The 108,198-nt window shown below is 38.3% G+C and overlaps 3 protein-coding genes across 4 annotated transcripts; 1 reads left to right on the top strand and 2 right to left on the bottom strand.

The window, feature by feature from the left end:
* The first annotated feature begins 4,503 nt into the window (after positions 1 to 4,503).
* LOC120541426 (calcium and integrin-binding protein 1-like) lies at positions 4,504 to 15,664 on the top strand. Its single transcript, XM_039773038.1, has 7 exons — positions 4,504 to 4,723; positions 5,445 to 5,479; positions 8,363 to 8,462; positions 9,058 to 9,211; positions 10,105 to 10,223; positions 10,436 to 10,524; positions 15,438 to 15,664. Exons 1-7 carry the CDS (start codon positions 4,673 to 4,675, stop codon positions 15,457 to 15,459), a joined length of 570 nt encoding a protein of 189 aa, XP_039628972.1. The 5' UTR covers positions 4,504 to 4,672; the 3' UTR covers positions 15,460 to 15,664.
* A 952-nt stretch (positions 15,665 to 16,616) lies between these two features.
* On the bottom strand, positions 16,617 to 34,509 carry LOC120541427 (RCC1 domain-containing protein 1-like). Of its 2 annotated transcripts, none has more exons than XM_039773039.1 (8): positions 32,584 to 34,509; positions 30,037 to 30,252; positions 29,195 to 29,348; positions 22,894 to 23,015; positions 22,490 to 22,585; positions 18,849 to 19,019; positions 17,721 to 17,750; positions 16,617 to 17,590 (listed from the first exon to the last, which is right to left on the bottom strand). In XM_039773039.1, the coding sequence occupies exons 1-8, from the start codon at positions 32,981 to 32,983 to the stop codon at positions 17,403 to 17,405; spliced, it is 1,377 nt and encodes a 458-aa protein (XP_039628973.1). In that variant the 5' UTR covers positions 32,984 to 34,509; the 3' UTR covers positions 16,617 to 17,402. The 2 variants fall into 2 exon arrangements, with proteins under 2 accessions (XP_039628973.1, XP_039628974.1); XM_039773040.1 differs by having other exon boundaries at positions 32,602 to 34,508.
* Positions 34,510 to 40,690: 6,181 nt separating this feature from the next.
* Positions 40,691 to 73,734, bottom strand: unc45a (unc-45 myosin chaperone A). Its single transcript, XM_039773041.1, has 20 exons — positions 73,555 to 73,734; positions 71,216 to 71,371; positions 69,861 to 69,897; positions 69,592 to 69,767; positions 69,409 to 69,498; positions 65,176 to 65,343; positions 64,618 to 64,786; positions 62,304 to 62,474; positions 60,613 to 60,784; positions 57,974 to 58,274; positions 55,925 to 56,019; positions 55,451 to 55,592; positions 55,081 to 55,221; positions 52,173 to 52,300; positions 51,905 to 51,971; positions 51,499 to 51,612; positions 50,833 to 50,948; positions 46,493 to 46,610; positions 42,193 to 42,348; positions 40,691 to 41,559 (listed from the first exon to the last, which is right to left on the bottom strand). Exons 1-20 carry the CDS (start codon positions 73,576 to 73,578, stop codon positions 41,296 to 41,298), a joined length of 2,805 nt encoding a protein of 934 aa, XP_039628975.1. The 5' UTR covers positions 73,579 to 73,734; the 3' UTR covers positions 40,691 to 41,295.
* Positions 73,735 to 108,198: the final 34,464 nt, after the last annotated feature.

Consider the following 108,198-nt stretch of genomic DNA (forward strand, 5'->3'; position numbering starts at 1 on the left):
TTCGGCTTGCGAGCTACTTTTAAAATGACCAGGTCGAAATGATCTACCTACATTAAAAATGCTATATTATAAATATATATATATATATATATATATACATATATATATATATATATATATATATATATATATATATATATATATATATATATATATATATATATATAATCACGGCTTCACTCTATCGCGGATTTTAAATGTAAGCATATCTAAATATATATCACGGATTTTTCGCTGGTTCGCCGCTTTCTGCGGACAATGGGTCTTTTAATTTATGGTACATGCTTCCTCAGTTTGTTTGCCCAGTTGATTTCATACAAGGGATGCTATTGGCGGATGGCTTAGAAGCTACCCAATCAGAGCACGTATTACATATTAACAAACTCCTCAATGATATACGATATGCATCCCACGCGGTGCTTGATTGTTTGCTTCTCTCTATCTCTGTGCCTGACGGAGGGGGTGTTAGCAGAGGGGCTGTTTGCTTGGAAGATACGGACGCTCCTCTACAAAATGCCGTTTTATCGTGGTGCTTCTGTATACTTAAAAGCACGTATTGATTTTTTTGATTGTTTGCTTTTCTTAGCGAGCGCTCTCTCTGACATTCTCTGCTCCTGACGGCACTCCTTTGAAGATAAGTTATGTTTGCATTCTTTTAATTGTGAGAAAGAACTGTTATCTCTGTCTTGTAATGGAGCACAGTTTAAACTTTTGACTAAAGGGTGTTATTTCATGTCTAGAGGGCTCTAATAATGTTAACAGGGTGGGAGAGTTTATAAGGGCTTAAAATATATAAAAATAAACATACAAACATATGGGCTCTACTTCGCGGATTTTCATCTATCGCGGGGGGGTCTGGAACGCAACCCCCGCGATCAAGGAGGGATTACTGTATATATATATATATATATATATATATATATATATATATATATATATATATATATATATATATACAACTGAACAACCTTTATGGCACAATAACAATTCAATACATTTATGCCACTGCAGTACAGTGACCAGACGTCCCGGTTTCAGTAGATGCCCCATCTCTTACTCGCCTTGGTCTCTTTTAGGTATTAACACTCTAAGGGATATTTTTGAGGACTAGGGACTCTCGACATTCCAGATACCTTGGTCCAGGTATTCCATCCCTCCCTCTTCTTTTTTCCTTTTATCGTCAGCCGAGATTGGTTTTTAGGACTTGGGGTGTAAAACTTTCCACCTCTCTTCCTCCTCATCAGCTTTTTGTTTTTGTTCATTCTTCCTCAGTTTACTGCACTGCACTGCACTGCACAAAGGCCCCTACAAGTCCTTGCCCTGGTACTCATTGTGACAGCGTAAACTCCCATCCTTCATTGCCTCATCATGGAATGCCATCTTTAATAACACCACTCTGCCCCACAGAAGGACCAGAATGATGCCCGGCTTATGAAAGGGTGGTTGGTGCAGGGGCACTGTGTTGTGTGCGGGACTTCATAAAATAAACACATATGTTTTCAGGACATCCTGTGTCTGCCTGTTTGTGTCCGGGCTAACTTCCACAGTGTTCACAACCAGTGACGTGCGGTGAGGTTCATGGCTGGTGAGGCACTGACTCCTTCAAATATATGAACCCAAAAGGGTAGCCTATTGACTATTCAATTGGCAGCATGCACATTGACTACTGGCTTTGTTTCATATCTCATCAGCATTTCTTTACACACACATAGCTAAGGTGCATATTTGGTTATGAAAGAACATTACATTTCTAGCGGCGAGAGACAGCAGAGAGAGCAGAGCGCCTTTTCTTCTCACCCTCCATGTGTTCTAAATTTGAAGTTGCAATTCCACAATTCACACTCATTCAATACAAAGGAAAGGATTGAGTGATGTAAAAAAAAAACGGATTTCAATTTTGATCTTTATTGAAATATTTAGTTGTTTTTAAAAGCTTTTAATTCTGATGCTTTAATCAATTTTAACTGTTCAACGGAAGGATAACAAGAAAAAAAAAAAGAATTATTTATTTAAGGTCAAAATTTAGTTTTTAAATATTGCATTGTTTTTTTCTTAGTCTGATCCTATATTTTAATAAAATTGAAAACTGTTTCTGATCGTACCTTTATTTGTAAATGAAGTCCATGCGCCTATCCTTCTCTGTCACTTTCTTGTAAAAGTCCCCCTTATTTTCTTCTAGTTTTAAAAATCTTAAATCTTCCATTTAGGCAGTCAGAACAAAAAATTAAAATAAACGGACCACTGCAGTGCAGTTGACTTTCTGATATCGCTAACTTATTGGCGCCTCTAGAAGAACAGCAGCAATGAGCACCTGTTTGGCTCACATACGCCCCCTTCAGTGCGCCACGGTACTGTCTGCCTCACCTTGAGCCTTTTCACTGAGGTTATATGTCCGAACAAGCAAGACTAAATATCCATCTATCCATTATCCAACCCACTACATCCTAACTACAGGGTCATGGGGGTCTGCTGGAGCCAATCCCAGCCAAAACAGGCCACAAGGCAGGAAACAAACCCAGGCAGGGCGCCAGCCCACTGCAGGGCACGTAAACACACAAATACCAAGCACACACTGGGGACAATTTAGAATCATCAATGCACCTAACCTGCATGTCTTTGGACTGTGGGAGGAAACCGGAGCACCCGGAGGAAACCCACGCAGACACGGGGAGAACATGCAAACTCCATGCAAGGAGGAGCCGGGAAGCAAACCGGGGTCTCCTAAGTGCGAGGCAGCAGCATTAATACTGCGCTACCGTGCCACCCAAGACTAAATGTATCACACACTTTCATTAAATATATTAGCCAGACTGTGGAAACTCAGGGTGTATAATACATGTGCATGTAAACATTAAAGAGAGACAGCAACAGGCATGTGCCAATTGCAGGCATCAACCCAGTGTGTGAGGGCTCATCGCTGTCACACCTCGCGTTTCTCCCCTGTATTTGAACAGGAAATGTGCAAAGTCTATAAAAATGATCAAAATTATCGGAATCATACAGAAAACAAATTTATAGCACAGACAAGTGGACACATTTATTTTATGTTATCATTATTAGTTTTGTTTTTTTACATTTCATGATGACTCACCTGCCTCCCCTGACTGCAAGTCCCTGTTCACAACATAAAATGTTTTAATACAGTACAATTCAGTCTTTTTGTGCGATCTTTAGACCTGATTTGGCCACGTGGCACTGTGGTTGCTGGTTTTCATAGCAGTAAGCAAGAACACATGCTAGTCAGGACTGCATAAACCTGTAAGATTTTACTGACTACTAACTATGTGGAAATACGGACTGCTAATTTAAAATTTGAATTCAGTTAATGTCAGGAACTGACCTTGATTAAGAGAATGGCCGAGGCTTATGACCCCAGTGACAAATACAGTTGAGGTCCAAGAATCAGAACTGGTAAGAATGATAAATTGAAATGTAATGCGGGGTTAATTGTATATATAAAATAAAGTTTAGGTTGGCGCAGTGCAGATCCAGCATGTCAGGTTTGGCTTTGTCCATGTGTACTCTGAACGTTTTCAGATCTGTGCGGGGTTTCCCTAATGGGTTTTCCGTTTTTCCTCGCACGTCCCAAAACACGTACAGGTTAGCCTGATTGACGATTCTAAATTAGCCACTGTGAGTTGTAGGTGTATGTATGTGATGGACCGGTCACTGTCAAAGCTCTTTTCTGACTTGTGGCCAGTGGCTGTCCTTGTGACATGAATTGCTGTTAATAAACATTAATAAAGGCGAGTAAGAACAGAATTATGTTTTCTTCTGCGTTATGGTGGATCCTATACGACGAGAAGGAGATAACCATTGTTCCCTTTCCGCTGATTCTTCGAGTATAATACAGTGTATGAAGAACAGACTTCGTTAGCCTTTCCGCTGATTCTTCGAGTATAATACAGTATATGAAGAACAGACTTCGTTAGCAGCTTCAGTTAAGCGTTTGTTACAATGACATGATTAGGCTAAGCTTTTTGGTAAATGCAGACTTTCTGCAAACTCCGTGGAGGAATGCTGCATTCCAGATGCGACATTCTGTCGACTTTACACGTAGCTGGTGATGGGGTGGAGAGGTTCTTGAGTACCTGCTTTATTCTCCACCTAGAAACTCTGTCGAGATGACGTGGATAAGGATTTGGAGACGTTGGGAATTCCACGTATAAAATTAGAATGTGGATTACGGCAGAGGTCCCCTGTTCGCGTCGCCTCCAACGGTGGAATGGACTGCAGCCCCCCTCCCATCCCTCAGGTCGAATGGCCTGTTGCTGCTGTTAGTGGCGCATGTGTTTGCTGCAGAGCTTCAGAACTCAACATCGAAATGCAGGAATCAGTCGGCTTCCTTTTCTAAGCCTATGCCTCAAGTCGTTTAGTTCACTGGATAAATTACAGGGCAAAAAACTCAACTTGTTGGCAACCTCATTAGGAACTTTGCTATTAGCATACGTGCATCAGGAGCTGAAACTTCGGTCGGCGCGCCCTCTATGCAAATTTATTCCCCTGGAGACCGTGACGTCCATGCAGGAAGGGGAAACTGAGAAAGTTGTCAAGACGCGTAAAGTTCGGCTGGTGACTTTTTATTATATTTTCTTCCTCTTAGGTGTTTAGTATGGTCGCTTCGTTGTGGATTGCTATCCGTTCACTTTGATCCTTCGTTAATTTTTCGAGGATGGGATCTTCAGCCAGCCAGTTGTCGAAGGAGCTGCTTTCGGAGTACCAGGTATAAACAACGACACGATTCACTTGGCGAGCAGGAAATGATTGTGTTTATTAGAGCGTGGAGTTAAAAGAATTCAGGTAGACATCCGTCCAAGGTAATAAATGGGTAGCCCAGATGGTGTCTTTTTCTTCACGGAGGAGCAGGCGCCAAAGCCGCATTCTATGATGAAAGTTACGGGTGAACGAGTCCAGGCAGAAACTGACATCGGCTCTGCTTGCCATCGATTTCCCTGAATTAACAGACAACTCATGGAAGCACCGAACGTGCGATTACAATGTTATTGAAACCAGGGCTTCGACGTAAATCATACATTGTTGGTAACAGCAGCTTGTATGTTTAGATTCAACCCTAAAGATGCAGTGCGTGAAGGAAGCGCGATTTCGAGTTATTTACACTCCCTGGGTTGACATAACACGTTCTCTTGCCAATTTTTTTTTCCAATCTTGAATCCAGTGACGATCTCATTCGAAATTTCTGCATTAATTTATGGCCTTTAAAAATGTGGTATTTTTATGTAGGCAAGTATATTTTTGATTTTTATGTTTTTCTTCTAATTACTCACCCATCGGTTCATTTTCGAACTATTTAGTCTTCTCTCCTTGGACGCAGAAGGTCGCTCAATAACGTGCAGTTTTATTCAAATTAATGTGAAGATGCTTTTGTAAAATGTGTAAATGGTCTGAATGCTATGCTAATAATCGTACGTTTTGATATTTCACAGGAGCTGACATTTTTAACGAAGCAGGAGATTCTACTGTAAGTTAAGTTTTTTCAGTTTCCTTTTCAGTAGAAACTAGTTTATATAATTAAGCAATGAAAATGGATTTATATCCGAAGTAAATCTTGTCCATTTGTTTTTTTGTCAAGTCAACATGCATCTCACAGTTTATTTAAAAGATTTGAGTTTTTCCCCCCTAGTTACCGTGCCTTTTTATATTCATTATCACATCCAGTTTGTAAGTAAGCTTGGTTTCAGAGAACCTGACAGTTTCAAAAAATGAATAAACTGTGGACAAGATGCCATTCCATCATAGGTCATTCACACTTGGACAGTTCAATGTAGGGGTGGCATGGTGGCGCAGAGGCCAGCCTAGCAGTAAGGAGTTTGCATGTTCTCCCCGCATCTGCGTGTGTTTCCTCCCACAGTCCAAAGACATGCAGGTTAGGTGCACTGGCGATCCTAAATTGTCCCTAGTGTGTGCCCTGCCGTGGGCTACTGCCCTGCTCGGGGTTTGTTCCAGCCCTGCGCCCTGTGTTGGCCGGGATTGGCTCCAGCAGACCCCGTGACCCTGTGTTAGGATATAGCGGGTTGGACGATGACAGACTGACAGTTCAATGTCATCCAACAGCATGTCATTCTAGTGGTTTGGGTGGGTGTAGTGGGGGCCATGATACACACAGCCCAGGACAAATCCGCTCCCAAACACCTGTTGAAGGAGTTGGACTGTTGAGTTTGTGTGTAATGCTGTGACAATATTCAGAAAACATGTTCTTCTGTGGAGAGGATGCATTCCAGATTTGCCCCCAGTTTTCTTACACAGAAGGCCAACCTGCTTTTTGTAAGTACACATATGTAGTGTTATAGTTTATGTGTTAAATATAGTATCAGTGTTATAATAAAAGAAATGGCCAAAATGATTCAAAGCAGCATCTCTTAACCCAAGGTTTTGGCAGGTCTTTAAGACAAACCTGTACTGGTTAGGCGTCAAAGTCATTGCCACCTGCGGTGTGAAACGCTCCCACTTTGGACTGTGAAAGAGCAGGAATCTTGAGAATTTAAAGAAAAGAAAAAACCAAGCCAAAGGAAAACCTCTGGTATGCAAGGGCTTGCCTTAGATCAGGCCCATGTTGTACGTCACCTAGTAGATGGGTTTCCTGCATGCTAAACATTATGGACGTCGGTCACTGAAAACTAAAAGGTATTCAACCGATAGGGCTGACCCTAAACAGATGGACTCCTATATTGTCAATAGAGAATTCACTTCAAACAAGTCCATGTCAGCAAAATGCAGCAGCACAACTTTCTGGCTACAGCCAAAAGAAAATTACAGTCTAATGATGGCCGCAAATGGAAGAACAGATGCTTTCCAGACAGCTGTGGGTTTTATATCATTTCACAAATGCTGGATTGATTGTTGGCTTCCACTTTGATTAAGTATTACTGTATTGCTTCTAGCTGTATCAAGACTGTAATTGTCCAAAATAATTTCTTACTGAAATTACCGTTTTACTTTAATTCTAGTATAGCTTGTGAACACAAGTGTGACATGGCGCACAATTTCAAGTTTGTTTGTGGTCCGGTTTAATTGAGAATAGTCAACTTCAGCTTTGTAGTTACTGTGCATTCATTCATGTCAGTGTGCTGGCCTTTTTGTAAGATTTCAGAAGGCAGAAACATTCACAAATACAAGATGTATTATATATGTGATTACTGTAAGTGTGTACAGACAAAAAGAGAAAGGTACTTGTGTACTAAACGGAGAGTAGGGGGTATAACCTCATGCAACCTCCCCTCTTCAATTTGGTGCCACGACCTTTGTATCATAAATATGTTACGAATTCGTCAAAACAATTGTACGTATGTATTTCTATAATATTCCAATTTCTGTACATTTCTCTCTCTTCTTTTTTTAATCCCAATAAATATGTTCGTCAAAACACTTCTGTTTTCCTTTGTCATGCCGTCCGTCCGTTCAGTACACAAGGACCAAGGGAAATGTATACTTCACCCTACGTAGGTTTTCCCATGGCAGCTGAGGAGTGCGGCCATTCAGTAATTAGAAACGGCCTCTTTTCTCTTTCTCTGTCCCGTCAACTTGAGATCTCAACACACTGTCTTTATTGTCCGCCTAAAACTGAAGAAGCATTGACTCCAAACACTCCCCAGAGCATCAAGCACTTTGAGCCTGTCCAAGTGGATCTCTTCCACCTCTGTGTCTTTGCCACAACAGAGCTTTTTTAACCCCTACATTTACTGCAGCAACAGAAGTGGGCTCATCTCCGTTCTTGAATGCGTAATTAAAATTCAGCTAATTTGTAAATAGAATTAAGAAATCTCTGGCACAGGCATTTTGTCATAGACATTTGTTCCCAAGCGGAAATTTAAATTTTACAGAAGCTCAAAAAATATATAAAATAAAAGCAAATAACCACAACACCCCAACAAAAACACATATTAAAGGCTGGCTTAGATAACAGGAAGCTGCCGCTGTCAATAATAGTCTTGTAAATGGGAGTAAGATGTCATCATATACATTTCTTGTACTATTTTTCTAGCGTAAATTCTAAATATTTCATGACACTGGCTTGTCCTTAATCAGACTTACCTTACACCCCTTTAGTTATTTCCTTACTGCATTTTGGATTTTCTCACGTGAGTGCCTTGCATTATATGCTCCTTCACCGTCACAGCTGTGCGATTGTTTTTTTTTTATATATTAAGATTCCCTCCTTTTTCACATTTCATGATGAGATACTTGAAGAGGTGACCACAGACTGTGATATGAGGATCACTGGCCTAAATTTGCCCATTCTTTCTAGTTCTAGTATTCATGTAAAGCTGATTTCCAAAATGGGTGGTGTAGTCCAGTAAGTCCTCTGCAGAAGTCAAGATTTCAAATTGCTGTCTTACTCTTTCAGTGCCCACTGTCGCTTCAAAGAGTTACTCCCTAAAGAAAGCAGAAATACAATGGACTACCGGGTCCCAATGGAGAAGATTTTGACAATGCCAGAGCTAAAGGTAAATCGGGCTTGTGTTAAGACGTTCTGTGACAATAGAAGGGCCAGTCTGTGCCACATCTGCTAGGGTTGGGTTGGAAGCTGCTGCCTGACTAGCTTCCTGAACCATAGTTGGTCCCTGCCTCTTCACCAACTTTTCCCAGATAAAGTGGGTTTACATACAGAATGTTGTATTTTTTCTATAAAAATACAAACGTTGTTTCCCAAAAATAATTACAAAAATGTAACATAGCTAACTTGGTTTTCATTCCATGTTATGTGTGCCATTTAGTCTTTCAGAATGCAAAAAAAATCAAAGAAATGTGGCTTGCTCTCTCTCCCTCTCAGGGGTGGGGATCGATCTGTCCTTAACTCAATTTTTCTTTTTGTAAAAACTTGATTGATTTGTATGGATTGCAATAAAATTAATAGAGAAAAGAAAAAAAAAAGAGGGTGAATTTTGTGAGCACTGGTCTCAGTTTCTTTGCAGCGTATGGCTTTTTTATCTAAAATAATATGCGATAACCCGCCTTCTCAAGTTGCTCCGACTCAAACAGTAGTCGTTGGCATGTAATATTTCATCACTGACCATTATTTTTTCCCATCTCTCTGTCTAGTCCAATCCATTCCGCCAAAGGATCTGCTATGTATTCTCCACTTCAGAAGCTAAAGATGGCAGCTTGTCTTTTGAAGACTTTCTCGACTTTTTGAGTGTATTCAGTGACTCTGCCACCCCAGAAATTAAATCACATTATGCTTTCCGCATCTTTGGTATGGAATCTTTTACAGTCATTCAAAATTAATTTCCAACTCTTAATTAGAACGAAAATAACAATTTTACTTTTTCTTAAGCAATAATATAAGGCAGCATGGAGCCACCTTGATTCAAATTCTGACCCATTCAGTGTTTGGTTAAACTGTATATATTGCTTCCATCCCATATCTTAAAGGGTTAAATCTTGGGTTGACGGACAGCTGTAAGTGAGCCGGCCAGGAGGGTCTTGTGACTCCCCCTTTCTTGCCTTGTGCCTGTAGCTGTCAGAATGAGTTCCAGCTCTCTGCCAGCCTGAACTGCAGTATGCAGTTTCAAAATTTAGATAGATGGACGAATAAAGAGAAAGAATACTGACTCTTACCAAAAATTCAACTGAAGTGCTTTCACTGTGCCATGGCAACTGGACTTCTTTCTTGTTAGGTAGATACGTTTCACTGCTCATCCAAGCAGCTTTGTCAGTCTGCTGCTTGGATGAGCAGTGAAACGTATCCACCTAACAAGAAAGAGGTCCAGTTGCCATGGCTCAATTACCAGATAATTTCACCTGGATGACTGAGAATCTTCACAGATATATTTCACTGTGCCATTATTCATTTTTTCATCATATTTGGCATTATTGATGGTTTGATAATTATTGATAGTTTGTTAATTAGCTATTCACTCCCAAGTTGCTTTACAGGTGGAGTACAACAAAACTTAACTTTGAGAGATCTGCACTACCAGTTTGTGAATCTAGATCTGAAAATATGCACTTGATCCAATCACCCCAATAGCTAGAACACAAAACTACCCACCAAATATTTATTTATGTAATAAGTCTACTTCCAAAAGAAAACTGCTAAGAACACTAATTTAAAAATAATTTCTTGTCTGTTGCCTCCCCCTTAAGATTTTGATGACGATGGAACATTGGATCGTAATGATCTAGTGAAATTGGTGAACTGTCTTACTGGAGATGCCCCAGAAACAAGACTCTCCCAAGAAGAAATGAACCAACTAATTGGAAATGTAAGAATGAAGGAAAAAGTTAACCTTAGATGTAAAACTTACATGATTAGCATACATATTTATATAGTTTTGCTTTCAGACTTTTTTTAAAAAAAAGGCAGATAATGATTCCTAGAAAAGGTAACATTTCTGATTTCACTAAATGTATATTACTGTTTTGAGCATGTGTGACCGTAACATTGTTTGTCTCCTTTAATTGCAATGAATCCCAGATCCTCGAAGAGTCTGATATTGACAAAGATGGGACGGTGAATCTTTCAGAGTTCCAGCATGTAATTTCAAGATCACCAGACTTTGTCAGGTACTTTAAATAATGCAATAAAAGTTGTTTTGTAAATACAGGTTGAGCATCCCTGATCCAAAATGCCTGGGAACAGAAGTATTTTGGAATATTTGCACATACATAATAAGATATTTTGGGGATGGGACCCAAGTCTAAACATATACACATAGCACTAAAGGTAATGTTCTACAAAATTTTTAATAATATTGCACATGAAACAAAATTTGTACACAGTAGCCTTAGCAGAATATCAGTATTGCATGTCAAACAACAGCAAAAACAATCAAGTCAGGTTTTCTATTTCTGTGTTTTTTGAAAGGTTCCTGTACACAGAGAATAAACAGAAAACACAGTGAGTAATGCGTGTAGGTCGGATGGTAACAGTGGTTGATAACAAACGGGCACTAACAGAGCGCTGGAGCATTTGTTTTCTCTAAACTGCACCGCACAGCACTTTTGAATTTTTCTGTTCATTCCCTGTCATGCACCAGAGTTTAGAAGTGCTGTGTAGCTGTTACTACACCTTTCACCCAAAGCTCCCGGTGGTCCTCTACCACAGCTTCTCATTTATGTGTTTGTGTGTCGCTTAAAATTCAAAGGGGGACTGAAGAAATTGGTCATAAATAATAAATACTAGCTCAATTTAATTCAGTCTGCTTATCAGTCTCTCTATTATAAAAAAAATCTTGGAAGGAAACTAGACGAGACGTGATTTTCAAGGAGAGACACATACGTCCCGCGAGACGAGTCCACGCCCAGGGCCGGAAATAAAGGACAGAGAGTAGATGACAAAGTAGAATGTCATAAAGAATTCAAAAATGTTGGCACCGTACACATGCAGAGCAGGTTAGAGATAATGGAAGTATGAAAATTCGAATGTCTCAAGAAAATGATATAAAGATCGCATTAGCGCAAACAAACAAACTCAGTTCATACAGCTTAAAACTTTCACATCCCAACCCACCGCTGTTACTTCTGGTGTGCCCCAAGGCTCTGTCCTGGGGCCTCTTCTTTTTATTATTCACCTTCTTCCCCTTGGCAATATTTTTCGCAAATATAACATTAATTTTCACTGTTATGCTGATGACACCCAGCTCTACCTTGCTGGTAAACCCTCCTCCTCTTTTCCAACACCCTCACTTATTGACTGCATTTCTGAAATTAAATCCTGGTTCTCTTCAAATTTTCTTAAATTAAACAGTGACAAAACTGAGGTTCTCCTCATTGGTTCAAAATCATCATTATCCAAAACCAATAATCTTTCTTTTCTTATTGATAACTCTGTTGTTTCCCCATCATCTCAGGTCAAGAGTCTGGGTGTCATCCTCGACAGTACTCTATCTTTTCAATGTCACATTAATAACATCACCCGGTCTGCTTACTTTCACTTACGTAATATTAATCGCATTCGTCCCTCCCTCACTCCTCACACTACTGCCATTCTTGTTCATTGTCTTGTCACTTCTCGGCTGGACTACTGCAATTCACTCCTCTTTGGTCTCCCTAATAAATCTCTTCACAAGCTTCAGTTAGTCCAGAATTCTGCAGCACGTATCATCACTGGAATCCCATCTTCTCACCATATTACTCCGGTCTTGCAGCAGCTTCATTGGCTCCCCATCAAGTTTCGTATTGATTTTAAGATTCTGCTACTAACTTTTAAGGCCATCCATAACCTCGCACCTCCATATCTGTCTGACCTTCTACATGTTGCCATTCCATCCTGTAACCTTAGATCCTCTTCCTCCACCCATCTGACCGTTCCTCCCGCCCGTCTAACCACCATGGGGAGCAGAGCTTTCAGCCGTTCTGCTCCCAAGCACTGGAACTCATTACCTGTGGATCTCCGAAATATCAAATCATATTCATCTTTCAAATGTAAACTTAAAACACATTTGTTTAAAATGGCTTTTTCTTCTTCCTCCTAATTATAGTGGTTTTGTTTGGTTTTAATTTTTAGATTTTCTGATGTTTTAAGTTGTTTATAATTGTGTTTTGTATTTATTTATTTATTTGTTTGTTTGTTCGGTGTCCTTGAGTTCTCTGAAAGGCGCCTTGTATAAATAAAATGTTTTATTATTATTATTAATGAAATAACAGAACAGCGAATAGAGATCGAATATATTGTTCGGATTTAAACTTTAAGTCGGAGACTTGTAGATCATCTAATTTGTGTTGCCAGCGAGAATTAAAAGATTCCTAAAATGTTGGCACATTATGAAGTCCCGTGAGATTGAGACTTTTAACATGAGATTCTTTCAAGTTACAGCCTACTTACAACTATTTTCAAACAAGACCGCAATCATCTAACCTCAGTCATGTGAATGCTTTTGTCAGACACAATTCCTGCACTCTCAGCTCTTATAAATTTTATCAGGACAATCATTTTATACGTTCTAGATGACACATCAACAACAAAGCGAAGAAGAAAGACCATAGACCAACATTTGAAAAAGTCATTTTATTTATTAGACAGAAAAAAACGATATTCACTCACAGACAGTTATACGCTGCGTTGTCACGATGTAAGTCCAAACACGGAATCAAAATTCAATGCGATTTTGAAGAAAAGGTAATTCCAAACATTGTTTTTACTAAAGTTTTAAAGTAAAAGTGAAAATAATGCATGTGTAACAATTCCCATGAAAACTGTATATTCGGTTAACCAAACCCAGGGGTGGGCGAGCTCCCCTAGTTTAAAAAAAAAATTTGATCAAAGCCCTCATGTCGTGTGAGGTCAGGTATGGAATTTTCATTTTTTGGCATAATTTTGGTGCTCAAAAAGTTTTGAAATTTCGGATTAGGGATACTCAACCTGTAGTACTAATGCAGTAAAACAATGCCAGCATGGTGAACAATCTGATTGATGTAATCTATAACTGTTTCAACTGTCTTTGTGTGTTTGGGACTCCTCAGATCATGTATAGGCCAATGTGAGAATATAATCTGGAAAGGACTTTCCATGATCAATACATCAAAATGCCAGATATTTTGTCTGTACGGGGCTTAGCAAATGTTAGCTGTAATTACAAACTACTAAGATAAATAAATAAGCAAACTTAGTAAAACCTATAATTGGCAAATGAGAGCCCCAGTGTTGAGTGCTGCTACCTCATAATTCCAGAATATGTGACTTCAGATTCCTTGTCTGTGTAGGATTTTTCCATTCTTCTAACTACTTTAAATTGGCTGCATGTGAGTGAATGTGGGTATACAATTCAAATCTATGTGAAAAAGTTATTTTTTGAAGGCATTTGATTGTAAAAAAAAATCTTTCTTTGTATTTACAAAACAACTTACATATTGCAATCCTTTTTTTTTTTTTTTTTAAACCTCACACTAATTTTGGCATCATGTTGCTCCAAACACTTCCTGTATTTTGCATGTGTTTTGAACACTCGCATGGCCATCATTTTTATAACATTTTTAACTGTTAGTTTGTATCATCATTTAGTTTGTATGATCATGTATAAAACATTTTTCAATTGCACTGCTCTGCTTTTTGGTTAATGGTTATATGAACAATGGATTTTAAACATTTCTCCAGCACCCTAAAAGTATTGTTCTGCTCCTGATCCTGTCCCATTTCACTCTTTAATCTGAGATTGCACATTTACTGTTGTTTTATATTAAAACTGTTAAGCCTTTATCATAGCAAACAAAAACTGTTTTTCTTTCTAAGTAAATATAATGGGAAATTACTGCTGTATTTCTGATATTTCTTTCATTAATATAATGGCTTTAAAATAGACACTTTAAAGAGCATTTTAATATCAAGAAAGCATACCTAGATACTTCAACCAACACACATCTTTTGGAGATTGTTTTTTTGAACATTATTTCAAGTCAGCAAAGGCAAAATGAAAAATAAGTATTAAGGTGACATGTCATATTTTTGCTGTATCTGTAAAGGGGGGAAAGAATCCTAGTTAGTTTATTCCTGCATGTTACTGACCACTGGAGCACTGCCCTACACATTTATCAAATCGGGCCACTCCATACACTTAATCTACTTTCCACAAGCTTTTTTTATTATAAATTGTTATCTACACTTCTTGTGATTTCTTTTCAAATTTTGAAGTGTACTTTTTTATTACTTAGTATCAGAATTTTTAAGTTGCTGTAATTAAAGAACTTTGGCAAATGCAAAATATAATGAATAGAGAATTTAATGATCTTTACAATGCACAGCTTAGTCTACTCAGTAACGTTTTTGGTGAAACATGAATAGACTTGCCATGCCACGAGGTAGTCACTGATTTCACATGTTCTTCACCCAAAAACCAGAAAGGCACATAGCAGTGCGGAGAGCTGGTGGAGGGGGCAAAGTGGAGAGACTAAAGTAACATACACTTTTAATGTGTTTAGGTAATCGTGAGGGATTTTGTATGGTTTTTGTATGTGCATTGCAGGCACGTGAAGTGTCCTGGTGCCACTATCCTCTTTGATCATGTCTCTTTCCATGCGCAGGAAATCACGTTTTTGTGAATGAGCATTTGTGCACAAGTCATAAGCACTGCATTTTTAGCAGATGGATTGTGAGCAAAATATATTAACAATAACAAAGCACTTGGCACTTTTAACCCATGTTAATATTACAGAGTTTACTTCTTATTTTTAATATGAGTATTTGAACCCTAATTTTTGCATAATTTGACAGCCCTAATATGTTTAATATAGTGTGTGGTCTATTGCTGTCACCATGGCTGGCTCTTATTTGTGCCCACTGCACCAAGTTCCTATGACCCTAAACTGGATGTTTGGGTTAAAGAATGAATGGATATTTTGCAAATGTTGTAATAGTAGTGGTGGTGGTGTGCCAAGAAGTAAATAACAGATCAAAATTAAAAAAATATTTTCATGTTTCATTGTTAATTTATACTATCCACTGAAAATGTGGGTTATTAAAGCATGGGCTCCTTTTTCTTCAGCTCTTTCAAGATTGTTTTGTGAGAGACGTCCATCAATATCTGCTCTAGTCTGAGTCTGTTTGATCTGAAGCACAGGTTTGAGACCATTGTGTTCCTCCAGCATCGGACGTCGAACATTACAGCAACTAATTCTAAAGCTGTCTTTTTAAAGTCATTTTACCTTTGAAAATTATTATTCATAAATTTTAGAAAAATGAAATGTATACATTTTATAATGAAAAATAAGACTGTCACTGTGCAATAAACAATATTTAAAGTAATCTGTTTTATTTTATAAAAGTCAAACACAGGAAAAGAAAATGTATATAATCCTATGTGAAGCTGACAAAATTTCAAAATAATTTTACAGAATAATATTGTGTAGATAATTGCTTTTTTTTACAGAGAAATTGTATCTTGAATTTATATTCAGTGAGACTTGCAATACAACAAAAACGTCTGAATACGTGGTGTGAAAAGCACAGTTTACTAATGGTGTTCCTTTTCTGTGCTGCTGCTGTCAACTCCCATTTTCATTTTTAGTGTGTGATTCATTTGCTGGCTATACATTAACGACCTTTTCTTTGGTCCTTGGTAAACATTTTGATTTCCATTTCTTTTTGTCTTTGCTTTACTGTACTGAATTTTAAAAACTTTTGGACATTATATGTACCTTTGCACTGTGTAATTTCTTTCTAATGTTTTAATTGCAGTTTGTGATAAAATTTTATTCAATAAAAGCTGATCATTTGAATGAGAACTAATACTACAAAAGTCATGTTTTTCTATTTACGGATTAAAAATAAGAAATGTTTTCCTCTATATTTATTAAAGAACTCCAGTACTAGGTTGTTGTACCGTGTTAGCCATTATGAATGTAGAGTTAAGCCAAGCAAAATGACACCTTTTATTGGCTAACTAAAAAGATTACAATATGCAAGCTTTCGAGGCAACTCAGGCCCCTTCTTCAGGCAAGATGTAATAATTACATCTTGCCTGAAGAAGGGGCCTGAGTTGCCTCGAAAGCTTGCATATTGTAATCTTTTTAGTTAGCCAATAAAAGGTGTCATTTTGCTTGGCTTTTCTCTACATTAAAGAACTCCAGTAATTGTTTTTTCTCAACAGTTCAGTCTATTTGTACATAATGGTCATCTCTAAAGACAGGCTTAGAGCACAAAAAAAGAACATGTCCACACATACTTATGTAAATATAAGTAATTTATTTTCCAAGTCAGGAATGGGGGCTCGAGTCTGTTCCTGCAGGTCTGTTCCTGCAGCTTTGGGCTAACAAGGCAAGAATTAACTGTGATTGGGGCATTGACACTCGCATACTCAAAAAGGGTAAATATGGAGTCCTCAATCAATCAAACCTGCACATGAAATGTTAGAGGAAAGGAGGGTACATTGAGAGAAGCTATCAAGAGACTGTGAAGCACCATGCAGGCAGTAATTAAGCCGGGATTTGAACTCGGGACTCTGAAGTTGCTAAACAGCAGTACAAACCCACAACCTGCTTGAAGTGTAAGCAAAAGATACAAAACTTTCCTAATTCAAAGTATGTAAATTAAGGGCACTTTAAATCAAGTTAGGCCATTTGACAATAGAAGAAATCATGATAAATTCTAGTGTGCACAGATAGCAAACCTCAAAGGACAAGAGGGCCTTTTAGAATATGTGGAGTTCATGTCTGGCCGATTGCTGACCTAGTATCTTTATAGCAGTATGTTGTACTTAATGTCCATACATGATTTTTTTGGAGTTCATTTCCTTGCCTAACTCATACATGATCAATCGGACTTCATGTTTAGCATCAACCAAATCTATTGTAGGCAACACTTTGGTAATAACAAACGTCAGCTGTGTTTTGTGTGTTAAATAAAGTTGCATGGTGTTTGCTATCAACGGGGCTGAAACTGTTTTTATAGTTTGTGACAAGGTGTAATAGAGATTGAACTCTAGTCAGCAGATAATCACATCTTGCTGATGTCAATAGTTTGCTGGGAAAAAGGTTTCCAGGCGCTGCTTTTCATTACTGGTCTTTGAGACCTGAGCAAATGTATTCCAAGCACCACATACAACGTGTTGAACGTAAAACTGTTGTTTAGCAAAATACTCCACACGCTTTGGTTGGTCGGCACTTTGAATGCTGTCATGTCCCAGCTGGCCATATTTACCTAAAAGCAAAATATTCATGAAAAACTCAGTCAAATAGGATAGTAATTAAAAAGAAAGCCATGCATCACACACTAGCCACTTTGTCTTCTTGTGCTGCAATGAAGTAAGTAATGAAGCAACATAGCTTACCCCAGCCCCATGTGTACAGGTCACCATCACCTGCAAGTTCAGAAAGAAAAATTAGTAATGCATTATTATTATTATTTTTTTAAATAATGGAAAAAATATAGGAATAAGTTTGGAAAAAATAAGTTTATTTTTAAATGCTAAATGAGTTGCAATGGTAAGTGTTTTTTTTTTGTAGACTATACACTTTCAGATGAGATGGTGGGAAAGTTACATCAAGACACTACAAATATTATTAAAAGTTTTCAGTATTTTAAACTTCTGCAAATGCAAAGTTATGTAAGTCTATAATGGATATATTTTTACTTTACCATTGTAGTGTTCAGCTCCAGTACTCAAGTGTCAAATTGTTTTCATCCCAATGTAAGCACTTGATTAACTATTCATTGAAACGCTTTCTCAATTTGAAATTTTAGTACATTTTACTATTTTTATTTCAAGACTTTCATAACGTTCCAAAGAAGATCTAACAAACTTTGTCTGAAATTCAAGACCACCTGAAATGAGAATTTAGTGAGTTGCAAACTTGCTAACATGACCAGAGTCTTCTTGAGGTGTCACTTTATATACTGTATGCATAGTGTTTGTATAATTATTTTCTTTCACTAAGCTGTCGACTTAACTGTAATTCATAATACAGAAAAAAGGTAGACTTTTCTTCTTGGATCTCCTTGCATTTCCTTATTCAATGAACATGGCACAAGATATTCTATTTTCCACTTTTAAATGAAGCAGCAAGTCTTTCACTCATCTCCTTAGCAAATAACATTCAGTGGCTTAAATGCCTAATTCACCAAGTAATTTAATTTAATGAGACTACAGAATTTGTGTTTTCTGTCCTCCTGGACAGACCTTACTTTATTCTTTGTTACTTAGTATTGCCTAATCTTATTTTTTATATTTTTCTTTCTTCATCTTGTAATGCACTTTGAGCTGCATCATTTGTATGAAAACGTGCTATAAAAATAAATGTTGTTATCTGTGAAACGCACAACACACATAGACTTTGAAATTTTAGGACTGTAGAGGGTCTGGTTACTTTAGGTTGCAAGGGCATTTACAATAGTCATACTTTGAAACCACTTTAAAAGAAAAAGTTCAGAGCATTTCAGTAGAATAAAAAAGTCTTACATGTGACAGCAGCTGTGTGCCTGGATCCGCAGCTCATCTTAATAAATTCAATGTCCCCAGGCACATCCAAGAGCGCAGGAAAAGCCTGAATGGAAATTAATATTGCTAAACTATCGTCTTCATGCATACTTCCCTCTGTCCTCTCAATATCTGTCATGTCAGCCTCTCCTTCTGATAGGAAATGTAAAAGAAAATAATGAGAAGAAACACGTACAAACACAAACATTTTAACACAGACACGGTCTCAACAAATGCACTGGACAGATTCTGTGCTCTCTGGATATGTGCTAAAAGCAAAAGTTGAAGAAGTTGATTTTTTCTTAGTTTTAGCAAATGATAATTACGTGGTTGCATAATGCAGTATATGTTTAAAACTATGATGATAATTAGTAGGATGAATTCCAGCTGTTGCTTCAAAATGTGTTTTTCCAGCTAAAACATGGAGGATAGATGAAAGTTGGTCAAGGGCAAATTTCATACAGATATAAGATTTTCTTTCCTTCAATCCCACTATAAAGGACCAAGTATAGTATATTGTGCAAAGAATATGTTACCAAGTAGTATGGTAGACAGTAGTACAGGGTGGTTCGGATCTAATTATGCAGATCCAGATCATCAGGATGACTTTGATTTATACGGGAACGATTCCAGTTTGGAGCGAAGACGATTCTTCATGTCGTCAGTTTGCACACTTCTCGATGGTCCGGGATTTTTTGGGAGATTTTCTATGTAATAAACTTAATAAGTTTAAGCGTAATGAAAATTGCATAATTAGATCTGGACCACCCTAACATTGGGAACCTTCAAATTTTAAGTTGATGACATTCTGTAAAGGTCAGGTGAATAGGAATTTGACAAACTATGTTGTGCTGAATGGCCTGCACTTGTCAAAATTATTGTAAAATTCTTTAGGGTTAAAGGCATTTAATTTTGCTAGTGATTCGTCTTTTAGCAGAGATTTGTTACGAGTCTGTTACTACAATATATGTTGGTGTAAATCAGGTAGAGTGGGCGGCATGGTGGCGCAGTGGTAGCGCTGCTGCCTCGCAGTTAGGAGACCCGGGTTCGCTTCCCGGGTCCTCCCTGCGTGGACTTTGCATGTTCTCTCTGTGTCTGCGTGGGTTTCCTCCAGGTGCTCCAGTTTCCTCCCACAGTCCAAAGACATGCAGGTTAGGTGGATTGGCGATTCTAAATTGACCCTAGTGTGTGCTTGGTTGGCACCCTGCCTGGGATTGGTTCCTGCCTTGTGCCCTGTGTTGGCTGGGATTGGCTCCAGCAGACCCCTGTGACCCTGTGTTCGGATTCAGCGGGTTGGAAAATGGATGGATGGATAAATTAGGTAGAGACCACTAATGTTAAAGCAGACCTGCCATTTATGTTCCTGCTGTATCGAGGTGATCTTGTCCTGAAAAGTGAAGCATGATTGAACAAGGAAATTCTGAGATGGAAAGCTGGTATGGAATCAAAAGGAATTAATTTTAGTGCAGGAAAGATAAAGCTGATAACAGTAGATGTGGAAGAGAGGGTACATGTTTGTGCAGTGAGTTCAGTAAAGGTTTTGAGAGGAACTCTTTTCAATCCATGGGCTGCTGGAAGTGTATTCCATTGCAACAATCATTGAAAGAGTGCAGGAGGGGTGTTGGGTACTGAGGTATGAGGTACTGAGTGTGAATTTATATTTTGGGAGTGGTGCGGTTTTTGAAAAAGGCAAAGTTACATGATGAATGCAGATGGATGTGAATTATGGACGGATAAATTTATGTTAATCAAAAAGCCACAACTTATGTCCTGTAATGAGAACCTGCCACCACAAATAAGAATTAAATGCATTGAATAAAACTTCAACTTAATTTTATAATTATGCAGTGGACTTTTGTGCTATATATCCAGGTAAGTATCAGCATAGTATATAGGACTGTTGCTTCACATTTCAGGGACAGGAGTTCAGGATCCAGGCTCAAAACGCTGCCTGTTTGGAATATGCATGTGCTCCCTGCATTTGAGTTTGTTTTCATCACAGAATTTCACCTACACTCCAAAACCTGGTATAAATGAGCGTGACTATGTTGATGAGTAAATGTTCCTCACAATACACTGAGATCTCATTTTAAGTTTAATCCTGCCTGCCCCCCTCTATAGTAAGCATCATCTAAATACAGTTTAAAAGTACAGAGCTCTATTACAGTTGTCACCATTTTTTTAAATTGGAACATGGGCAGGATAAGTGAATTGCTCAGGGTCACATAATAAGTCAGACTTGGAGAATGAGTTGGTATCTGTTGTGGCAAGGTCGCCTTATAGGCGTCGACCCAACACAGATTGACAGCAGAAGCACTTATAAAAATAAAAAAGTTTTTAAATTTTTCTTCAGCCATGGGGCACGTCTTCTCCATGACCCACAGGCCCAACACAGTTCCAAAACACCACCAAATAAAATTACTCCTCTTCATTCACTCCTCCCTAGCAGCTTTGTCCTCCTCTTCCTCCCGACTCTGGCACCCGGAGTGGTGACTGTCGGCTCCGTTTATAGCCCACCCGGAAGTGCTGCAGGTACTCGTTGACCTACTTCCGGTGCGTCCCCACCCAGACGGGCTTGTTAGGCCGTGAAGCTCCCCCTGGTGGTGGCCACGGAGCCCAACAGGAATGATCTCCGGTGTTTCAAAATATTGGGGGGCTGCTAACAAGTGTTCCGGGGGATGTAGTGTACATCCCATGACTGCTCCCCTAGATTCAGTGTCAAAGGGGTGTCCCGACCGGGCATGGGTCCCAGCCATCTGCCACTTGTATTGTTTAAAATCCAAACCCATTTGCACCATGTAATGAAAAAGGTACGGTTAGGTACATAAGTATTTAGACATTGATGCAATTTTTATCATTTTCTCTCTGTATACCACCACACTGGATTTGAAATTAAGCAATCAAGATGGGACAGAAGTATAGACTTTCAGGTTTCATTTATGGAGTGTAACAAAGGTATTGCATTAAGCTTTCAGAAATTTGAGCCATTTTTCACAGAGTCCCTCCATTTTCAGAGGCTCAAAAGCAATTGGACATGTGACTGACAAACAGTTTCATGGCCAGGTGTGGCCCGTTCCTGCATTATTCCATGACAAACTAAGTAGATAAAAGGTCTGAAATTGATATTTTATGTATGGAGTTAAAATGTTATATTATATTACTTGGTCCAAGTACATTTGAGCCTTTGAAAATAGAAAGTCTATACTTCTACTTCTCTCACATCTTGAATGCTTAATTTCAAATCCCCTGTGGTAGTAAACAGAAAGAAGATTACAAAAATAGCATCAATGTCCAAATACTTATGGACCCAAGTGTAGTTTCAAAAAATACTTGGATGGATGGTTGGATGGATACTCACAGTACACAATGAGGTAGTCCTGAAATGTTTCTCACAGTTTTAAAGCTTCACATAAATAGGATGAGTATTTAGCACTCTAGTCATTATATTCATCCATCTATAAATCGACACTAGATGGGGCTCCAGGCCTTCCTAGATCACATTCACACAGGTACTTCAATATTTGTTAACTGAAGGAGATGGAAAATATAACTTAAGTTTTCTTTATAGGAATTCTTTAATTCCAAATTTCATAATTAAAAATGTAGAAAATAGCAGACTTTACCTGAGTCACTCTGATTATCACATATCTGTAGGCATCTGGAAGGAAGTCCTAACTGACCAGACTCATTCCATCCCCAGGTGTACATATCTCCTCCATCTAGTGACGACAAAAAGACTGAAAATGTCCATAACTTCAACCAAAACAGCATATTAAGAAAATCTGTGAAAAGGTGATTAAAATTGGCCCCCTATGACTTCTGGTGCATGTGTGCAGGCCCTGCAGTGGATTTAGCATGTTACGTAAAGAATGAATATTCCTAATCTATTTAAATGCTGAAGCTATTATACTTACCAAAACTTTAATGACTTGAATTTTTGTTTGAAACACGGATATGGAAGATTTGTGAAACACTAAGCATAGACAAGAAAGAAACAGGCAATAAAAACAGAAGATTCTGTCCTAACCACTTATACATGCAGAATGCCAACTTCCTGCAGATACATCTGCCATTTTCAGGCCATGCAGAGCCTCAACAGCTAAAGGATCCAATTGGCTCTCCAGAGTGCCATGCCCTAGTTGTCCATGACTGAAAAATAATAAGAAAGAAATGCAGCAGTTGAAAATATAAAAGCAGATCAATACAGCATTTCTATATGACTGAAAAAAATGTCAAATTTCAACAATAAACACATCATGATATCACAAGTACATTTCTTTAAATTCTTCCCTACTATATATCTATATACTGTATATAAAGCTACATAACCCTGCTTGACTCATCGACTAACAAGAAATTCTTGGTTATTTGAAGGTAACTTTAAGTAAAGGTTAGGTGAAAACTGCTTTCACTAATTGATCGATCTCGTGGTCCTTAGTCTGACAAAAATCCAGACTCTGAAGAAAAATGAATCATGAAACAAACAGACAAACTATGACAATGTTGCACGTTTAATAGTCCGATTGGGTAAACTTAGTGTTAGTCTAAGGCAGCCGCAGAACAGCGCAGACGGCAGCATGTTCAACTACAGCATCATCATTAGTCATATCCTGCTCGCACAGTTTTCTTTTTTAGGTTATTAAATTCATTTTTATGTTCTTATTTATGTTTTGTAAATAAAATAATGTATATATGCAGGAAAAAATAATTATCAGCATTAACTGATGTAAGGATTTCAAAAATAAAAACAAATACTCTTTTGATAGAAACATATTGTTTCACTGTTCTGAAAATCTAAGATATTCAAACAATTTAGTGTTATGTATGTTTATTATGCCTTGATAATTGCATTATTTTAAATTTAGTTATCTGAAAGTATAACAAAATTTTTATATATATTTTTTTTACTTTTCACTTGCTGTCTTCTATATTTTAAACTGGTGACATTAAAAGTATCTGACACTGTAATCATCTCGGTCTCTTCTGCAATGTTCTTACTTAGTTCACAATGTCGGAACAAGAAAGCATGTCTGACTTGCACAACTATTTAGCTGGAGTGTAAAACTCAATCCTGCTCGTTGGCATGTCATTAGTATTCTAAACATTTCTGTGTTCCTATACAGCATATGTAACTGTGTTATCTATTTCACAAAAAGGGTGGAAGAATACAACCCTAATTACTATTATTCAATTCAGCTTATTTTTTATATAATGCTCTTCACTGAGTACAAGTTCAGAGTGCTGTATCAAGTTCAGAGGTAAATATCCATTATCCCTTTACAAATGACTAATTATGTAATGCATACATATAAAGATATGGATTTGTTTAAACAGAAGCAAAACAAAGCAGTTTCAAGCTGATTAACGTAAATGGAACCCAACAATCTGTCTATTAACACTGTCACTAAACAATGGATACACTATTGCGAAATAATACATATTGTTACACTCAAGACATATACTTGCAAAGGATCTGGTTCCTGAACACTTAAAACATTTTGGCCTTAATCCTTTTTGCTATCATTTGAAGACATCTGAGTATATGAATATTTTCCTTAATACTGCACTTTCATATTGTTTACAGTATTTTACCAATCTACACCTACTTATAGTTAGTCACTTTGCTATTTAAATCCTTTTCATTTTTTAGAATGAAAGTGATTTAATTGTCATTTGTTTCCCTTAACAATTTTCAAAACAAGCACTGACATATGATAGACACTCTGGGTATAATAAATCACAGGATTATCACAAAGTTCAAAGGTCACTTGCCTTGAATACAAACTACTATCTATAATGCAAATTTACTGTAAATGTGCCAGCACAACATGCATGTCTGTTAGTGTAGATATGCAAGAAATTCCACTGTCAAGTTATTTCAAGTGAAACTTCTGCCTTTTTTCAAACGTACCAAGGCTTCTATATGAATAAAACAGCACTAAATAAAAAGAAAACTTCTCTTGTTACCAAATTCTAATTTCCTAGATTAACTTTGCTTTAAATAAACTTTCTAGAGTCTGTCAAGTATACCTAACTGCACTGGCGTACCAGCTATGGACACTATAAAATGGAAATGTTAGTATACCTGTGCTTTCTGTGGTCAATTCTTTCTAGTTATTGCATTTATTGTCCTCTTAGTTCTTTATCTTTTTTTCCTGAGCACATTTACAGTAGCTGTTGATGACAACCATCTTCCTGTTTTCTTTTCCTAGCCTGACTCATGGGGTTCCCAATACCAACATGGCAATAGTGTACACATTCTGACTACCTGATATACTGTAAATGTGGTGCCAATGCATGTTTAATTGCATGCGTAAATCTATACTCACACTGGGCAACTTACTTTAGCAAAGCAACTGAACATCTTAGTTTGAGTGTAGCATGTTTGCTGGTTGCCGCTGCTGCCTCATGGATCAGTACCTGGCTTTGAAACCCACTCCAGGATGTTGTCTGTGGAACCTGCATGTTCTTTACTTGTTTGGATGAGCTTTCCAGTATGGACTCCAGTTTTTCTCACTTAAGAGAAGTAGATCAGGTCAACTAGCAGACACTGGCCTGAGTGTACACTGTGATGGACTGGTTCTTAGGCCAAGGTTATTTTCTGCCTCTACTTCCATGACCTTGAATTAAATGAAATGGATTTAAGAATAATGTGGTGGGCTAGCGCCCTGCCCGGGGTTTGTTTCCTGCCTTGCACTCTGTGTTGGCTGGGATTGGCTCCAGCAGACCACCGTGACCCTGAAGTTAGGATATAGCGGGTTGGATAATGGATGGATGGATTGATGGTTTTAAGAATACTGTATATTGATCACATTTTGAATTATGGCAGAAAATCAGAAATCCTGAAAGAACTGATAAATGATCCATCTAGCTACTGAAGCAATAATTTATAAGAGCTTTATTTCCCTGTTTTAATTTTCAGTAATAATTTTTCTAAGGACAAAAGCCATACTACATATACAGATACATTTGAAAATGGAGCCTTTGTTAAGATGTTTTGGCAATACACGCACACTAAAACACCATTTACGACCACTAAAAATAAATTGCTTTGAAAACACTCTCCAAAGTGTATAGATTTAAAAACATAGCAGTGTGGATGGGGAAAATTATTATTTCACTATTGTAACTTGCCAAGAGTAGCAGAAAATCCACCAAGTGATCCTCCCAGTTTAACAAGCTCATCACAGAAGAACTTCATTTTGTCCACTTATACTCATGTTTTCATTTTTTTTGTTACTACTAAAAACTTTGACTATTCACTAGGAAACAGACATAGACTGACTGACTTCAAATCAATAAATGTCCAAGGAGTTACTTTCCACTTCACCACTACTGTCCATAAAAACAACCACAATTCAGCAACCTCTTAACTAATAACGTGCGTCAGTCAAACTCATAACCATATTAACTTTCACCCCCTGAACAAGACACAGAGGTATTCCAATGGTTTCCTACTCAGCTATAGAGAGAAAGGCACTCTTTCCATTAAAGAACCAAGACCTCATATTTGAAAATACTAATTGTCCTCTTTACCGTGTGTACACAGATCACAATGAGATTAAGACAAATGTTAATGCTTGACAAACGATTCCCATAAGCAGACCCAATTTATCTCTGAAAACATGAACACAAGGTTTACTGTGGACAATTTGGATGGAATAACATGCACCAGCACTCAGAAACCTGATAGTTTTGCAACATGTTACACAAAATACCCCGAGGTATGTGCTCACAAGCCTTCCCTAGGTGAACAAAACAAGTACTGGCATGCATTTTAAACTCCCATTTTACTTAGAAATTTGTGCAAGAACAAATGCTTAGTCAACAATTCCACACAAGGATGAAATCAGCACTTCTTCATCTTAAACTGACATTCACCTATCAGCTGGAAATTACTTACCAACATTCCAGTAGAGCTTTTTTGAGGCAGCTGAAGAGTGTGATACCTTGGTAGCTGAAACAGTTCTTGTTTGCAAATTGTAGAGAACCGTCCCTCCATTACAAGTAAAATGCCGTCATCATTCCCTGTCTGATCTCAGTCACCCTTCTAGCCTAACCAAGACACAGTTTTCCAACCAAAACAGTAAATCAGCCACAGAATGAATGAATGCCAGTTGCCTTTGGTACTGCGTTGTGTCCACCAACTGTAAATCCTGCAAAGTGCATTGTCACGTTTAGGAGCATTAATTAAAGGTGCTTACTTACACAAATTACTGAGGCACATCAACAATTGATCTCAATCATCCCATAGGATGTTTCTGGTACCTCTTTTCTGACAAGCTACGTATCCAGCTCCTCGGAGCATTTCCCAACTGTACACAACATACCCAGGAGCCTCCTTAGCATTCATTACACTAACCCCTTTTGAGTCACCGAAGAGAAAAAATAGATAACCAAGGATGCCTAAACGGTTGTTCTTCATGGCATCATTAAAATCTTCCCTCTCCTTCATTTAGACCACAGCTATCCTTAGCTTATCAGTACTACTCAGTCAAATACAGTTAATAATTTCATTTTTACAGAATATGTTAAAATGAAATTAAAGGCAGCGAAACAACTGTTCATTTGAATTTTATGTGTAAAACAGTAAATTTAATTCTTTGATTGTTGGGTAATGGTAAATCTGTACTTATAGTTTTACAATATCACTATGTACATTGTTCAAAGGAAGTCAAAAAGTGGGTCAGGATCTGGTAAAGCAAGAGACATAGAGGGCAGATACAAACAGGCAGTGTAGGATTTACAGATGGACAGTTCAAAACACAGAAAAGGGTCTAAAGGTGGACCCTTTGGGCAGGAAACCAGACATGAGACAGCTAAAGAAGAAGGACGCCTCACACCTGGACAAACTTGTGAGGAAGGCAGGCTCTATTGTAGGAATGAAGCTGGACAGTTTAACATCCGTGGCAGAGCGACGGGCGCTGAGCAGGCTCCTATCAATCATGGAGAATCCACTGCATCCACTGAACAGGAACATCTCCAGACAGAAGAGCAGCTTCAGCGACAGACTGCTGTCACCGTCCTGCTCCACTGACAGACTGAGGAGATCGTTCCTCCCCACACACTATGTGACTCTTCAATTCCACCCTGGGGGGTAAACAGTAACATTATACAAAGTAATTGTCTATTTTTACCTGCATTGTTATCACTCTTTAATTTAATATTGTTTTTTTGTATCAGTATGCTGCTGCTGGAGTATGTGAATTTCCCCTTGGGATTAAGAGAAAAGCCAAGCAAAATGACACCTTTTATTGGCTAACTAAAAAGATTTGCATATTGTAATCTTTTTAGTTAGCCAATAAAAGGTGTCATTTTGCTTGGCTTTTCTCTACATTCATAATGGCTAACACGGTACAACAACCTAGTACCCTTGGGATTAATAAAGTATCTATCTACAGTATCTATCTAATCGAATGACTGACAAAACTTTGAATAATGGCTGGAAGGATGAATCATTACCTCTTGGGATGTAGATACAAAATTAGACTGCTTTTCTTGTCAATTTGCTTGACAAATTCTCAAACTAAGCGATAACCAAAAGAACATGGATAACACCTTCCATACACCATTTTTTATTTCTGTTTTGTCAATTCAGAGTAGTTATGGCTGGCATCAGGAACCAACATGCTAATCCATTGGAGAGCTCACATACGCAAGCTGACACACACTCAAACCAAGCCAATTTAAATTCAGCAATTATTCTAAAAGGCATGTCTTTCAGATGTGAGAGGAAACTTGGAATACTGGGGAAAAAAAAAAACAAAGAACATGAAGACAGAGAGAACGCATGCCACTTCAGAGACAGAGAAGAATGGGATTTGAAACCAGTCTCCTTTCGAGGTGCTTTTTCTAACCCGCTAATCCAGGGAGGGTCATGGGGCAGCTGGAGCATTTCCCAGAAATCACCGGATACAAGGCAGGAACAACAGCAATTACAGGGTGAACATACCCCCAGACACACACTTGGGCCAATTTAGGAATGCAAATTCAGCAAACCTGTACATTTTAGGACTGTGGGAGGAAACCCATGTGGACAGTGGAAGAACATGCAAACTCCATGCAGAGAGCATCCAAGATGTGAACTGCAGTGTCCTTATTACTAGGAAGCACAGCTATATCACTGTGTCACCGTGCCCTTGCTATAACTAACATTTTTGTCAATGTTTTTAAACTTTTGTCATCCCAAAGTCTTGTGTGTTTAAAAACAATGTTTCTTGTCATTACATCTTTTACACATCAGCAGAAGATGTCCATATTATGTGTTTTAGGAGTTTAACACCATGACATAATAGTTTAGAATGTCAAAAGGCACCACTCGTACTTACCTTCCCATTCCCCAGGTGTAAACTGTTCCATCAGTGCTCAGTAAGACTACATGCTCTTCCCCAAGTGAGAGTTTTTTAGCACTGATCGGCATATGTATGCTTTTATAGAAAGGGGGCTTTGCAACCACATATCCTCCTGGAGCTAGAGGAAGGTCTACAAGAAAGTAACATAAGAATGCACTGTACAATATGATGTCCTGTCAAACATACCTGTGAAAAAACTGACTTAACTTGCAAAAAAAATTACCCTCACCATCAATCCCATATTTAGTTTTTACTATCAGTATCCTGTTTATATACATCATTTTATCTTCCACAAAATAAGGACTAATTTGATTCCTACATCCTTTCACTTATTCTTATCTATTAATAGTCATTCATGCCATCTGAAAACCATATAAGATGTGTAGTCCATGATGTTATCTAAAGGTTAAATATATGTGCAAAGCCAGGCTTTCCAAATTCATCCATCCATCCATTATCCAACCCGCTATACCCTAACACAGGGTCACGCTGGAGCCAATCCAGGCCAGCACAGGGCACAAGGCAGGAAAAAACCCCGGGCAGGGTGCCAGCTCACCGCATGACACACATCAAGCACACACTACGGACAATTTAGGATCGCCAATGCATCTAACCTGCATGTCTTTGGACTGTGGGAGAAAACCCACGCAGACATGGGGAGAACATGCAAAGTCCATGCAGGTCTCCTTACTGCGAGGTAGCAGCGCTACCACTGCGCCACCGTGAAATTCATGTGTCTTCTATCTCACAACATATGTAGTCAGTACCCAGGCATACATTGTCACAAGAGCACTTTAAGCAGCATTAAAATTCTATACCTCCCATAAAAGATGGGGTTATGTCCATACTCCATACAGGATTGTTCTCTTCTGCTTCAATATTCCACGATTCTATTTTGTCTTTAAACTTCACAACCAAATAATTTTCACTAATCATGGCATCAAGACAGTCATGTAGTTTTGGAGTACATAAACAAATATACTGGCCACATGAACTGGAACAAAAACCATATAAACAGATGCGTCCTTTGTCACCTGTGAATAGAGAATAGAAACATGTTTCTAAAAAGCAACAAGCAACTCATCTTTTATCAAAAGAACAAAATCTCATGTCTTCAGTTAATGCTGAGACGTTGTCTAGATTCATGCCTCAGGTGCAATAGAGATAAGGGAGAGCAGTACTAGTGAATCTGGACGCTACCCTACGCTGACAATTCGACACAGAGGGGAAAAGCTGTGGGATCAGATGGAGTCAGACCTCGAGTTCTTAAGGCCCGTGCTGATCAACTCTGTCCTCTGTCACATCGTCAGTCTGTGCCTAAGGCTTCAGAAAGTCTGTGGAAAACATCCTGCATTGTTCCTGTTCCAAAGAAGGAAGGTCCTCTTCACCTAATGACTACAGACCAGTGCCACTTAACGTCCCACATCATGAAGACCTTTATGAGACTGGGCCTAGACTATAGGAGTTCTCTTGTGGTAGACCACCTGGACACACTGCTTGTTTGCCTATCGGACAAAGACAGGAGTGCAGGATGCAATTATCTATCTGCCCCACAAGGTTTATTCTCACCTGGACAAAGCCTTAATGATTTCTCCAATGCATTCAATGACATACAGCCATCCCGGTTAAAGGGTAAACTCAAAAATATGCAGGTGGATGAGCCTATGGTTTTGTGGATAATGGACTATCTATCAGGCAGACTGCAGCTTGTGACACTCAAGGACTGTGTCTCCTATATGAATGTGAGCAACACTGGACTACCACAAGGAACAGGCCTGTCTCTTTTTCTCGTCACTCTGTACACCTCCAACTACAAATATAACACCTCAGATGATTCTGCACTTATGGGGTGTATTGATAGTGAGGATGAGACAGAGTAGAGGAGTCATGTGGAGAAGTTTGTTTTTTGGTGCAAAGAGAACTGCCTGCCTTTTTACATCCACAAAACCAAGGAACTGGTTATAGACATTCACCACACCAAACAGCCTGTATACCCAGTCACTAATCAAGGAGTGGATGTAGAGGTGGTCCACTCCTACAAGTACTTGGGGGTCCACATTAATGACAGGTTGGACTGGTCTTGGAACACAGGAGAACAATATAAGAAAGGACAGAGAAAGCTATTTTTCCTTAAGAGGCTGTGCTCCTTTAATGTGGGAAGTGGCATCCTTCACATCTTTTGTGGTGGCCACTGTGCAGTTTTCTATGCTGTGGTGTGCTGGGCTGGAAAAATCAATTCAAGAGAGGCCCATCAAATCAACAAGCTAATTAAAAGGGCACGCTCAGTTATAGGACAGGCTCTGGAACACTCTAGAGGTAGTAAAGAAGGAAACAGTAGCAAAGTTAAAACAAAACTGAGTGCCATTGTGAACAATGCTACACATCTATCTCTCATTGACACAGTAACACTGAGGACTTTCAACCAGCGAATTACTCAGCAAAGATGCATCTAGGGCTGCTTTATACCAACAGCAATATGTAATGCCTTACTGTTTTACTTTCTTTTTAATTGTCATGCCTTATAGTCATTCCGGTGTGTGTTCAGACCAAAGTCTGTATGTGTATATTTATTTATTTACTTACTTACGTATTCTACTTACTTCTTTATTTATAGAACTTCTTTAAAAAGCCTAATTTCCCCTGGGGACAAATAAAGTTCTATTTATCTACCTACGATGTGTCTTAGCAATTAAGGATACATCTACGTCCAGCCTTCACTTTCCCAAAGCTCTGGCAAAATCAAACACTAAGGAATAAGATGCATTTCTGTCATCACAAGGCACAAGGCCTATCAGTTATTATTCCCTAGTTAACATGGTTTATGAAATAGTGCCACTCTAACATCCATTCCACAGGAGGACAGAACAGGAGCACATTTGTTGGATACTATAATGGGGTTTTGGATGGTATTTCTCTGCTTGTCTGTGTATCAGAAACATCACAGCTGATTGGATGGTGACATTGGGAATATGCCATAATCATACTGAAATATTAATATGTATCATAGTTTAATAATACAACCAATTATTATTAATGCATTTCATGGTATTGTGTGTAATACTAAGAAAGGAAAGCAATATCTGCAATGTGATTAGCAGATCAGTAACCTATAACATTGCATAACAGTCTCAACCCACTTAACTGCTGAGGTTTCCTATTCCAGTAGCGATGTACAATGCAGAATTGACAGTTAACCTGACTTAACTGACTGAAAAACAAAAACATGCAAACTACAAACAGAGACGGCGTTCAATTCAAAAAAGCGATATCCTTGTGATGGCAACGCTACTTACTGCGCCACTCTACTCTCCCAACTACGAACTACTAAAGGAAATTAACTGAGGTACTTTAGAAATAACTGCTACCATAGAAATAACTGCTACCATGAGATTTAGCGCACGGAGAATGTTTCGCCCTGTGCAAAGTAGCTCTTCGACTCCAGCTGACCCGAATCGTATTATCCGGTCCACAATCCAGGTTGCTTCTTTCCAATCCACGGTTTTCGCTCACTTGTGCCCGCCAGTTACTTTCCGTCGCTCTGGATTCTGTTGCTTCGGGCTGCCCACCACAGTCTCTCGCTCGGGTTTCTGCTGCTTCGGCCTGCTCGGCGTCTGACTTGGTTGGCTTCATTTTGTTTTCAGTAACTTCTTTAGTGAACTCGTTGCACGTCTGTATTTTTTGTGGAAGCAGAATTTTTTCTTTCCCGTTAACAATAGGAGTAATCTGACCGAATTGGTTGAACCCAAAGCCGAACCACTCCAGCATCGTGAACACGTAAAATATTCAAAACGTTTTTTTTTTTGTCAAGATGCTTCCAACGTGACTGTGTGCGTAGACTGGCGCATGCGCCCAGCGATACTCTAGGCAGCACAGCACTAAAGTACGGAAGTGTGCGAGCGAGCGAGCTGTAGTTTAAAGGGCCCTACGTGTATGAAGTGTTTATGCTGAACAATATATTAAGCAAACGTTTATCGATATTATATAAATGCGTGCGTTAATTCAGATCAGTTAGTATTTGCAGCGCTTGGTTTAGGGACAGTTCGTATCTTTTATTTATTCATCGCTCCTGGAGCCAAGTTTATGAGCTTTATTGATAGAAATCCAAAGTTTTATTTAAGGTGTCTTTTTCATTGACTTATTTATTGATTTTTTTTTTTACGGATGCCTCTCGGACTGTGCGGGTCATGGAAATAAACACCTTATTTCACTATAAATATGTGACAGTAAACCTGAGCATTTTCAGAGCCTGCCTTATTTTACGCACGGCAGCCTACACAATGCCAAAAGCGGTTTTACATCTGTCTTCAAAATCTGTTGTTTTTACAAACCTTACAAAGCTAATTTTCAGCGTAGTTTAAAAATATGACATTATATAATACTTTTACTGATCAATTTTTATAGATCTAACAGGCCAGAAATGAGATCATTAAGGAATTGTAAGTAAACGTACTGGCAGGTGGAAGTGCTCGGTTATCACCGTTTGTCCTGTGCCCTATGAGGTCTCCTTTTAAAGCAAATGAAGGACAAATAGAGTGGATTTAAATGCTAAACCCGAAGCAGCCTCACTAATGTTTTAGATATTATTGGAAATCTCACTTTTTACAGAAGCGCAATAAATAAATATACACCAGAACGGCTAAAAAAGGAGACCTGGCATGTCAGTTACAGTATGGCATTGTAAAGGCATAGTATGAACGAGCCCCGGTAGTGTTTCTTGACACACTTCTGCCGAGTAATTTGTTGCCTGAAAGTAGAGTGTTAGTGTGTCAGAGAGAGGATGTGTGGCACTGTTTATAGCACTCATTCCCTCCTTTACAGTTACCTCCAGGGGTTCGAGAGTGGGCCCTGTAACTGAGTCTGCCTTTTTAATTAATATCTGTTGGCACCACAGCTTAGAAAATCACATTGGCATTCAGAGCTGTAGAACATGTGAAAAATGTTACTATCCACATTAAAGGAACACAGTCTCCGGAGGGTAGGTAGTCTCTTTATATAGTTCCTTTGTGTTGTGAGACCAGTCCAACCTGTCGTTGATGTGGACCCCCAAGTACTTGTACCAATGCACCACCCCAACATTTACTCCCTGAAAAGTGACCGAGCGTAGAGATTCTTTGGTGTGGTAAAAGTCAATAACCAGTTCCTTGGTTTTACTGATGTTAAGTTACAGACCGTTCTTTCTGCCCCAAGAAACATAGTTTTCCACCCGACTCCTGTTCTTTTTCTCTCATCCCCCTAATCAATACACCCCATAAGTGCAGAATCGGCTGAGAATTTCTGCAAGTGACATGACGTAGCGTTATATTTCTAGTTCCAGGTAAATGAGTGAAGAGAAAAGGAGACTAGGCTGTTCCTTGTGGTGCTCCAGTGTTGCTGAAATCTGGTCTGTGGTCATTAGTTGAAGAGGGATCTGCCTTAATTTGGACTGGATGTTGGCAGGATGTTTTCCACAAAAGTTGCTCTTCTTGAAGCCTTAAGATTACAGAGAACACCACAAAGCCGGTCGGCACAGGCCTAAAGAACTCAAGGACTGAGTCCATCTGGTCCTGCAGCTGTTTACTGTTTGTAACCTCACTTAGTCATCGGGTACGGACAGCCCAAATTGAAGATCGGGTGGAATCATCACAGCCTATTCCAGCTGAAGCAGTTGGAGTTGTTGATATGGCAGTGATGGTGTGAAAAGACTGGTCATTGGAAGAAGGTGGCAGGGAAGTTGGGAGTGAATCTATTAAAGACATTGGTTGAAGGCTTCATCCTTGTCCATGACACCTAGCACCTGAACCCTGGATTGTTCGAGTCCAGCGATTCTGCTCAGTCCATTCCTGACGTCTTTCATGTTATTCTTATTGAGTTTATTTTCTGTTTTCTATTTCATTTAAGCTTCCTTTCCTTCACTCAGCATTTTCTTTGGCATTCACTAGGCACCCTTCGGAGCCTCTTTATCACCAGATTTGAATGTCTTTTTCCTCCATTGTAGTTTTGTAGAAGAATTTGTGATGAAGACTCATAACATGTGAGGGGGGAGACACTGTCATGAGAGAAAGGGAGACAGAAGACTATAAAATGAGGCCATGGTAATATAATTATGAGTACACCAAATTACATGGTAGATGGGTGTTCAAAACTGGTGCGAACAGAACCAGAGGGTTTGATCGATTTGATCTTTGTTCTCCCATTTGCATCCTTCATGTACTTGTTAACAAATGCTGTGGTATTGATATATATGGAATAACTCAATAGGAAGAGGGATGGCACTAAAGCATCCTATTTATTTACATCAGCATACTAAGAAACCACTTTAACTTTGTAATATATTAGATCAAGTGCAAAAAAGACATCTTTTGATAGTTAAGAAATTCAATGACTAAAGGCTGAGTTCGTGACAAAGTTAAGAACTGCATCATAGGTGAATTTAAAGTGGTGCAACAGAACAGAGGGGCTACGGTTAACACTGCTGTCATACAAATCCAGTGTTTGTATCCTGTACTGTGTCATTGTTTGTATGGATTTTGCACATTCTGTATTTATACTGGTTTTCCTTCCTCATTCATGTTAGATAAATGAATGGTTGACCCAATGTTAGTGTGGGTGTTTACGAGACTGGCATCACCATCTAAAGCCGATTCCTGGACTCCAATCTCCTGTTACTCTAAATTCGATTACACCAGCTTTCAGATGTTTGGAGTCACCCAGAAGCACTCATGTATTTATAGATTATCAAGATACCATGAAGTCTTATTGTTTAAATCAATTTAGTGGTATTTTGATGAAAAAAGTATAAATTTCCACCAAAAACATGGAATATAAGAACAAAGGCAACAAGAACTGCATTCCCCTTGTTGTCACCTATAATCCACATCTTGAAGCACTTCGAAACATTATAAAAGAACTTCAGCCAATGCTAAACAATGACGAAATGCTGAAAAATGTATTTCCAGAACCTCTCCTCCTGGCATACAGACAACCGCCAAACCTGCAGCAACTAATTGTCCGAAGCTCCCTATGTGAACCAACAGAAAATGGCACACATTTACAATACAGACCGTATAGTTATGCCACACTGCCGACTAGAACATCACATAAAAGGTTCATTTTCCTGCAGATCATCTAATGTGGTCTACCTCAGTCTCTGCATGAAATGTCCTGACACTTCACTCTATGTGGAAGAAACTGGACACACACACCAGTCGAGAATGAATTTCCACAGGCTCCACATCAAGCATGGCAACACAGATGTTCCTGTAGCAGCCCACTTCAACAGCCATGGACACTGGGAGAGGGACTTTAAAGTCCTTTAAAGGGCTAATGGGCAACTTCAGAACACAGCAAGAGAGAAAAGAGTCAGAAGTGAAACTCTTGCTAATATTTAACACATTACAACATGGTTTAAATAGAGACAAGAGTTTTATGGCCAGATATGAGGATTGTTTGCATCTCCCAACTGGCGCAGACAACCTGTCTACAGACCCACATTGTATTGAACAACTCATCAGAAACTTCAAAAGACTCTGTTGGACAGTTATCTTATCCAAAGATCTTGACCATACATTGTTCTCCTCTCTTGCTAAATGAATCTTAGCCTGAAGAGGTCTATTAATTTTTTACATTCAAGATGTCTCACTTAAAAGTTTTCCAATGTTGTTATTTGTCCTGGTGTCTATATAAACGCAGCAAACTCCAGTTTCTGGACTACATCTTGCCTGAAGAAGGAGCCTGAGTTGCCTCGAAAGCTTGCATATTGTAATCTTTTTATTTAAAAGGTGTCGTTTTGCTTGACTTCTCACTACATCCATAATTGCTAACACCCTAGTACTACCAAAAACATGAAAATTTCTGGGTGATTCCAAACTTTTGAATACTAGTGTAAGTGGACTTGAGAATGTTATGTTCAATAAACTTTAAACTAGGCAACATTACTGTAATTTATACATTTCCTGTTCTTTTGTACTATAAGCAAAATGTTAATCTATAAATATTACAAACACATATGTCACTATAAGTGCTGGTATAGTGAAGGCCAATTCAGGATGTTCAACTTCAAAGAAAAAAAATGGAAATAGATACAGAATGTTACCTTTAATATCTATAACTTTTAAGGATAAGATTGAGCAGCACATGGCAAGTTTATCTGAACAATCAGCATGGTTTCAGAAGAGGGAGGTCATGTTTTACCAATTCTATGAGGAAGCAACAAAAGGATATGATCAAAGTGGAGTATTTATCTCAACTCTCCGAAAGCATTTGAGTCCCACATGAGAGGTTGGGAATCAAACTAAAAGAAGTGGGAGTTCAGGGTGATGTTTTTAGATGGGTGCAGATTTGGCTCAGACACAGGATGCAGAGGGTGATGGTGTGAGCCGATGTTAAGAGTGGTGTTCCACAGGGGTCAGTGAGAGGGCTGTTGCTATTTTCAATATATATAAATTATTTAGACAGGAATATAAGTAACAAGCTGGTTAAGTTTGTAGATGATACCAAGATAGGTGGATTGGAAGATAATTTGGAATCCATTATATCATTAAAGAAGGACATGGATAGCATGCAGGCATAGGTAGATTTGTGGCAGGTAAAATTGAATGTCAGTAAATGTAAAGCATTATACATAGGAAGTACAAATGTTAGGTTTGAATACACAATGGGAGGTCTGAAAATCGAGAGTACATCTTATGAGAAGGATTTAGGAGTCGTAGTGGACTCTACACTATCAACTTCCCAACAATGTTCAGGAGCCATTAAGAAGGCAAACAGAATGTTAGGGTGGCACGGTGGCGCAGTGGTAGTGCTGCTGCCTTGCAGCTTCCCAGGTCCTCCCTGCGTGGAGTTTGCATGTTCTCCCCGTCTCTGCGTGGGTTTCCTCCCACAGTCCAAAGACATTCAAGTTAGGTGCATTGGCAATCCTAAACTGTCCCTAGTGTGTGCTTGGTGTGTGCCCTGCGGTGGGCTAGCGCCCTGCCCAGGATTTGTTCCTGCCTTGTGCCCTGTGCTGGCTGTGATTGGCTCCAGCAGACCCCCGTGACCCTGTGTTAGGATATAGCGGGTTGGAAAATGACTGACTGACTGGCTGAAGGTTATGTTATATAGCACGGTGTGTGGAGTACAAGTCTAAGGAGGTTAAAGTCAGGCTTTATAATGCACTGGAGAGGCCTCATCTTGAGTCCTGCGTGCAGTTTTGGTCTCCAGGCTACAAAATGAACATAGCAGCGTTGAAAAAAATCAAGAGCGACTAGGCTGATTCCAGGGCTACAGGGGTTGAATTATGAGGAAAGATTAAAAGAGCTGACCCTTTTCAATTTACGTAAAAGAGGATTAAGAAGAGACATGATTGAAGTGTTTAAAATTATGAAGACAACTAGTAAAGTGGATCGAGACTGTTATTTTAAAATGAGTTCATCAAGAACACGAGGACACTCTCAGAAACTTAAGGGTAAATTTCTCACAAACATTAGAAAGTTTTTCTTTACACAGAGAATCACAGACACTTTAAATAAGCTACCAAGTAGTAGGGTAGACAGTAAGACTTATAAGGCCTTTCAAAACTAGACTTGATGTTTTTGTAGAAGAATTAAGTGTATAGGACTGGCGAGCTTCGTTGGGCTGAATGGCCTGTTCTCATTTAGAGTGTTCTAATGTTTAATTTCTGTGTTATACAGTGGATTCTGACAATATTAACACCCCTTCACTTTCTGCACACATTTTTGTGTTGTAAATTTATTTATTTATTTAATGAAAACGTCTTAAGAAAGGTTTGCAAGTTTATTAAAAACCAAAAACCTGAAATCTCTCATTGATATGAGTAACTCTGACTTTTTCCTGTGTGGTCAGGTGCCTCCTGTTTACTTTATTTCTCCTTGAGATGTGTCTAGAACTTGACTGGAGTCCGCCTGTGGCAAACTGAATTGATTGGACATAAGTCTGGAATGGCACATACCTGTGCATACACTGTAGGTCCCACAATTCACACTGCAAAAGCCACGAAGTCCAAGGAACTCTCTGTTGACCTCTGTGATAAAATTGGCTGAGGCATAGATAAGGACAACAGTATAAAAACTAATTAAAAAAAATAAAGATATTGAGACTTCTTTTCGATTGTGTTGGAAAAGATTCAAAGGTTCAATAATAGTGACATCTAGTGGTTTACAGAAATCACAGCAGCCATGAACTCGACAGACAGTGGAGGAAGTGCACTTACAAGCCATTGTTAACCGCACAGTTTCAGTAGCACAGGTACACTAAAATCCTAAGAATGCACTCGGTGTTCATTTTGATTTTATGATAATCGTGTCATTAAAATGCTGCAATAAACCTACATGTTACTATAAGTGACAGTTTTGTAGTAGAGAATTTAATGTTTAAATACATTGTCCTTAAGACGTAATTTGTTGCCATTATAGAAACCTTTGGATATCGTGGGTGAATGTTATGTTTAACAGAAGATCAACACTGAGAGCAAGTAACATTACAAAAACAAAATTACATTAATTTCTACGGAAAAGAAACTCAACCCAGATGTGAACTGTTTGTTTTGAGTACATTTGTCTTGGCAAAGCAGATGCCACTGAACAACTTAAAAGAGTGCAACATATACAAGAATACCTATGTGAACGCTGGCCCTGGCACAGACAGACGGACAACATATTTTGCTCCCAACACACTGTTTATTTACACTATGTACAGTATAAAACGTCTCGTGCACTCACACACCCCAGTGCCTCCAGCACTTATTCCCCCAAGTCCAGGGCCCACAGTCCTTGTGCCTTCCTGGCCGCCTCCCGTCCTCTCTCTCTCTAGTTCCGTCTGCTTCCTCCCGACTTCCACCGCTGACTGGAGAGAGGCGGCCCCTTTTATGGGGAGCCGGATGGGCTCCAGCTGCTTCCCGGCACTTAACGGTGGCCACACCCCTGTGTGGCGGAAGTGCCGGCTGCGCACCCGGAAGCCGTCCGTGTCTCCCTGGTCGTCTTCACCCCGGCACTTCCTGGTGTGGCGGAAGTGCCGGGCTCCCGGAATAAACAGGCACTGGGGCGCCGCCTGGCGGTGGCCACGGGTCCCTACAGGGCTGGGCTTCCAAGCCCTGTACCCGAGGCCCCCTGCATAACCAGGACGGATGCCCCCACTCGGTCTGGAGGAGGCACTCGCCCTCCTCTGGTCCTCCAAAGCGTCCCGGCCGGGCTCCAGCCCCAGCAGAGGACCGTACGGGATAAACCGGCATCGGGGCTCCACCTGGCGGTGACCACGGGCCCCTACAGGGTAGGGCTTCCATGCCCTCGACCCGTGGCTGCCAACAGAACCAGGACGGACGCCCCCTCGCGGTCTGGAGGAGGCACAAGCCCTCCTCACGTCCTCCTGGGCGTCCCGTCACCTAATAAAGAGTGCAGAATGCATAAAGGCTTCAAAAGGTTATACTTGAAATAAAGAAGCCTAAAAGCATTCTAGATCTTACCCAACATATTCCAAAAAAAATAAAACTGCAAATAAATGGCAAGGATTCAAAGGTGTTTTTTATTGTGTACACAGCAGCATCATGATAATTGTGGAGTGAATTATGCAAATATGTATTTAATAAGGTTTTGTCTCATTTGTGGAAGTGCAAATAGAATGACTTGATTAATGGAATGTGTAAATTTAAATAACGGTACAATAAAAAAAAGTTCATTTCTGCTTTTAGCACAGGAGGCAAAGTCAAGTTGAAAAGGCAGTCAAGTAATCGTGAAGCAGATACTCTGCTTCGTCACCAGACATTATATTAATGATGGACTAAGGATTACAAAAAGCTTTATACAAAGAGGTTGTTCACGTCTTTTCCATGTTCTTCACAAAACTGACAAGAGAAAGACACTGTAAGTATAATGCTGTTTACAGTAGTTAGGAAAATGAAAACATCTTATTTTGAAAAACAGACTAAAACAAATGTGGTAATCATTTTCAAACTGATGTCTAGTTACCATCTCCCTTAATGCCACCAGCATTTTCCTTCCATGATAATACTGTGGACTTGAACCAAGAATATATATTCTGAAAACAAACTGGATTAGTCTGAATTATGTGCACCCACACACACATTTTCACATCTAAATGAAGTTCAGTTACTCTGCAGTATTGGGCTTTATCAGTCCATAGTCTATAGCTATCTGTAGACACTGCTTTGCTGCTCTAGACGCTTGACTTTGCTTAGCGTGATCATCTTTGGCCAGGACAGAAAGAATTTCCAGCACTTCACTCTCAATTAGACGCTTAGCTAGGTCGTGCTCAGCCTGCATCATATTCATTGTTATCACTGTGCCACGATGCTGCAGGTCCACACTGTCACTAAGGAGCAGAGCCTGCAGAATTTCTAGCCAGTGTGTTGTCTGGAAAAAAATGTTTGAACAATAAGGAGAAATTGTGATTGAAGAGTCACAGATTAAAGGACTACTAGTTTTGTAGTCAAAGGAATGAAAAACATAAAAAAAAAAATGACACTACATTAAAAAATAATCATAGATAATGCTGAGCTTTGGACAGGGTGTACTCAAATTAATCATCCAATTTACCCAATAAAGCCTTTAAATTTAACTGCATATCCTGTCATGGAATTAACAACAAAATAAAAGAATACACATGATATCAGACAATACCTATAAGTGCATTTTTATCATATTAGTGTACACATTGGTAATTACTTACATTTAGCAGTGTATACCAGTCAGTGCAAAAGAAATTATAATAATAAAAAGAAACACGGTATTTAAACAAGGCTGAAGTTGAAATTCTTATTAATAAGGTAAAGGATTCCTGGCATGCTTAATTTTGTAGGATGGTCTGGCACAATTAAAAGGGTGCTTGGCAAAAAAGATAGCTTTTTATAAGGTTAAGACTGGAATAGTCCTGTCTTTAGTGAAAGGAAGATTATTTAGAATCCTATTTATTCTCTCTCAGAAAAGACCTTGTGAGGGACACAGTATAAAATACTGAGTGAACGAGGGTGTACTTTACAAACTTACTGCGTCTGGGATTCTCGAACAGAGCGGAGGCTGCAATGATGTCAGCATTGCTAGAGTCCCAGAAGCTGCTTTCCGTAGCTTCTCATCATCCTCACCACTGTACAAAACCAGGAGCTTTAGCCTGTCATTTCCTGTAGCAGCAAACATGTCTTGTACCTATAAAGAATATTCAATCAGAGATGGACAAGTACCACATTAATAACAAGTTTAAACATTTACAATGATTGCAGGCCATTCAGCCATTAACAGAACTTCAATTCAAACTGAACTAGTGTTTCTGTAACAATACCTAGTTATATTTTAATTCTGCTGCCTGAGCCATGGTCCAATCCAAACAGTCTACATTTGCTTCCTGTCAAATACAAAGTCATTGTCAAATCTCTCTTATAGACTTATGAAGATATGTGTTCCCACACTCCCTCTTTTCTGCTTACACCACACAAATCTATCAGAGAGTTGAGATCTTGTGATGCCGCCCTTTTTCCATCCATTCATCTATTTTTAAACACGCAGTGAAGCTGGAGCTTATCCTAGCAGGCACAAGGCAGGAAAAGTCCATGATCAGGCCACCAGTCCATCACAGGAAAAACACACACACACCTCAGGGTCAATTTAGCAACACCAATTCACCTAACCAGCTTGTCTTTGTAGTGTCTTTAGGAAACTGCAGCACCCAGGGAAAACCCAGACAGACATGGGGAGAACATGGTGAGACAGCAGTGCTACCATTGCATCACAGTACTGCCTGCTGCCCTTTTTATTATTCCAAGTCTGTTCTGCAACTACTGGAAAACATTCATCTGTCTCAACATTCAAATAGAGGCTTAAACCCCACTAAGGCCTTCATGGACTTTTTAAATGAAGGAGCTTTATTTATACATTTCAGCTCTCTCTGCTGTTTCGAATAACGCTATTCTCACTACCTCACTGTTTATATTCATTTGGCCTGTTACATCCCATCTTTTGATGTTAACTTCATCTACTAGCCTGTAATACTTGAGATATATATTTGTTCTACTTTTTACCCTATCTTGCAGCTTTATGCTATACCTATACCTTACTTGCACATCTTCTTCGGTGAAATAGGGTTGCCAGACATCCCTCATATACAAGGCATGTCCCATATTTGATAATTTTGTCTCCTGTCCTGTACTGACCTTTCAGGGACACCCAAATGTCCCGTATTTAGTTCATTTTCAAATTTCATAAGAAAAATATATTTTTACTACCTTCTTACGATACTTAGCTGTAACTTTATAAGTAATTATACTTTCTTTCCTCAGATTCTCTTGATGAAAATAACCCAAATGTAATGAGGAAGCTGCCTGTTTGCAACTTGTTCAGTTGCTATGGTTGGCCAAGGACAGCGACACTCTTACCGGTTTGCTCTCTAGCCGCGCTGCTGTGCAGTTCTGGATCAGCATTGCAACATTCAGTGACTGTCAACAAAGTGTGTTGTTACTACTTGCCACGGCCCACTTTTTTCTAACTGTCTGCATTAAATAATAATAATATTTCTCTGTTGTCTGTATTAAATAAATGTTTTCAAATGAAAAATGAAATGGATGCTCAAGTCAACAGCACAGTAAAATCCTGCTTTTTCCATCTAAGGCGAATTGCCAAACTCAAGCCTATTCTTTCTAACCACCTCCTGGAATCAGTAATTCATGCATTCATTACGTCCCGGCTCGACTACTCTAATTCCTGCCTTTTTGGTATCAGTAAAGCCACTCTTTCTAGACTCCAACTGGCTCAAAATGCGGCTGCAAGGCTTCTAACTGGAAGTAGCAGAATCCAACACATTTCACCGATTTTAAAAACCCAGCACTGGCTGCCAGTTAGATTCAGAATCGATTATAAGATTCTCCTCCTAACCTATAAGGCATTAAACGGTCTAGCCCCCGCCTATTTGAGTGTCTTGCTCCATTGTCACAATCCCCCTCGTGTTCTTAGATCTGCAGATCAGTTGCTCCTAACCGTTCCCAAGGCACGTTTTGAAGCTCGTGGTGAAAGGGCTTTCTCCGTCTGTGCACTCAGGCTCTGGAACTCCCTGCCCTTAGTGGTTAGGCAAGCCGCTTCAGTCGCTACATTCAAATCTCGCCTAAAAATGCACTTCTTCACATTGGCTTTTAATTCTTAACCGGTTTCATTTTCCACTTGCCTTTTGCTATTTTCTCTATTTTATTTGGTCCCCTGACCTGTTTTTAGTATCTCTGTTTTAATTCTCTCTTAATTTTGCTTTTAGTCCTGCTTGTTGTAACTGTACAGCGCTTCGGTCAGTTGTAATGCTGTGTTTTTAAGCGCTCAACAAATAAATATGGTATGGTAAATGATTTCATTCATTTAGTCAGTCAGTCATTGCCCAACCTGCTATATCCTACACAGGGTCACGGGGGTCTGCTGGAGCCAATCCCAGCCAGCACAGGGTGCAAGGCAGGAACAAACCCCGGGCAGGGCGCCAGCCCACCGCAGGCCACACACACACACACACACCAAGCACACACACTAGGGACAATTTAGGATCACCAATGCAATTAACCGGAGCACCCGGAGGAAACCCACGCAGACACGGGGAGAACATGTAAACTCCACGCAGGGAGGACACAGGAAGTGAACCCGGGTCTCCTTACTGTGAGGCAGCAGTGCTACCATTGCGCCGACTGAATTTTTTTTTGCTTGTATTAAGTAATTTTAAAATGATTTTACTTTTGTTTTCCTCATAACCCACTAAAATCCTTGCTTTGTGTTTTTAACTTACAGTTTGTCTCTACTTCTTTATAATATATTGGTCTTGGTGTGTAGGGGGCATGTTTAAATTTATATACTGTATATAGTAATATAGAGAGAGATTTTAAGAGTTTCCTGTATTTCTAATTTTCTAGTCTGGCAACCCTAAGGTGAGATAATTAGATAATTAGTATTCCATCATGCTTAAGATACTGAATACCAATGCAAATTACATTGGCTACCCTTAGGTCAAAAAAGAGATCTCAATGATTTTTAAACATAGCTGATTTTTGCAGAACATTTGTCAGCATTGAAAGTGATAAAGATTGGGCAATTATGGACTAAAATGCAAAATTATTCTCATAAATGTCTGCAGCTCGATTCAAGTTGCAAAGAAAAGGGCAAGGAACTCTGTATTATTTGATGGCAAGTGTTAATATAAAGTAGAAGTGGAAAGCATCATCTATCAAGATCTTTATAGAGAGAAATACTGTGGGCAGATTGCAGCACACAAGCTTCTCATTATTTCTAAAAAATATATTTTTGCAAAAAAATATATAAATAAATCGGTGGATTTGCTTTTTTGAGCACATCAATTATATAATTTATATTATATTATATAATATTACATATTATATATTCTACTCATTTTTTTTTTATATATGTGATAATGCACTGACCAGAGACATCTTCCAATTTCGTTGTACCTGTGACAATGACAATAAAGATCATTCATTCATCATCTGGTCTAATGAACTATTCTTCAAACAGGATTCAACAAATTAAAAAAAAAAGTTTCTTGCTGTAATGGGTTGTGGTGGCTCTGTTATGATATGGATGCAATTTCCACACATGGTATAATTTAATTAATTTCCTTAAAGTACAGCATAATTTTCAATAAGCACAATATGATCACAATTCTTCAGTAATCACATACATCCTATGGGGATGAAAACAGAATCTATCCTAACCACACGGCACCAGATCTGACATATAAACCATATACCATCCAACTCAGATCTTATGTCTAAAGCAGATTCCAATACCACATTTTGCACCACCATTATAAAAAATTCTCTTGAAAGAAATAGTAATTTTCATGAAAGAATGGTGTCATCTCTATAAATAACGGTGTAGTCACGTCTAGAAAGTACACTATGCTGCCCTGAAAGCCACTCTGACAGATCTAGAAACATCAATTTATACTGATGTTTTCTTTATTTTTAGTTAGTTGACTATAGTCTTTGTCCTGCTTGAGATGTCACCAGGTTTTGGTCCTTTGTCATGAATTTTTTGGTTCCACTTTTAGATGTAAGAGATACAAATGGATACAATGCATTCTGCACTGCATCATCCAAACCTCTAAGCTACTTGTTGCACCCTTGTCTACCAGTTGTTTTCAAACATCAATACAGTAATAATTCAATGACAAAGTTTAACAGTTATACAATTAAATACTAATTTCATACACTAATTATAAGGCTCCAGTGGATATTTAAAAGTACCAAAACATACCCATCTTCCTTAAGAATTTAACTTCCCTTGACAGAATAACCCACTGTTTGCTTCTTACCTCTTTGCAAAGCACCATATTGCACATGCACTCTGTGGCAGCCGTACGTATCATTTCATGATCTTCAAACATATAGCCCTCTATTTTGGGCACTGCTTTCTCCTTAACTATTTTCTGCCTGCAAGTACACAAAACAGACAATGTTCATTTAATTTTAATTAGGAAAGCTTGAGAAAGTTTAATCTTTTTTACTTTTATATTTGCATCTATAAAAATAAATACTGTATGAACCTCGGCCCAGTCACTGCCTTTACGAAGTTGGCAGATTCCCCACATGTCTGTGTAGGCTTTTCTCTGGGTGCGCCTATTTTCTACCCACATCTAAAGACACGCATATTAAGATTACTGGTGACAATAAATTGGCAGTGGACGTCTGAGTGAGGGAAACCTGTAGTAAATAGGTGTCCTGCTCAGGGCTGACTCCTGCCTTGCTTTGATTTCTGAATTCAAGCACAAATGTACTCAAAACTGGTCAGTGAGGAATGAGTAACACTGAATATTTTTAATTCACAATAACAAAACCTATTGATCTGTTCTTCCTGCCACTTCAAGTTAGGTTTTGCTTTATAAGGTTAGGTAGAAATTTGAAAATGAACATAAACTCTTAATGTAATGTTCTAATGTTCTTTGAGGCTTTATCTGTAAAGATAGAATTCCCGTAGGAAAGAATTTTGTATTTTGTTGAGGCAGAGCACTTGCAAAGGAATGCTCCTGGCTATTAGCGCTCTAAAAGTGAAAACTATACTTTAGCACCAATAATATGTCTGATGGCAAAAGTAAAAGACTGCTGGTGAACCTTGGCAAAATGTGCTCTAGTCATCATTAAATTTCCCTCTTCTCAACTATTAGACGTTTAAACTCCCCTTGCTTCGTCTATCATATATTTAGCTTATGTCTATTTTTTTATTGATATACTAGGGGGCTTCGCTCGCCAACCCCCCATCATGTGTTATGCTCCAGCCACTTCGCGTCTCTGTCGCTCGCATATGTGGATTTAATTTTCACCAAACAACAAATTGGGAAGAAACACTACTTTTCCCTGATGGCAACACAAATTAGACGATCTACAAGTCTCCGACTTAAAGTTTAAATCCAAGCAACATATTCGATCTCTTTTCGCTGTTCTATTATTTCACTGAGTAATAATTTCCATTTGTTTGCGCTAATGTGATCTTTACTATCATTTTTTTTTGAGACTTTTGAATTTTAGTACTTTCATTATCTCTAACCTACTCTGCATGTGTATCGCGCCAACGTTCTTGAACTTCTTTACGACATTCTACTTTGCCATTTGCTCTTTCTTTCTTTTATTGCTGGCCCCGGGCGTGGTTAAGTCTCTTGGCACAAAGTCTCGTCTCGCAAGACGTGAAAGTATCTCTCTGAAAAAGTCAGGTCTCATCCCAGGCTAAAAAGTCTAGTCCCAGGATTTTTTTATATAATAGAGAAATTATTATCTTCAAATAAAGTATAAATAATTAAAGTAGGTACCATTTGTCATTTAGCTCAGAGCAAAGTGAAGAAATTATATCCATCATGAGGACCTGGAAAATATTGCTGGAGACAGGATTTCCTGGTCTGTAGCACTCAACACACTGTCATTGTAAGCCTCATCTAGACATGGAAATGGAAACTAAAATGAACTAGTCGCCTCTTACTCTCCATGATTTTTGTTTGATTTGCAAATTTCTTTCCACTCAGCACAATCCTTTTATATACCTGTTAAGTATTAAAAACTTGCTTTGTGCATTATAACCTTCAGTAGCATAGCAGGAAACAATTCTGTGACCATCATATCAAAATCAGACAAGCCTATTCATATAATAAAAACCCTCCATACTGTTGAGCTATAAAGGATTGAAGAGTTTAATATAAAGATTTAATGAAAAAGTCTGATTCTGTAACTAGGCTGCTTTTTTTCATGACTCCTTGTTTCATAATAAAGTTCATTAACACTTTGCTTTCTTACATAATACTGGGCCACCGATCAGCGCCCATCCATTTTTCATATTTTCAAGTCATACATTTAATGCTTATTATCTAAAACACCTACATTTTATAGTGATTTGAGTACTTGCTATTAAAATTTCACAGGTTTTCTTTCCCGTTTTTTATATAATGTAAGGGAAATCAGTTCATAGAATACCTTCAAAGTCTACAGTGTTCTTCAAACCACTATAGTATGCCTAAAAGTCTATTTTCCCTTGAATATTAATCACTATCTTTATTCTTTTCTTTATTCTCTTTATCTCTAAATTCAACAGAACCAAATAGTATTTTTTCTTAACCATTTATTGCCTCAAATATTATACTGAGGTGCGGCTCAGAAAATAGCCAGTATCGCACACAATGAAAAAATGCAAGCAGGTGGTATCACTACTAGATTATGAATGTCTCATTCCAAAATACCAAAAACCTTAAAGATTGAACCTGCAACGCCTGAGACTGCATTTTAGTTTTAAGTAATGTATATTTTATATAATTAAACTATAATCAACAATGCTACTTTCAGTATTAAAAAAATATTTAATTTTATTTAAAACTACTGTAAGGGGAATAAAAAATCAGAAGTGGTCTCTCTTAGACTTTCTCATATATACTCTCAGATATGGGGTTCGACATTTGAGGAGTGAACCGCAAGACAATGATTATACTTTTATATTATGTACATTAAAGAACCATCAACAACAAATCAAATTAAATTAATAATATATTGAACATTTATTATAGAAGTAAAATCGGACTCTGCAGCTGCATGACTAAAAGGTAAAGTACCACTTTCGGTTAGCGGAAATTGACCAAAAGTTGGTAGAAATCTACAGTTTGTACCTAATACTTGTGTGCAAAATTTGGTTGACCTAAGTGAAAGTGTACTCAAGTTATCGTGTTTACACACAGACATAATTCCAAAAATGATATTTTCAGTGTAAAACAAAATCATCAAAATCTCGAAATGGAATTTTTGGAGGATTCCGATACTTTCCCTATATTTCGTATAGGAGAAAGTCAGGGAGGTTTAAAACACTGAGATTCATCAAAATCTCGGCATCGAATTGTTGGACAATTATGATATTTTCCCTATACTTCATAAATGAGAAAGTAAAAACATGCATTTATGAACTGTGCGACACTATTATTGTTTTAAAGTGAGAAAATCAAATCATTTGTTCATGTTTTTTTAAAAAGAGAACCTATTCTGCTATCACAGGAATCGACTCTGGATAGTGTGTCAGTTAATCAGAGTATGCCCACATGTCCACTAACTAACACTGGACTAACATCAAATTACTAGTTAACCTAACCTGCACATCTTTTGGATACAGGTGGAAAATTCCAGGACTTGATGAAAAACTCACCCCAGTGACTATACTTCAATTTAAATCTGTCCTCCTCAAACTGTGAGGCGGCACCACTGCTGCACCATCATTGCTATGCTGCCCAAATTAAGAAAATATTCAGGATTTTCTTTTATTAATGATTCATATGATCTATGAAAGATGATCATATAATAGATGGCCTTTCCCACTATTAACGTGAGATCTTCTGTACGGTATCTGATAGTAACAGCACACTACCTATAATTTATGGGCCAGTTGCTATTGCAAAGTAAAAATTAAAAAATGCATGAAATTGTGCATAAGACTGCTAGTTCAGGTTTATCTAGTGACACTCTTTGTAACCCAGGTCAGACCCACCTGTACACTAATAATAAACTTAACATTTTTTAAAAAAAAAGAATCGATATTCCCAATAATATAATGCATAAAACATGCCAGTTTGTTACCTGTGAATCTGAACTGGAAATGCAGGTTAAAAAATGTATGCAAGTAATTCTTTGGTAGGATTTAGAGAGGTCTTTGTTGATGCATTCAGTGTGATACTAAGTCAAATTTAGGGTTAGATACATGATTGCTGTTTATCCTCCCGTTTAAATTCACAATTCCTGCAGCTTGTGATTATTTTTTACTACACATATCCAGACAACTCAAGTCATGGTCTCACATTTTTAACAGCCTGACAGGTCAAGCTTGACCAACCTATAACCAACAAGGCTAACATAATAGAAGTTAAATTGCTCATATTGTCTTAGTGCACATTAAATGCAAGGTCTACTAAGGATATTTTGCCTTATAATGGAATGTTCATTTTGCTTTCTTCTTAGTATGCCTCACACAGCAAGGTTACACTCTATATATGTAGATGATATTAACAAAAATGTTTAATACTAGAAATAGATTTCCATGATAAATGCAGAATATGGATGGCTAAAGAACTCTGATAATAAAAATGTAACAATGTACATAAAATTTAAATGCAGCATCTAGAAACACTTGGTGACTGACCTGACTCGTTCATTTATGCCAGCAAGGTTTGTAAGTGCCATGAGAGCTTCAAAGTTCTGTAGTGCAGTGCAGTCGAGTGCCAATAAGCTGACAAGTGGCCGAACCACTTCGTAAATCTGGAAAAAATGTAAAATCACACGGAAACAACTGGTAAATTCACAACAGGAAATATGTATTTAAAATAGATTAAGGTCATGCATGCATGTGAGTGAACAATAACAGTATCTCTGTATAAATATTTGTTTTAATTACCCACTGTTTGAATATAAAGCCTATTTGAAAAGACTCATTCAATTGTACACAAACCATTTTAGGATAAAACAATTACGTCACAAACTGAAAATGGTCAAGGCAGTCTTCTGTCTATTTTTAGTTGTAATCATCAGCATTTTGATAAATGAACAATCTTTATTCTGTATTGTCAAATCAGATTGTTTTACTTTATTCTATGCATTTGTTTATACATCATATGTACAGTGGGTGTGTGTGTGTGCATAAGAAAATCTTGTGTCTAGCTTTTCAAGAGGCAAAATATTCCCAAAATTCCTACAACTTTAAGCAGTAAAATTAATTTATTTGTAAGCCGCAAGTACAGAATTAAAAAGACCTTACTGCTCAATATGTACTGTACTTTGTGCTTTACTGGCAGCAATAAAAATATCTTACTCTTTCCCCTGGAAATGCTATTTCAGGATTTGATGTGATGGCAATCTTTGCCAATGCTTGTGCTGCTTTTGTCTTCCCAACATCTATTCCTTCTGTGGCCAAAGGAATCAAAGCCTGCCAGGCAGAAACATTGTTTAGTAAAGAAATAAACTCTTAAAACAAAATACTAATTGGAAATCAGAATCAGATAAAGCAAAAATACTGTTTTTTTTTTTTAAAGGGTAGAAAATGTACCTGTTTGATTATAACTGCTTTTTTTATTAGGTACTTGAAAAACTGGATGGTCAGTCAGTATAGGCCAGCTGGTCTTCTTCTTTACAATCACTTCCGTGCATTAATAGTTTGTAATACGCTCATAGAAATTAATATTAAGATATTGAATAAAATCATAAAGAAGATCTCTAACCTTGCCAGCACCTTGGGCAACCACTAGACCCCTGTCTTCAGGTTTCTCCACTAGAGCCAAAAACACCCTGTGGGAAAAATAGGTCAAATTACTAATCTAGAACTTTATGCTTGAGAAACATTTGTGTAAAATATGTGTTTGATTAACGGTAGATGCAACAAAGACTGCCATGTGGTTACTTCAATTAACATTCCTTTTTGGCTACACATTTGCTCTCCCTTTTAGGCCTTTAATTCAAAAGGTGAGCTGTCTCCCAGAAGCTGCTTACCTTGCAATGCACTCTTTACAAGCATCAGTGAGAGCAGGACTCTCTTGTTTCACCATACATACGAGTGCAGACACAACTCCAGCCTCCAAGAGCTTTGTGATGCGTTTTTCCACAAAACATGACGCATCCTACAATATAAGAAGTATGTGTCAAAATTCAATCATTTACACAGCCTATATTTGTATGTGCTATAGCCATTTAGAATTGAAATTCTAGTGAACAAATGACCAGTGTTGTTAAAAAGCACAAGACTACTTTGTGACAACTGTAAAATATAAATAATTCATTATTTAATGCAAGTGCTATTACCAAGAAATAAAAGTCAGTATACTGCTATTAAATGAATTAAACTGGGGAAACAATATTTTATTTAAGTAACTACTTTATGGTGCACATACATAGAAAGAAATTAAACCAAGATTTATATGGGCCTTTTTGCTTTTGACTCTGTATTACAATAAACAGGTTAAGAAAACCAAGAAAAGTGAGTGAGGTAAAATAAAATAAAAAAGCAGATGCTGAATTAAGTTATGCACACCAAATGTTATGTTCACAATTAGTAATGTATATCCATCACTGTGGTCATCCAAACAACAAGAAAACTGAGTAAAAACTATTTTAAATGTTTTTAATAAAAATTAAAGATTTTAAAATACTTTGACAAATAATTCCAAATGATACCCATGTCTCTCTATTATAAAAGAAAAGACGACACAAGACTATTTTCAACAGATTTTTTTCCAAGTCCCACAAGATGAGACTATTGCCAAGAGATATGTTCAAGTCCCGCCCTCCTCTCAAACATTTGCGGTTAACGGCCCACTCCCACGATCCTCTCACCTCTCATTTGTGTGAATGCTTTTGTCAGACACAGTGCGCTCTCAGCTCTTATAAATTTTTACATTTTCCTCACTTCAAGTTCTCAATAATAGAAGACTTATTATGTCCAAATCTTAATGAAGAATTTTATCCCAAAGGGTTATCAAAAGAAGAAATGAGTACACAGGCAATCCTAGCACCAAGAAACGATGAAGTCAAACGAATTAACGCAAAAATTGTCAATCAGTTACACGACAAATTGGTTAAATGCGTATCAATAGACTATGTGCGGAAGATGAAAACATTAACTTACAATATCACATAGAATATCTACAACTATTAATACCATCCGGTCTTCCACCGGCCGAATTACTGTTGAAAGAAGGATATACCGTAATGTTATTGCGTAATTTATGCATGAGAGATGGGCTATACAATAGGACAAGATTAGCTGTATTCAAAATTGGTCGAACAATTCTGACATGTAAAATTTTACCAGGCGACAAGAAAGGTAATGTAGTACATCTTCCGTGGATAACATTAGACACCAAAGGAGATCTTGATATGCCATTCGTATTCAAAAGTTTATAGTTTCCAATTATAATAGCTTAGAACAGCTTTTGCTATGACAATTAAAAAAGTCAGTTTATTTATTAGACAGAAGAAATGATATTCACTCACGGGCAGTTATACGTTGCTTTGTCACAATGTAACTCCAAACACGAATCAAAATTCAAAGAGATATTGATGAAAAGTTAGTTCCAAATATTGTTTTTACTGAAGTTTTACAGTAAAAGTGTAAGTTTAAAAAGTATTTGCATGTTACTTTCAAAGCCAAACAGAATGAAAATGTATAACACAACGAATACCTCTAACACAACATGAAACATAATTTTCTTTGAATTTATTAAGTTTTACTATGTTTTACTATGGTTAATTACTCGCTGTAATGTAAAATAGTTAGGTCTATAATTCCCATGAAAATAACAATCTTTAAATTGTACATCCGCTTCCCCATACGCGAAGTGGCTAGCGCGTAGCGCCCGCATGGGGGTTGCCGAGCGAAGCAAGCAGGGGGCAGAGCCCCCTAGTTTAGTTAAAAAAAAAAAATCAAATGACAGCTGATAAAAGTGTTAATATATAAGAAAATTAGCTTACTTTTCAAGCTTTGACAAGTCATTGCTTCAATAATGTGATTATTCACAGAAACACAATAAAATGCAATGTAGACCACTATTCCAATTAGAGAAATTGGGATTCTGGCCTCTTAGAAACCTGATTAACAGAGTTAGATTACTCTATGAAAAATCAGATTATATGGCCAGGTAAACCTTTAATTGGGTTACTGTTAAGGATTTCGTACTCTGTGCATGTCCATTGCACTCTGACAGTCTGCGCATGTATTTACTTTGCACACGATTTTAGAAGTCATAGGTAGAAGTGTCCACAAAATAGGTTTCAAGAGGGGAAATGTTTGTGCGATCAGATTATTCCTTCTCTTGGCTGAAATTGTCTTTGTCAGTATTTCAGAAATCACTACATTTGTGTTGATGAGCTAAAACTGAGCAGCTGAGTAACATGTTAACAGTAATGTGTGTTAAGTAGTCTCTTAGTTTCTTAAAGTACTAAGTGACCTAATGCAATACTTATCTTATTGAAGTAAAAATATCTGCGTTATTATTATTATTATTATTCCAGTAACACTGGGCCTAAGGCAAGAAGCACACATACTGGGTCAGCCCTTTGCAGGGCTCAATCACATAACCAAGCAGAAAAGAGTCTGCTTCTTGTAATCTAGTAACAGAAACCTATAAATAAAGCATCAATTTGACTAAAAATATTTTAAAAACACAGGAAAGTTATCAGAGGCGTCATACTTATTTTCTGATTCATGGTGCCCAAAGATAATGTTTAACTCTTTTTTGTGCAGTTTACTGGTATTGGAGCATTTTGACAAAGGAGAACTATAGAGGATTACTTGTGCACATAATGATCAACGTTTAAGAAATCAGGATTCTGCCTTAACCAAGTTATTCACCTTAACTCAATTATGTACAGTATGTGCATGTAAACACACTGGTTGTCTTACCTTGGGGTGCTCCTCAGGAACATGCTGCTTAGCGTATTTTGCCAGTTCCACTAGCTGTGGGTCAGGCTTCTCTGTGTCATAACTATTCGTACAGTTCACTAGCGTTGATCCAACAGCAAACAACACAGTCTTGTCCTCGGACTATCAAACATATATTTAAACAGCAGGTCTTTTAGCAAGTCTACATAACTTTTTTACTAATAAGACTTCTCATGAGACAAAAAATAAATCTATCACTTTGTTTTTCTTAAGTAAAATATATACAGTCTGATATTTACAATCAACATAATGAAATATTCAATACAGTATAAATGAACAGGATACTGTCAAATTTGGTAATAAATTAGACTGATGAAGAAGCCTTGGGTACCTTGGCAAGCTGGAACATGGCCTGCAGAGCTTGCTTATCCTCTACGAGTTCCTCCTTGACATCAGCATCAAAAGTCAGATAAGCAAGGCCCTCCACAGCCCACCGACGAGAACTTGGTGGCATTGAATCGTTGCATAACCACCTAGGGAGATAACATGACCTTTTTAGCTCAAAGACAAACGATTTTTAGAATGAAATAAGTTTTCATGTAGGATCTTTTTTTTTTTTTAAACAAAACCAATGTCTATATAATGAAAATATATTTTGTGTATTACACACATTGTGTATAAAAATAATTGTATTATCAATTCTCAATTAAAACATTATATTTGGTGTAGAAGTAAAACTACAAAATATGAATAAAGAATAATTTACATCAGCAAACTACATATTGTAAGTTTCTATAACAAAATGGGACCTGGACACCTGCACAATATTGCTAGAACTGTGTACATACTAGCGAGAAACACTCACTTGCGGCACTGTTTGGCCAATTTAAGAGTTGATCCTTCAGCAAACTGCTTCATGCTGAAATCTGTGCCTCCTGCAGATCCCAGTTTACATAATCCCTGAAAAATAAAAAACACCAAATTTTTCAAAAGAATTCTTAGCTATGATTTAAGTACTTAATGGCCTAAATGTTACTTCTTAAACAAAAATGTAAACAAGTATAGGTATTTTGAAGGAATTCCAGTATACAGTATCTCCATATATGAAGTAGCATTTAATAAAATTATGGGGAAAATAGCATTTTTTTGGCACTTTCGATACCTGAAGTCTTGTTTTTTTCCTGGAAAACTATGACCTGCTTCCTGCAAGTAAAGGATAAACAGCTGCCCCAACTATGGGAATTCAAATTCCATAGGGTTTTGTTCACAAGTATGCATAGAAGTGATTGAGATTGATCAAAAAAATCAGTGCAGCAATTGGCAGCTTTGTAAACACTGTATTTAACCATAATGGTGGACCAGTTTTTCTCCATACCCAGCTTCATCTTTGGTCACAAGCTTTAGGTAATAACTGAAAGAATGGGATCATGAACACAAAAAGCAGCCAAAATTAAGTTTCCAATTGGTTATTAAGCTCAGCATTATGGGAGGAACATCATGTAGAACCATTGCATCTTTAAAAGTGAGAGTAATAAGTCAAGATAGTTAGACCATGTAGTTAGAATGCCTCATGAGTACCACTCTTAGAGCAGAGCTAGACATAGCCCTATGGGAGAGACGACCAGTGGCGAGACATAGTGGAGAGGTTCTTGGCTGGTCTATGGTGGCCAAATTATATATACAGTATATATATACACAGTATATATAATATATATATATATATATATATATATATATATATATATATATATACATACAGTACATATATTTCTATATATATATATATATATATATACTGTATACATATACATATATATATTCATATATATATACACATATACATAAATATATATATATATATGTGTATATATATCACTATATCTATATCTCATGTCACACGTCCGATTGGGAGTCAACCAAAAGGACCAGCAAACACCAATTCTACACCAGGCCAGGGGGCGGCGGGTTGCACTGAACCTCTCTCTGTTCTTTCTGCAGACCAAGCACGAGAAACCCTGCCTGTATTCGAGTACGCTTTGAAGACGTCACTTCCTGTCCTGGCCCCGAGGATGTCACTCCTTTTGAACCACCTAGAAAAACCCCTCATCTTCCAAACTTGATCTGTTCTCTTTCAGACTCTAACCTGAACACACTGTATGCAAATTTAAGCCTTTTGCAACCATGGAAACTATACAGATGACTGCCCCTAACCTTAGTTGTGTGCCAGGCTATTTCTTCACAATATATATTATTACAATTATCACAATATTATATATAGAGTATATATACAGCCTGTAGGTCCGCCGAGGCTGAAACACTTGTCACGTACTCTTTGCATTATTTGACAGTAAAACTATGCAACATTCCATGATCTGCTTCTCGCAACTGAAGAGAGCACCGTGGCGGATGTTTGTTGAATGGAAGACCAACCACCAGGGTTACCTGGTAGGTAACCACCCACACAACTCACGTCGGGACTCGGACTACAAATGCAATGGCAATGAATGTAATTATTCTGGACCTACAGACTGTCAAATAAATGAACCACACGCCGTAGCACAGCGTAAAGGGGCTTCGTCTCTGACGCTGACGTCCGAGGTTCGATCCCCGAGAGGGGAGCAGTAGAGTGTGTGCGCCTGATGAGCCCAAATGAGGGCGAAACACATGTCGTGTACTCTTTGCATTATTTGACAGCAAAACTATGCAACATATATATATATATATATATATATATATATACTGTATATATATATATATATATATGTGTGTGTGTGTGTATATATATATATAAAAAACTTATAACTTAAGACTTTATTTAACAAGTACATGTTATTATAATTACTAAAAGTATCTTTGTAAATATTAGCTGTAAAGTTAACTAGGAATAGAATAAAATATTACATAACTGGCTCACCACCAGTGCACGAACACGAATCCGGTCATTTTCACTTCTCTTGTAGAGATCTTTAAGCAATGCTACTCCATTGGCAGTAATGAAGGATGCTCTCTTAGCCTTGCCAGAGGCATGGATCAAGGCCTCAACTGCCACCTGCTGATGTAATTCTATGTTAGAACCACATAGCGTAATGACAGTATTCATGACCCCTGTGAGTTCCAAAGCCCGATTTCCTACTTCACTTGGGCCCTGCAGAAGAACTGAAATTGTCTGGATTGCATGTAGCTTGTCAGTTAGATCCTCAGATTCAAAGTGTGACCTGCCAAAAAAATTAATGTAATATAAAAAATTACCAGCATTATTATTTCTACCTGCAATTCACATCACAGAGTCTGTAATGTATTCAGTCAAAGCAATATTATAGGATACTCTGCAAAGCATTTAATATCAGAAAACATAGCAGCCCACATTATTACAATGCTGGAATGGTATCGGCAATGAACACAAAAAATAAATAAATAAATAAATAAAATAAAAATATATATATATATATATATATATATATATATATATATATATATATATATATACATACATACATACATACATACATACATACATACATACATACATATATATATATATATATATACATACATACATACATACATACATACATACATACATACATACATACATACATACATACATATACAGTGGTGTGAAAAACTATTTGCCCCCTTCCTGATTTCTTATTCTTTTGCATGTTTGTCACACAAAATGTTTCTGATCATCAAACACATTTAACCATTAGTCAAATATAACACAAGTAAACACAAAATGCAGTTTTTAAATGATGGTTTTATTATTTAGGGAGAAAAAATCGAAACCTACATGGCCCTGTGTGAAAAGTAATTGCCCCTTGTTAAAAATAACCTAACTGTGGTGTATCACACCTGAGTTCAATTTCCATAGCCACCCCAGGCCTGATTGCTGCCACACCTGTTTCAATCAAGAAATCACTTCAATAGGAGCTGCCTGACACAGAGAAGTAGACCAAAAGCACCTCAAAAGCTAGACATCATGCCAAGATCCAAAGAAATTCAGGAACAAATGAGAACAGAAGTAATTGAGATCTATCAGTCTGGTAAAGGTTATAAAGCCATTTCTAAAGCTTTGGGATTCCAGCGAACCACAGTGAGAGCCATTATCCACAAATGGCAAAAACATGGAACAGTGGTGAACCTTCCCAGGAGTGGCCGGCCGACCAAAATTACCCCAAGAGCGCCGAGACGACTCATCCGAGAGGTCACAAAAGACCCCAGGACAACGTCTAAAGAACTGCAGGGCTCACTTGCCTCAATTAAGGTCAGTGTTCACGACTCCAACATAAGAAAGAGACTGGGCAAAAACGGCCTGCATGGCAGATTTCCAAGACGCAAACCACTGTTAAGCAAAAGAACATTAGGGCTCGTCTCAATTTTGCTAAGAAAAATCTCAATGATTGCCAAGACTTTTGGGAAAATACCTTGTGGACTGATGAGACAAAAGTTGAACTTTTTGGAATGCAAATGTCCCGTTACATCTGGCGTAAAAGGAACACAGCATTTCAGAAAAAGAACATCATACCAACAGTAAAATATGGTGGTGGTAGTGTGATGGTCTGGGGTTGTTTTGCTGCTTCAGGACCCTGGAAGGCTTGCTGTGATAGATGGAACCATGAATTCTACTGTCTACCAAAAAATCCTGAAGGAGAATGTCCGCCATCTGTTCGTCAACTCAAGCTGAAGCGATCTTGGGTGCTGCAACAGGACAATGACCTAAAACACACCAGCAAATCCACCTCTGAATGGCTGAAGAAAAACAAAATGAAGACTTTGGAGTAGCCTAGTCAAAGTCCTGACCTGAATCCAATTGAGATGCTATGGCATGACCTTAAAAAGGCGGTTCATGCTAGAAAACCCTCAAATAAAGCTGAATTACAACAATTCTGCAAAGATGAGCGGGCCAAAATTCCTCCAGAGCGCTGTAAAAGACTGATTGCAAGTTATCGCAAACGCTTGATTGCAGTTATTGCTGCTAAGGGTGGCCCAACCAGTTATTAGGTTCAGGGGGCAATTACTATTTCACACAGGGCCATGTAGGTTTGGATTTTTTCTCCCTAAATAATAAAAACCATCATTTAAAAACTGCATTTTGTGTTTACTTGTGTTATATTTGACTAATGGTTAAATGTGTTTGATGATCAGAAACATTTTGTGTGACAAACATGCAAAAGAATAAGAAATCAGGAAGGGGCAAATAGTTTTTCACACCACTGTATATATATATATATATATATATATATATATATATATATATATATATACATACATATATATATATATATATATATAAAATATCATATACACCATGGAAAAATACTTGACGTTAGGTAGAATTATAGAATTCTTTGGCAAACACTACTTAATTGTATACATCAATTAAACTAAACTGTGAAATATAAAAGTTAGGACTTCTTAAACAAAAATGCTTCATGTCTTTATTCTCAACCAAAAATATAAAGTCAAATAAATATATTACTAATGTATATTATATTTAAATCAAAAGTCAGAGCAGTTCAAAGAGGAGACTTTTTATGATGCATACTCTCTTACTTTATGTAATCCTCACATAGACGATTAAAGTTCTCTCTCTCAGCATCACATTTTAGGTCATCATACATCTTGGTAAGTAGCACAGAGCAACTCATGTGTGTGCTATCTGTCAAAGGTGGTCCATCTGTTACCCCTGACACTGTGCCAGCTACCTCCAAGATTTTGTTTAATCCTGAGGAAAGAACAAATATAAATATATGGCAGATTCTCTTTTGCTATATTGTTGACTTCATAAATGATGCGTCTTTTTTGATAAGCTAAATAGACTAAATGCCCATCTTGAATGTGTTGAGGTTAGAATTTACATGTAGACTTTACTCAGAACATAAGTTTGACAAATGAGAGGAGACCATTTTTTTTTTTCAAGCTTGTATGGATGGCTGACAGCTAAGTGCCCCAGTACCTCAACCAGACACCCTTCAAAGGCACTCAAGGTCTCCGCCCCATCACACAGCTCAGCAGCACGACTTCAACTCCACAATATCTCTATATTATAAAAAAAAAATCTTGGAAGGAAATGAGACTTTTTTTTCCTGCGACGAGACGTGATCTTTTGAAGAGAGACAGAGACACTTCATGTCCCGCAAGACAGTCAAGTCACATCATACTTACAACCTTTGGAAGCAAGTCCTGTGAGACGGTGACTTTTGCAAGTCCCGCCCTGCTTACAACCATTCTGAAACAAGACCACAGTCATCTAACCTCTCAGTTGTTGGAATGCTTTTGGCAGACACTCTTCCTGTGCTTTCAGCTCACACCCGGGGCCGGAAAAAGACAAAGTAGAGTGTCATAAAGAATTCAAAAATGTTGGCACGATGCACATGCAGAGCAGGTTAGAGATAGTGGAAGCAGGAAAATTCTAAAATCTCAAGAAAATGGTAGTAAAGATCGCATTAGCGCAAACAAAGAGAATTTGTTTCTCGGTGAAATAACGGAACATCGAAAAGAGATTGAATAGTGTTTGAGGATGTCTGGGGGAGAAGAGAGACAAGGCAGTGAAACAAAAGGACAGCTGCTGTACAGGCTTTTAAACGTTCGAAGCACAGCACGAAATTCAGATCACATGGCACTGCAGCAGCAGCAAGCCAGCAGTTAATCGAGTAATGAGGAGGTAAAAAAAAAAGAAAGAAAAAAACTGCATTTGTTTCCCATTGTATCACCGTTTAAGAGGGGTTTCAGAGGAGTGACTGCATCTCCTTGGGATGCATTCAGCCCCCCCTCTTCACAACGGCGCATAACACGGGTGGGTTCAGGTATAGGGGAAGGGGTTGGAGAGCGATCAGGGGGCTCTATATATATATATATATATATATATATATATATATATATATATATATATATATATATATATATATATATATTTTTTTTTTTTTTCTGTCACCCAATAAAGTGTTAGCATCTCACAATGAAACTGGATGAGATCTTTAAGGCTTACTAAAACAATAAATGTATCATAAAGTATACAATAAAACCCAAAGTCTTTATTAATGATGTGTTATGCAATAGTTAAATGACTAGCAGGTGCACTTTGGGTAGCTCCAATTTAAAGTGTTGTCATTGGTGCCTTATAAATCCTATTGGCATCAAACAAAACATTTGTAAAGATCCTGTCACACAGTAGTATCTGACTAATAGATGTATCTACAGCAGGTAGCCCTTCAAGAATAAGTAGATTTCTAAAAAACACATACCATGATCAATGACCCAAAGAGTGAGAGCATTGTTGGGATCCTTCTGTGATTTCCGGGGAACATGCTTAACGAGCAAGTTAAGAGCATTATCTCGGCCTGATCCTGAGACAGTTCTCTTTGTCAAGACATCCAAGATATGTTTCAACATAGATCGAAGTTCCCGTGAAGGCTCTATATTAGGAGAAATACAGTAGTTTTTGGGTTAAAGAAATACACACCACTTCTCTTTATTAACTCCCAAAGAAGGCCTCACAACATTTAACATAACATTTAATTTCTACAACTAACCCTGCTTCTTAATTAGCTTTCTTACCAGTCATGTCTTTTCTTAGAATAGAGCAAAAAAGGTGTTGTTTTGGATTGTTTTCTAGTTTTCAGTTTGAGACCAATGTTGGGGGTGACTCGTTTAAAAACGTTTTTTAACACACATTTCTTTAAAGTAACAGGTAATGTAACACAAAACTTAATTTTCCACCACTCCAAAAAAAAAAATATATATACTGTGTTATTTTGCAGAAGTATGCCCTCTTTTTGCCAAGAATTTGGCTGCTGTTTTTGGGAGTAAAGCCTGCTTTATACTCGACAGGTCTACATTAGTCACAAGGATAGCACAGCAAAAATGATGTAAATTGTGGAGATGTGCCCCTTCATTGTGTTTTCATCACATGCTGCACATGAAATTTTCCTAACTACACGACAAAGCAGATGTGGTGCCCTTTGGAAGGAAAGGAGCACACTGTGGAAACCCACCAGGAAAACATGCAAACTCCAAACAAGGAACACCAGCGACGTGACTCCCTGTGAGACAGCAGCGCAACCGCTCTGCCACTGTGTCACCCCCATGTATGTAATTATTAACAGTATTCATTATTTAAACGAAATTAACGATTTATCTGTAAAATGTAACATACATACTTTAATGCATTTCATCATGAAAGTGATATCAAGTATACATCTAAGGATTCTAAAATGTGCAGACAGTTGGAATATTGTACATTCAATATGTTCTGTGTGGTGATCTATTGCTGTTTGCCGCTGCTGTCAGGTCAGGAGGAAGCCCCAGAAATAAAAGACAGCATATAAGATGGTATGTGAGACTTTTAAAATGTATTGTGTCATTACCATTGGGAATATACGACGCTTGAATATAAAAGCACCACAAAGACATCTGTATGTCGGCATTTTGCATCACCACACTGAACTATTCATCAAACATCGAAGCGCGTACAACGATCCCGTAGGATCTGCATAGTGACTTTCTGTCACATGTAGATAGTAAACAGAGACTCTGAGGTCACGTTCCGACTTTTATCACACTGTGCCCCTCAACTTTTTGCTGGTACTGCAACTCGCGCACGTGTCGCGTTAATTTCTGAGGACCTGCTCAGACGATGCGTCAAATGAACGCTGGGAACGCGTGGCAGCCATGACGCGTGCACATACGCATTCTAAGCGTGAAGTATAAATGAGCCCTAAGGGCTCTGCAGGAAGTGAAAACAATTCAGGGTAATCAGGTGTGGTAAAACATGTTCTCAGGTAATAAAAAATGGGATAGTACTGCACTTATTAAAGTGGTAACTTGCAGGACGTCAATTAAAAAACTCTAGTCTGTTAAGAGGCAGTACACAGTCCCATACTGGAAAGACTGGAATCACCCATTTAAATCAAGACTATATGCAAGCTGTCTCACAAACCCAGCCGAATAAGAGTAACTGAAGGCTCAAAGATGCAGGAAGAGAAGGATCCAGTAGAAGAAGTTTTAATTTGGTGGTGTTCTAGTTAAAAAAAGAAAAAAAAGCCATACTTTACCCCCAAAACGTTGATATGAGGCTTGGCTAGAAGCAAGCCTAAGGGGGGAATTTAAAGAGAGAGTGCTTGGTGGTACTTTCAGTGAAAAAATGGGCAAACCATCCCACCAGACATTAAAGGCACTCTAAGAAGAGAAAGAGGGGCAGGGGGCTTGGCTTTAGAAAGAAGATGAGTGCTTGGTGGAAGTTTCAGGTAGACAAGTGGGCAAACTAACTCACCACATGCTATCTGAGAGAAAAAGACTTGTAGAAATAGAAGCGGTGGGATTTTGGTTTGTCCAGTTTACTTTGGTATTGTGCGTTTTGCCTTGTTTCTTGTATGTAAAACTGTCAGTCATTATACTGTAACATTCCAAAATTAGGACCAAATTAATTACCTCCATGGTACATTAAACACAACTTTCATCAAACAAATTCTTAAAATTAGACAAGTTTTCCTGTAGCAAAAACCAATGGGCAACCAAAAAAAATCACTTATGTTGGACAAGTGGTATGAGGGTACTCACCCAACACAACAGCTTCTTCTTTTCCACGTACTTCCTTGCTCATACCTTCCATCAGTGCTTCGAGCATGACTTGAAGGAGATGGCAGACTGCAAGTGAGACCTGTTCAGCCCCACATCCCATCACACTGCAAAGCCGATCCATACCCAGTTCATTTACAATAACCATAGTCTATAAAAAAAGATGCATAAATAGGCACACCAATAAAAATGTGATAAACAACGACCTGCTGACGAGTGCTGAACTACGCTGGAATTCTACAAACATCTTAACAGTAATGCCTTAAGAAGATAGTAAATTGTATCAAAACACAGCAACAATCTGGACAGCATATAAGTGTGATACTGAAATAAACATTTTCATTCAAGAAGATTATTGTGGTCAGGAAAAAAAAATGCCAAACCCGTTAATTCATTCATATTTAAAATTATTCATTGGACTTAATGCTGCTTTCCAAATTTTAAAACATTCTAAAAGATGAGATTAAAAAAAATAATGGAACACACTTCTCTTCCAAAATCAACCTTTTTTTAATCATGAAATAACAGTGTGCCCCTCACCCTGGACTGGTGTCCACTGCACAGCCCTACCAGCGTCCGAACAGCTGGCAGCACCATCTCTTCCTTTCCAGAATCCAGCAGTCTCTGCAGAAGTTGCACACCATCATTGCGAAAGATCTGCTCTGCCCCTGCATCCTCTCTGGACAGGACTACTAGATTTTGTGCTGCCTTGACAAGAAAAAAAATGAATAAATAAAAGACAGAGATGTATAATTTCTATGACAGATATTTAACAAAGATTAAAAAAACAAGATCAGCATGTGTGAAACAGAACTCAAGAGGAATATAATGTTTTCTTGAAGAAATAATGTGAAGTATTTGGTGCCTGTGATTTTGTTCACAATCTTGGGATGCTGTTTTGTGCAGCTTGAAAGTGATTTTACCAAAAAAGTGTCTCTGCTCAGCTTACAATTATGACAAAAAAGGCAGCAGAAATAAGTTTGAAAACTTCCTAACTTCAAAACAGAGAATCTTCTTGTATATTGAGTGATGCATTAAAATTGCTCTCTTGTTAAGTAAGAGTGTTTTCTCAAGAATGTATTCTATTTTCTGAGTTGCTACTTGTTAAAATAATTGTTTTCATTACTATGTGGTCTGACAGGTATGATATTTTATTTGTTTCATAATCCATATTTAGGATATAGACTTTATACTACACAATTAAGTGTTACTAGCTAAAGCTTCAAACTACTGGGATCATCAAAGAATTCGAAGGACAGTGATTTTATTTTGCCATACTGATTTTCACACCATGTTAGCTAGATTTCTATTTTGTGCTAAATAGTTAACAGCCACAGTACACCTCCAGTCATCTATGTGTGTTTCTCACTTGTACACCTTATATGAGGATTCTATCCACATCATAACATTGTGAAAACAGAAGACAGTAGTACGCATCTGCAGTAAAACATTATTTCCAAGTTTGTTTTACTCTGACAAAGATATGTCTTAAGCAGAGAATGTATGTTTTGTGGACATATTCAAAAAAGCTTGGTTTTAAAGCGTGGTCTACTGCTTTTTTTGCCAAAATTGTATGCCACACAGGGGGATGTTTTTGGTTTTTTTGTAATGAATACCTAAACAGAGCAATTATCTGGGGAAAATGACAACACACCATGATTGAAATAAATTACATTTTTGTCCCTACCAAAACAATTTTACTCTAAGAGCAGTAGATATTTAAATATTAGCTTACTATGGAAACACAGGGTGAATTGGACTGAGATAGAAGGGCAAATGGCATTTTCATATCAAAATATATTTAAACCATAGTCAGAGTAACAGTTATGTTTAAAAATATGCCATTTTTATTCGTTAGCAGAAAAATATCAAAAAATCTAATTTTGGAAATGATGCATATATTTGTATTTTGTTCCACTTTACATCTGTCTGTCCGCTTTTCAAGAGAGAACTACTTAACAGATCAGGTTTTTTCCTATACAGTAATTTGCTTAAACATTCTAGTTGATTTTGCGATATCTCTAATCGTTGCAAAGTATCACAGTTCACTTGCAGGAGCGATTTATTTGCACAAATCCAAAACAGAGGTTGTGGGCAGAGGAGAGGGGAAAGTGTGACGTCAGGAATGGGGAGCTGGGCTGGGCCCTCCTCACTCACACGCCAGCCTCCGTTCGAGTCAGTCTACCTCTTGCCACATGTTAGAACGGACCTTACCTCTGCTTAGCTGGTGATACCTGTTTGTTTATTGAACTTTAAAGTTCGTCCTGTTTCACTACTGCATGGGGTCGGAGCCACGGGGGACAGTTAGTTTATAATAATTTCCAAGTTAGCTGATCATATGTTTCACTTGCAAATATCTAAAAACAACTTTATTACTGGAAAAACAAGTTTTTTTTACTTCTAAGGTCATAATTAAGCACCAAGTTCTACAGCTCTGTACCATATTATATATATATATATATATATATATATATATATATATATATATATATATATATATATATATATATATATATATATATATATATATAAACAACATTGTCACAAACATGACAGTAATAGTGATATTTGTATATTTTATGCTTACAAAATATTTTTCATTTACTGCAAACTACGTACAGAGAAAGAGTATGAAATGTACACAATAAACATTAATGTATTTATTATTTTCAGTGGCAACCAAATAGTTTTGGTGTTAAATTTTTTCTTTATACTAACCAGATGTCCGGGAAATTAACTATTTAATTTAGAATACAGTAAATAAAAGAAGGGAAATTAATACCTATGCTGACTCTGCAGCTTCAAAACACTAACTAAAGCTCAGAAAAAGGCTCTACTCTTTTAATCATCCTTCATACCTCATCATCTGTAGCCCTGGAATCAGCCTAGTCACTCATCTCTGGACTTTTTCTATCACTGCTATGTCGTTTTTGTCACCTGGAGACCAAAACTGCACACAGTACTCAAGATGAGGTCTAATCTTTGCGTTATAAAGCTTGATTTGAACATAACGTCCTTGGACTTGTACTTCACACATTGTGCTATATAACCTAACATTCTGTCAGCCTTCTTAATTGCTTTTAAACACAGTCTGGAAGTTGATAGTGTTAAGTTCACTATGACTTCTAAATCCTTCTCATTAGGTATACTTTTGATTTTTAGACCTTTCATTGTGCATTTCAAATACTGAAATTAAATTTCACCTCCCACAAATCTGTGCAAGCCTGCATGCTGTCCTAGTTTATCTGTTTTGATTCAACCTATTCTCAATTATCTGCCAATTTACCTAGCTTGGCATCATCTGCAAACTTAACCAGCTTATCACTTAAATTCTTATCCAAATCATAAACACCCCTCTTAACATCAGCCAGTTCTGATGAGGTTCCTCGCACTATCACCCTCTGCTTCCTGTGTCTAAGCCAATCTTGCACCCATCAATAAACACCATCAACTTGCATCTTTTAGTTTGATGGCTAACCTCTCATATAGCACCTTATCAAATGCTTTCTGAAAGTCAAGATAAATAATATCATATGCTCCACTTTGATCATATCCTTTGATCGCTTCCTCATAGAATTCGAGCATATTGGTAAAAAATGATCTCCCTCTTCTGAACCCATGCTATCTGTTCAGTAAAACACCTGGCCTTGCCATGCGTTGCTACATCTTATCTTTAATAAATCCTTCAATTATTTTTACTGTGATGCATGTTAGGCTTACTGGCCTATAGTTGCTTGGATCTGGACACCCTTTTTATATAACGGATAATATTGGCCTTTTTCCAGTCCTTCGGAACCTCCTCAGTGCGCAGTCACTTCCTAAAATTATGTCTCAAGGGTTTATATATGTACTCGCTAACCTCCTTTAGAACACAAAGGTAAAGATTATCTGGTTCTGGTAATTTGTTTGATTTCAGCCTATTTATTATAAGCAGTACTTCCCCCTCCATATCACTCAGTACCTCCTTAATAGTCTCATTTACCACTGGGAGGTTATCCACTTCCTCACATGTGAAGACCTCAGAAAAATGTAATTTCACAGCATCTGCTATTTCATTGTCTGTATATCTGAATTTCTCTATCTATCTATCTATCTATCTATCCATTCATTTCCCTTTACTATTCCTGATGCACATCACCTCCTCCTCAACTGTCCTGTTTCTTTGGTTTTTTAATCTTATTTATGTTCTTTCTATAAATAGCAGTGTCAGCACATATACTGCACAGTGACTGTTGCATTAACCATGTTTAAAATAATGCCATTTAATTTACATATCAGTTTACAAAATTATTAAATAAAAATAATACCCCTTATGGAAAAATTGCTTGGTATATTAATGCTATACTACCCGAAATCATTCTTTTTAATTGAAGAAACTGATACTTTGGCAGAAAACAACAAAATATTACAAAACACTCTGGGAAAAATGCATTGTTTGGAACAGGTGGCAATTTTTGACTTTTCAGATACTCTCCACCAATATAAAATAAAAACTTCACAGAAATTAAAAACATTTGACTTGGAAAATTGCAAGGATCAATTTTCCAGCAGTAATTCAAAATATTTTCTGTTTTTGCTATTATTACCAAAAATTTAACCGTCAAACATATTACAATCTAAATGTGAAAAGTCATTAACTTTTAGCCTGAACCATTTTTGAATTGGTAAATATTATCTGGTCGTTTTGGAGGATTAGTATATACCTACATTCAAATTGAGAATCAAAAACACTAATACACTTTTAGAAATTCTTCATTTGGATTCAACATATACCTTATGTCTGTCTGATTCCTTGACTGAAGGGTCCAAAAGAAGGTTGAACATCTGCTGTACACGAGAGTCCGTGGAAGAGAACTGACTCGCCTAAAAAAAAAAAAAAAAGATCGCTGCATCAGAAACAAAAAAAAGAAATGGTCCGGGGTTTTACCTCGTCATAGTTAAAATATAGTCTTGAACCTTTTCTTGAATCTGTGCTCCCAAATTCCGCAAGGATTCTTGAAAAGCTTTGTTTTTTGGTTCAATCTTTGCACACATCTGGATGTCCATGAAGGCCTGATCCAAACGACCCAGTTTTTGTAGGGCCTGAGAACGACGGAATCGAGCTTTCACATCCCCAGGGTCAGTGCTCAAGGCTAAAAAGGGAGAAAAGAAAGACCATAAAGAACCTTAAATATTAATATGAGGCGACAACTGTGGGAAAGCAAACGCACAGAAAAAAAGCGCACCTTTTGAGGCATCGTCTTCAGCTTTTGAAAAGTCCTCCTGGTGAGAAAAAAATCTAAAGCTTTATTTGACCTGAATTTGGAAAGGTTTATCATTAATACTGTATGTATTAGCTAGAACTGCTTTCTATAGTAGGGCTTACTTGCTATACTGTGCATATTAAGAAAACTTTGTTAATAACTACAAATTATCATATTTGTAAATCACAGTTTGTACTTTCTCTCCTTCTCACCATTTCTCCTTTGTCTCCCTCGCCACCTGTCTATACACAGTGCATCAGATCTATGACTATCATGTTAACTTGATCGGTTAGTGTTTTGTTGTTTTTTTTTTTTGTTTCTGAAATAAAAAATAATATATCAAAATCAGGTTTCCTCTTCCTATTGTTTTGGCCAAAAGTTTCTGTTTGACAAAGGCATTTGGGAGTGATGTAGGGCATAGGCCACTATGACCTGTACCCCACTCATGCTTTGTGTTATCTTTTCTATCATCTTGGGAGTACTGCAGCAGACATTTTTAAGCCTGGATGACCTTCCTATTGCCAACCAACGTTACATGACGTGCAAGATGGAGGCTGACATCATTTTTATGCTGCACTGACTTGCTATCAGAGTATTCAGTGCTCCAAGTTGTGACAGTTTCACCTTCCAGCTTTAGAACATTCATGTGAATTTTCAGTCATTTGTCAAAGGGTCTGGGAAAAAAAAAGCAATAATAGAAAAACTATACGTTTTTCATGAAAATAAAGAACAAGTTTAATTAAAAATGTTATCACTTTGCTCCAAATGAAATTGAACCACAAAAATGGAAATTCTGGCTAACCAGATTTTTAATTTTAAATAAATGAGTAAGGTAAAAGGTCTGTGCTACTTTTTTTTTTTTTAATTTTGATATTCTTTGTTAATTCCTGAGGGGAAATTATCTTTTTGCAAGTTTTCGGGGCCATAACACAGGGTCAGCCATTGCTCAGCACCCCTGGAGCAACTTACAGGTTAAGGGCCTTGCTCAAGGGTCCAATGAAGTAGGATATCTTCTGGGAGTAAAAGGATTTCAACTGGAAACCTTCCAGTTACCAGCACTGATCCTTATCCACACAGCCACCACTCCATCTTTTATGTCGTAACTCTGAGAATTCAATTAGCTTTGTTTTCTCTAAATTGTCCAACTTGTAGCTCTGAGTTCATAGGCCACTCATGTGGAATTTCCAGTTCGGAAACATGTCCTCACTGTCTGTCTGAAAGCATGTGAATGCAGCATAACCCCAGATCACAGCACTCTATGGAAGTTCCAAATAAAACACAGTCTAAAAGTCTACATCATCATTTTTGCCTGCCAAAAACATCAAGAATTCTCTGACCAGTTTAAGATAGCAAGCAGCACGGTTGCGGTACAGAATAGCTTCCTCTGATGGACTGTCACTTAGCTTCAGGGCCTTGGCGTAACAAACTAGTGCACCATGGAAATCCCCGGAGTTGAACAGATTATTCCCTTCAGCTCGTAAGGAAGCAGGATCCTGAAGTGTGGAAAGAAGAAATTTGCAAAATAATGAGCAAAACCATTCAAATACAAGCTAGGATAAAATCTTCTATATATGGTATAATATGGTAAATTTCCCCTTTGGCACAAATATAATACTGTATTGTCTAATGTAATGTAATATATTGTACCTCCATTCAAAAAAATAATATAATAGGTTATAAATTATAATACGCAGCCATGATATTTTTCAAAGCATATGGTTCACTGCAATGGCTCAAAGATTATGTAAGGCACTCTGAAGTTACTGAAACAAAAAGCTAGTCATATCAAGTTACTGTCACAGAAGAATCATTTAAAAAAAAAAAAAAAAGTCATTAGAGTTGCCAATAGAACACCCTACATGCATTGTTCATGAAACACTGTAGGTCAGGAAGTTGTCTTTGGCCTGTTGGCCAGCTTAGCCTGTCCAATGCGGAAATTCCCAATTCTACATTCATCCTGATTATTCTTACTTCCAGTAACACCATAAATAAATACACAAACATTAAAAGGCAACTTAAGAACACTAAAACTGAACAGAGTAAAGAAAATTTAAAATACGTCAAAGTCTACTACAGTAAACAATGGAAGATGGTCTCTCCATTTCTCCACAAAAAGGACATTTGTCTGTAACTGAAGAATCAATCAGTGAGACAAAAGAATTAACAGCAATGACAACGTGCAGCACTTGTCATTGCAAATCGCCAGTTCTTCTCTTAAATGGAAGTCTATATAAGCTGCCCCCGGTGTCACTGCAACCCCAAGTCTGCTCCTCCAGGGTGTCTCTGGTGTTATGTGTAGTTGAGTAGCCTTCCACAGTGAGCATAATCTCTACACCTCCACCATCTTCTCAGTGTTGTACCAGCAGCCCTTTTCCATATGTATTTGATAGCGGACCTGGATTATTTGAGAGTTGATTAGTAATGAGTGGATTCTTATAGGCTGTGTGACTTTGAGGTCCAGAATTGGGTACTGTAGAACCCAAAAGATATTGGCAGAGCTCCAGTCAAGACAAGGCGAGCGAAAGAAAGAACTTTAATTGGAAAGTTAGAAAATGGAAATATAAAATACGGTGCTCCAATTTTCAATTCACATTTATAAGCAACAAGTGTTAGGTAACTGCCAACTCTAAATAAGACCCATACAGTATATACAGTAAGTGGGTTGAAATGTATGCATGAGTGTGGCCTGTCACAGGTTGTTCTATGCCTAATGCCCAATACTGCCAGGGTCTCCTTTGGTCACAGTAACCATGAATTAGATTAAATACATCTGCCAATGTATTAATTAATGGTCATTCAAATGAACTGCCAAAGAAATCTTGTGATTAGACGTGGCATATGTGATCATCCATCCATTCTGCCAGAAGTGCATAAGGCAAAATTAAACCTGGATGAGACCCCTGTTCCTCTTAGTTTGTTAATGATTAACTCATAATGCTCCTATAATAATCATGATACATGTATTTCCATCAACATCATAGGTACAGTATACAACAAGTAAACTGACACTGAACTTTAATTAGGTCCTAATTTGCAGGCAACTTATTTTCCATGTGTTTCTGTAAATGCAGATTTCACTTGAATGTATGGCTGTTACGATTAATTCAAAAATACTCAACTTAACATGAGCTACCACTATTGGCAAAAACATTCACTGTTGTAATAAGAGTATGTGGCACCTAATGCTGTTTAGCACAGGCACCCACTCCCTGTTAGCCTTAACTTAATAAACGGGTTAGGAAATCATGGAGGAATGAATGGATGTATATCTACTGTAAAAAAATCTTTACTTTAAAGGATGGCTCTGCACATGTTTTGTACTTGGTCAGAAATAGACACTTTGGGGCAAATTCAACAAACGCAATTGCTTATAGAGGAGTTTACCGGTAATTTGATTTTACATTTCAGAAGACTTTTAAAAGCGACTAGTGTTCGTTTTATAGTTCAACTTAAATGGGTGTCACAAACAACCTAGCACTCTCTCCGCATGAGAACTGAATGCATAATAAAAGTCTCCTTCCAGTATTGTAAATTGAGACGTAACACCTACAAGGCTGGCAAATATTCCGCGACCGGTCCGTTCGTATGACCTCATGCACCACACAATAGCCTAATTTGGTTAAAACCTGCAGAAGCCTATTTAATTATTAAAGATGTACGTCATCTATTTTATTACCTGCTTTTTGTCGTTTTCACTCATTTCAGATCTCTACTAAAACTCCAGCTATTGAATGGCTCTGTGTCTTCATAAAACTCAAATTATTTGAAAACAATTCCAAAGGAGGATCGCTAAATCAACACTAAATAAAGTATACAGAACATCCCATGCACATCTTCTAACTTCCTGTGTTCTGTAAGAAGCGGCGCAATGACGCTTAGGTTATCTCCGCCCCAACTCAATGTGACGTTTTTGCTCCGCCCTCCTTCGTGAGCTGATTGGAGAATAGAGCTTAGTGAGAGGGATGGGCCACTGCTCCCGACAGACATCTGGTCGAATGCCTTACATCTTCTTTGCGATCCTTAACCTAAAAAGGAAGATTGGATTACTAAGAATTCTGCACATTTTACGATATTCGAGTCGCATTCTTGAAAATGTAATGGTAATGCATTATATGAACAATGCAACGAAGTATGTTTTGGCCATCTCGCTGCATTATGAAAGTTTATTGTTTACATGGCAGATGAGTAGCCATCGCTAGAAGTGTGTGACATAAAGTGCCTGGACGTTCAACCATCACATGGCCCCCACAAGGGAGGGGGGGTGACAAGGCTGTAGCCAGGGGGCCCGGGATCGCAGGGGCCCGGCGCGGGATGAGTAGATATTATGCACAAACAAAACGTATGAACAGAAAGCAAGAATTGATCCTACAGCGTTGAGTGTCAACGTAAGCATAAAATATTTTGAAAACTAAAAACAATATCAAAAAAAGTTTCAGATAAAAAATTTCTACATACATTTTTCTACAACTTTCTCGCTTTGACATTTTACGAATCCAAATAAAACGTAGACCCCTCCACTTGTCGAAAATTTTGATATTAATTGCTGATTTGGTGTCATATAGGATTAACCCCTTCAGCATTGAATACATTTAAAGGCCTAAGAAAATATTTCGGATCTTATAAAGGTCTGCTGATGACAGTTTTTTGGCACAAAATATTAGCAAGTATTGACAACAAGAACGTTGTCATACAAAGTAAAGGAATAACACTCGATGTTGAAACTTCACTTGTAAAAGACCTAGTTCAAGAAATGCAGCATTTACGTAATGCCAATCAACTGTAAAGCAGAGTAAGACTGAGGAAAAACTCGCCCAAGTGGAGTGCCTTGTGCGATACTTTAAGAACATTCCTGAACAGCTGATGCACATCCGTATCGAATTAGTCGTACCTAATCTACCACCTTGACAGGGAGTACGTACGTGGTTGTGTTTTTGTCAATACCCTGCAATCGAGTAACGCTAAACATCTCTCCACTTCAAAATTAATTTCTGTTTAAACTTGTAACTTAAAAAATCGGCACACACAAACCTTTAAGAAAAAAAAAACTAGTTATGGTAACTGCCTTTTACCGGGATCTGAGAAAAGAACAAAATCTTCCATCCATCCATTATCCAACCCGCTACATCCTAATGTACTTAATGAAAGCACGTAACACAGTACAGTAAGAAATGAATGGCTTCCAGCTTCCTATTCGATGTTATTGATGGAGCTTCAGGGTCTGAACTGGGTATGACGGGAGTGGCAGTCTAAAAGGTAAATAAGCATTTGTGTAGGAAAGCTAGCTTGATGAGACTTAAGCGTTATAAAGACGCCAATTGGAACCTTGCTGAGCAGGACAAGTAATCCATTAATAACATTTAATTTTTCAACCCAATATTTCCAAGAGAAGCAAACCCATTGCTAACACTTCCACCTCCATGGCTGAAAGGAAATGATCACTGAATAATTAGCTTTGTTGGCTTTGACCCAAATAAAGATAGCATCATGTATGTAAAGAAATAACTTTTTGCTTTGATTTCATTAGATCACATGATATTTTCAACATGGTTTTGGAAGACTGCTTGTGTGTTCTTTAAACATTTATATGGCTCGGATGTTATTTATTAAGTGGTATTGTCCCACATTCTTTCAATTTTGTTAACCATTAGTAAAGAAATCAGATTCAGATCCAAAATTTCTTAAAAATACAGACCAATTTCTAATTTACATTTTCTTTATAAAGTTTATATAGAAAATTGTAATTATAGATTTTGTATTTTATCTTAAAAAATGCAGGAGCTTTTTACTCGGGTCATAACACAGCGTAGCATCAACACTTTAACTTGTGTTGTAAATGATACTCTCATCTCCTCTGACAGTCAGCAGTTTTTATAATTTAAACCAAATAATATTTCTTCCCCTACCTCGTTCATTAATTTTTTTATTGTTGCAAAAACAGTGAATGAATGGTAATTACTTATTTTTAAATTCAGAAAAAAAAGTTCTTTTGTTGTGTTTTAATCACGTGAATACTAAGGCCCTACTAAACACTTCTAACTCAAAATGTTCTTACATTTTATTTTATTTGACTTCAACTGAAATGTAGGGGTTGCTTTTGTCAGCTAGACTATTTGCTGCAGGAAGAAGATGGTGGAAATCATGACGTGATAACCACATTTGTAAACACCCTTCCCTTTTTTTCCTTTTGATCTTAAATGTGCTGTTAATTTTCTTGTTCCTTCCTTCTCCTTTCCCACTCCAGATAATTTCCTTACCTTCTTTCTGAGGCAAATAGCTGACACTAACTATCAGTTTGACCAGCGGAGTGTACTTTTAAGAGATGCTATGGCTGCTGCTGGATCAAGGGCGGTTTTGATAGACATTTGTTTGAAATTTCCTTATTTTAGTAAGCATCTTTCTTCACTTATTTCACCTTTGTAATATAGGCTGTTGGCTAAGGTTTTAAAATTTAAACCAGATTTGTAAGAGTATTTCCTGCATCTTATTCTCTTTGTAACCCAAAGCTAGTCAATTAATCTCCAATACAGTTTCTCATTATTGCATTTACTTTTCACTTATGAACCCAGCACTATACAATAACTACATATGCAATATGAAGAAAAAATGCAACAAAAACACAATATGATTTTGAAACTTAAACAGAGAAAATTAACATTCAAATTTATTTTCAGATAAACTTAATTTAATCTTATCACCAGTGAATAACAAGTGTGAATAGTCCTAATCTATTTTCCAGATATGGGGAATAAGAAAATAAACTGTGCAGGATGTCTGAGATATTTCTCTCTATTATAAAAAAAAATCTTGGAAGGAGACGAGATGTGATTGTTTAAGAGACACTTTCACGTCCCGTGAAACGAGTCTTCATGCCAAGCGATGTAACCGCACCTGGGGCCAGAAGCCCCGTGAGACAACAGCTTATGCAAGGAGATTTGGAAAAGTCCTGCATTGTTATGTCAGACACATTTCTTGTAGAGAGAAAGAAACGATATTCACTCACGGGCAGTTATACATTGCATTGTCACGAAATAATTCCAAACACGGAATCAAAATTCAATGCATTATTGATGAAAAGGTAAAAGTGAAAAGAGATCAAATACGGTGTATATGGACATAGGTGATATGACAGAAGTGTGCCACGCAAAATGCAGATCATGCAGCACAGCAGCAAGCCAGCAGCTGACTGAGCAAAGATGAGGTAAAAAAAACCTATATGTGTTTCCCATTGTATCACCGTTTAAGAGGGGGTGTCAAAGGAGCGATCGCGTCTCCTTGGGGTGCGTTCAGCCCCCCTTTTCACAACGTGAGCGGCAGAGATGCAAAGTGGTTGGCACGTAGTGTGGGCGAGTCAAGCCCCCTAGTAATAATAATGTTTACCTTTACAAAGCAGTGTGTGCTGTGTATCTTCTGAACAGAAGGCAACTGGATGAAGGTAATATTTTGTGCCACCTTCATCACCCTCGACATGGCTTTCACTATCATGAGCCAAGCAGGTGCCATAGCATGATGTGATGCAGCAAGTGTGGATGGCCATGGAGAAATATAACCTGTTGTTAGATGCCTGAGGAAGAAAAGACTTCGGCGAGCCCTCTTAACAAGGACTGAAGCATGTTGTCATCCTGTAATAGACACAAGAATTATGCATATATTGTGTATACATCTGTACATGATGGCTTTAAGAATATATTATATAAAACAATCATATGCAAAAAACCTAAACTATAGCTCTGTACTTGTAGTGCACCATAGTCGGAATTTATTATAAAGAAACACATTTGTCATGCACGCGAGTCTGATCATCCCATTACATGTTCCATCAAGGTATGTAATAATCTACTGGGACAAGAAGCACTATCACTAACATTGGCAATGTCCACTATGCAGAGAAACCGCCCAGTGAGGGCAACTGACTCTGTCCCTTCCTGTCCACTCTCCATAAAAGCTCAGGCTTCCCAGATAGAGGTGTCATTTTGGGTAAGAGCTACCTGCTGGATGGAGCTCTGCAACAAATTCACCTGACTTGAGACTGACCAGCCAGTTGCTTTGATTTATTTTTCAGATTTTTTTTAGATTCTGTTCGATAATAATAAAATGCTGATGTCCGAACGACACATGTTGATTGTGTCTATAGGTTGGTTTTGGCAGGTGGCAGTTATTGGGTAGAGTTGGGGGGGCAATGTCTTGTTAGTCTCAGAGGCCAATGGACTTGGGCTCCATTCCTGCCTTATAGTATTTGAACCTGTTATAAAATTATGACATGTCATAAGTAATACACATGTGTTGTGATGTCAGATATGGCAAGCTGCTGGTTTGAAAAGCAGTTTTTGTATACCTTGTATTAAGGCAAAATCCAGAAGCCTAAACTTGAAATGTACTGGTCAAAAACTTTTACTTAAAATGCCTTATGTGCAGCAATTTATGAGTGAAAAGCACTTCAGCTTACTTTTTAGATATTTGCATTTTGTTGACAACAACGTACCTGCCACTTTGCTCTCACAGCAATTCAGCTAAGCTTGTTGTAAGTTTAGTAAATTTCCAAGGAAGGTGACAGGCATCAAAATTGTGATTACATAAATAAGTAACAACAATATTTTTCTCTCATCATTTATATGGATCTCAATTCACAGAAGAGAACAGCATGACATTCAACTGGCGGTATCCATCGGGAACCAAGACAAGAAATAAAAAAAAGCGATTTAAAGGTGAGCCACCAGAGTTTGATATACTCTATCGTCAAACATGTTTTACTTTGATACTCACTGTGATTGAACAAACTGTCTTCGGCAAATTTTCAGTGGCAAGGTTTAGTTTAGCCTAAGTTTCTGAATGACTGCAAAGTGTTCTGTACTGCTGAAAAGCCCCCTGTTTTGCACCTTAGTTAGAATTTTCAAAATTATTTTATTTTCCAAATTTTTTGTTTAAAACGCAATCTTTTGAATACAGTATTTCAGTAAGTTCATCATGTGGCTTTGTAGGTGGCAACAGTTAAAAAAAAGATGGTATTAAGAAGTGCTACACTTTTGAATTATAGGAGCACAATATCATTGCTAGTATGCTATGAATGTTGTTTATTTTCTTCATGTTTTGGTACTCATCCTCGACTGGTGGTCTTTATAGCTCTAAATGCTCTTAATCTTTTAGTATCAATGTTCTACTTTAATCACAACTCAAACATTGTCTTAAGTTACAGCCAGATGGCTACATAGTACAGTAGAATCTGGTAATGGAGAGATGCAGAAAAGGAATGCAGAAGGCATCATTTTTGTTAGGGCCCCAGGAAGGCCAAGACTATCACAGTTTGTAGGGCATATCATGTACACAGTGTGGTAGATAGGGGGCGCTCTCACTCCCTTGAACCCCTGTCCACGACTCCAGACACCAGGTAAAAGTCCTCAAATCGACTTTATTTAAATGCCACAGTGCACAAAGCACCCTCTCCTCCATAATACTCATAAACAATCACCAATAAACACAATAATACAATCCTCTAGCTCCCAGACGCATTGCCACCCTTCCACCCAGCTCAGCTCGCCATCTGGGAGCTTCCACAGTCCTTTTATATTCCCTGACCCGGAAGTGTTCCTAATCCCCAGTCCATGTGACTCTTAATCCCTTCCGGGTCAGGTACAAGTTCATTTCTTCATCCCGGAAGCCTGTCGCTCTTCCTATGACGGACTTCCGGGTCATAAGGCATGAAGAAGTCTTCGGTCCTCCCTGCAGCTCCCTCTTGTGGCCCCCATGGCATCCAGCAGGGCTGTGTATAAAAACTCAATTGTCCATGATGCCCTGCTGGTCTTCTGGGGACCTCCATGCTGCAAGGAGGGCTCCACCTGGCGACTTGGGGGTATTGGCCGGGATAAATGACCGGCCATCCTCCACAACAGCCACATTCACTCATACTGAGCCAGTTTAGTGTACTATACATATTATCATTCATGTCATTGGGATGTGTAAAAAAGCCAGAATATGCAGAGAACAACTTAGTTGAACACATTAAAAAATGTACAAACTCCACAATGACATAATCTTCCTTCCTGTTACCAGGATATTGATAATAATAGTTAGGCTATGCACCAAGGATATAATAGTGCAATCCAGTATATGTACAGCAATCAGGCAATGTGCAAACAGTACAGAGGACAGTCTTCAATAAATAATTCACGATAAAAACACTATCACTAACCACTTGCAGAGGTTGAACGCCATAAATAAATACAGCAAATAAATAGGTTCTTCTTCTTTCGGCTGCTGTTGTTAGGTGTTGCCACAGCGGATCATCTTTCTCCATATCTACCTGTCCTCTGCATCTTGCTCTCTTACACCCATCACCTGCATGTTTTCTCTCTCCACATCCATAAACCTCCTCTTAGGCCTTCATCATTTCCTCTTGGCTGGCAGCTCTGTAATTAGAATCCTTTTCCAAATTTACCCAGCATATCTTTTCTGCACATGTCCAAGCCAATGCAATCTCACCTCACTGAGTTTGTCTCCAAACTGTCCAACCTGAGCCAATCCTCTAATATCCTCATTTCTAATCCTGCCCATCCTTGTCACACTCAATGTATATCTTAACATCTTTAACTCTGCCACCTCCAGCTCTGCCTCCTATTTTCTGGTCATTGCCACCATTTCCAACCCATATAACATAGCTGGTCTCACTACCATCCTGTAGACCTTCCCTTTCAATCTTGCTGATACCTGTCTGTGACAAATTACTCCTGACACTCTCCTCCACCCATTCCAACCTGCCTGCACTCTCTTTTTCACCTTTCTTCCACAATCCCCGTTACTCTGTATTGTTGATCCCAAGTATTTAAACTCATCCACCTTCGCCAACTCTACTCTCTGCATCCTCACCATTTCACTGACCTCCCTCTCATTTACACATATGTATTCTGTCTTGTTTCTACTGACCTTCATTCCTCTCCTCTCTAGAGCGTATCTCCACCTCTCCAGGGTTTCCTCAACCTGCTCCCTACTCTTGCTACAGATCACAATGTCATCAGCAAACATCATAGTTCATGGGTCTCCTGTCTAATCTCATCTGTCAACCCGTCCATCACCATTGCAAATAAGAAAGGGCTCAGAGCCAATCCCTGATGTAATCCCACCTCCACATTGAATACGTCTGTCACTCCTACCGCAGATCTCACCACTGTCACACTTCCCTCGTGCATATCCTGTACAACTCTTACATACTTCTCTGCCACTCCCGACTTCCTCATACAATGCCACAACTCCTTTCGAGTCACCCTGTCATATACTTCCTCCAGGTTCACAAGGACACAATGCAGTCATCACATCTGTGGTGCTCTTTCTTGGTATGAAACCATACTGCTACTCACTATTTATCACCTCCCTTCTCAACCTAGCTTCCACTACTCTGTCCCATAACTTCATGCTGTAGCTCATCAGTTTTATCTGTAGTTACTAGAGTTCTGCACATCCCCCTTATAGTACCAGTACACTTCTTCTCCATTCCTCAGGCATCCACTCACTTTCCAAGATTCCATTAAATAATTAAAAAAACTCCACTGCCATCTTTTAGAAACACCTCTATGCTTCTACAGGTATGTCATCTGGACCAACAGCCTTTCCATTCTTAATCCTCTTCATACTTGTCCTTACTTCATACTTGCTAATCCAATGCACTTCCTGATTCACTATTGCCACATCATCCAACCTCCTCTCTCTCTCATTCTCTTCATTCATCAACCTCTCAAAGTACTATTTCCATAGGCTCAACACCCTCTCCCTGCTTGTGAGTACATTTCCATCTTTATCCTATATCACCCTAACCTGCTGCACAGTCAGTGCAGGTCCCTTTCTCCCTTCTTAGTGTCCAATCTCTCATACAACTCATCATATGCCTTTTCTTTAGCCTTTGCCACCTCTCTCTTCACCTTGCGCCTTATCTCCTTGTACTCTTTTCTATTTTCTGCATCTCTCTGACTATCCCACTTCTTCTTCATTATCCTCTTCCTCTGTATACTCTCCTTTACTTCCCCATTCCACCACCAGGTTTCCTTTTCCTCCTTCCTCTGTCCGGATGTCACGCCAAGCACCATTCTTGGTGTTATTCTTACTACTTCTGCTGTACTTGCCCAGCTGTCTGATAACTCTTCACTGCCACCTAGAGCCTGTCTTACCTCCTCCCTAAACTCAACCTTGCAGTCTTCCTTTTTCAACATCCACCATTTGATCCTTGGCTCTGCCCTCAGTCACCTCCTTTTCTTGATCTCCAAAATCATCCTACAGACCACCATCCTATACTGCCTAACTACACTTTCCCCTGCCACCACTTTACAGTCTTCAATCTCCTTCAGATTGACCCTCCTGCATAGGATTTAATCTACTTGTGTGCATCTTCCTCCACTCTTGTATATCACCCTATGTTTCTCTCTCTTCATAAAATATGTACTCACCACAGCAATGTCCATCCTTTTCGCAAAATCCAATATCATCAGACCTTCTTCATTCCTCTCCTTGACACCATAGCTACCCTTCATCCCCTCTGTTTTTTTCACCAACATTGAAATCCTCTCCAATTACCATTTTCTGTCCCTTGGGTACACTGTCCAACACTTCATCCAACTCACTCCAGAAATCTTCTTTCTCATTAATTGCACTCACAACTTGCGGGGTACATGCACTAGCAACATTCATCATCACATCTTCAATTTCCAGCTTTATAATCATCACTCTGTCTGACACTCTTTTCATCTCCAAAACACTCTTGACATACTGCTCCTTCAGAATAACTCCTACCCCATTTCTCCTCCCATCCACACCATGATAGAACAATTTTAATCCACCTCCTATCCACCCGGCCTTACTCCCCTTACATTTAGTCCATTTAGTCTCTTGCACACACAATATATCAACCTTCTTTCTCTCCATCACCTCAGTTAACTCTCTCCCCTTACCAGTCATACTGCCAACATTCAAAGTCCTTACCCTCAGGTACACTCTCTTTACCTTTATCCTCTTCTCCAGCCTCTGGACACATCTCCCCCCTTTTTTACTTTTTCTCTTTCTTTGGCCAACAGTAGCCCAATTTCCACCAGCACCCTGTTGGCTAACAGTACTGGTTGCAGCCATTGTTAACCCGGGCCACGATTGATCGAGTATGGAAATCTGTATTGTTGTCCGCATATTGATCTGGCAAAATTTTACACGGGATGCCCATCCTGACATAACCCTCCCCATTTATCCGGGCTTGGGACCGACATGAAGAAATACACTGGTTTGTGCATCCCCTTTGGCTGGGTTAAGGCAAATAAATAGGTTAATTAGGTTAAAATCAAAAAGTAAAACTCAGTCAGAAACAACCATTTTGTTTCTTTCTCTAGATCTCAATACCAGTGCATCCCTCTCTCAGACTTATCTCTGATCTTACCAAGCTGTTGTCTTCTGAAGACAGAGACGCTGGCAATTGCAGGCACCAGTCCTCCACTCTTGTCCTCGCTACAATCCCTAGGTGTATGTGCAGAACATTGAGCCCTGCTTTCTTGACCCACCATCATCCTTCAGTGTCCATGGAACAACCACAGGAGTAATCAGTCACTAGTGCTCTTCTACAATGCCCAGAAGGAGCAACCCTACCTCAAAGCACCCTTTTGCGACCACCTTGCCTCCTTTCTTCTGCACCTGGCTTAATCTTGATTCTGACATTTTCTCTCAGTCATCTTCCTCTTTCTTGATTTTGTATCTGCTTTTTTTGGTTTCCTATTCATTCTTGATTCCCTGATTTCTTGCACGTATACCTCTTTTATAGCTAGTTAGTGCAGCCGCACCTAAAAATCCACAGGGGAGAAGTTTACTCAGATGAACCGTCTGCAGCAGCAGTAACCAGTATACCTCTGTGCTAGCCATTTTTATGTGTGCTTAGCTATTGCAATGGGACTGGTAGGTCAACGAAGACCTCCACTGATGATGACAGAAGAATCCTCAATATAGTAAAGAAAGCCCTAAAAGCCTATCCAACAATGCAGAAACAGACTTCAGAAGACAGATGTGCACGTGTTATTGACTTCTATCCAAAGAAGATTTTATATACAGAAATACAAAGGCCACATTGATGTAATTGATGTTATCCAGTAGTTAGCTACAAAAACAGGATGGGCAAATTACAGTTGTGAAGAAGCACTGAAACAGCCTGCAGAATTCTGGTAAAAGGTGTTGTAGACAGACGAGACTAAAATGAACCTGTATCAGAGTAATGGCAAATAAGTGTGGAGACGAAAATGAACTGCTCAAGGTCCAAAGCATACCACCTGATCTGTTAAACATGGTGGTTGGGGTGTTATGGCTTGGGCCTGTATGGCTCCCACAAGGTACTGGTATGCTTATCTTCACTGATGATGTAACTGCTGACGACCGTGTCACAATGAATTCTGAGGTTTATAGAAAAATCTTATCTGCTCAAGTTCCAGTAAATGCCTTTAAGTTCATTAGATGGCAGTTCATCCTACAACAAGATAAAGACTCCAAACATACTGCTAGGTCAGCACTAAAAAATGGAAATTCTTGAATGGCCAAGCCTGTCACCCAATTTAAATCCAATTGAACATGTCTTCTATATGCTGAAGAGAAAACAAGCAGGGCTGAAGATGGCTGCAATAGAGGTTTTGCAGAGCATCACCAGAGAAGATACTCCACGCCTGGTGATGTCTGTCAGTCACAGACTTCAAGCGATCATTGCATGAAAGGGGTAAGCAACAAAATTCTAAATATGGCTGTTTGAATATACCTACCATTGCTATGTCCCAAACATTCTGGTGAACTGAAATTGGGGGGACCAAGTATAAAAAATCCTGTATTTTCTATATGTTGTGACTGAAATGTATGCAAAGGCCCATAAATTAAACCTTGAAATGTGCACTTTAATTATGTCTGAATTGTCTGATTTGTTATTTTAAATTGTGGGGCAGTCGAGGTAGGTCAAGGAAACCGTGTCTTTGTCCCAAACATTATGGAGGCCACTGTATATGTAAAGTTACTAGTGTAGTGTAGTATCAGTTGTACTGGACTCTAAACCACAAGGTTCTCACTCATTTCCTACTCTTGACTCTCTGTGTAATCCTGGCAAAGTCACTACCTTTCCTATGCTCTAATTGTATATGATCTAATATGTATGGAGGCATAGGCACAAGGCAGTGGACTGACCTGCTGCCTTGTTTACATCCTTTGTTTTGGAGAGGGAGCTCTGGCCACTTTGTAAGACTTTCATAAATGTGCAGACTGCTTGATGAGAGTGGCCCACCTTTCCTGCACATGGTAAAATGCTCTACAGACAATGAAGAACTGGGTGTTAGCTGCTATACAACACATTAAGAGATTCCTGGTGCAGTCTCGTATCATTATCTCTCTGTGAGACCCTGAGCAAGTCACTTAACCAGCCAATCATTCCAATGAGACAACCTTTTATTTTATGTAGTACTTTCCCACAGATATGCACCACCATAATTTTAATAACCAGTATCGAGAAATAGTATCATTACGTACTTGTGTGTGTACTTATTTGTTTTATTTGACAACTGAAGCACAGGATAGCTAAATTACTTGTTCAGGGCCACACAGTGAACTAGAGGCAACGATTACAACAGTAGAATTAAGATTTACGGGACACTGCCTTAACCATCATGCAATCACACCGCTCTGCTTGAGTATCTACTTTACTGGTGCACACTATATTGTATACTATAAATTGTTGGATATAAGTTATTGAAGAAATTTACCTTAATTGGCTTTAAGATAACAGTTACAACATATGGTGAATAAATGTCATATACAGTAAAACTTTTATGTAAGATATTTTCATATCAAATGCAAATACAGAAAATTTAACATGTACCAAATTCGAACAGAAGACTTAAAGTAAAAGCTGATTTTACTTACATAAGCAGTTTATATTTATGGAGAATGGATGCTAAATATGCAACTCAAATGCAGTTTTCTTTTACAGATGGGGGCCAGCAAAAGTGAAAGGAAAGGTGGTAGTGAGCCCCACTATATTAAATGGGTTGGAGATAGTGGCACTGACCAAAAAATAAGAGACAGAGCTGGAGGTGGCAGAGTTAAAGATGTTAAGATTTGAATTGGGTGTGACGAGGATGGACAGGATTAGAAATGAGTACAATAGAGGGTCGGCTCAGGTTGGATAGTTTGGAGACAAAGTCAGAGAGGCGAGATTGCGTTGATTTGGACATGTGAAGAGGAGAATGCTGGGTATATTGGGAAAAAGATGCTAAGGTTGGAGGTAATAGGAAAAGAGGAAGGCAAAAGAGAAGGTTTATGGATGTGATGAGAGGGGACATGCAGGTGATGGATGTGAGATGCAGAGATGCAGAGGACAAGAAGATATGTTACAAGATGATCCGCTGTGGCAACCCCTATTGGGAGCAGCCAAAAGAATTAGAAGAAGAGATGCAGTTTTCTTTTAGGAGTGCTTCCTGCAATTATTTAGATGACAACTTAAATTCAAATTTAATTTAACATCCAAAATCTCTCAGAATTATTGCTAAAACATAACCCAATACATTCAAATGAGCTGCTCATACTGCCATTTTGCTAAAATGGAGTTTTAACTATGCCGTTCTCAAGGCCATACACTATCACATTCTGTTCTTTCACTGTTTAAATCAGAGTCCAGTTGCGTGACTTCTGTGTTCTGGTCTCCATGGAAACTCCGACCCAATGATCTGTGCTCCCAATCACTATGGAGAGATGGAGAGCTGTGCTGCTCATATATTTGTGGCTTTCTGTTGCCATAGGAACCTCGATGCTGTAGATTATTGGAGACCCAGTGAATGCAGGGCAGATGTTTCCTGATAGCACCAAATACTGTCAAGCCATAAAGCTTGCAGAACCAGAGATAGTCCACTATCATCAGAGTGAGAATCAAAATCCCATAGAGTCCAACAGCCAGGAGGGAGAAAGGCCAGCTGCAAGAAATATGGAAACAACTGCATTAAACACAATACAGACTCTGGCTATGATTTCTAATCCTGCCATTAATGGGAAAATCAATAGTCATATGACAGGCACATAAAAGTGTTGTAACTCATGGGTTTAAATTAGAGTAGCTCAGAGATACTGTAACTAGTGAACTCATGGCTTTGCCAGAAAGACTTAACTAGATAAGATTAGAATGATACTGGAAAAATATCGTTTCTGATATTAATTTGGACATAATATTGCCCATTGTTAAGAAATGTGAACCGAGTAATTCAGGAATTTATGAGCATGATATACAGAATATGCAAGATTGTTTGCAAGTTGTAATGTGAAAGTAATTTTATTTTATAAGTAACTTTGACACATGGTATTGTCTTCTGAAACCATCATTTAAAAATAGGAAGATTCCTCTATGAAATTTGTAGCAACACAAGAATTGCTAACTGTCATTAACGTTCAAAATGGAAGGACTATGGGATCCAGAATTATGAAGGAAGTTTACATTCAGCTCATTCCTGTGTGGGTTTTACTTTAGGTACTTTGGTATTACTTTAAAGACATTCCTTTCAGGATATTTGGTGATTCTTAATTGGTCTCATAATACTGAGGGGCGGTGTGTCTGTTCTCTTTCTGGCACTTAGTGTCACTGCTTTACTGCCAAGCTGTTCTCATGCCCAAGAAAACTTCATCTCAGATACTGGGAGCCTTGGAGTCATCGGATGGAAGGATTCTGTCATCACATTGGATGGCCCATCACAGACTCTACGGTAAAATGTCCAGGAGGGGGTGAGCGACAAGCAGGCTAAGGTTTCCAGGACTGTGTCTGTGTTTGACTTTCTTTCTTACAATTGACTGTGAAATCAGAGTTTTATTTTCTCCAGGGGTTCTGCTGATTGAAGATTTTGTTTTCCACTCCTCCATTGTCAACTGGCCATGGTTCAATAATTAATTAGTGGACAGTGTGGACGCTAGAGGTCGCTGTTGCCCCTTAAACCCAACAGACAGACATGCAGGACACAGGGTAAAAGCACCAAGAAGATATTGTGGCACCACAGCTACAATAAACACAATACTCAATAATAAACACAATATTCTCTCTCCTCCACACCTCCCAGCAAGCACTGTCCACCTCTTCCCAACTCAGGCTCGCTTGCTGGGTCTCCAGCAGTCCTTTATATATTTCTTGACCCTGAAGTGCTTCTGTCCTTCTGTCCGCATGAGTCATCAGCACTTCTGGGTCAAATGGAGAACTTGTAATTTCTTCAGCCCAGAAGTACTTCTGTGCTTCTGTTCCCGTGACTTTGAAGTACTTCCGGGCTATGTAAATAGTAGGGGATCTCCCAGTCTCCCAGCAGCATCTTCTGGCGGCACCCACGGTACCCAGCAGGGCTGTGTTGCTGAACTCCAAGTCCCATAGTGCCCTGCGGGCCTCTCTGGGGCACCGCTGCAGTCCAGGGAAGCTGCCATCTATTGTCCTGGGGGAGGTAGTGTCCTTGATAAGCTGCTATCCCCCATCCTTCCATTACTGGGGTGTCCCGGCCGGGATAAATTGCCGGCCGTCCCTTACAACAGATACTGTTGGTTTCCATTTTTGTTAATTGATTTATACTTTACTTTTTAACATATCTGGATGTTTATGTGTAGTCATTCTGCATTTGGTAATTTGTAAAAGTTATTTTTGCATTGTATTCTTGCATTTATACTTGCTATTTACCTGAGAAGTTGTCATAGCGCTCTGCGCCTGTGCTCAGTGAGCTGAATTCAATTGAATTAAAGAGAGGAGGCCCCATCCAAGGTTTTTTTCCTGTCCTTTGCTCAGTTCAAAGGTATATCATTGGAACCCTGCAAATCTGGACTAGACAAACGGGTTAGAAGATTGATGGATAGGTGCTATGGAGAATTACAAATTTACATGTTGGCAAGATATGTTTTTTACTTTAAGTCACATGTAAAAACAAAACAAGCTAATATTTTACAGAGGACAATATATACTAAGCAAAAAAAGAAACATCCCTTTTTCAGGACTGTGTATTTCAACAATAATGTTTTAAAAATCCAAATAACTTTACAGATCTTCATTGGAAAGGGTTTAAACAATGTTTTCCATGCATGTTCAATTAACCATAATCAATTAATTAACATGCACCTGTGGAATGGTCGTTAAGACCTTAACAGCTTACAGAAAGTAGGCATTTAAGGTCACAGTTCTAAAAACGCAGGACACTAAAGAGACTTGTCTACCGACTGTGAAAAACACCCAAAGAAAGATGCCCAGGGTCCCTGCTCATCTGCGTGAACGTGCATTAGACCTGCTGCAGGGAGGCCTGAGGACTGCTGATGTGGCTAGCTAGGGCAATAAATTGCCATGTCCGCACTGTGAGACGCCTAAGACAGCGCTACAGGGAGACAGGAAGGACAGCTGATCATCCTCGCAGTGGAAGACCACGTGTAACAACACCTGCACAGGATCAGTACATCCAAATATCACACCTGCGTGACAGGTACAGGATGGCCACAACAACTGCCCGAGTCACACCAGGAACACACAATCCCTCCATCAGTGCTCAGACTGTCCGCAATAGGCTGAGAGAGGCTGGACTGAGGGCTTGTAGGCCTGTTGTAAGGCAGGTCCTTACCAGACATCACCAGCAACAACGCCGCCTATGGGCACAAACCCACCTTCGCTGGACCAGACAAGAGTGGCAAAAAGTGCTCTTCACTGATGAGTCACGGTTTTGTCTTACCAGGGGTGATGGACGGATTCGTGTTTATCGTCGAAGGAATGAGCGTTACACCGAGGCCTGTACCCTGGAGCGGGATCGATTTGTATCGATGGCTAGGGCCATTCCCCCCAGAAATGTCCAGGAACTTGCAGGTGCCTTGGTGGAAGAGTGGGGTAACATCTCACAGCAAGAACTGACAAATCTGGTCCAGTCCATGAGGAGGAGATGCACTGCAGTACTTCAAGCAGCTGGTGGCCACACCAGATACTGACTGGTACTTTTGATTTTGAGCCTCCCTTCATTCAGGGACACATTGTGAAACATTTTTAGTTTATGTCTTATGGTGTTGACTCTTTTAGTGTTCATACAAATATTTGCACATTAAGTTTACTGAAAGTAAAAACAGTTGAAAGTCAGAGGACATTTCTTTTTTTGCTGAGTATATATATATAGATTTTTTTTTGCATTCTTGCATTTGTATTATATTTGTCACAAGATAGTGTGACTCAGTCATTTTTATTTGCGTGTAAAGTTTCTTTCAGAAATACTTATAATTTCTCTCCATCTCATTCAACTGCAGTATTTTTAGCAATAACTTAGATTAATGAAATAACAGGTTTTTCATGTGGATCACACTGAAGTTGAGAAATTCACAGATTAACAATACAAGAAGTGTGTATATAGTTGAGGGTTGCCTAGAAGCCTTTGCAACATTTTTTTATTGATAGTACTTTTTTAAATAATTGCTTGAAAAATCTCATAGAATAACCAGATGTATTTGTTACACTCTTACTTTTTCTATATAAACTATTCAACAACCTTGTGTCAGTAAGATATCAGAGCATTTATCCTCTACTTACACCAGTCTAAGTTCTGCACTAGCAACAATTTTTCCACTTCAATTTAACCACACTATCAATGGCAATCATTTTCAAATGGATGGCATCTCTGAGGGCTCCAAATGGGAGTACATCCTCTATAGCAGGGGTGTGAAACTCCGGTCCTGAAGGGCCGCAGTGGCTGCAGGTTTTCATTCTAACCATCTTCTTCATTTGTGACCTCTTTCTGCTGCTAATTAACTTCATTAGCCTTCATCTTAACTGACTTCACTCTGGCCCCTTAGTTGTCTCTTTTTCCTTAATTAGCAGCCAAACAATAATGAGACCCAAAACAGCTCACCTGTGCCCATCACACAATATCTGAAAACAAAGAATGGTTGCAGTCTCCGTAAGGTTAATCCCTCAGGTCATCGAACATTTTGACTTTGTTCTTAGAAAAAACAGAAAATCAATAGTTTTGTAAATGTCTGCTGTGGCAGAATGAGAGCAGCAACAAGCCATGGAATTAAATAATGAGGCTAATTAACAGCAAGAATCAGCTTCTCATTAAGAATTTGGTTGGAGTGAAATTGGTTGGCATTTGAAGCCCCAATTAAGCTGGTCAACTGTTGACTCATTTCACATCTGATTTCTGTTTGGCTGTCATTTAATAAAGAAAAGAATTCAGAGGGCTGAATCTTTAAAAACAGGGCTATTAAAATGAAGGGAAAAGGAGTTAATTAGCAGTGAAAACTGGACACTGATTAGGAAAAGGGTTAGAATGAAAACCTGCAGCCACTGCGGCCCTCCAGGCTTGGAGTTCGACACCCGTGCTTTATAGCAGGGGTCCTCAATCACGGTCCTGAAGGGCCGCAGTGGCTGCAGATTTTTGTTCCAACTCAATTTCTTAATAAGAAGCACTTATTGCTCAAGTAACACTTCTGCTTCACTTTAGTTGTCTCGCTCGTTAAGATTTTGAACCCTTGTTGCTTATTTTAGTTTTAAACAGCTGTAGTCTTGGTTTTTAATTGTTCCTTATTAGCGATAAGATGTAAATGACAAAAGAAACCAACATTTCTCCAGTTAGCTTGTTACCATTTACACCTGTGTGTATTTACCATGCACTATTGGGTTTAATTAAATACTTGGAAGGAAAGTGAAGAGAAAAAAGTGAAGGACTGAGAATTACTCATCCATTTTAGCCTTTAAATCATTTGGAAGATATCCTTAGAAAGGGGAAGAAAATCTAGGATATGAGAATGACCTGACATAGCAGAGTTAAAGCACTAACACACCATGAAATTAAATTATTGTCAAGAATTGCTTTCTAATTAAGCAACCAGGTTAGAACAAAAACCTGCAGCCACTGTGGCCCTCCAGAACTGTGACTGAGGACCCCTCTACAGGACCAAGGTCTGGGCTGTAGTGTGGATGGAAGATGGGCAAGGTTTGGGATTGCTTCCTATGGCCATGCATTGACTATGTAACCAAGGAAGATTTCACAAAAATTTTATTTAAAAGGAATTGAACACATCTTCATATTTTTAAGAGTACTGGCACATTCGTTCATACCTGTATTAACATGTACCATTGCACTTGATCATGTTAAAAAAAACAGGTGTAACGCTCAAGTAATGAATGACACTGTTGTGATTAATGTGTTTTATTTATTTATTCTTCACAGCTGTTCTGGGGTTTTCTTACCCAGAGAATCTAATTTTGTTGTTTATTTTTTGTTTGGGGACTTTTTTACAGTTGTTAATTTAATAATGTTATTTCGTTTAGGTAATGGGCGCCACCAGTTTGAGAGCCTTGTGTTACTGTTGCTTCAGTAATGCTTCCATTATGTACTGGGAGTTTGAGTTGATGACATCATCAAGAGCAACAGTATAAAGGTCACTCCTCACAAGCCAGTTTGCATCACCTTACTGGCAATTACGTGTAATTCTCCCTTTGTTATTTTGGTATTTGATCCCTGCTCGAATTAAGATTTTGCATTTTGGTTTTGCACTTGCAGGATTTTTCAATCTACTGGTTTGACCTCAGTTTTGTTTTCTCTGACCGCGTTATTCTCCCAGTCCCTTCATTCAAACCTCTTACCTTCTCCTTTGAGATAGTACAGGATCTCGGATCATTTAAAATGCAGAGCCCCGAGTTTCAATATTTATTTGATGAAATCAATTCTTTGGAGTCTATTTCAGTTTGTATGATGAAGTAGTACAATTGGCGAGTGCAATACAGAAACTTAAGACAATATGGGAGGGTGCTAAGAAAGGGACACATTTCACTTTGCATTGGAAAGTTAGACTAAGAAAGTCAATTTATAAAGTCTATTAATGGTGCGTGTGGGGGCAGCTGACAATATTATTAGTACAGCAGTATTACTGACACTGCAAATAACTCCCGTGCCTTTAAAAGTCAAATCACAAGTTCTGTTGATTGATGGGAAACCCATTGGCAAAGGATTATTAGAATATATGACATCCCCGTATAGTTAAAAACTAGGCTGACCCGCCTTTTAAGGCGACCGACTTTTAAGTTGACCACTTCTTATGGCAATTCAATATGTAGATCAATTTGATATTTTATACAAACTCATTAATTTGGTTATATTGCATTTGAGCGGTATTACTTTAATACTCGTAGTTTCTGTTATTTTTGTGATTAAATTTAAACTTTTTTTCTATATTGAGGTCGCCCTTTCGAACCCCCCTGATATTTACTACGCGGTGAGGCATTTGTACTCCACCAACATTAATTATTTCCAGAGACATAATTTTGTCTATTTTTCCAGCGCATCGCGCACAAAAGCAAGGGAACGATGGGAGCACCAGAACTCTGCTCACATCATGTCGCCTGCACGCAAGCTGCAAGTAGTAAGTCTGTGATAAGCGGAATACCGCTACGCTTTCCACTCACGGGACGGAAGGACAATCCCTACTGCTTTTATATAGTAAGAAAGAAGAAGAAGATATCGCAGTCTGGAGTAGAAAACCATCTTTTACCTGGAAAAACGAAACTACAAATCCCATCGTGCATTGCAAAATTGACGGGGCGTCTGTGAAACTCCGCGTCTGCGTAGCACTCACGGGACGGAAGGACACCCGACCGCTTTTGTATAGAAAAGATTAGAATTTTTCACAGAGAATCAATAACATTTTATGTACTTCGTTCCTTCATTTCTCAACTTATTTTGGGAATGAATGATATTGATTGGAAAACATGGATATAAATCACAGAGTCCTATGTGTTTTCATAACTGTCTGAATGTAGATATTGACATTTCTGTTTTTGTGCTAATGTGATGATACTCCTGACAGAATACACTGAGTTTCAAGATGTGTTTAGCTAAGGTTTATCTCAGTAATCACAACCACATAGAGAGTAAGACTGGCCAGTTGAATTTTTGCCCAAATCTCCTCTTTCTAAGTGGAAAGTCTATGTTCTTAATTGTCCTGTGACTATAGCTATGAACGAAAATATTAAAGAAAAACAACAAAATGGTTTTGTTGCCCCATATAATAGTCTAGTAGGGGCTGTTTTTTTATTATTGACTATAGAGAATTAAATCAAGTAATAGTATAGAACAGTTATACTTTTCAACTTTTCTCTTCTCAATCAAGTGACTGGACTTTGCTAAACTTGACCTGAAAAGTGCTTATAATTTAATGAGAATATGAGGGGGATGAATAGAAAACTGCTTTTGGATATACATGATTCTCAAACAGAGAACAATGAAAATGTCATGTAAATATACCAAAACAAATGTTCTAAATAAATCTCTAAAGACAATATTAACAAACAATTGAAAAACCACTGGAACATTGGCAAGGCCATATGGCATAACAAAATCTTCAGTATCCTTCATTTGTCTGTCCTGGGTATGATGCTAAACTGCATTTAGTACTGCAAGCTGTCCTCCAACTTGCAGGGAAATTTTGGGGGTTTGTGGCAGGATTGGCACTCCAGTCACCATAAAAACTTCATGCAGCTCCAAAACGGCAGACAGGACTCCTTTCTGCTCTCCATGGTTGCTCTGTTGTAGCCACCCATAGAAAGGGCACTTGCATTATGTAGGGGAGGTAGGAGGAAAGCCCTCGGGAACCTCTTCCCCAGAAGAGTCAAAACCATCCGAGAGCCAATGGGCTCAGGCCTGTTGGGGATCAGAACTGGTATGGTACTGAGTCATCACCTGCAATATGGCAGCACTCAGGTGCAAATTTGAAGTGGCCTAACCCTGTAGGTGTGTGGAACGTCTTGTCTCTCCAACATGCTCATCTTTCGCTGCTGTCGGAGGAGCTTTGTAAACTCCATATTTCAGTGGTAGCACTCTCTGAGGTGCGCAGACCTGGGACTGGCCAGATCTCTGTATGTGGGTAGACATTTTATTGGTCATGTCGCTCTGATGGCTGTCATACTCAGGGAGTAGCCAATAGTGTCCGATGCCACTCTTTTCAATGAGCGTATTTTGAGACTCAGGTTAAGGCACCTTGGGGTGCCTTATCTGTAGTCTCAGTGTACACTCCAACCGCGGTGAATAATGTGTCGTGAGGGAAACATTTTATTTGCAACTTCACTTGGTGGTTGATGTGTGCCTGTGAGATGATACTCCTCTGGTCATGGATGCGACCACTGGCACTGACAGGGCTGGCTTTGAGGATTGTGTAGGACCCCATATGTTTCTTACTTTGCAAAGTTTCAGGGGCTGTGGATTCCTGGATCCTAGTTCCTGCACCCTGAACCACGTCATTGGACTTGGTACTCCAATACTGGTAGTGTGGTTAAAGAGACAGATCACATCCAAGTTGTCAGATGCTGGAGGCTCCTACAGAACTGAATTATATCATGAACTTTTATCTCTCTGCATGAAAACATTAGATTAACTTGCTTCTCTACCATCACTAGAAGGTACATGGGGTAAGTAACATTTAAAAAATATAATTTTTAAGTGGAGTATTTCTTTAAATATATTGTCATTTGCTTTTGAGAATATGAAGTACTTTGAATGGCTCTTCAATTATACTGTTGCTTACCTGTCGGCACGTTTAGAAGTATTATTCTGTGCAAGATTATGAAAGTCCATCCTTAAGAACTCTGATTGGTTGCAGCAGTACTTTAGGGAATGGTTTCCTTGGTGGCAGCAATAAATTAATCCTGTAGGATCAGTCAGACGGGGACAGTAAAACCCTGAGTGATGTTTTCTTTGAAGATCCCAGTACCCCTCGCACAGCATACTGCAGCAAGAAAGACTCACTAAAGGGAGGCAAGTTACAACATCAGTGTTGTACATTAGGGTAGAGAAATAAAGTTTCTATCTAAAATAATAACCTTCTTGGTATTCTAGATGACAATAGATAAGTAAAGTTTGATCTTTATATTCTGTGTAAAATGAAGGATAAATAAAAAGGTCATTGCCTACCAGAGAATAGGAGCACAATCCATGCGAAAGCCCAGTGAGTTTGCATCCCTCCAAACATGTGATATATGGTGGCTGAAGCAGGAACACGATTCAACAGCGCAGAAGCCCATAGAAGCACAGAAGCATCTCAGCACTTATGCTTAATCTAGGAACAATTCAAATCAATTATCAACAAAATATTAGCTTTAAGTATTTTTGAATGATGAAGAAAAATGTATTCAGTTTTAAAAAGGACTACTCAGATTATTTTTTAGTAAAGAGCCTTTGAATACAGTTGATACTCACAATAGGTTTTTGTTTTTCCTGTTGTTGATATGCATTAGACCTGCCTCATTAACAACAGAATGCCACAATTCTTTTCTTATATAGTGCTTTTCTATGGCAATGCACAGATTTACAGTAATATTAAACTTAATGCAACACATATACATCTACTTAAATGAAGAAATATACAGTAATATAGACATTGAAAGAGGAATACATTTAAAAGTTTATGGCATGCTTGTTAAAGGCTGCTAATGAAAGGAAAATAAGGTAAGCATTTTTGACAGAGGGAAATCAGAAATTAAGACTGAAGCCCAACAATAAAACAAGAAGATACAAAGAAGCTCAAAAAGAAAGTCTTACAATACCTGAAATCGATTTTACTGTTTTCTAAAAGAGAGATGGTTGTTGTTTTGAACACAACACACGCTTGGTTACTCCCTGAGGGAACCTGCTTTCGCTGCTTGTGCGTCTGCAAAGTTCTTCCATTCACATTTGGTTGAGCAGATGCTCTAATGGGTCCATGGAGGTTCAGTCATCCTAGGGGAATCATTTAAAAATAAGGAGCTGTTCTCACACAGCTAAAAGTCATTTGCCTGTCTTGCACATTCATGTCGAGGAGTTTTTGAATTGTTGCTTTTGTTAGTGGATGTTGGCATCCTTTACAGACAGCTTAACTCCTGGCTGATACTTCAGATATATTTAAAATATTATGTTTTTGGACCACTGAGTAACTTTAAATTACATGCTGTATATGAGTTTATAAAGATTTCATTTATGCAGTTACCTCACAGTTCCAAGAGACTTGGATTAAGTTCCGTCCCAACTACAGTCTGAGGAGCTTCCATGTTCTTACCATGTCAGCATAGGCTTTTCTCCTCTTGCTTTGTTTTTTGCTACTTCACATCGTAAACATGTTCATGTTACGTTAATAGGCAACTCTGTGTCTGTGGCTCATAATGTTTGTGCGAAATTTACCCTTAACAAGTTTCCAACTGCATCCCTGTATTTTTGTTGAACTCATTTTAAACTAACAATCTCATTCCACTTTACATACTAAATTCCTTTCATAATTTTAATCACTTCAGCCATGTCACCTCTAAACCTCCTATCTATTGCTTAAATGTAAAAGGCTCAACTCTTTTAATCTTTACTCATAATTCATCCTCTGTTCTGTTATGGAATCAGCCTAGTTGCTCTTCTCTGGAATTTTTTTCTACTGCTTCTATTTCTTTTTGTAGCCTGGAGACCAAAACTGCACATAGTACTCCAGATGAGGCCTCACCAGTGCATTATAAAGCTTGAGCATAACCTCCTTGGACTTGTACACTACACATCGTGCTATATAACCTAACATCCTTTTAGCCATCTTAATGGCTTCTGAACACCATCTGGAAGTTTATAGTGACGAGTCCACTACGACTCCCAAATCCTTTTCATAAAGTGAACTTTTCATTTTCAGACCTCCCATTGTGTATTTAAATTGAACATTTTTACTTTATACATGTAACACTTTACATTTACTTACTTTAAATTCCATCTGTCACAAATCTGCCCAATCCTGTATGCAGGTCAAGTTGCTCTGTAATGATTCAATGGATTCTAGAATATCTGCCAATCCACCTAGCTTGACATCATCTACAAACGTAACCAACTTGTTATTTATATTCTATCCAAATCATTTATATATATTAAAAATAGCACCCCTGTGGGACACCACTCTTAATATCAGCCAATACTGATAAGATTCCTTGAACCATAACCCTCTGCTTCCTGTGTGTAAGCCAGTTCTGCACCCATTGACACACAACACCCTGAACTCCCACTTCTTTATTCCTCAAATCCCAGCCTCTCATGTAACACATTATCAAATGCTAAATAATATCTTATGAACCACTCTGATCATATCTTTTTGTTGCTTCCTCATGGAATGAGCCTGTTCAATCTGAGAGGTACTTCTTAATTTATAATTTCTAAATCATTCGGTACCTCCTTAGTAGATCTTTTAACTGCTGGGAGGTTATCCACTTCCTCATATGAGAACACTTTGTAAGCATATTTTTGTGGAGATGTTTTTTTATCTCCTACCTATTCCAAATTTTGGGATTTACGTGTCCTGCATTATATGTAACACATTTTTAAACCTGTTCCACTGCTCATTGGCTATTTCTACAACAAAGGATTACCCCAGTTCACACCTCTTAGACTTTGCTACATCTTTTTAAACTTTACAATACCAAAGTTAAACTTAACAGTTTTTGTCTTTGCATCCACACTCTGCCAAAACACTGAGAATTGTATTATATTATGGTAACTTGACCCTAGTGGTTTAATCACCTCTATACCCTGAATTTTATCTCGATTATTAGAAAATATTAAATCTAGACAAGGTTTCCATCATGTTGGTGGTTTAGCATACTGTGTTGAAAACAGTCACTAACTACGTCTATAAACTCTTGTACTATGCTTTTGGCAATGCTAACCCAGCTAATATTCAGGTAGGTAAAGTCCCCCATGACTATAATGGCCCCCTTTAAACTTTTCTGACTTTTTAATATATTAAGTAATATATTAATATTACTGAAAATATACACATTGAAAGTGTTGTCTGCATTGGAGGGTCTATAGTATACTCATAAAATAAAGCCTATTTCCCTAATGCTTTCCAGACAAATCAAGATGGCCTCGATAAGAATATGGCTTATCATCTAACTGAAAGAGACTTGCATTTAAAATCTGTTTTACATATATAAAAGCCAAGTTTCTTTTGTAGCTATAATATCACAATTATGTTCAGCTACATACAACTCCAACTTACTTCTTTTATTTTGATACTCCTAACATTAAGTCAAGCTATTTTTATTGTGTTACTATAAATATATTTGTTTTTACACTATCATCCCTCTGTGTACCATTGTAAACCTGGCATGTCCTAAACTCTCTGCCTCCCATTCCCTAGTTTTCATAATTCCCAACTGACCTACTCATAGACCTCCTCATCACATTGGTGCCCCTCTGGTTCAAATGTTACCTGATGTGGCAAAACAGGTCCCATTTGTTCCAAAAGAAGTACCAATGCCCTACAAGCCTATACCCTTCTATCCTACACCAACATATGAGCCATGCATTAAGACTTCTAATCCCCTCAATCTTATCTGGACTGGTGCATGGCACAGGCAAATGTTGGTAGAAGACTACCTTTTCAGTTCTGTTCCTCAGCCTGGCAGCTAACTCTTTAAATTTGGATTGCTGAAGTAATAGCCTACTCTTACATATGTCATTTGTTCCTACATGGAAAATGACAACTGCATCTACCCTTCCTGGGGGTTCTCCTGCCTGTGTACTCAGAATGCAACACACTGTGTGAGACTCTCTGTCTATGAAGCAAACCTAAACTTCAGTCCCTCTAACAATTAAGCCTCCCACTATCACAACATCTCGCTTCCTGGGTGCTGGCTTTGAGGTAGCCCATTGCGGTTCCACATGCCTGCCTAGCACCTCAGAGTTTTCAGAGGCATGCTGCAGCTCTTCATGTAGCTACAAATGATTTCACACTTCCAGTTCTGCTGATGATGCCCCTGGACAGTGTGTACCCTTTGCTTTAAGCCTATGTCCTACTGTCACCCATCTATCTCTCCCTGTCTGGTCTGGAGTATCCTCCTGCACCACCCTAGGGGTGCACACTATCTCCATAAAGGACTCCTTGGCTGGGTCCACCAGTTTTCTACTGCGACACAGGCCAGCAAACACCTTCTCTAGTTCAACAACCCTGAGCTTGAAGTTCTGGCATCTCCTGTAGACATATCCTTCAAGGAGGGTTCCAATTCATCCTACAAAAAATCTGCTATCCACCAGAATTACATTGCACTGGCCTCATTTTTGAAATTCAGCTTTGGATTACTAAACATTTTTTTTATTAAATATAAATTATTTCTCTCTATTATAAAAGAAAATCTTGAGATGAGACTATTGTCAAGAGATTTATTCAAATCCCATGAGATGAGACTAATGCCAAGAGATTTTTTCAAATCCTGCCCTCCTCTCAACCATTTTCAACCACACCCATGGTCTTCTCACCTCTCATTCATGTGAATGCTTTTGTCAGACACAGTTACTGTGCTCTCAGCTCTTATAAATTTTTATGTTTTCCTCACTTTAAGTTCCCAATAAAAGAAGACTTGTTATGTTGAAATCTTATTGGAGAATTTCATCCTGAAAAGTTATCAACAGAAGAAATTAACTTGAAAATTGTCAATCAGTTACACGTCAAATTGGTTAAATGAGCATCAATAGACCAAATTTTAACTGGTGACAAGAAATGTAATGTAGTACATTTCCCGTGGATAACATTAGACACCAAAGGAGATCTTGATATGCCATTTGTATTAAAACTTTTACAGTTTAGAATAGTTTTAGCTATTACAATTAACAAATCACAGGGACAAACATTTCAAAAAGTCGGTTTATTTATTAGAGAGAAAGTAACGATATTTGCTCACGGGCAGTTATTCATTGCGTTGTCACGATGTAAGTCCAAACATGGAATCAAAATTAAATGCGATATCAACGAAAAGTTAATTAAAAACACTGTTTTTACTGAAGTTTTATAGTAAAAGTTTAAGTTTAAAAAGTATTTGTATGTTAATTTCAAAACCAAACAGAACAAAAACGTATATCGCAATGAATACCACTAATGTAACATGAAACATACTTTTCTTTCAATTTATTACATTTTACTATTTTTATTATGGTTAATTACTCACTGAAATGTAAAATAGTCAGGTCTATTATGCATATGTAACAATTCCCATGAAAATAACAATCTGTTTAAATTGTACATCCGCTTCCCCATACACGAGCAGCAGATCCACGAAGTGGCTAGTGTATCGCCCACCTGGGGGTTGGCGAGCAAAGCGAGCAGGGGGCAGAGCCCCATAGTAACTTAAATTATTATCTATACTAATAAAAGGCAAAGCCCTCACTCACTCACTCACTCACTCACTCACTCACTCACTCACTCACTCACTCACTCACTCACTCACTCACTGACTCATCACTAATTCTCCAACTTCCCGTGTAGGTAGAAGGCTGAAATTTGGCAGGCTCATTCCTTACAGCTTACTTACAAAAGTTGGGCAGGTTTCATTTCGAAATTCTACGCCTAATGGTCATAACTGGAAGGTATTTTTCTCCATTAACTGTAATGGAGTTGAGCTGGAATGACGTGGGGGAGTTTCGTGTGACATCATCACGCCCCGTAATCACGTGAACTGATTGTCAATGCAGTGCGTAGAAAATCAGGAAGACCTCCAAAAAGCGCTTAAGAAAACATGCATTATATAATTGAGAAGGCAGCGAAACAATAAGAAGCGAGCGAGTGACATATACTACCATATTCATGACTGCTGCTACCTCGGAAAGAAAGAAAGGTGTAAACCTAAACTTTAAATTAAGTTCATAGACAGGCTACCGCTGGCGTTTCACATGCCCACAGGTAATGCGGGATACAAGTTTAATGAGAGGACGAGGATATAAACGAGTTTTGATCACTTTGTAACTAAGTTAAAATTGTAGGTGAAGGGGTGTGCTTATGCAAATTCAGAGACTGTGTTTGTGGGGATTGACAGTTAAGGCGGGTGGGGGAGTCACGTCATCATCTCCCCTCCCATTCATCTAATTTCGGTCTGAGCTGAGCTCCGTGGCTAATGCCTTCTTTCGAAGCAACTTAGTCAGACTGCCACCAAATACTCACAGAAAAATCCACAAGTTAATACACACGCTATCTCTCTAGAGTTTCTCCACACTGAATCCTCCAGGCACTACTTACAAAAGGTCACATTGACAATCGTGTTACGTTATTTTTAAAATCTTTCCTTTTCTTAGCACAAGCACAGCTGAGAAGCTTCGATGCATGTGCTCCATAACGTTAAAAATAATGCATTTAATCACACTTTGCATTACAAGCAAAGGGAGCTTTGTCAATGCATGATTTCCTGGTACACCGATTACATTGATCAGCGCATCCCGATTCATTTTACCCTCGCACCACCTTAGTTTGAGAAGAAGTCTGAAAAAATATGAGGTTAACACAGAAAAACAGATCACCAATTCAAGCTTTATGAATAATCGATTCGCCATCAATAATTGTTTTGGTAAAGCCATCCTCCTTCCATTTTATAATTTTTCCGCCAATAGCCATGATTAAATGAACGGTAAATAAAGTAAGAGACTTATTTAGGCAGGCATATATATGACAGCAACACTCATGACAATGTCAATCATGTTACGTTATTATTAAAATGTTTCCTTTTCTTTTTCATTACTTCTTTAACACACTACTTCTCCGCTCTAGGCGGGGTATTTTGCTATATATATAATATATGAATGACCTCCAAAGAGCTGAGACTTTTGATATCATGAACGTGTCTGCAAAACTGTGGTCTCCTGCCCAGCAAAAGTCGAGCAGCCAGCGCGCGCGCATAGCTGTGCCGGCCTTTGAGACGCTGACTGCGCTTCTGCCTTAAGTCAAAGTGAGCACTTTTAATTTTTTTCATCCTCCCCCTGCGCTATAGCCCAGACAAGTGCAAACATGGGACCCCTTTTCTACACCACGGAAAAATAATATTAAGGCGATTCATCTCTCTATACTATATAAAAGAAAAAGGCAACTTTCCTTTATTTACACCTTTTATCCCAAACCAAAGCCTTTCTCTCTTAACAGTGCAGAGGACACAAAACTAATTTTCTTTAAATGCCGGTAAGGCACATTACCAGAGGCACAAATTTGAACGTTCACATAGAAAATGTAATTTCTATACCACAGCCGTCGTGTAGCGCCTTTCAAAAGGGATCAACTACCGAGAGATGATCCATATATATTTTAGCTGCTGTTAGTTACTTACCTGTTGTGTTACACAGTCTTTAAAATGTAGTTTACCCGCAACCACTCCAGTAGGGCTCAATGTACCTGTACTTCTTAAAACGTTAATGTTTTACTGTTTAATAACTTATAGACTATATTTTATTATTTTTCCCTTGCACTCAGTGACCAAAGCTATACACACACATATAGACACATACAAACATACACACAAGTATATATATGTGTATATATATGTATGTATGTGTATATATATATATATACACACACACACACACACACACACACATACATACATACACACATATATATAATTTGTGTGTGTGTATGTATGTATGTGTGTGTATATATGATGTAGATAGGTATTTATATATATATATATATATATATGTGTATATGTAGATATGTATATAGATATGTAGACATGAAGATATGTATGTGTATATATGTATATATATATGTATGTATGTGTGTGTGTGTGTGTGTGTGTATATGACAGCAGCAATCCAAGCTGTGAGAAAACAGTAAAAGGAGGCGTGTCAGACGTGGGTACATTTTCTGATGCAGCTAGACGAAAAAAACTTTGTGACGCTGCCACCAAATACACAACACAATTACTTTGACAATCATGTTACATTATTTTTAAAATGTTTCCTTTTCTTTTTCATAACTTCTTTAACACATGACATCGCTGCAAATTGTGGGTATTTTGCTATATATATATATATCACAGTGACACTCATAACAGTGACAAAACAATTACATTGACAATCATGTTACGTTATTTTCAAAATGTTTCCTTTTCTTTCTCTTTCCTTCTTTAACACACTACTTCTCCACTGCCAAGCACGGGTATATATATATATATATATATATATAGATAGATAGAGATATATATATATATAGATAGATAGATATGAGAACAACATATATATATATATAGATAGATATGAGAACAACACTCATATCAATGACAAAACAATTACATTAACAATCATGTTACGTTATTTTTAAAATTTTTCCTTTTCTTTTTCGTACCTTCTTTAACACACTACTTCTCCGCTGCGAAGCGCGGGTATTCTGCTAGTATTTAATAAATTAATAGATTAAAAACATACTACAGCAACTTTACACCTTCAAGCTCCTTAAGTTCCTGTAATACTGTTCCCCTCAACTGCCTGATAAATGTCTTATTTTGAAGTTATTAAACTTTACTGTTCCTTGTCTGTTTTCCTAAATTTGTGTCCCTCCTATTACTTCCTTACTTTGAAGTTCTCCACTTACACCATTTGTACTCCTTCCTACCCTCTTTATTGTGCCAACTTTTCTGAGGGATAAGAACTGTTCTATCCATCCATCCATTATCCAACCCGCTATATCCTAATTATAGGGTCACGGGATTCTGCTGGAGCCAATCCCAGCCAACACAGAGCACAAGGCAGGAAACAAACCCTGGGCAGGGCGCCAGCCCACTGCAGGTCGTGCACATACACACCAAGCACAATTTTAGAATCGCCAATGCACCTAACCTGCATGTCTTTGAACTGTGGGAGGAAACCCACGAAGACAAGGAGAGAACATGCAAACTTCACGCAGGGAGGACCCGGGAAGCAAACTGTGAGGCAGCAGCGCTACCCACTGCGCCACCATGCCGTCCAAGAACTGTTCTATCAAATTAAATCTTTTATTCATTACTTCCTCCTTCCTAAGAAAACTAGCTTACTAAATATCAGCAGCTAGTTATTTACTGTACTTATCCACTATTCTGTTTCTACTGCTGCTTGCACCAGATGGATGCTATCTCGCTAGATGCCTCTCTACGTACCGCTGAGCCCATCTTTTTAACACTTTGAAGCCAGCTGCCTATCTGAACTTGCAATAAATGATTTCTTCCAAAGGAATGAACACATATGCTCTCACTTTCTACTACCACTGACTCGTTACTGTTTGAGTGCTATATGGTGCTCTGTCCAATTATCCTTTATATGCATTAACTTCTTCCCACTACGGAATTACTGTTGCTTTTAACTTTTTGTCCCCGCAATGTCAGTTATTTACTTACAGACTCATTGGTTTCAGCAACTGCTTTCTGCACTTTCTGTCCTGCTCTGCCTCAGCAGTAACAAGTAACTTTTACAAACACATCTACAAACACTCAACTACCATTGTTCCTGTGGGGGTGAAAAAAAGAAAAAAAACCTTCTGAAAAAAACTTTAAAAATTCCTGCATGGCTCCTTAGAGGCAAACAAAAAGTTTTAGGAGCATAATTTACAGCAGTAACACAAAACACCAAGTATTTTTTCTTCTGATTCAGCGTGCAAGGATGACATCAGCCTGACTGGAGTAGATGTTCTCAAATGCAGAAGATCTATCTAGATCTAGAGAAAATTCCAGAGTAGTGGAGGAACAATGTGATTGTACCAATTTATAAGACAAAGGGAGATACTCAGGATAGTGGAAATTACAGAGAGATAAAGCTGATGTCACATACAATGAAAATCTGGGAAACAGTTATATGGACAAAGCCTGGAGAAACCAGTACCATAAGGAAGGATTAGTTATTTCCAGGCAGAGGAATGACTGATGCAGTCTTTGCAAAAAGACGGCACATAGAGAAACATCAAGAAAAACAGAAAAGCTTACATATGATGTTCATTGATTTGAAAGTTTATTGAAAGGAGTACCAGAAAAGCCTGTAAGGATTGTTCAGAATGGAGAAGGTCTTTAAGAAATGGAAGACTGAAGATAAACAAGAAGAAGACAGAATATGTAAGATTTAATTATGATCAGGATTCAGAAGTTATCCTGCAGTGAGATCTATCGAAACGAATGATTATACAGCATTTATATACTTAGGATTTATGTTTGCTACCAAGATGGGGAACTGGATGCAGAGATAATCCACTGAGCGTAGTGTGAATGAAATAAATTGGAAGAATATATCAGAAGTATTGTGTAGTTGTTGAATTAAGGCAAAGGTTAAAGGCAGGGTTTTCAAGATGGTGGTAAGATCAGCAATGATGTATGGTGCGGAGACATATGCAGTAAAGGGAGCAAATGAGAACTTGAACATAACAGAAATTAGAATGTTGAGATGGATGTGTGGAGTTACAAAAAAGGTCAGAATTATAAATGAGACAATCAACATAACAAAAGTAGGAGAGATATCTAAGAAAGTACAAAAAAAGTAACTTGAAGTGTTATTGACATACAGTATAATAAGGATGGACATGTATGGGCATGGGAATGGAAGTATAGAGGAAGAGAAAGCAAGGAAGGCCAAGACAGAGGTGGATGGATAAAGTAAGAGAAGATCTGTATAGAGAGGGTTGATCAGGCATATCAACCCACATACAAGTGGGAAAAGATGAAGGGTAAGAAAAAAAGTTTCTAGTTAATCTGTCCTAGTGAGTGCCACAAACACTTATATTTGCATATTCAAAGCAAATTTTCAGATATCTGTAAAATAATGTCAGTATAGCAAACCCTTCAGGGCCAACTACATTGGACACTAGTGTCTATGCAAGAGAATATTGATTTCCTGGACTTTTCTTTTACTATCGATTCCAGGTACCCATGGAACCTCCTTTGTTATCTGCCCATTAGCATCGTTGGGAAACTTTAGATGTTTCTACCACGGGCACAACTCTGTTTTGCAAATTATACAGTGACACACTCATAACATAATTCAGAATTTCTGCCCTGTAGAGTCAAGGGATGTATTACCATCTCTCTCTCTTTTTCTTTTAGGTTCTAAAGCACCATGAGCTTACTCACTGTCATGCTGAATTTTTTTTTTCCTAGCTGGTATAAATCTCTCTCTTTTCCCCTCTCTCATGCAGATTTTCTATAAAACATTACCTTGCCCTTTGCCACTTAGGTGATCCTCTTGCTTTGACAATGTCTTGAACCCATTCAATTAATCAGAACAAACTTAGATGGCAACGTTGCAGATTGACACCTTATATATCATATTATACAGATGTGGATATATGCTTTTAATTTTTATCTATATATAGTGTCACGTACATGCACATAGTGCAGGGGTTCTTAACCTGAGGTCCATGGACGGGTTTCAGGGGGTCCATGAGGGTCATATAAAAATTAACATTTATATTCACTATACAGCGTGGTACTGTTAATTTAGAGAAGTAGTAGTAGTAGTAGTAATGGTAGTAGAAAACATAGTAGTAGTAGATCTGTTTTACCTTGTACAAGAGGATTGTATTTCATAATTATAATGAGTGGCTATTACGTTTTGCATAAAAAAATGAGTGTTCTTTTAGATTGTTTACTTTAAAGTTTAATAATTGTGAATGTCATATATGCATGAGATAATCAAATCTCGATAAATAAGGTAAATTATATTCTTTGAAATAATTCAGCCTCGGACACATAGAAAGGTTTAAGGCAGCCACACATATATTATACCTAGCTTCAATGATTTTTAAATAAGCTGGTCTTCGGATCAACCCAAAGAAATGTTTCTTTGAGCTGACTAAGGTAATTCATTCATTTCCAGTGCTTATCTGAAGCCAGATTGTGGGGGTAACAGTCTTAGCAGTGAGGCCCATATGTTCCTTTCACCAGCCCCATTTGCCAACTCATACTGTGGGATCCCAAGGTGTTTCCAGGGTATCTGGGAGATATAATCCTCCCAGTGAGCCCAGGGTCTACCCCAGGGTCTCTTCCCAGCTGGTTGTGCTTGTAAAACCTCCATAGGGAGGTGCCCAGAAGGAATCCATATCAGATGCCCAAACCACTCCAATTGGCTCCTCTTGATAGCTGAGGGTCAGCGGCTCTACTCTGAGCCTCTCCCAGATGTCTGCACTTCCCTCTCTATCTCAAAGGGAGAGCCCAGCCACCCTTAGGAGAAAGCTCATTTCGGCTGCTTGTACCTGCAATCTCATTCTTTCAGTCATTACCCAAAGCTCATTACCATAGGTGAGGGTAGGGATGTAGATCGACTGGTAAATCAAGAGCTTTGCCTTCTGACTTAGCTTCTTCTTCACCACTACAGATCAGTATGGCAACTGCATAACTGCTCACCTCCCCAATCCGTCTGTCGATCTCAACATCTCTTTTCCTCTCACTTGTGAACAGGACCCCAAGGTACTTAAACTCTTCTACTTGAGGCAGAAACTCAACTCACACTTGAAGAGGACACACCACCCTTTTCCTACAGGGGACCATGGCCTATGTATACATGTACACTGAAAAAAAATCGGGTAGATTTAATAAATTGAATTGTGGATA

The sequence above is a fragment of the Polypterus senegalus genome, chromosome 12 (genome assembly GCF_016835505.1).
Source record: "Polypterus senegalus isolate Bchr_013 chromosome 12, ASM1683550v1, whole genome shotgun sequence".
Classification (NCBI taxonomy): Eukaryota; Metazoa; Chordata; class Cladistia; order Polypteriformes; family Polypteridae; genus Polypterus; species Polypterus senegalus.

Bases quoted from the DNA above. Each gene is read 5' to 3' on its own strand.
- LOC120541426 (XM_039773038.1), top strand. From the start codon at position 4,673: ATGGGATCTTCAGCCAGCCAGTTGTCGAAGGAGCTGCTTTCGGAGTAC. The intron at 4,724-5,444 runs GTATAAACAACG...GATATTTCACAG, and splicing joins AGCTGCTTTCGGAGTACCAG to GAGCTGACATTTTTAACGAA. The intron at 5,480-8,362 runs GTAAGTTAAGTT...TTACTCTTTCAG, and splicing joins ACGAAGCAGGAGATTCTACT to TGCCCACTGTCGCTTCAAAG.
- LOC120541427 (XM_039773039.1), bottom strand. From the start codon at position 32,983: ATGCTGGAGTGGTTCGGCTTTGGGTTCAACCAATTCGGTCAGATTACT. The intron at 29,349-30,036 runs GTATAGAATTTT...ACTTTCTTGTAG, and splicing joins AACCCCATCTTTTATGGGAG to ACCTTCCTCTAGCTCCAGGA. The intron at 17,751-18,848 runs GTAAGACTTTTT...CTGAACTTGCAG, and splicing joins GCACACAGCTGCTGTCACAT to GTGATGGTGACCTGTACACA.
- unc45a (XM_039773041.1), bottom strand. From the start codon at position 73,578: ATGAGTGAAAACGACAAAAAGCAG. The intron at 55,222-55,450 runs GTACCCAAGGCT...TATGTTTGATAG, and splicing joins CCATGTTCCAGCTTGCCAAG to TCCGAGGACAAGACTGTGTT. The intron at 52,301-55,080 runs GTAAGACAACCA...CTTATATTGTAG, and splicing joins TTCCTGAGGAGCACCCCAAG to GATGCGTCATGTTTTGTGGA.